The sequence below is a fragment of the Anser brachyrhynchus genome, assembly GCF_964034855.1.
Source record: "Anser brachyrhynchus genome assembly, chromosome: 4".
In the NCBI taxonomy this organism is placed as follows: Eukaryota; Metazoa; Chordata; class Aves; order Anseriformes; family Anatidae; genus Anser; species Anser brachyrhynchus.
The window spans coordinates 58,440,977-58,545,490 of record NC_137698.1 but is presented as its reverse complement, the minus strand read 5'-3'; the positions used below and the strand labels follow the sequence as shown (position 1 = coordinate 58,545,490).

Here is a 104,514-nt window from a genome sequence, read left to right as displayed (position 1 = left end):
CAAGATCCTATTCATGGTTTCTCTTCAAAAAAAATTCTAGAGTAAGAATTTATGAAATATAAGAATCTCCCACTTCTACCCGAACTCTCTGAAACCTGTGTGGGTTTGAGTAACAGCAAACTTGAGTGGACAGTTAAAGAAAGAAAGAACACATAAAAGGAGACTTTTGGTCATACTGACCTTCAAGAATTCCAATTTAGTTCCATAGACAGACTGGCACTTTCAATGTATTACGGAACAGTCAGTAGCAAACTAATTTTATTTGTGTACTTTAAAATATGGACAAATTGGCACATTCACAACTTAACTGACATGACTGATAGCCACATGGTGTAGAAATTTGGTACAGCCCAAGTTATGCTTAATCTAACACTTTCCCAAATTATCAGTTATGAGGAAAATAAACTGCAGTCCTTGTTTCATTTAAGAAAGCAGAGAGAAAATCAACAAAATCAAGAAATATAAGACAAAACTAGATCTATATTGAGGAAACCTGGCTGAAATTAACCATTGTAACACGAAGAAGGAGAAAAGAATGAGATTTGTTTCAGTAAATTACAGGTAATTTGTTTTTAAACATATTCTGATCTAGTTTAAATAAAACAAAATGCTGGACCTTGGCCTCTACCAGGCTGTTGAATACATTCTGGTTTCTCCAATTTAAAAGCTAGAAAACAAAAAAAAAAATAAATTTTAAATTGTAGATCGAATTTGTTAGGAAGTTCTGTACATTACTCTTTTGTTAAAGATCTAAATGCAAAATTTCACCACAATGTTAATTCTTTAAATTCTGCACATGCATATAGACCCATTATATCTAATCTTCTACCAGAGATAGCTTCTTAATCTTTACAGTGTAGTCATAATGTGTAGAGCATATCAGCTGTCCTCTCGGGAGCTGAAAGGAATGTCAGGATGTCCATTCTCCTAGCAGAGCTTTCAGACATAATGAGTAAATTGGCAGTCTAGAATTACAGTAGTACTTTTATATCCAGACAATATTTGGCTGAATTTTCATCCTATGCTGCTGAAGGATAGGCTACTCTTTAGCCTGTATACATTATGGCACAGACATTTTGATCATACAAAATGTCTTATGCTAAGAACTGCACTTATTTCTTGTAGCAATATATTTTCTTTATTAATTTGGAAAAAAAATGATGAAAATCACATTTATTTATTTATTTATTTATTTAACTGGGAAGAATCCCATTTAAAAGCAGCATACTAACAATTAAAGATAATTAACTGTAGGCTACATATCCCTTTAGGTGACAATTGTTTCTCTCCTAGCTTATCTTCTGGGTCTATAAAACACACTCTAGTGGACTGTACATTATCACTATGGAGAACTTCTGAAGTATGTAAAATTAGAATAATATTTATGATATTTCCAAACATCTACAGCTTATTTGCCTCTGTTGGTATCCAGAGGATCATAAATTCCAGAGTTAATTCTTTGGCATGGTATTTGAAGAAACAGTAGGGAAATGAACAACTTATGAGGGAAAAACAAGAATATATAAACTAAAAAATAGACCCCAGCATTTTGACAAAAAGAAAGAAGAAATTTCAGAGGAATGGATCAATTTCCTGGTTAATGATTTCTCTAATTGTTCCTTTGAAATGGGAATAAGTTGGGTGCCTTTCTATTCATGTAATTATGCAAATTAGATAATAGTCTTCTGTTTTGAAGTCCAACATCTGAATGCAAAAATATGCTAAGACAGATGTGAATAAATGCTGCTTGAAAAATTCTGATAAATCCTCTATATGAGTTTAGTTACATGCTGTAAATTGTATGAAAGAAAAAAAAGAAAAAGAAGAAAAGAAAAAAAAAAAGATGAATTGAACCGTGAATAGTAATAAATAAGAGTACTTAAGTTGGATTATGTTATGACTAAATACACCATAAATCTATTGCTTACATTGATTGAGCCTTGCACGTCTATTATCATAAATGAGCCCATAAAAAATACTTCACACATTAAGAGTAAATTATTCACTGATTAAACAGTTGCCACACTTTAAGCACCATTTCCTTCACTTAATTCAAATATTTCACAAATACAAATCTGCCATCAGCTTTAGTAGACAAAATGAGTTCTTACATTGAGCTAGCTGTGCAAAGCATTTTCAGAAGAGCATAATTCAGCTTGGTTCCCATTGAAAAATATGCATAAGTGGAAACTGCTTTCTCCTATCAAAACCAACCTTTTTGTATTTACAGAAGACATATTATTTAGTCAAAATAGCTAGCTTTCTCCAAAATTGAAGCAAATAGTTTGAAATTAATTATTGTGCTTAACGTCTTTAATTGTATTCTGCTCTAAAAATTCAGCAGTGATACCTAATCATAGAATCACAGACTAATTTGGGTTGGAAGGGACTTATGAAGGTCATTTAGTCTGCTCAGAGCACAGACAATTAAACAAGGATAGTCTGTGCCTTCCCAGTCAAAATCTGAATACCTCCAAGAATGGAGACTCCACAACATTACTGATCCTTGCTTCCAATATTTGGTCACCCTCACAATTAAATTATTTTTCCTGTTCTCTAACAAAAAAATCCCATTTTTCAAGTTTGCATTTATTCCTCTTGCTATAGGACCTTGCACTTCCAAGAAGAGTATGAACGCATCTTCTCTATACCTTCCCATTAGGTAACTGTAGACAGCAAAAAGATCTCTCCAGAGACTTCTCCTCTTAAGGCAGAACAAATGCAGTTCTTTCAGCCTCTCAAATGTTGTGTTCTAAACCTCCAACTACTCATCTCTCTCTCCAATGTGGTATTATATAGATCAGTAATAAAGACACTGAACAGTATTTGTCCCACTGTTGTCACATAAAGAACACCACCAGCAACTAGTTGTCTGTGGGACTTTGTAGTGCTGATTACAATGCTAAGCCTAGCAGTTTGTTCAGGGAGACTTGCTGAAGACATTGTATTCAAGGACTCAGTGATCTTGGGCACAGAATATTCTGGAGCTTGTACTTAGGACTTGAGAAACTTGTATGTTATTAATATAATCTGCAATTTATATCTTTAGGAAAGATAAACTGTATGTGGATCAAGGGGTGGAATGTATTGATCCTGACCAAGAGACCTCTGCATGCTTATAGTTAGTTATACATACAACAGTTAACCAGAGTAGTCTCAGGCACGTTGTAGTGTGCTGCACATCCAGCATGTCTTTCAGGCCTTTGTTATGCTAGATTTGTCCTAGATTCAGGCCTGTGTCCCCTCAGTAGTTATGTGCTCCTCTTTTCTTTCCATGCCCTAACATTTGAATATTCAGTTTATGATATCTCTACAGGTAGATATCAACCTATACACAGCGATTTCAAACTGAGATGCTTCATCTATAATTTCTTTTAGAAATTCCTGTTTGGGGAGAAATGAATTTTGTTACCTTTATTTAACTTGTCTCTGTTCATATTTGTTGTCATTTTTTTCCTAGGACAATTTCAGTGGACCATACAAAAACTGTAAGACAAAAGAAAACAAGGAAGGAAGGGTTGCAATTCAGAAGGACCTGGACAGGAGTGAGAGGTGGGCCCTTGTGAACATCATGAAGTTCAACAAGGCCAAGTGCAAGGTCCTACCCATGGATTGGAGCAATCCAAAACACAAACACAGGTGGTGTGGAAAATGGATTGAGAGCAGCCCTCGTGAGAAGGACCTGGGGGTGTTGGTTGATGAGAAGCTCAACATGAGTCGGCAATGTGTGCTTGCAGCTCAGAAAGCCAACCATACCCTCCTGGGCTGCATCAAAAGAAGCGTGGCCAGCATGTTGAGGGAGGTGATTCTCCCTCCCTGCTCTGATCTTATGAGACCCCACCTGGAGTGCTGTGTCCAGCTTTGGAGCTCTGGGGTCATCTACATAAGCAGGATATGAACAAATCACAGCAAGTCCAGAGGAGGGTCACAAGGATGATCAACAGGTTGGAACACCTCTGCTGTGAGGACGAGCTGAGGGAGTTGGGTTTGTTTAGCGCGGAGAACAGAAGGCTCTGGGGAGACCTTCTAGAAGTCTTCTGGTACCTAAAGGAGGCCTACAGGAAAGCAGGAGAGGGACTCTTTTTCAGGGAGTGTAGTCATAGGAGAAGGAGTAATGGCTTCAAATGAGAAGAGGGAAGATTTAGATCAGATATTAGGAAGAAATTCTTTACTCAAATGGTGGTGAGGCACTGGAACAGACTGCACAGAGAAGTTGTGGATAACCCATCCCTGGAATGTTTAAGGCCAGGCTGGATGGGGCTTTACGCAAACTGGTCTAGTGGAAGGTGTCTCTGCCCATGGCAGGGGAGGGGGTTGGAAGCAAATGATTTTTAACGCCCTGTTGTGGTTTAATGCGCTGGCAGCTAAACACCACACAGCCGTTTGCTCACCCTCCCCCCTCCCTTTCTGGGATGGGGGAGAGAAACAGGAAAGTAAAGCCTGTGAGTTGAGATAAAGACAGTTTATTAAGACAGGAAAATAATAATAATAACAATAGTAATAATAATAGTACTACTACTAATAATGTGTAAGAAACAAGTGATGCACAATGCAATTGCTCACCACCCGCTGACCGATGCCCAGCCTATCCCTGAGCAGCCGGCCCCCCCACTCCGGCTAGCCACCCCTATATATTGTTTAGCATGACGTCAGATGGTATGGAATACCCCTTTGGCCAGTTTGGGTCAGCTGTCCTGGGTCTGTCCCCTCCCAGCTCTTGCTGCATCCCTAGCCTACCCACTGGCAGGACAGAGCGAGAAGCTGAAAAGTCCTTGGCCTGGTGTAAGCACTGCTCTGCATCAATTAAAACATCAGCATATTATCAACACTCTTCTGATCCTAATCCAAAACATAGCACCCTACCAGCTACTATGAGGAAAATTAACTCTATCCTAACTGAAACCAGGACATATATCCACCCCTTATTCCATACCATTTATGTTATGCTCAGGTTACACTCTTTCCAATACATTCTAATTAATCACCATTTTCATCTATGGTATATAGGAATCATGGTAGTGATGAAATACAGCATTATATAATAACATAATACAATTCAACTCATGGGCTATTCTCACTGGCACACACCGGACCTCCCCATTCTTTTGCATTACCCACCAAGTGCATCCAGGTCCCTGAGCAAAAGCAATCCCACGAATGGGTTTGCCTTTTCCTGAGGCAAGAGTAGCCCAGACTGTTTTACCCAGCATGTTTCTTACGTGCACTACAGGAACTTTATCCCCTTCTACAGTACGTAATAGATTTGATTGGGCAGGTCCAGTTCGGTTGGCAGATCCCCTAGTATTGACTAACCAGGTGGCCTTTGCCAAATGTGTATCCCAATTTTTGAATGTCCCAGCACCCATTGCTTTCAGTGTAGTCTTCAACAGTCCATTGTATCGTTCAACTTTTCCAGAGGCTGGTGCATGATAGGGGATGTGATACACCCACTCAATACCATGTTCTTTGGCCCAAGTGTCTATAAGGTTGTTTTGGAAATGAGTCCCGTTGTCTGACTCAATTCTCTCTGGGGTGCCATGTCGCCATAGGACTTGCTTTTCAAGGCCCAAGATAGTGTTCCGGGTGGTGGCATGGGGCACAGGATATGTTTCCAGCCATCCGGTGGTTGCTTCCACCATTGTAAGTACATGGCGCTTGCCGTTGCGGGTTTGAGGGAGTGTGATGTAATCAATCTGCCAGGCCTCTCCATATTTATATTTCAGCCATCGTCTGCCATACCAAAGAGGCTTTGACCGTTTGGTTTGCTTGATTGCAGCACGTTTCACAGTCATGAATAACCTGTGCTATAGTGTCCATGGTCAGGTCCACCCCTCGATCACGAGCCCATCTGTATGTTGCATCTCTACCTTGGTGGCCTGAGGTGTCATGGGCCCATCGGGCTATAAATAATTCACCTTTATGTTGCCAGTCCAGGTCCACCTGAGCCACTTCAATCTTAGCAGCCTGATCCACCTGCTGGTTGTTTTGATGTACTTCAGTAGCCCGATTCTTGGGCACATGAGCATCTACGTGGCATACCTTTATAACCAGGTTCTCTACCCGGGCAGCTATATCTTGCCACAATGCAGCAGCCCAGATGGGTTTGCCCCTGTGTTGCCAGTTGTTCTGCTTCCACTGCTGTAACCACCCCCACAGGGCATTTGCTACCATCCATGAATCAGTATAGAGATAGAGAACTGGCCATATGGGACTATTAAAAGGTGAATGAGTCTTGCTGATCACTCCTTGGCTCTCCAGTTGATGAATTAGCTTAGGGATGGGAATCAGGGAGTCTTGGTTGGTGCGATATTGCTGCCGGTGCACAGCTGTGGTAGCGATTGGCACTTGCTGTTCTTCAACCCTCAGCAACCCCACAACAGAAGGGTCCTCAGAGAGACCAGGCAAGGCAGACAACTGTTTAATGTCCTCTGTCTCCAAGGCAGCTATGCCAAAAGCCCAGCGGAACCCTTTTGGGTCCTTGAAATATCCTCTTCTAAGATAGTCTACGCCAAGGATGCACGGAGCATCCGGGCCAGTCACAATACGGTGCTTTTGCCACTCATTACCGGTTAGACTCACTTCAGCCTCCAATACTGTTAACTGCTGGGATCCCCCTGTCACTCCATAAATAAAGATGGGCTCTGGCCCTTTATAGCTTGATGGCATTAGAGTACATTGTGCACCGGTGTCTACTAAAGCCTTATACTTCTGTGCATCTGACGTGCCAGGCCATCGAATCCACACAGTCCAATAAACTCGATTGTTCCTTTCCTCCCCCTGGCTGGAGGCAGGGCCCTCTAGTCCTGGTCAGAATCTTCGTTTCTGTGTTTAAAGGACTGCCTGCTGGAAGCTGGAGCAGCAAACTTTTCAGAGAACCCCTTTTTCCTGATTGTTTTCTTTTGCAACTCACGTACCCGTGCCTCTAGGGTCGCAGTAGATTTTCCATCCCATTTTCTCATGTCCTCTCCATGGTCACGTAGGTAAAACCACAGGGTGGCAGAGGGTGTGTACCCACCATATCGTCTTCCTTGCACGGATGAACGCTTACGCCTAATAGCTGAGACACTGGTTTGTACAGGTGGAGAGGGAAATAAACTCTCTTTAAGTTGGTGGACCTCTTCAAAAAGTTTCTCCAAAGTATTCTCTTTTAGTTGGTGGACACTGGTGATTTAAACTACGGACAAAAAAATTCTCTCCAGGTACAGATTATTTTTATTTCTCTCCAGGTACAGATTATGTATACATATATGCATATATCTGTGTGTGCATATGTGTGTCTTAACAATACTGGAATTATATATAAAATATGTTAATGGTAGAGGGAGAAAATATGGAGAAATTACTCTAGCATATTTTATGACTTCCAGATTTACCTTGTCTTAATATACATACATATATATATATATATATATATATTTCTTTGTGAAAATTATGGATAAATAAGTCAGCATAAATAATAAGGGATATCATCACCTACAATACTTTTGAAAGAAAAAAAAATCACAACAGAGAATTCCATGTCATATTACGAACAACAAAGTTATTCTCTGACAACCTTCAAGTGGAGTCTCATATGTTAACAATATGAAATCTAGGGTCACTTAAATTTTTCTGAATGTGAACATCTCTGATTACTTTAGTTCCATATACTTACTGCTACCCTTATTCCAGAAACAAAAAGTCAAGGGCAAGGAGGAGGAAGAGATGTATTTAATTCGTTTGTTTTAAATTAAAAGTAGACTAAGTCCTAGGTTTCCAACCACAAGCAATTGCATTGATATATACACATCTGTTATGTATCATATAAGTGTAGACAATGACAGAAAAAGGCTCCAAATTTTCTTACCCCTTTACCCTCAATGCACAAATTAGAAAGAATCCAATTTTCCCTCCCATTGGCGTAATGTCTTTGCAGTATTTGCTGTGATGAAAATTGAACAAGTGGTTTTTCCCTTTAAAGTGAAGGGGAAAAAAAAAAAAAAAAAAAACCTCCAAACACCCACATACAAAGAGCAGATCTTTTCAAAGAAAATATGATTTTCTTAGTTACTTCACTTTAGGATTCATTTTATCAAAGTGATTTTGCTCTGTCATATAGTGTCAGTGGGGTGCACTGCCTTTTGCTGGCATCTTTCAGAAGTCATATGCAGTGTCAAGTGCCCTTTTTCCTCTTGAAAAAATTATACATAAAGATCATAGCACCTGCAATCTTTCTACACTGGTTATATCAATCTGTTAATGCACAGAATAAGAGTTAACTTCATATCATATCCGAGATTCCTTTACAGAGGAAATAGGATGCTCAAAATCACAAGAACTAGTGGTGCTCCGTGTAAGGAATGAATATCAAAAATCTCTACAGATCTTTTCTTCTTTCCATATTTTGTAATCTGTTTTTAATATTTTGTAAACTGATTAATGCCACTATTTATTGAAACAAAATTTAATTTGTTCTGTAAATGTGTTAAGTATGTCTTCTTTTGAATTCATATGTCCACATACCAAAAAAAAAAAAAAAAAAAAAAAGACGGAAAAAATTAAGTACTATTTTATAGATAGTTATTAGGCTTTTCAGTTTAAAGCCTCTGAAATTTCATTCGTGCTTCTCTAAATACATATATTAAAGAATAAAGTTATTATCAATTAAAATTGTCATGTAGTAAGTAATCTATACAAGTCTTTTAAAAATGCTGTTTAGTTTTGCTGAAAATCTACTACATCTGATGAATAATGCATAAATATTTTAACTTGGAAAACATATCCAAATAGGACACAAAAAGGCTTGTCAAATTATAAGAGAAAAATGTGAGGAAATTGTATTACACTATGCAAAGAAATTTGCCAAAGGAATTAAAACCAACTGTATTGCTTACTTACAGCTATCTTTCTTGACTCATCAAAAGCCAAAATAATATATTTTGAAATTTATGGTTTGTTATTTATATAACAAGCTATGAGTAAACTGGCAGGAAAAATATTTAGTGACTTTATCTACTTAAGTACTCTGTATATTTTAATCTAATTTTAATCTAAGGGTCATGTCCAAAATGACAGAATTAGCTCAGAAAATAAATGTTAAAATAAAACTCAGAAAATAAATGTTAAAAACAAATGTTAAACAATCTCAATATTTCCTTTTTAAATTTCTTTGAAGTTCTTAAATCATTGCTAGAATCTTTGCTGAAAATGAAGAAGCCATTAGCTGTTAACAGCCACAGAAAAGCAGGAAAAGGCAATGCAAAAAAAGAATTTCCTGATGCACCTATGAATTATCACAGCTTTATGCAGAAAAATCAAGCACTTGCAACCATCCTTTTCCATTCATTAGAAAAGAATAAAATTCTTTCATATATGTTATGTTCAATATAGGTTAGAAAATAATTATTCTTTGGTTTCTGATGGCTAAAATTTAAGCACCATGAAGATTATTGATTTAAGGACTAATAATCACAGATGAAGGCAGTAACAACACTGGAAGATCAGATATGGTCTTTCTTATGGCCCACATTAACTTCTAGTGCCCTGTCCCCTCAATTTTATTTAATTCAACTATATTTCAAATACAAGTTTTAAACAACCTACAAATACCTGGCACCTTGAGCATATTGCAGTCATATTTCTACCTTTTTGGAAAACTTAGGGCTGCTTTCACTTTTGGCACTACCAAAAGTGGCACTACCACTACTTTTTGGAACTACCTCATCCTAGTTCTGCTATTTAGAGAAGTGAAGAACAAATTATAGTCTTAAAGGAAACCTTCAGGAGCACTTAATTTGGTTAAGAACAGAAGAAAGTGTGAACGTTACTTGGATTGCACTTGAATTCAATAAAGTACTTTTTAAAAAGTACAAGAACCTTATGTGCCATTCAGTTATTTTTCTCTATAAATATGGCTTTATTATATTTTTGGCCAAAAAATAAAAAATAAAAAAAGAATAGGCTGAACACTTGGAGTAAATATAATCAACTTAGCTGAACTAACTTCAATAATCCACCCCAACTGATAAGATGACCCTATTATATTAGATAATATCTAGTAATCTAATAGAGATATATATTATTTTCTTCCTGCTTTACAAAGTATTTTAGAATAACTTAATTACGTTCACCTTAGACTCTGGCAGAACTCCTGTGGCTGATTTTAGACTATGTTTTTCATGTAATACCGGATACAGTTCTCTTGTTCTGAGAAATTGTTTCTATAAGTACAAAGAAAGTAGGCCTAAGAACTGGTAACCCAGCTGGTGAAGAAGTAAGATTGATATCCTTCCCCTCAGCATGCCTGTATTTTTCTCTAAGTGTCCTTGAATATAGTTTGAATTTTCAGTGAAATTTAAAAGATCTATTTTGCTATCCTGTGAAAGCAAACTCTTAAGATGATACAAGACTGTACCTAAATGATGGCTTCTTTAAGGTCCTCCAAGAGGTTCCAGACAGAAAAAGCTAAATTTCCAAGTATAGCATGCATACAGTGGATTATGCAAGATTACTGTCACTGAAGAACAAAGCTGATGTCAAGTAAATGTAGCACTAAGAAAGAGACAGATTAAAATTTTCCCCTTAGGCATGCTGGATTCAGTGCCTTCTCCGGTCTGACAAGATAATGCATTTAAGGAGGAAAAGTATGGGATTTTTATGACAAAATGCAACTAAAAGTCATATTCCTTGATAACTGTCCTGTTGCATGTATTACTATATGCATATGCATGACTCATGACAGTTAGATATAACATATTTAATATAGTTATATTTTTGCCAAACACAAGGCACCATTTGTCTTGGGGAGCTCCCCATTACTGGTCTGACAGCTTTATAGCTCTGTTGGGAAATGAAGTATAACATCAGGTTACTAAGCAACTCCACAGCTTTTTTAAAGTACTTCTTGGAACTCACTTGTTTCTTCTAATTGATTCAGTCCACATCATTTTGAACATAAATGGGACATCATGTTTAGAAATATGCTGCATAACTACTTTTAGCTAACATGTCTTACTACCTCTGCATATCTAAATCAAGCACTGGCATATAAATGTCATATTGAAAGCAAATTTTTATCTTCTTCTTGAGTTGCACTGACATTTAATATATATAAATTATTTTGACAGTTCAAGCTAGTCTCTGAAGTTGTCTGCCGACTGTCAGAAAATAACATGAGAGACTGAAGAGCAACTTCATTTTTAAAGTTTTACAAAGAATAAAGTTTTAATTAGTCAATCTGACTTACTTCTTTAATGCACTCATATGATGTAATACATTAGAATTAATAGGAAATCTATCTCTGTACATGTAATCATGTTAGTTTTTGTAATCATTAAACCTTTGATCCAGATAGCATCTCATACCATCTCTGAATATTAGTGAACTAGTCCTTTATCATCCCTAGCTCTTCTCCCCATTTTATTGGTGGTGAATAGTAAATAATGAAACACTGTACACAAGCTGGCTTTGGTTTCATCCCTCAAGCTAACCTATGTGTTTCTTTCTTAATATCCTTCCTTATTTTTCCACATTTTTAATATTTTTGAAATGACTAAATACATTCTTCATAGGCAAAAAAAAAAACAACTAATGAAAATGAGAGGCACACAAAGGACCACCTAAAAATATGTCTTATCTCCTGATATTTTGTCTTTTTTAAGCTTGCTTATCATTTTGTTCTAGGTCTCTTTTGTGCTTTCTGCCACCCAGTCTTCCATTTGATAAAGTATATTTATTTTATTCACTGATTTATGTAGGTGCTCTCCTGCAACTGTGACAGGAAAGAAAAAAAAAAAAAAAAAAGGTGTATCTTGATGATCACTTAGATCTGCAAACTGTATCTATGACCACAAATTTTACTGTGCTTTATCAGTTAAAATACTTTTGGAGGCTTAAGCGTAAGTAAGAAGACCCATCAGTGATTTGATTCAGTAAACTAACCCAATCCAAGTTTATAAGTATAAATCATAAATTAAGACATATGACAAAACATATTTTTAAACTGCTGAAATGACATTCTTCCCCTCTCAATGAAGCATATATTAGTTACAGAGAATGCTTTTTGTCTGCTGCAACTAATATCAGTTTCTTGGAGTCTTATGAAAAGGTTCATATACATGCACTAGATTATGAGATAATCATAATAATGAAGCAAAACTTTTGTATATCACTTATAAGAATGATCTATTGGGGCACAGTTAGGATACACTCTAACCTGAGTCAGAATGTTCCAGTTCAGAATGAGTCTTCTTCCAGTGCCTCTGATGTTCCTCAGGCCATATAAATGATGACTAGTCAGGAGACCTCCATTTTATGGCCTGTGGAAGAAGCCAATACCTGGCAAACGTTCTTGATGCCAGAACTGTGGTGAGAGAATAGGAAGAAGGGAACATATAAGCAAATTTCACAAAAAGTGTTTAAGATTTGTCATGTTTTACATTACTTTTATAAAAAATAAGATCAAAATTCCAGTTATGAAGAATGAATAGAGTATTTCTTTCCTTATTTTTCTTGCCAACTATGCAGCATTTCCTCAGAATTTTGATGAATGACAGCATATTCAACAGCTAAATTTGATTTACAAGTTATGTTCAGTTAATAACAAATTTGTTGTTGATTTCTCAGTGATGTAGAAAACAAAACAAAACAAAACTACAAAATAATCCAAAACATTGATGTTCAGTTTTTTATGGACTTAATAATCTTTTTTTCTTTTTTTTCTTTTTTTTTTTTTTCCAAACTATAGTTAACTTTTCTATCTTTTTAAACAGTAGAGTTGAAATAAATAAATCTAGATTATGGGATTTTTTTCTGGAGTAGATAGAGGAGCCACGTCAGGAAACCACATTTTAAAGAATGAACATATAGATTTCTAGTGTAAACAAATTCATTAAAATAATTCAGCATGAACCTAAGAAAACAGCAAACATTTTCATTCTGGAAAAGAAAGTATATAAATATATATATATAAATACATACATAATTAGTCTGCTACTTTTCTATTTAATTCACCATAAGTGAAAAGACTTTAAACAGCTATTCACTATTTAGTATCATGATGGAGGAGCAACTAGAAAAGTCCACTGAAAAGCACAGTACAAGAATGAAGTAGGACTCTGAGGAGGCAACGAATAACATAAACTATTACATAGACAGTATATAAGTCCATAATTTGCATTCATCTTATAAGTTTTATACATTGTTCTTAGGACAAAATCCCTATCAAGGACCGAATAGGGAATGAATCATATGTTGTCTGAGACTGTAAAGTCTGTGCAAAACACTCCCAATAATGTCAAGCTATGGAAGACAGAATTACCAAGTCAAACGATGTCAGGAACCAGAAAGCATTTAACATGAAAAGGCATCTTTCAACCAAAGAAATGTATGCAAATTTCAGTCATTTGAATTGCTATATTTGTTGCTTCAGTAAAATTATTAGAGTATGTTTTTGTAATATATCGGAATATTTTGGTATTTAGGAAATCACACAATCAATAACTTCTTACCTGCCACCAAGTAAAGCACATAATATGTATAAATTCAGAGTTAAACAAACAAATTTTAAAAAGCATTTGTTAATCCAAGTTACTTATATTATGCAGATTTACATGTTTACTATCACATAAACTTGTACACCAAATAAGACATTGTCAAAGTGCTGATTTCTTGCTATGTATCTCCAGGAACCCCTCAGGATTCTACATGCCTGTGAACCACTTCGGACTATTTTTCCTCTTGCATGTTTGTGGCATTCAATGAATCACAAAGGCATACCATGCAACAGTCACCTCTTAGCTCTTATACATTTCCCCTAGGATGAATACATGTATTTTAAATATATCCTTTTGCCAGCTGCCACAGACTTTTTTCAGACACTGACAATGATGGGAGTCAAAACCAGCAGTGAACAAGATTTGTCCAGATCTGAAAATAAATTTCAGTCCAGATAGTAAAGAATGAACCACAGTGCATACTTCTGTAGAAGGCAGAGTAAATAAAATAGATGGGAATAACTCATAAGGTACTCAGAAAAGCTGCAGCTATACTCTTAGGTTTATAATTCAACAATGTGGTGTATGGGCTCAGATTAATATTGAAAATATTCAATATTAATTCAATATTAAAGATATTCAAAGCTGCACTTTGTTGGAACTAGTCAAGAATGAGGTAATATGAATGAGGCAAAGAAAAAGATAAGAAGTTAGGAAACCCTGACTATATTTATAGTCCTGTCAAATTTGAAAAGTGACCACAGACAAGCCACTTCAGATGTATTGGGATGTTAAAAGGTGACTGGGTCACAAAAATACAAAAAATCAATAGTCAAATGTGGTGACAAAATTATCAAAGAAGTTATCCACAAAATTAGGTAGAAATTGTTTTTGTGTTCTAAGAGTAAGAATAATTAAATATATATATAACTCCCCACTGGCAAACAAGAACATAACAGCTGAGGTTTTGATCACAATGAACTGCTTGGCTCTGCTTAGACACGGGAGAATAGTTAAGCTGAGCACTGCAACACTTTTCATTGTTTTAGCAGGAATTCCCAGGTGTGCTTACTACACTAGGCCTTGCATATGTTGTTCTATCCACTTGATATATGTGTACAAAGATTTCTATTTAGTAAGAACCACTTGTAAAGTCTCAACTTGCTAAGACTAAGGCTTAAAATAAACAAACAAACAAACAAACAAACAAACAAACCTACATACCAGGTTTCAATATTCTGGAAAAACAATTTATAGAGAATATGCATGTATACATAATGTAAAAGGAACAGGGTCCTGCACCTGGGGAGGAACAACCCCAGGCACTGGTACAGGGGGCTGACCTGCTGGAGAGCAGCTCTGTGAAGAGGAACCTGGGGGTAGTGGTGGACATGTTAACCATGAAACACCAGTGTGCCCTTGTGGCCAAAAAGGCCAATGGGATCCTAGCCTGCATCAAGAAGAGTGTGGACAACAGGTCAAGAGAGGTGATCCTCCCCATCTACTCAGCCCTGGTGAGTTCACACCTGGAATATTGTGTGCAGTTCTGAGCTCCCCAGTACAAGAGGGATGTAGAACTTATAGAGTCCAGCATAGAGCCACAAAGATGATTAAGGGACTGGAGCATCTGTCCTATGAGGAAAGACTAAGCAAGCTGGGCCTGTTTAGCCTAGAGTAGAGGAGACAGATGGAATCTCATCAACCTCTATAAATACCTGAGGGGACAATGTAAAGTGGATAGGGCCAAACTTTTCTCAGTTGTGGCCAGTGATAAGACAAGGGGTAATGGGTATAAACTGAACCACAGGAGGTTTCATAGCCATATGAGGAAGAACTTCTTTACAGTTTGGGTGACAAAGCACTGGAACAGGCTGCCCAGAGAGGTTGCAGAGTCTCCTTCTTTGGAGATATTCAAAACCCACCTGGATGCGATCCTGTGTAACATATTCTAGGTGACCCTGCTCCAGCAGGAGGGGTTGGACGAGATGATCTCTGACGGTTTCTTCCAGCCTCAGCCACTCTGTGATTCTGTGATTTTTATTCACTAAGATCTGAGTGATTATGTTTGATAGAGCTTTGATGAGAGATATCAAAACCAAGTGGGGTTGTCTTCTTTCTACCTCGGTTTTCCTTATATACCTGATACTTTTATGCTATCGCCCTCCATCCCCATAAAGTCTCAACTACTCCTGATATTGTTCATCTTGTTTTCTTTTCTGTTGGTCGTCATTCTTCTCACATTTTCATGCAAGAAGTTCTGCCTGTTTGCACTTCCTTGTCCTTATCTTGTTCATCTTTTTTTTTTTAATTTTTATTTTGATAAAAAATTTTTTTTTGATAAAACTTTTCTGTACAATTATACCTCTCTGCCATGCCAATCCATTTAAATATCTGTAACAAAAAGAGGTCAACACCTCCCATACAGTTAAATGCCACTTGTGACACAGGCCTAAATTCATAGAAATTTTGTAATAATATTTTGCTGGACAGATGAAAGCATCTCTTCAGCCTATGACAAATAATAAGGTTCAAGTAACTGTCTTTTGATAAACTTTTACTAGTGTATTTATAGAAGTCACCACATTTTTGAGTTCACAAGTGCCTAGATGAGCCTCAGGAGCGTCTATCTTTTCCTGAGCATCACCACTTCAGTCAATGAAACCTTCCAACATTTATGATTCTATGATTCTATGATTCACACTTACTATACTTGTTAAACTCCTTCATACACTTCCTGTTCCAAATGATAGAGGGGCCAGTGAGGAGAGGTGCTGTGCTGTAGGGGGTGGTGGGAAATGTGAAGTTCAAGGACAGCCTTGGCTACAATGATCATGAAATGGTGGAGTTTAGGAACCTGAGGGCAGCAAGGAGGGCACACAGCAACCTTGCTAGCCTAGATTTTGGTAGAGCAGACTTTGCCCTCTTTGGGGATCTGCTTGGTAAAGTACCATGGGACAAAGCCCTGCAGGGAAGAGGAGCCCAAGAAAGCTGTTTAATATTCAAGGATCACCTCCTCCAGGCTCAGGAGTGATGCATCCCAACAAAGAGGAAGTCAGGCAAAAACACCAGGAGGTCTGCGTGGATGAACAACGAAAACTCAAGCAAAAGAAAGAGGCCTACAGAGGGAGGAAGCAAGGATGTGTAGCTTGGGAGGAATACAGAGACATTGTCCAAACAGACAGGGATCAGGTTAGGAAAGCTAAAACCCTGACAGAATTATTATAATTTGGCCAGGGATGCCAAGGGCAACAAGAGAGGCTTCTATAGGTAAGTCAGTGATAAAAGGAAAAATAGGGAAATTGTGGGCCTTTTCTGGAAGGAAATGCAAGACCTGGTTACCCAGGATATGAAGAAGGCTGAGGTACTCAATGACTTTTTTTCCTCAGTCTTCACTAGCAAGTTCTCTAGCCACACACACAGCTGCAGAAGAAGGCAAAGGCCTTCTGGGAGAATGAAGAACTCCCCACTGCGGGAGATCAGGTTCAAAACCATCTAAGAAACCTGAAGGGGCACAAGTGCATGGGACCTGATGAGATGCATCTGCAGGTCCTGAGGGAACTGGAGGATGTAGTTGTTAAGCCACCATCCATCATATTTGAAAAGTTGTGGCAGTCTGGTGAAGTTCCCACTGACTGGAAGAGGGGAAACATAACCCCCATTTATAACAAAAGAAAAATAAAACCCAGGGAATTATCAGCCAGTCTGTCTCACCTCTGTGCCTGGCAAGATCATGGAGCAGATCCTCCTGGAAACTAGTGATGAGTGGCATTCCTCAGAGATTGGTATACCATCTAACCCTTTCCTCCCTGAGCACTATAGCTTTTGTTTGTGAGATTTTCCCTGGCTTCATGGAAATTTCAGCTTGTATATCATAGGAATTATCTATACATTTTTTTATCTCAATATTTAAAATAACTTGCCCTGTATATTTGAGACCATACATAGGACAATAACAGAGGAAATCTGACAGCTGTTGTCAGAATTACAGATTCAAACCCTTTTCTTCTCTCCAATACTAATAAAACGAAGTAATATGTTTGCTAACCTCCCCATCCTGGTGAGGAAGGGGAGTGAGACAGTGGCTGCATAGGGGTCTAGCAGCCAGTCAAGGCCAATCTACCACAAATGCCAAGCATTATTCAGCAAGCCAAAGCTGAATATGTTAAAAAATGTATAAAAACAATACCAAGGATCAAGAATTATATTCTAGGTTTCTTGAGCTTATAAAAAAAGAATACAAAGTGTGATACAGTATGCATCACAGATAAGAATGTTTTATTTCTTTTAGAAACATGTATCATTCTGACACTATAATCTTAATTTTAGTTATCTTGAAATATTATACGTGTATTAAAAATATATTTCAAATTGCATACTATCAAACATTTTTGTTAGAAATATTTTTGATATATTTTTTCTAGAACTGAAAATCCCAAAATAAAAATCAGTTTCCCAAATCTATTGATATTCTAGTGTGCATATAACCAGAAGGCGAACGCTTTTTTTTTTTTTTTTTTTTTGTCTTTTACTTTCTCTTTTGTTATGCAGGCAGGTTAAAAACAAAGTGAAAAAGATTGAAAAAAAAAAAAAGAAGGTGTTTGTGGAGGGAGGAATCTCAGCAATTTTCAGGATATGTGGAAGATTGTTGTCATCTTCGCTAGAAAGCTCTGGAAAGCAAAATCCAAATCAGTCTTCCAAATAGATGAAGAGCAACATGAAAGTTGTTAACATGACTTTTTTTTTTTTCTACTTTTTTTATTTTTGGTTTGGTTTTACTTTTCTTCTCAGATGAGACATTCTTTTTTCCCACTTCAGAGTCTTAAATTTTTTCTGGCTAGAAACAGACAGAAGAATACCACTCACTTTTAAAACAGTGAATTTTATTTTTTCCTGATCTACACTGACATTTATAACCCTTACCAAAACCTAAAGCACATCTGTTGGTGTTTCTATATAATACTATAGATAAGGGTTTTAAGAGTATCACAAAAAAAGATGGACTGTACTTCCATCACAATTTTTGCTTTACTGTTAAAAGTTAGAGGGAAAAGCCTGTTTTATATATATATATATAAAGTTTTATAAAATATTTTGAGACAGCTTATTAAATTTTGACCTTGATTTTTTTTTTTTTCTTAGAATGACATATACAGTGAAAGGCCTTAGTATTATCTCATCCTGAACCCAATATATTACATTTCCAGACACTAGACCAGAAGTTATTTCTACAGGATCATATTTCTTTTTTCATTTTTTTTTTCTTTCTCCAAGCAATATTGTTCCTGGTTTATAGTGGCTTGTTCTCTGTCCTTTAGTCATTTTCTTTTAAATTAATATGCCAGACTCTCTTCTGTTCAATGATTCTGCACCTTACACAACCTCTGATATTAAAAATCTTCCTGATCAGACCTTAAGTATGATGTCTACACTGCAATCCTTTGTCTACTGTGGCAATGATACTAACAAATTAGTAAGGCATAACCTTCCTATTCCAAATTCCTTTAATCAAGCTGTACTTTTCTAAGCATTTTCCAACCTGGTGGTTTAAAATAGTTTCTAATACCTTTCTACAAATTGAAGTCAAACTATTTGGTCTTTAATTTCCTGCTGTGTCCCTAGGCTTTTTCTTAAATAAGGATATTCTGTAGGCTTCTCTAATTTCTGTTCCCACTCCCATTAATATCTCTTGGGAGATGACTGGTTCTGGGGTCTTGATCAATGTTCAGAGCTTCTTGTACTTCATAAGTTCAAGGTTTTATTTGTTCCTTTCTTAATTTACTATAATTTCCCTCCTGTAAATTTATCATTTAATAAAGACAAAATTCAAGAGAATTTTGCAGAAATCTGTAAGATTTGTTATTTTTGACTTTCTCTTTTCTTGTGTATGCAATATGCCAGACTTTTATTCATTTCTACATAAATAAATTTACTTGAAACCAATTTAAATGAAAGTCTTTGTCAGAATATATTCTGATGTGCCTCTTCACCTATTTAATTTTAACATTATTTGTAGTATGTATGTTTTTAATCTTTCTGCTTCTGAACTTAAACTTCTGAAAAAGCATCTGAATATAAGGTCTTACCTGTTTCTTTGCTAATTACCCATCTTGTACTTGCTGAGCTAAATTCTTATTTGATACCATAACTAATTGACCCAATCTATCTTGTTCTTAATTTTAAATTCATAAAATAAGAATTGGCTGGTAGGATTTTATAAGGAAGAAAAAAAGTAGTGATTATGCTATATGATACTCCAAATGACAGTCGTGTAATATAAGTCATCTGAATACCACATGTATGTATTTACCATGCCCACCTATGCATACACACACACCCTATATATATCACTATATCATAGATATATATGTATATTGATTCAAAATAACAGATATATTTTTCTTCCGCTTCTTAAAAAAGCTCAGTGAAAGAGGAATTTCTGATCCAAAACAAGTGGAAGATCTCCTCATATAAACAAATACTCTGCCTTTCTTATTCTTCCTTCCCTTTCTTTACAAAACTGCTTCATAACTGTTCCAGAAACTTTTCAGTGAATCTAACTCTCCAAAATTCTGCTGTACAGCAAGAAAAGTGCTTTTACAGGAAAAGGTCTTTTTTTTTTTCCTGATTCTTTCTCTTCTCACTGGGAAATATGCATATATAATAATAACAATAAATAAACATAAAGAAAAAAGAAGAAAAACAAAACAAACAAAACAAAACAACAACATCAAAAAAGAGTGATTTACTAACACAAGTAGCCCTGAACTTCTTTTGAGAATTAGCCACAAATTGTTAACCTTTCTGAACAGTGAATACCCAATCAGAAACAGAAGAAAGGATTTCCTATTTCATATTCAAGAAGTTTGTTTTTAAGTCTATCTGGACATTTGCAATGCATTTAACACTGTCCCACATTACATCCTTGTATCTAAATTGGAGAGACATCGGTCTGATGGATGAACCACTTGGTGGATAAAGAATTGTCTGGATAGTCACACTCAAAGTGTTGCGGTCAATGGCTCAATGTCCAAGTGGAGACCAGTGATGTGTGGTGTTCTTCGGAGGTCAGTACTGGGATTGGTGCTGCTTAACATCTTTGCTGGCAACATGGATGGTAGGATTGAGTGCACCCTCAGCAGGTTTGCCCAGGACTCCAAGCCGTGTGGTGTGGTTAACAGAGTGGAGGGAAGGGAAGACATCCAGTGGGACCTGGACAAGAGTGACAGGTGAACATCATGAAGTTCAACAAGGCCAAGAGCAAGGTCCTACCCATGGATTGGAGTAATCCAAAACACAAACACAGGTGGTGTGGAAAATGGATTGAGAGCAGCCCTCGTGAGAAGGACCTGGGGGTGTTGGTTGATGAGAAGCTCAACATGAGTCGGCAATGTGTGCTTGCAGCTCAGAAAGCCAACCATACCCTCCTGGGCTGCATCAAAAGAAGCGTGGCCAGCATGTTGAGGGAGGTGATTCTCCCTCCCTGCTCTGATCTTATGAGACCCCACCTGGAGTGCTGTGTCCAGCTTTGGAGCTCTGGGGTCATCTACATAAGCAGGATATGAACAAATCACAGCAAGTCCAGAGGAGGGTCACAAGGATGATCAACAGGTTGGAACACCTCTGCTGTGAGGACGAGCTGAGGGAGTTGGGTTTGTTTAGCCCGGAGAACAGAAGGCTCTGGGGAGACCTTCTAGAAGTCTTCTGGTACCTAAAGGAGGCCTACAGGAAAGCAGGAGAGGGACTCTTTTTCAGGGAGTGTAGTCATAGGAGAAGGAGTAATGGCTTCAAATGAGAAGAGGGAAGATTTAGATCAGATATTAGGAAGAAATTCTTTACTCAAATGGTGGTGAGGCACTGGAACAGACTGCACAGAGAAGTTGTGGATAACCCATCCCTGGAATGTGTAAGGCCAGGCTGGATGGGGCTTTGCGCAAACTGGTCTAGTGGAGGAACTAGATGATCTTTAAGGTTCCCTCTTACCCTAACAATTCTGTGATTCTATGACTGTATGAAACATAGACAGACCAAGTAAACTAGTGTAATAAAACTGAACTAAGGTGTGGCTATGAAGACATGGTCTTCATTAATACTCTTTTCTAGCCACCAGTCTTCTTGAAAACAGGGATAGACCAGTTTCTGTACACTTCCAGGTACAACATTTACCAGAATGCTTCCATTTACCATCTTCTGTTCATTCTTATTAGGATTGATATAATAATATTACTTTCAAAGTTATTTGATTTTCTGCATATATCTCCCTCTGATCTTCTCAGGTAGATGGTTTGACTGGGTAACACTAGGCAGTGTAAGAAGTACTACTGTTGGTCAGCCATACGGAAAAAAGAGTTAACTGCCTGATACCATCTTTAATTTCTGTATCTCTTTCCCTTTCATTAATTTAACCTGTTCCTTTGAATTTTATGCTATTTGTCACCATTTAGGTTGGAGAAAGATGATATAGATATTCTGTGGACCATGTGATGCATATTTATCCTTCTTCCTGTAAATGATTTACTTTCCCAAATAAGTTCTACAGAAAGCTCTTTTTCTATCTTTTTTTTTTTTTTTTTTAAATCTGGACTGATGATGGATGTTTTACTTGCAAATGTCTTACCTGCATCCCAACAAATAAAATTTAATACATATATTTTGCCAGAAGACCTCAAAGGTAATTCTAGGGCTTAGGTCAATGTGAGTGGAGAAGCTTTTCAGGTGATCTGACTTCAGAATTCATTCTTTTTCAAGCATATAGCATGTTAGTGATATTTCCTATTCATTCATCATAAGTATCTTATAAATTTAAGTTTTTGTTTTGTTTTGTTTTGATCACACATCTGAGGTTTCTGCTTGTTCAGAGTGCCTTAACACCTAGTTCATGAGTAATCAGTATTAAGTAACTAAATTGTTAGGCTATTTTTTTCACTGGATATGATTGCCGATGTACTCATTCCTACGAATATTTAGGATCTAAGAGTGTGAACATACAACTTCATTAAGAGAAGAAACAAATATTTTCTTTGCTCTTTTACATATTTCCATGTAATCATTCAAGATGAATCCCAATCACCAAACTGCTTATAAAAGAAGGTGTTCTAAACACTCAGTTGTTTAAAATAAAAGCTAAAATAATAATAATAATAATAATAATAATAATAATAATAATAATAATAATAATAAGTATGTAAACAACAACAGTCCTCCTCCATACCAATTTCTTAAGCTATCTGATAATATCAGGTTTGGAAACACACCTTACTATTAAGCCAGCATGCTCACTATTCAAGCAATATTCAGTGACATTTTGGTACAAATACCAAGATTATTATCTTTTAATATTAAACATTATATGAGTGTTTAAAGTGTCGGTGAAGCATATTCATATTAAATATTATTGCTGACATTTAGGAAAGGTCAAATGGGTTGCCCTTATGCAAAAAACAGTATTAGCTGTAAGACAAAATTATTACCACTATTAACAATAATCATTTGATTTGAAAATGATAAAGTTTGGAAATTTTCTTGTCTTTTACAAATTAACACAATTACTTGTTTAAAGTTGATCAAAATTGCAATCTCTTGAACAGGGTAATGTCAACATCAGGTTTTCCTCTGAATTCCATTGAGCTTATTTATTTCCTACCCAGCCACATATTGAAAAAAAAATACAGCCACAGAGTGGAGGATGTCATTATTTCCCTTATACAGCAGATATAATTACTAAGTTCCCTATGCATATAACAAAGGTGAGTAGGTGAAGCCAAGAAAGATGTTTGTTTACCACTCTCCGCAGCAGAAAAAGCTAACGTTCTATAACTAATTTAATTCTTTGCCTGAACAGAGGGATTGATCCTGTGTAGTCATCAGCATTTTTCCCTAGAGAATAAAACTCTTGTCTGTAATCTGAAACTTTGTTTTGCTAGAAACTTTATTAGCACTAAACTCATTTTAAATTAAGGTAATAAAAGAACTGGAGAGGAAACTCCAGGTGCATTAGCTGCAGCTGTCTTCCTACTTCTTCCCATCTGAAATTTTGCAAGACATACATGGATTTATCTTCATTTTCCCTTCTTGTCTTGGTGGGATTTTATTGAGTTGTGTATGCTCTGCTTCTGTGTGTTCTAAGATTTTCTTTTCTTTGGAAATTTAGATCCTAGAACTTCCAGTTCATAGGTCAGAGTAGATTAGTTTCTAATCTGGAGATAGTGATGTTATTTTGCTTTCAGACAGAAAGTAGTAAACAAAGTCTTCCAACATAAATCAGCAGTCAAAGAACATAATTTTTATTTATATCCATGTACATATTATCGATAAAAACCTATTATGGCTTAGGCTTTCCTTCTTCTAATACAATTGGTAGCCTCTCTTGTTCTCCGAAAAGATACATTTTAGAGCAGCTTTATCTCCCACTGGACAGAATTCTGACTTTATGTCTGATACAATGTATATGGCATCTTAATTTGTCATAGTTCATGATGAGATATCAATGTGCATGGCATAATCTAATGGGGTATTCAAGAACTGATATTAGGCATGACACTAATGTTCTTTTATCAATGATCTAGATTGATGATCTAAATGTCTTTGATAATAAAATTTGCTGATGACAGAGAGTGGGGGAAAATAAATAATTAAGAGAGTAGGATATTGCTACCATAATCTTAATATCTTGGCTAAATTGATTGAATCCAGTAAGCTGAATTTTAGTAAAATCAAACTCATATGAGAAGTGATAAGGCAGGTTATATCTGTAAAGTTCTGAGGGCAATTTTGGGGAATAGTCGTCTAGATGGTAATACATGAGGATATTATCTTGGAAATCCCGAATACACTCTATGTAATTTAGAAGAACTGATTCCACTGATTATATTAGATCAGATGGAAGTAGAGAAAGTGATCTATCTCTTTATAACATTGCTAAGGCCACTACTGTGTAATTACACGGGGGAAGGAAGAAGAAGGAAATAAATCTTTGAAATCTTTCCCAAGTCCTTAAGACAACAAAATATTTGAGACCTAAGTCATCGTCAGGATCACTGTGTTAAAGAAGATCAGCAGGATGTATACTAAGGAGAAGAAAAGAATATGAGTACCTCCTGAACAACCTGGAAAACAGAGTGTTCATAGAGAAAAACTTTCAGTACCTGAAAGAAAGCCTTTGATCATTCATTCTATTCCCAGATATTCCAAAGATGTCAGTGAACAGATAACTTGGGATAGGAAGTAGTAAACTGATATTTCCAAGGAGTACCTCTGCTTAACTTCTTGCTTTCTTATGCTGCTCAGGGTGTCTGCAGTAATACTGATAGGTGCCAGCAAATATCCTGAGACAGAAACAGCACTTCTGTTAGACAGTGATATAGAAATGCACCACCTACCCCTTAAAATGACAGCAAACCAACATAAGGCTATTTTTGTTCACAAAATTCTACCAATTTCCAAACATAATACTAGTTATATTTTTATTGCTATAAGCAGCATTGCATAATGCCATGAAAATATACATCTGAGCTTTTAATAACCAGCTACATGCCAGTGATGCTGCACCTTCCTCAGAAATATGATCTTCCTGAGCAGTGCAAGAAAGAAAATGCAGTCTGAAATTTAAAGTTCTTATAAACATTCCAATCAAAAAGAGATTATCTTTATGCCTATTTGTGACTACTGTGAGGGTCTGTGTGTGAATGCAGGTGCATGAATGCATACACTCATGTGCCACTCTCTGAACAATTGGTTGGCTTTCCAAGTTTCTTTCCTTTCCTCCTCTTTCCTTCTCTCTCTCTTTCTTACTTTCCTTCTTTCTCTCTTTTTTCCTTCTTTTACTTTCTTTTTTTTCTTTGTTTCTTTCTGTCTGTCTGTCTTTTTGTTTAAATAGCTCTCTATGGGGATAAGATACAGGTCAGTCTTCTCTTGCAGAGCATTTTGCACAAACTTAAAATGCCGTTCAGAAGTCTGCACTTGCATTGTACATTTTTTGCATGCGTATATACTAACATCATTTATATCCTTTAAACCGTGTATGCAATCCTCAAAAAGAGTGTCCAGATTTATCTGACTGGTTGTGAAACCAACTTTATTGATTTTTTTTCCACATATATGGTAGATTTTTTTCTCCCCCAGTCCCAGTCCCTGGGCTAATAAACACATTTAAGATATAATTCCATCATAGTCTGCACCACAAATATTAATATTTATTATTATTATTAAATTTTCTTTCCTCTGATTTTTCATCTTTATTCACAGAAAGTTCTTATTGTTTTCTATGGGTGTATAATGCAACCCTGTCTTTCAATTGAGAAGTGGGTTTATGTTTCACAAATTCTTAATGTCTTTTTCAGAGATTAGCACGTGTTCCTTTTCAGGAAATAGCTTCACAAAATTATCATGAGTGTTAGATAAATTGCTATAATAATTGCAACAAGACGCAGATTTATTAAAACAATGAGGAAATTAAAACTAAGTAAATAGTTTTATTAATCGACACATCCCAGTGTAGAGATTTGTAAGAAAAATATTGATATATATAATTAACATATGAAACTGTGTGTGTGTGTTAGCACCAGAAGAAAAAACAAAGCAAACAAACAAACAAAACAAAAACAAAAACAAACAAACAAACAAAAACAAAACAAACAAACAAAAGACAGAAGTCCACAACATGGCTGAAGATCCATGGAGGCTGAAGCAAGATTCTGAGACACAAGATTGGTATGTAACAGCTGATGACCCCTGAGAGGTATAAACAACCTGTTCAAAGACTCGTTTGTTATCACTAGTCAATAAGAACCTCAGAAACATGACAAGTTCTTGACAGCCAGAGATATGATGAGGACATAACAGTCATCATCCCTTGTTCTCTGTGGTGCTTGTGAGTTTGTGAGTGTGAGTGTGTGAATGAATCTATTTGTGAGTGTGAGAGTGTGACTGCCTTAAAGAACTTTTTTATTATTATTATTATTATTATTTTGAATGGCTAGTATATTTGGTAAGAGATATAGAGCATTCCTAAAACAACATGAAAGGTGTAGAAAGTGAGTCCTTTATAACATAATTCTAAAGATGACATAACTCTAGAGATAGATTTATAACATCACTCTGCAGATATTAATTTGTATACTGCATAAGTTTCAATTATCATGAAGACAAGGAAAGGGTCACAGTGTAAATTGTGTCAGAAAGAAAGGTGTCAGAGGAAGAGCAGTTAGTTCTATTTGTTACTTTCACCTGCCTATGTTGTGACAAATCAATATATCAGAAAACTTTAGTATATTTCTGTTCCAGATCAGCCCTTACAATGTTCCATTGTCCTTCTTAAAAATCATAGTTGCAAATAAAATAAATCTCCTACAATTTACCAGAAGACTGGAAGAGAAACCAAAGGGAAGAAAACATTTGTCCTGGTTTAACCCTGGCAGACAGCTAAGCACCACACAGCCACTCACTCACTTCCCTTCAGTGAGATGGGGGAGAGAATTGTCAAGGTAAAACTGCAAGAACTTGTGGGTTGAGATAAAGACAGCTTAATCGGTAAAGAAAATACTGAGAGCACAAACAAAGCAAAACAAGGAATTCAGTGGTGGGATGTTTAAACACAGTGTAACTGCCATTAATGGTCACTCACGGAGGCAATCAGTTCTGGCACAGGTGCATTCTGCATCAGAGCAGGGGATTGTGATGTGTGAAGGGGTTCCTGCACTGAGGAAACCCCAGGGAGCTGAGAAAGATCCCTGGAGCCTGCAGCCCTCACGAGGGTGGCTGACAAGGCTTGGGCAGAGCCAGGAACACTGGCAGCCACCCGCACAAATGCAAAGGAAGCCCCTGGGAAGCACAGCAACTAGGGCATGGCACGACAGCTGGAGTGGGAGGTTGCCCAGGGAGGGCGGAAATCAGGCCAATTTCTTCTCTTCTGGGAACAACGAGAAGCAACCTTCTACTGAAATAAAAATGGTGCCCACCCACAGCAACTTCCAGGCTGAGGCTGAAATCAAGACAGAGGGGCCACAACCTTCCCAGGCAGACATCTCCCCAAAAAGACCTCCCAAGGACTGGAAGAGCTGCCAGCCCTTCAATTTCAGGGAGCTCCATAATCTGGAAGTCCTCCCAGGGCCTGAAGGCAAGCGGATGCAACTGTGCCCATCTGGATGAACTTTTTGAGCAAGTTGCCATGTTGCAAGGATTGCTCACCAGGCAGCATAGCATACACGGATCCTGAGTGATCACACTTCAGGAATCTTGACTGATTCACAAGACAAGGGAGACTGGACCCTTGTCTCTGGAGCAGAATGACAAGTCTCCCCCTTGCTCCCAAAGCACCCCCATGGAATGGATACAACACTCTGGGGCTGGAAAAAAGACGACTGTGTGAATAATGGTCAATATCCAGGAAAGGAAAAACTGACAAAGCTGAACCAACCAACCACCTGTATTAGAACCAAACCACCAAAAAAGTGCAAAAGGTGTTAGCAATTGGAGATTCCTTGCTGAGGGGCAAAGAAACACCTATTTGCCAATCAGACAATCACTCTAGAGGGATATGCTGCCTGCTGCGGGCCTGCCTTTGTGATATCATGAAGAGGCTCCCAACCTGGTAAAGCCACAGGACTACCACCCATTCCTCCTCTTTCACGTAGGGTCAAATGAGGCTGCAACGAGGAGTCTCTGAAATATCAAAAGGCAGTTTATATACTTTTTTTTATACTTGCCGAGGCGATCGGCTCCAGGGCAGACGCGTTCTGCAGCGGAGCGGGGGATCGAGACAGGCAGGGTTTTTTTTTCGGCATCGAGGCCACTCGAAGCAGCCGAGGAAGCCGCCAGGAGCTGGCAGCCCTCGCGAGGGAGGCTGACGAGGCGTAGGCGGAGCCAGCAGCGCCCCCTCCCCAGCCGTTCAAAAGCAGTCCCTAGGGAGCGCGAGCGACCAGGAGCGCGGCGACCAGGGAGGGCAAACAGGGCATGGTGCATCAGAAGGGAGTGGCGCGGCAGTTAGCGCGGCAGTTCGTGCAGACAGGGCGAGCAGGGAGGGCCCCTCACCACTCTCTTGCAGCAGTCTTTCCCTTCGGTACTGGTACTGGTAGCCTGCTTGCGAGAAACCTGGCCATGGTATCGACCAGGCAGAAAACCATGGCCTCCGCATCTCTTGCGGCCTCTCCAGCCGCAGTCACCAATGTGGCTATTGAGATTTATTGTGGCAATGAGATTTCAACTTGCCAGACGTCAACTGGGATCACCACATGGCTGACACAAGCAAGTCCAGGAGGTTCATAAAGCACCTAGATGACAACTTCTTGGTGCAGGTGCTAAGAGAGCCAACTAGGAAAGGTGCCCTCTTTGATCTGTTGCTGGAAAACAGAGAGGGTCTTGTGGGAGACGTGGCAACTGGCGGCCATCTCGTTCATAGTGACCATGAAGTGGTTGAGTTTAGAATTTATGGTGACAGAAGGAAAACTGCCACCAAAACTTCAGCCCTGAATACGGGGAAAGCAGACTTCAGGCTGCTCAGGGAACTAGTCAGCAAGGTCCCCTGGGAAGCTGCTTTTGAAGGCATAGGCGTCCATCAGTGCTGGTCAGTCTTTAAGCACTGCCTCCTAAAAGCACAAGATCAGGCGATTCCAAAATATCAGAAGTCAGGCAGGCAGGGCAGAAGGCCGGCCTGGCTGACCAGGGATCTTCTACTGGAACTTAGGCGGAAAAAGAAAGTGTACGGCTGCTGGAAGGAGGGTCAGGCGACGAGGAAGGAATACAGGGATGCTGTTCATGTTTGTAGGGAGAAAATTTGCGGGGCCAAAGCCCAACTAGAGTTGAAGCTGGCCATGTCTGTGAGAGATAATAAAAAAGGTTTTTTTAGATATGTGAACAGAAAAAGGAGAACCAACGAAAACATGGGTCCGCTACTTGACGGGGAAGGTCTCCTCACAGACAATGACATAGGCAAAGCAGATGTTTAATGCCTTCTTCACCTCTGTCTTCAATGCTGATGATGGGCTTCGGGACCCTGGGTGCCCTGAGCGGGTGGACCATGACGGTGGGAATGACAAACTCCCTACCGACCCTGAATGTGTGTGGGATTTGCTGCTCCACCTGGATCCATACAAGTCCCTGGGTCCGGATGGAATCCATCCCAGGGTGCTTAAAGAGCTGGCTGATGTTATCGCGGGACCTCTCTCAATTATTTTTCAACGATCTTGGGAATCTGGAGAGGTCCCAGTAGACTGGAAGCTGGCAAATGTCCCAATTTTCAAGAAGGGTAAGAAAGAAGATCCTAGCAATTACAGGCCTGTCAGTCTCATGTCAGTGCCTGGTAAAATTATGGAGAGGATGATCCTTGAAGTTATTGAGGCACACCTGGGGGACAATGCAGTCATTGGTCCCAGCTAACATGAGTTCATGAGGGGTAGGTCCTGCCTAACAAATTTGATTTCCTTTTATGATAAGATCACCCATCTAGTTGACCAAGGGAAACCAGCTGATGTAATCTTTTTGGACTTCAGCAAAGCTTTTGGCATGGTTTCCCATAGGATCCTACTGGACAAAATGTCCAGCATACAGTTAAACAAAAACATCGTACGATGGGTGAGCAATTGGCTGATGGGCAGGACTCAAAGGGTTGTGGTTAATGGGGCCACATCTGGCTGGCGGATGATCACTAGTGGGGTCCCTCAAGGCTCCGTTTTAGGGCTAATCCTCTTCAATGTCTTTATAAATGATTTGGATGTAGGACTAGAAGGTGTTTTGAGCAAATTTGCCGACGACACCAAACTTGGAGGAGTTGTGGACTCTGATGAGGGTGGAAAGGCCTTGCAGAGAGATCTGGACAGATTGGAGAGCTGGGCGATCACCAACCACATGAAGTTTAACAAAGGCAAGTGCCGGGTCCTGCACCTGGGACAGGGCAACCCTAGCTATACGTACAGACTGGGCGACGAGACGCTGGACAGCAGCCCCGCAGAGAGGGATCTGGGGGTTGTGGTTGACAGCAAGTTGAATATGAGCCAGCTGTGTGCCCTGGCAGCCAGGAAGGCCAACCGTATCCTGGGAAGCATCAAGCACAGCATTGCTAGTCGGTCGAGGGAGGTGATTTTCCTGCTCTACTCTGCGCTGATGCGGCCTCACCTCTAGTACTGTGTGCAGTTCTGGGCACCACAGTACAAGAAGGACATTATACTGATGGAGAGCGTCCAGAGGAGGGCAACGAAGATGGTGAAGGGCCTTGAGGGGAAGACATATGAGGAGCGGCTGAGGTCACTGGGCCTGTTCAGCCTGGAGAAGAGGAGGCTGAGGGGGGACCTCATCGTGGTCTACAAGTTCCTCGCGAAGGGGAGTGGAGAGGCGGTTGACCTATTCACTGTAAACACCAGTGATAGGACCCGCGGGAATGGTATGAAGCTGAGGCGGGGGAAGTTTAGGCTGGACATCAGGAAGAGGTTCTTCACCGAGAGGGTGGTCGCACACTGGAACAGGCTCCCCAGTGAAGTAGTCACTGCACCAAGCCTGTCTGAATTTAAGAAGAGATTGGACTGTGCACTTAGTCACATGGTCTAAACTTGTGGGCAGACCTGTGCGGTGCCAAGAGTTGGACTAGATGATCCTTATGGGTCCCTTCCAACTCGTGATATTCTATGATTCTATGATTATATTCCTCAGAAATGCATTGAAGGGATTGGGAGCACGGGTATTATGCTCCTTTATGTTCCAGTTGGAGACTGGGGCCCAAGAAGGAGATGAATGGATCATATGAATGATTGGCTGCATGGCTGGTGCCATGCTCAGGGTTTTAGATTCTACAGTCTTGGATGCACCTTTGACCAGGCATGTTGATAATAGATGGTGTGTACCTGATCAGGTGGGACAAGAGTGTTCTGGGCAGCAAGCTAACTGGACTTACTAGCAGAGCTTTAAACTCGATTATGTAGGGGAAGGGAATGTACTTCTCAGTGACAGAGGAGAATCAGGGAACAGCTATACTTCAGGGAACAATAGGAAACCCCTGAACTGTGCCAAAGGAATTAGGAGGGGGCTCCTCTAAATCATCTAAACTTGATGATTTTTAAGGTCCCTTCCAACTCAAACCATTCTACGATTGTATGATTCTTTGAATCTGTGATGATTCCCATCAGCAGCAGATGTTAAGCCACTCCCTGGAAAGTAGGGCTCATCACACATAACTGTTCCTTAGGAAGACAAATACCACCACTCTGAATGTCCCCCAAACTTTTATTGCAGAGTATGACATCATGTACTATGGAATAGCTCCAGCCTACTCAGTGCCACGGCAGCATGAGAAGCAGAAAAGTCCATGACTCTGTACAAGCACTGCTCAGCAATAACTAGAACACTGGTGTGTTATCAACACTACTCTCATCACAAATCCAAAACACACCACCAAATGAACTACTGTGAAGAAAATTAACTTTATGCCAGCCAAAACCATGACAATATCCTTCATGTCATTCTAGGCTTCCTCCCTACCAAAGGCAGGGGGAATATTTAGCAAATACAACTAACAGTAATAGTTAGTAAAACAACTTCTTGAATGTGTCACTCAGAATTAAGGCAGAATAAGAAAAATATTTACCAGTGTTTAATTGCCACACCAACATTTCATAAGCTTAGCAATTTAGCTAATACGCAGCTATTCACAGATGGCTATCAATATTTGTGAATGTTATTTTCATAAGGAGTTTTTTCACCTCTTCTAAAGGTTAGAAGAATACATTTTTGAGAGGGTACTTTATTTTTTCAATATTGAATTATGAAAAGAGAAGTAGATCTCTGTCAAAGCTGAGGGTTACTTTAATAAAGATTAATTTCTGTTCATCTAAATATAGGCATGGAGAAATCTTCTTCAAGATGTTGTACCTCAAAGCTGCAGAGAAAGTAGCTCCAAAAAAGAAAGCTCACAGAATTGACTGAAAATCCAATATTGTCAAGCACTACTTGGTTATGGTTTTGTTTTTTGTTTTTGTGTGTGTGTGTATGTGTGTGGTTAATATAACAGCAGGGAGGGCATGAATTGTTAACCACATGTGAATTTATTAAGAACAGGATAAATGTCCCTAATAACAGAGAGACTGCTTCAGGCAAGCAGCTTTGTCACACCTGCGCTAACACATAAACAAAAAATGTTGCTAAATGTGAGATTGTTCTAAACCTCCACAAGGGACACAGTAGAAACTTTATAATTGACTGTCAGGCATGTCACAGCAAAACCAATAATCCTAAATAAATGTGCGAGGCTCTTTTCAGTACTTTAATAAGACTTACCAGGCAGTACTTTTTAATGTCATTACTCAGGTTTTTGAGAAGTTATAGTCACTTTTTCTTCAGTCTTCTGCCATTATAGAACCATCCAGAAATGTATTGTCTCTTATATCTTAGGATGAATTAAGAAATGGACAGAATCACAGAATCATTTAGGTTGGAAGAGACCTCCAAGATCACCTAGTCCAACTTACGACCTAACACTTACAAGTCCTCCACTAAACCATATCACTAAACTCTACATCTAAACATCTTTTAAATACCTCCAGGGATGATGACTCCACCACTTCCCTGGGCAGCCCATTCCAATGCCTAACAACCCTTCCAGTAAAGAAGTTCTTCCTAATATCCAACCTAAATCTCCCCTAGGGCAACTTTAGCCCGTACCCCCTTGTCCTATCACAAGGTACGTGGAAGAATAGATCAATCCCCACTTCACTATAGCCTGCTGTAAGGTACCTGAAGAGATGTGGTGGTTTCACTGGGGTGGGCAGCCAAGCTCCACCACAACCGCTCTCTCACTCCCCCTCCTCAAAGAGGAACGGGGAGAAAATACAATGAAAAGGTCTCAAGGGTTGAGATAAGGACGAGGAGATTGCGCAGTAATTATTGTGACAGGCAAAACAGACAGCATAGGGAGATAGTAAGATTTATTGCCTATTACTAACAAGCTAGACAAGCGAGAAACAAAGGAAAAAAAACAAAAGCACCTTCCCCCCCATCCACCCTCTTCCACCTCCTCCCCCTGAGCAGTGCAGGGGAACTGGGGAATGGGGGTTATGGTCAGTCTACAGTGCTTCGTCTCCGCCACTCCTTCTCGGTCACTCTCGTCCCCTGTGCTGTGGGGTCCCTCCCACCAGATGCAGTCCTTGCTGAACTGATCCGGCGTGGGCTGCCCACAGGCAGCAGCTCTTCAAGAACTGCTCCAGATATGGGTCCGTACCACAGGGTCCATCCCTCAGGAGTGAACTGCTCCAACCTGGATCCCCCACGGGCAGCAGCTCCTGCGAGGTCACCTGCTCCTGCGTGGTCTCCTCTCCATGGGCTACAGGTCCGGCCCGGAATCTGATCTGGCAGGGGTCTTCCACAGGCCGCAGCCTCCGTCAGTGCAGGTCCACCTGCTCCACCGTGGTCTCCTCCACAGGCTGCAGCGTGGAACCCTGCTCCACCATTGTACTCCATGGGCTGCAGAGGGACAGCCTGCTTCACCATGGTCCTCACCACAGGCCGCAAGGGACTTCTGCTCCGAAGCCTGGAGCACCTCTCCCCCTCCTTCTTCACTGACCTTGGCGCCTGCAAGGCTGTTTCTCACTCCTCTCACTCTCCCAGCTGCTGTGTGGCGCAGCGTTTTTTTCCCCTGTCTTAAATATGCTCTCACAGAGGCGCAAAACAACATCACTTATTGGCTCAGCTCTGGTCAGCAGTGGGGTCCTTACCTAACATGGGGCAGCTTCTAGATTCTTCTCACAGAAGCCACCTCTATGGCCCCCTGCTACCAAAACCTTGCCACATAAACCCACTACAAGAGAGCAGTAAGGTTGCCCCTGAGCCTCCTCTTCTTCAGGCTAAACAACCCCAGCTCCCTCAGCCACTCCTCGTAAGACTTGTTCTCCAGACCCCTCACCAGCTTTGTTGCCCTTCTCTGGACAGGCTCCAGCACCTCGATGTCCTTCCTGTAGTGAGGGGCCCAAAACTGAACACAGTACTCGAGGTGTGGCCTCACCAGAGCCGAGTCGGGGGACAATCACTTCCCTAGTGCTGCTGGCCACACTGTTTCTGATACAAGCCAGGATGCTGTTGGCCTTCTTGGCCACCTGAGCACACTGCTGGCTCATATTCAGCTGCCTATCAACCAATACTCCCAGGTCCTTCTCTGCCAGGCAACTTTCCAACCACTCATCTCCCAGCCTGTAGCACTGCTTGGGGTTGTTACGCCCCAGGTGCAGGACCCGGCACTTGGCCTTGTTGAACTTCATACAGTTGACCTCAGCCCATCGGTCCAGCCTATCCAGATCCTCCTGCACAGCCTTCCTACCCTCAAGCAGATAGACACATGCACCTAACTTGGTGTCGTCTGCAAACTTACTGAGGGTGCACTCGATCCCCTCATCCAGATCATCGTTAAAGATATTGAAGAGAACTGGTCCTAGTACTGAGTCCTGGGGGACACCACTCGTGACCAGCCTCCAACTGGATTCACCACAACTCTTTGGGCCTGGCTATCCAACCAGTATTTAACCCAGTGAAGCGTACGCCAGTCCAAGCCAAGAGCAGCCAGTTTCTTCAGGAGAATGCTGTGGGAAACAGTGTCAAAAGCTTTACTGAAGTCAAAGTAGACCACATCCACAGCCTTTCCCTCGTCCACCGAGCGCGTCACTTTGTCATAGAAGGAGATCGGGTTCGTCAAGCAGGACCTACCTTTCATAAACCCATGTTGACTGGGCCTGATCGCCTGGTTGCTCTGCAAGTGTTGCATGATGACATTCAACATAATCTGCTCTGTGAGCTTCCCCGGCACTGAAGTCAGACTGACAGGCCTATAGTTTCCCGGGTCCACACTCTGGCCCCTCTTTTAGATGGGCATCACGTTTGCTAGCCACCAGTCGACTGGGACCTCCTCTGATATCCAGGACTGCTGATAAATGATGGAAAGCGGCTTGGTCAGCACTTCTGCCAGTTCTCTCAGTACCCTCGGGTGGATCCCATCCAGCCCCATCAACTTGCGTACATCTAAGTGCTGTAGCAGGTCACCAACCTCGTGGATTAAGAGGGCCACATTCTGCTCCCCATCCCCTTACACCAGCTGAGGGGGCTGGGAACCCAGAGAACAACTGGTCTTGCTGCTAAACACTGAGGAAAAGAAGGCATTAAGCACCTCAGCCTTTTCCTCATCTCTTGTCACTAAGTTTCCCCCTGCATCCAGTAAATGATGGAGATTCTCCTTAGTCCTCCTTTTCGTATTTATGTATTTATAAAAATATTTTTTGTTACCTTTAACAGCAGTAGCCAGATTGAGATCCAGATGAGCTTTGGCCTTTCTAATATTGTTCCTGCACAACCTCGCAACGTCCTTATAGTCCTCCTGAGTGGCCCGCCCTCCTTTCCAAAGGTCATAAACCCTCTTTTTCTTCCTGAGCTCTAGCTGCAGCTCTCTGTTCAGCTAGGCTGTTCTTCCGCACCAGCTCATTTTTGGGCAAATGGGGATGGTCTGCTCCTGAGTCTTTAAGATTTCCTTCTTGAAGAGTGCCCAGCCTTCCTGGACTCCTCTGCCCTTCAGGACTGCCTCCCAAGGGACTCTGCTAACCAGTGTCCTGAACAGCTCAAAGTCAGCCCTCCAGAAGTGCAAGACAGCAGTTTTACTGATCCCCCTCCTGACTTCACCAAGAATAGAGAACTCTACCATTTTGTGGTCACTTTGCCCAAGACAGCTCCTGACCACCACATCTCCCACCAGTCCTTCTCTGTTTGTGAACAGAAGGTCTAGCGGGGCATGTCCTCTGGTAGGCCCACTAACCAGCTGCGTCAGGAAGCTATCTTCCGTGCTCTCCAGAAACCTCCTAGACTGCTTCCTCTGATCTGTATTGTATTTCCAGCAGATATCTGGGAAGTTGAAGTCCCCCACAAGAACAAGCACTGGCGATTGCACGACTTCTGCCAGCAGCTCCTCATCCGTCTCCTCATCCTGGTTTGGTGGTCTATAACAGACCCCCACCAGGATGCTTGCCTTGTTGGCCTTCCCGACGATCATAACCCATAGGGACTCAACCTTATCATTCCCAGCCTTGAGTTCCACAGCACCAAAACACTCTCTAATATAGAGAACCACACTGCCATCCCTTCTGTGCTGCCTGTCCCTTCTGAAGAGCCTATAACCATTCATTGCAGCACTCCAGTCATGGGAGTGGTCCCACCACATTTCAGTGATGGCAACCAAGTCATAGCTTGCCTGTCGCACAATGGCTTCCAGCTCCTCCTGTTTGTTCCCCATGCTGCATGCATTCGTGTAGATGCACTTCAGTAGGGCCATTGCCCTCTCCCCCGGCCCTGACATTGTTCCCCTATGCTCATCTGTAACGAGCCTCATTTCATCTCCGTCCCCCTTCCTACCTAGTTTAAAGCCCTCTCAATGAGCCCCGCCAGCTCCTGGACTTAGAGATAGGTGGGACCCATCTGCAGCTATCAGGTCAGGTGCCAAGTAAAGCGCCCTGTGGTCAAAAAAAAAAAAAAAAAAAAAAATCTGTGATGGCATCAGCCTCTGAGCCATGTGTTTATCAGGTGGGCTTCCTGGGTCCTCTCTGTACTCCTCCCTGCCACTGAAGCGATAGAGGAAAACACCACCTGTACTCCCGCTCCATCTACTATTTGTCCCAGTCCCCTGAAGTCCCTTTTGATATCCTTCAGGCTTCTCTCAGCAATTTCATCGCTGCCAGCCTGGACTATCAATAGAGGACAGTAATCAGAGGGGTGAACCAGGTTGGGAAGGTTTCTGGCAATGTCCCTGACCCTGACCCCAGGGAGGCAGCAGACTTCCCTATGGGTACGGTCAGGCAATATATAGGGCCCTCTACTACCCTGAGAAGGGAGTCGCCTACAACGATTACCCTTCTTTCTTTCTTGATGGAGGCAGTCTTGAGGTGTGGGGTCAACTTCCTGACCTTAGGCAACCTCCTGGGTGAACTTTCAACCACATGCTCACTCACCAGTCTCTCAGGCTCCAAGGCCTCAAACCTCTTGTGTAAAGGCACCTGGGAACCGAGGCTGGTAGGGAGGGGGGTTACCTGCGATGCTGAGCAGGAACCTGTTGCCATTCCTCCTCATCTCTTAGGTCCCCTCCCTCTGCCCAACAGCAACTGGGCAGGGGGTCCACCACTATTTGGGGTGTATCACCCCGGTGTCTTTCTTTCAGGCCTGGCAGGGAGTTGCTCCACCAGTCTATCTCCTGCGCACACTCCTCGATAGCCCTTAACCTCTCCACCTCGTACACACGGTGTCTCTGCCACCCTCTGATGGCAGCAACAGGCTCAGGCACTCCCTGCATCCAGAGACCTGAACTGCCGCATTTTTGAGCAGGCAGTCAATCTGGGTCACCACAGACTTTCTGGGAAGAGCTTTCTGCCTAGTGCAGACCACGGCTTGTTTACCTACAGGTAAACGGCCGATAGACGAGCTACTCTGAGTGAGGAGGGACGCTATGCCCTGTCCGAACGCTCCCTGCCCTGACTGAGGCGCCCCGCCCCGTTTGCCCGCTCTGCTCCTTGCGCTCCGGGCCGCTCGCACTCCCTAGGGGCTGCCTTTGAACGGAGGCAGGGAACGGACCCCGCTCCTGGCTCCGCTGACGCCTCGCCGGCCGCTCTCTCAAGAGCTGCCGGGCCCTGGCGGCCCCCTCGGCTGTCTCGAGTTGCCTCGATGCAGGAAAAAAACCCTCACACGCCGAGATCCCCCCGCTCCGCTGCAGAACATGTCTGCCCCAGAGCCGATCGCCAGGAAAAACTGAACTATCTCATGAGGTATAAAAAGTTGTGAGAGTGAACATCATGCAGCAGAGATGCACATCAGGAACAATCATATCATAGCATACTTTCTTCTTGGACAGATACCTGTACATGGCACATATCCCACACAATTGGTCTGGTCCTTCATTCATATAAGAGTGAATAAGTAACTTTTGCAAAATTATAAGGCTGAATTCGAAGGAATTTCAGAGGTTGAGTGTTTGATTATTTGTGCATTTTTTCCCTAATTCCCAAAATTAATGGAAAAAAGTTCCAAAGTTTTCCAAAACTTTCACTTTTAAATTATGTAATTAAATAAATACATTTCTCAGGTTGCAGTTTTCCATATGTTTTACCTTTTTTTGGTCAAGAAGGGTGTTTGAAATAAGATTATCAAAGCAATTTAGATTGTATCCAAATTTGTGTTTGGTTTTGCCTTAAAAACTCAAGATGCATTTTTTTTTCCTTTTCTTAATCCTTTCCTTTCCTTTCCTTTCCTTTCCTTTCCTTTCCTTTCCTTTCCTTTCCTTTCCTTTCCTTTCCTTTCCTTTCCTTTCCTTTCCTTTCCTTTCCTTTCCTTTCCTTTCCTTTCCTTTCCTTTCCTTTCCTTTCCTTTCCTTTCCTTTCCTTTCCTTTCCTTTCCTTTCCTTTCCTTTCCTTTCCTTTCCTTTCCTTTCCTTTCCTTTCCTTTCCTTTCCTTTCCTTTCCCTTCCCTTCCTTTCCTTTCCTTTCCTTTCCTTTCCTTTCCTTTCCTTTCCTTTCCTTTCCTTTCCTTTCCTTTCTTTTTTTTTTTTTTTTTTCCTTTATCCAAAGGGGAAGAAAAGCCAGTACTAATCACAATCATAACATAATGCTTTAAATGAATGCTGGTTGAATTATTATGATACTACGGAAAGACAAGTGTTTGGAAAGCTGCCTTCTAAAGAATATGAAATAATTAGTATCCTTTTCAAGATTCAGAAGGTAGAGAAGTACTGATATTCCAACCAATCATTTGCCTTCAGTGAAACTAATCTTTTTTAACATGACAAAGTAAGATCTGAGTTTCATAGGTTGTATATATATTATATTATATATAATTTGGAAGTTCTCGGTAGCTCTCCCATGTCTTTGGGATAAGGGTGTGGAACATCTAAATTATTGGGCACGTAATTAATTTTCATGTTCGGTGAAGGAGAAAATTGTTTTCATCAAAAAAAAAAAATTGGAAATGTCTGTCTAGTCTAATTTTGACCTGATTCTATCCCTTTGGCGATGTAGGTGTGTTCATTTTTGCTGTCCTACTACTGATTAAATTATCTTTCAAAGACTTTTTCTGAACCACTGGTATATACTTTCTTTTCATACTTTATGCTGGTAATAGCTACCAAGTGAGAACTGAAAGCAGTAATGGTATTTAGAGATTTTTGTTTGTTCAGTTTTTCTGTCTCACAGGATTCTGGAAGCTAGAAAACAAGAAAAATCCTTAGATGTCAATAGGGAAAAAGGACTATTGGAAATGAGAATAAGATGGAAATCTAGGAAATCCTTCCTTTTCTTGAAAATAAACCCCAAACTATACCCTGGATTTGAAAGAAAAGAAATAATGAGTTATTTTCTTTTTGTAACAAAAAGACGTTGCAGGATTTGTTTCATGAGGATTTCCATGGATTAATGTTTGTATAATTACATGCGTTTGCATACAGTCCTTGTTTTGTGTGTGTTCTTTTTTTTTTTTTTTTACAAGTTCAAGTTAAGAATCAGTAAAAATGGAGAGAAGTATTCTACCACAACCATCTTTGTAAAAGACTAAAATAAAGTGATCAGAACAATTTATCTCTGGTCATTTCATCCTTATGAGGTACAATATATTTGTTGGCAAGGTCATTTATTAAATTATTTCTTTAAAAAGTTATTTAGTTTTGCAAGTCAATTTTTTAAAGATGATTTTAGAAAAAGTAAAAACATTCAAAAGATTAGTGTTTAGGCAAGCATCTTTTTTCAACAATTTTGCTTGTGAAATTGTAAGCAAATATGTATTACTGTTTGTGTAAACCTTTGAACAGAGTATTAAATCAGTCTGTTTAATTTCATTAAGGTTTTATCAGGACTAATCACAGTTATAACAATGGTTATAGTTTTACTAATATATCAATACTGTACAACAATTGACTTTGTGATCTTTTGACCTTTACCATTATTTCTTATCTCATATGCTTTAGATGGTTTCCGTTTTATTTCTTTTATTTCCTAGTGATCTTGGTTCAGGTTAAATTAGTTTGCTGTAAATGATGTTCTATATGTTTGTTGCTTAGATAGTAGTCATTAAAGGAAATAAAGGAAATAAGAACTTTCATAGCAAAAAAAAAAAAAAAAAAAAGACAAACTTCCATAATGTAGTGGATTTATTTAAATTTAATAACTGAATACTTTCAAATGACTAAAATACCAGAGTAATTATATCATAGAATCACAGAATCGTCTAGGTTGGAAGAGACCTCCAAGATCACCCAGTCCAACTTCTGACCTAACACTAACAAGTCCTCCACTAAACCATATCACTAAGCTCGACATCTAAACATCTCTTAAAGACCTCCAGGGATGGTGACTCAACCACTTCCCTGGGCAGCCCATTCCAATGCCTAACAACCCTTTCAGTAAAGAAGTTCTTCCTAATATCCAACCTAAACCTCTCCTGGCACAGCTTTAGCCCATTCTCCCTTGTCCTGTCACCAGGCACGTGGGAGAATAGACCAACCCCTACCTCGCTACAGCCTCCTTTAAGATACCTGTAGCAGATTGTTGTGTTCGTATACTGAGTATATAGGTGTTTATATATCCTTCTCCATTCAATTAAAAGTGCACCCAAACCTATCTGCTGTTTTTGAATAGGATTTGCTAATTGTATCAAAATATATGTTCAAAAGATCCCATTCAGTGTACCAAAATGACACATTTTGATCTCTTTTAAATTACTTGCCTAAGAGGATTTCAATCATAATATTCAAGCTCTTGAAAATGAGAGATCCTTACCTCATTTAGGGAACGAATTTTCATTTTGGCAAAATAGGGTCAAGGACCGAGAAGCTACAGGCTTCCAGATACCAGGTGTTAAAATAAACTACTGAGGCTTAGAAGGAGCCTGAAGTCAATAAGAGAAAGTTGCCAGGAAAGGGCTATCAGAGGATGCGTATACTATAACCCTTGTGTATAACACTATAACCCTTGACTACAAATATGAGTGGGATATTATAAGATACATAAATTAAAAATTAATACATTAAATTAAGATTTTAAAAAAGGAAGAAGGAAAAAAAAAAGCCAAGTAGTTATAAAGTATTGCTTCCAAAACTGAATGGTTATATTTTCTAACTTATTTAATTTTTTATTCACATAATCGAAAAGTTAATAAGTCAGTTGCAAAATGGGGTCTTGCTCAGACATGCTGTCAAAATCCTATGGATTCTGACCTCAGAAGAAAAAGAAATGGGGATCAAAATCAGTGGCATTATCTTTATTTCTGATTTTTAATGGACTTATGGATTTATTTATTTGCTAATTAATACATAACAGGAAATTCATCCTTTGTCTATTTTTTCCTATATATAGGAAATCTATAGGAATCTATTTTCCATGGGGAAAATAGATTGTTCTTTGTAAAGAGGAGAAAATAAAAATTCTCTCTAAATTTGAAATACACATTTGAAATCAGATCAGACAGAAAATAATAAATACTCATTTTTAAAAATGTTTACCTTGCTAAATCAAATCAATTGATGTATACAGTACAGGATTTGCAAACCACACATACTTTTCCTTTACATTTAAGTTCAGTCAGAAATGAGAAAGCTGTATTAGATTCTTGCTTATTAGCTCTTACATCTTCAGTGCTATAATTTGTCTTGAATATTTTATGAATAGAAATATTTGCATATTCTTATTTCTAGCAACCCTGATTTTTTTTATTATTAGAATCAAGTCCCATACTTGTCTGTCTCTTGCACATGCATGAAGACACTGAACTCATTCTTTCATAATCATAATTATACATCCTGAAAGACAAAACTGCTAGAAATACCTGCCTATATAAACTAGCCCTAAACTTCTCAAAAACAAAAAGAATACAGCAGTAGTGAATTTCAGAAGTGACTTTTTGACCTTTGTATTATACTCTCAACCACCAATACTCAGATCCCTAATCTGACTTTACTTTGACATATAGTGATGATTTTTTGGTTTGCGTTTGGTTTGGTTTGTTTTTTTTTTTTTTCGGTTTGGTTTTGGTTTGGTTTATTTGTTTGTTTTGTTTTCCCCTTTTATTTAATTTATTATTAGAGTACCATTACCCAACAGCAGTGTCTCTAAACACAACAGGGTGAAGAATTAATCTGTTAACAGTTTATTATATATATATTTCTGAAGACTTTTTAATTAACCAGCTCCATAATCTTTAAAGATTTGTCAGAACAAAGAATGTTAACATCTTGAAATGTTAACCAACTCTCTCAAAGAGGGTTTATTATCCCAGTTAATTTTTGCAGTTTATCTTTTTTAGCTATCTAGACCAGTTTCCCAAAGTTACTGCACAGCATCAGTGACAGTCAAGTAGCAATATTTCCCAGCCAAGAAGTCTGGCTATTACATCATTCATGTACTGATTGCCTGTGTAATGCTGACTAAGATAATATCATTTAAATTTGATGTTTTTGATATAGTAGGCCTAGATTTGCTGCATTTTCTGCATAATTGCTTGCATTTTTACAATATTCAGAGTAGAAATTTTAGGATTTGTTTGCAGTGTGTAAAATGGCAACAGAAAAAAAAATAAATTGCAGGGAACATCAGAAAAATGTTAGTTATGAGAATAGTGAAATGCTGAAACAAAGTTTCTGCCCAAGTTATTAAATTTCTGAGTAGTGGTTTTCAAGACTCTGAAATATTGTGACTATGCCTCAGTGAAAAGATGAATTTGCATATTTCTTGAGATCCTTTTCAGCCTTGCCCTCTATCATTGTATTTTACCATAGATCATTACCATAGACCATTTCTTTCTTTTTTTTTTTCTCTGTTGTTTTGTTGTTGTTGTTTGTTTGTTTGTTTTATGGAGTTTGCACTGCAAAGGTACTTTGATAATGTATCTTCAGACAATCGTACAGTCATTTTCAAGGAGCATTAGGGAGAAGATTAGCTGGAAGCAAGGGCAACCCCAGCAAAGGCCCTTTCTGACAAGGCACAGCCCCACACGGTCTGAGAGTGGTGTGCAGACCCAGGTGCTAGTAACAAGGTCCATCAACAGATCCTGGCAAGACAAAGCCAGAAACCAAGTCTGAGGCCCATCCAGAGGACCTGGACAGTCAGAAGCAGCAGGACTGGAAACAAGGCTACTCCAGAGATCCGATGTCCATCAAGAGAGCAGGAGCACAGGCAGGACTGAACAAGGCACTCCTATGGTGTCACTGGGATCCGTGATCTGATAGTCATGGACTGAGTTGAAATGTGGTCCTGGGCACATGGGCAGGGTGGGGACAGGTCTCATTGTGGGCTGGACAGGTAGAGGATGGCCTAAGAGTGCCCTCTGAGCCCAGAAAGTGAGGAGATTTTTATGAGCATTCCTAATGGCTTCGCTTTAGAAAGGTGCAATGATTTTCCAAATTTGTCTGTGCAGAAGGGGAAGTATAATGACATATATTTTATTTACAGTTTATAGTGTAGCTCTTTGGATCTGAGCACCACTATTATATATTTCCTTTGTGTCTGTGTATGTGCATGTATGTATCCTTCTTCTTTCAGGCGGTTCCTTAATAACTCTTACTGGTCACCATCAACAATGAGGTACAAGTTTAGGTGGAACAGTCTAGGGCTCACACAGCATAGCACCTTATCTGCTCTTCAGAACAACTGAGAGTGTTTACATATTCAAGTATTTTATTTTCATTGTAGTGAAGCAGTTAACCTATGCATCCTGATTTTTAAAATTCACAGTTCACTTTTTTTAGGAAGCTATATTTATATTATATTAGAGTTATGTTAGATTAGATTAGATTAAATTAGATTAGATTACACTACATTACCTTACATGTACCATGCCATGACAATATTTTCTTCATCTGTGTAATTTAATTTTAGGTAGTTATCTGTTAACTAATGGTTCAGTATGAATAAGGAAATAAAAAACTGGTCAGGAATTCACAGGCATTGATGTAAACTGATGTCAGAGTTTTGCATAATATTTAAAATGTTCTTGTATCCAATGAAATTACACTTGACTTCATGGTATGAGTCTAATCTATGAGATGGTGGTTAAGACTGACAAGAGGGATAATTGTATGTTGTAGTTACCAAACCAAACTACATTGTTTGGAAGCCAAACTTAGCTATGTTAACTGAAACCCTCCCTTAAATTTTTATTAAAAAATTGTTACTCACTGGAGTAAATAAATAATATATAGCTTTCCAGAGCATATTATAACTGTAACTAAAACATTGACATCCTAAAGATGTTAATTTAACTGCAATTACATTATTCCTTTATGTCTTTAAAATAAAATCTCTCCAGTGTCTGTAAGAGGCATAGTTTGGGGCAGACACAGACACTTGGCCTCCCCAACAGCTGGCCCCAGGCACGTGGGCTGTGACCCACAGTCTCACTGCAACCACTCACTGGCATCACTCACACCAGTTCCCTCTAGCGGCTCGTTTCCAGGATGCACACTAGCTGGCAGCTGACATCCCCCAGCTCACGTAACTAACACCCCAGGCCAGTGGCACCTGCGCCCCCAGTCTGACTGCAGTCCCAAATCCACTCATGACAGTCCTCCAGCAGCTAGCACCTCCTCTCTGTAGCATTCATACACACACATGGGATAGAGAGTGAGATTCCACAGAGAGATACTAAAGCAAGGATTTAATGAGAAGACAGGACACACTGTGGTAATCAGGCACAGGCTCTGTCTGACAAGTGTGTTATCAGCCCCATTTAACACTCCACCAACACTTTTTATACCACTTTCTGTCCATTCCTCTTTAGTTTTCCCTGCTTCCCTTCCCGTGCACATTGCCTCATGAGTTTGCACAGCTCCACCGACCCCTGCAACGTCTTGTACCCTCAGGTTTGCGTCCTTATAAGTGGCAAGTCACGGTTTCCCTGCAATTTCTTCATAGCCCATCAACTAGTGCGACTGACAAGGTTTGCTCCTTTTCTTTGTCTCTGTTATATTTGCCTGTCAATTTTGTGTCTCTGTATTTTTTTTTTTTTTATTCTAGCTTCCCTGTTTTCCTTTTCCATCTGACAAGGTCCCCAGCTAGATAATCTTACAAAAATAAACATTCCCACATTCCACATACCCTCACTAATCAGTGTGACTGACCAAGTGTGCTTCCCCTTATTGCCTTCCTTATCATTTGTTGGTTGGATTTATGCCTCTGTATCTTCTGATTCATGGTTTCCTCCTTTTCTCATTATCCCCTTTTGCATTATAAAGTTCCTCGTCCAAATACTCTGAAGCAGCAGACACTCTCTCCTTCAGCATACCCTTATTTATATTATATATAAGCATATATATATATATATTATATTTTATGTATGTTTAAAAATAAGGAAAAAGACTGATTTGGGAATTTAGTCAAAAACAGTGTGCTAAGATACAATACATGAATTGAAAAGATACGTGAAATACATGTATCGAAAAGTGTATGAAAAAATAATTTAAAAGTTAGAGGAAAAAGGCTACACTGGATTGGTTTTAGTTATAGTAGGTGGAGGGGAAAACTGTAAAAACACACACATTGTAAAAACAAAACAAAATAAAATCAACAACAAACATGGTTGTAGAGCTGTTGATCTTCTGTTGAACTTCTACCACTTTGAGGACTTTTAACAAGTGTGGCCAACTTGTTGGCCCTTCTTTTTCATGTGGCTACATTGAGAAAGTGATCCTGCCAAGAATCTGGAGTTCTTATTCCTCAGTGAAAGTAGAGGAAAATAAACAATCCCACTTGCAGGGTAATGTAGGAAAGCACTCCATACTGTGGGAGCTGGAGGAGGAGAAGATTGTTGTGGTCATGCTGAGAGTAGAGTAGAAGTGAGACCTAAATGATAATGTTTGGATCCTGTGCCTTGCAGAGATGGAAGGAAAAGGAAGAGGGAACTACAGGTCAGAAACAAAGTTTGACTAGAAGCATATTCCAGGGTCGGGGCTTCGAGATCTAGAAGATCCATTCAATTCCTAGGTTTCTGTATTCCTAAATTTTAGCTACCATATTTGATGGATTCAATGCTTCCCTTCTGGAGCAGAATATTTTTAAAGGTCTGATACACAGAAATTTCTCATTTAAATGTTGACAACACTGCGTCATAAAACTTGTATGTAGTGTTGCACTGTTCTATTATTACCTGAATTATTGTAATGATGATTAATTTATTTTAAATTTCAATTTTTTTAACAGAGCTTGCGATTCATGGCTTATACCTAATGACGATAGAAACTGTCTAAGACAAGTTGATAATCAGAACCTAAAACATTTAATCTTACCAGGTAAATCAGAAGAAAAATAGTTTTGATTAAAAACAAAACAAAGCAAAAAAAAACTGATAATTTTAAATTTCTTTCGTCGTCATTTTGTTTTAAAATGTGGTTTCATTTGCTCTTACATTGTAGTTGGACTTTGTCAAACTAAAACAAATTTACTTTTTAGCTTTGGAAATGAAGCATACAAAAAAATCAGTATCTTGCTATTATTTCATTATTGCTAAGATGGGCTCTTGAAAATTTCCTGACTATTTCAAAATTCAGCCATTGTATTCCTGACTATTCTTGATTCTCATTTTAGTTAGCAAATAGGACTTTCTCCTACTTTCTCTTCCAGAAAAGAAAAACTCTTACTGACTCCCAATGAAGGAAAATCAGGTCCAATACTCATTTTTTGTTCAGTGGATTGTAGAAAACAAGTCTTCTGTTTAATTCATGTCAATTGTTTTTGTGTCTTTGAAATGTGCCAAATAATCCTACTGTGGATTTTCTTTATATAATTTTGCGTCTGGAGAGTCAAGATGACATTACCAGAAACTTCTGCATCAAAAAATTTAGGAAATCACAGACATACAGAATGGAATTTTCAGAAGGCTTCTGTAGTGGTAACTCAAGTCTTCATGAAATCAAAAGAACTTCAATCTCGGTAGGAAAGGACAGGAGACATGAGAAATTGATACCTATGCAATGATAATATAAACACAATTGTTCTAACAGACAAATGCTATAATTTCTGCATAAATTATGTAAAGCCTCTAGTCTACTATGGGTTAACAACATTCTGAGGTTTTCTGAACAAAATGATTTTATTTTTCTCTACACAACTTAGAGAATAAATATTTTCTCATTTGTTTTAGATATATATTTAAAAAATCAACAGGAGTTTTTAATAATTAGGTATCTCATCCTGTCAAATTTTGCATAACTTGAGCATCTAAGAACACTTGTGACAACTGAGATTTTTAAGTGCCTTGCAAAATTGATTCCCTAAACGTCAGTCTACTGAGACATCAAAAAAAATTCTCAAATAAATTAAGACTCAAAAAAAAAAAAAAAAACCCACAAACAAATTAAAAATCCACTCTAGCCATGCTTCCTTGCATTGCTTTGCATGCATACCTCTACCTCACTTAATTTTCAGTAGACAGAATTGAAGAGTAACAATTGCTTAATGGTTTATCCAACCTTTAAATCGTATTATCATTGATTAAGGAACATTGTGAATGACTTTTGTTGCACTTTATTTGCTTAATCTTCCTAAAGCACTTCACTTAAAATTCAAATACATAAAGAAACTACCACTTTTGATAGAAGTTCAATTCAGATTGGTTGGAAGCCACTGCAAAATAAAACATTCCTGAAAAGCCAAAGTTTACTGGCTGTTCTTGAAGCTGTTATGAAGGAGTAGATGATTGTTGGTGGTAGATCTTTGTTATTAAAAAACAAATAATTTTCAGTTAAATCACATTCTCATCATAAATTTATCTCTTGAACAGTTAATAAAAGACACATGTGAGATGCAAAATATCTAGTACAAAATTGTTCATTACAGTTCTGTTAGTTTTAAATATTTCCCTGACTCTAGCTGCTTCATCAGTGCATCCTGTTATTTTTCATGATTTTTGTTAAAGTTCTATGCTTTGAAAGCAGTTATTGAATGTATATATGTAATTATCAGCATTTCATCAGAGTAATGGCTCATACTCTCTGTTCTAGATGAGACATTTTTTACTATGGGGCCTATTGTACAGATGCCTAAAAGACTGCTGCACAGTACAATGTAAACCAAGAACAAAGGAAAAACAGAATCCATTTCATCTTTATTGTAAACTAAGAAAGATATAAAAGACTTGCTAAAAGTAATATATGAGATATTTTTTTTTCAGAAATGGCAAGTAGATCACAACTTTTTGAGAAGAGCTGATCAAAACACAGTGTTTCCAAATTTTGGCTGTGAAGTACACATATATAGAGAGTTAGATCTGCATATACCTTTCAAAATATCACATTATTACTATGCATACGGTTTTTGTGAGGTGTTCTCCTATTTTTTAAATACAAAACTATATATAAAAATATTCTGTGTTGTAACTGTCTACCCATTACGAAACTGACAAAAACATCTGTTTCACTGAACATCAATTCAGTATCTGTAGTTACAAAATATTTTCAAGTATATAAATATTTTAAGACTATCTTGACAGTGCCAAATTTTGTCAGTTTAAGACCTCACAACAGGGAAGAGCAACACAGGAGACCTCCAACTGCCCCTGGTTGGATAAGAATGCTGAATTTTGGTTTATAAAGCTTACTCTGGTTTCCCCAAGGGTTCTTCAGACCTGACTGTCCCAGAATAATGAACCCTGGATTTCTAGCAAGTCACAACTGACATAAAAGTGAGATTTCTCAAATAATTATTATTATTATTATTATTATTAATTTCTGAAAATAATAATAATAATAATTCCTTTGTTATATAATCTCACTCTCCATATTTGGCAACACAACAGACTATTTGGGTATTACAGTAAAAGATTATGACCATTTTTAATCTTACTAATAGAATATTTTACTAGCATGCAATGAAGATTAGGATAGAATTAATGTTAAATTGCTGACAAAGCAAACTGTGGCTTGTTCAAAATATTAATCAGTTTGTCGAAACTGAAATATATGCATGTAAGCAAGGTTAGTAAAATAAAACCTGTATATCCTTCATACCTTTAGATATTGTATGAAATTGAATTTTCTGTATAAAATTTTCATAGCACCATAAGCTCCTGTTTTGAATTTGCCTAAAAGTGCTCTAGTTGTGCCTTAGGCCATACAGCTTGGCATGTAGTTAATTCCCAAACCTGATCAGATTCCAGGAGTTTCTCAGTAGGGCTTGAGAAAGGAAAGATGACGTGAAGCTGCTCAATCCTCTAGCTATGGCCATTCTGCATGATATGAGAGCATAAACTGTAGGAATCATAGGATACATTGTCAGTATAATAAACTTCCTTGTCTAGGAAAAACACCTCTTTCTCTTCTGATGTCCCTTAACAGACAGAACTTCTTATAAATAAAGCAGTATTGTCTTGGGCTTCCTTAAAAAAAAAATAGACTGAGGTGAAAGTTGTGTTGCCTCCCATTTCCTCCCTACTCAAAGGTCAATTTATTCTTTTATTTGTGTGAAACAACTCATCTGAAATTGTTGCTATTATAAGGGCTTTAATTCTGTAGAGAAAGGGATTACAGTGTATCTCTAACTCAATGACTTAGGTTTTAATCCCTGCTCATCATGACATGGTTATGTATTTTTATTTTTCTGCAATGGTTAATTCTCTCATTGTATAAACCTATTACATGAGGCATGAGGGATAAACAAAATGGGCAGTTTTAAAATTGACATCATACAATCTGGTAAATTTCAATCTCAGGAAGGCTTTCAAAAATCTCTTTGAGAATTAAAGATGCCTAAAATGTTTAAAACACTTAAGTAGTCAAAGCTGTGAAATGAAGATAAAAAATATTTTCTCCTGCTCAGGGCACATCATAAAGATGTATGATTTAATGATCAAAATATGATGAGATAATGTTGGAATGAGTTCATAAAACATTTCAGAAAAAGTCTTTGCTAATATAAGAAAGTTTTGAATTCAATAATGTGATGCAAATATGAGTGTATCTATGCTTGTACTTATATTAAACCCCTGAGGACATTAAATACAAATTCAAAGTTTGTAGGTTAACATGAAGGAAACAGATCAAGCAGTGAATAGACAATACACGAAAGTGCTGACCCTTCTTTCTTGGCTCCTGAGTGCTTGCTAAGTGCTAGGACTGAAGATGTACATTCTTACTAAATACACATATCTTTTACATTTTAATTACGCATTATATTTAATGTTGTTCATAATGAAAATCACAGAAGTGGTTTTCTGCTGTTAAGCATCTTCTGTCCATCTGCCCATCCACTGGAGTTTAACTAATGGCAGTTATCTACATCTATACAGCAAAGCAGATGTTAGATATAATAACTTGAACAGGACACTCTCAGTAAAAAAAGAAATTAAAAAAATCTTCTTTGCACTTTTATAGCTCCTCCCCTACTGTTACTAAAAGCCTGTGAAATAATACCACTAAAGAATAATGGGAGCTGCTATAAAAAAGCATTAAGCTGTTACAGAAAAAAAAAAAAAAGAGAAATCCTAAAATAAAGATATTCACAAGTGCACAAAAGCAGCTGCTGTATTGATGCTTCCAATCAATTACTATAGTATGAGGCATCCAGTCCTCTAGAACCTATTATTTTGAAACATAATGCAAAGTCACAGCAGGTGTTATAGTACTGGGCCATGTATACTGCATCTCAGCCAGATACAGAGAGTCTTAAACAAGCTCTGTATAGATTCCACAAAATAAATAAATAAATTGATGATCCCTATATCATTGCTTTAAACTGCTTTACCAAATTCATTTTTGGGATCATGACTTTCATTACTGAGAATAAACCCTTCATTATGCAGTTTGTAGAGGTGTTTAAAGCAATACACCAGCCTAAACAGAAGTGGAATTAACTTTCAATGGCTAGCTTCTCAATTTCATGGAGTTCATATACTCACATGCCTACCTGTATTTACTACATCGGAAAATGTCATTCATCAGAATACTGCAAGTCCATACTATTTTTAATTCATATAAAGGAGGTCTCCCATTTTCTCAAAGATTTACTAGTAGATGTTAATAAAAGCTTTCATTTTTTCTATATGTTAATTGTAATAAAATAAAATAAAAAATATGAAATAATTTGGTCACATTTTTGCTATTTTGTGAGTATAATAGCCTCAGTTGTGATAATTGTGAAATAATAGTCTAAGTGGCTAAAATTAAATGTAGAAATATATTGTAAGTAAATTTTCAAACTTTTTAACGCTACATACATTTTTATAATTCTATTAAATATGATTGTATAAGATACTATTTGCATATGTTTTGATCTTTGAAATTTTAGTCATTCCTATCATTCTCTCATAGTTCCAATGAATTATTTATGTATGTGTGTATATATAGGTATATACCACAGAGAAATATTACTAGGTATTTATTACAATATGTCATATTCATCTAATTAGACAAGTATTGTACTCACATAATAACTAACACGATAAACACTCTGGAAAGAATTCACTCCCAGCCCTGAATTTACTTTGATGTAGGATTAAAGAAAGGATAAGCAATGACCCCTGTTTGGAATTAATATCTACGCAAGAAATAAGCTCTGCAACTTTTTCCCATAGAATGATGTGTAGCTATAGAAACATTTGAAGGTTCCCTAAATGTTAGTCCTAAAACTACAGCAATATTAGGAGAAGAAACACTACTGCAGATGATTGTAAGAAATCCAAAATGTAACAGTTATGATTTTAATTTTGCACTGATTCTTGTAGGGTTCAACAGTGCCAGTCAGATCTTAGAGAGGAAAAAAACAAAGTTTTTAAAATGCTTAAAATCATACCTGACAGAGTTGTCTTTTTGTTTTTATTTTTATATATTTTTTTCTTTTTCTTTTAAATATGTGAGTTGTCTGGAGTACTAGGTAACTAGTTTGAATTCTGGATGAACTATAACATTTCTTTACCGTTTTGTTACTTGCAAGTACTGTGTTTTTTATCCTAAAGACAAATAAAAGGTTTTGAATGAACTCTGCTGCTTTACTACACCTCTCTTGGCAACGTTGATCCTAGGCAGCCTGTGAGAGGTCGGTTTTTCCATGCATACACCAGAAATGCATGACAAAGGCAGGAGCACATTTGGTATTACAACAACACGATCAACATGACACCAGAGACAGATATCCCTTTGCTTCTCTTTATCATCAACGAGGGCCACTCACTTCAATCTTGCAACATGTCATAACTTCTCTATCTAGATATAATTGGAGAGTATAAAAAGGGTAAAATTGTCTTTTTGATGGCTATACAGGAAAGTAGCCATGAAGCGTATTCAAATAGGAATATTTGTATGTTAGGCTGAAATGATTTTTTGCTCGCAGACATGGCTTTACATGGGAGTGGACAAACTATGTACTTGGGCTCATGCTCACTCTAGAAATAGCTAGAATGACCACGGGCTCTGTCCCATGAGATCAGCTATGTCTGGAGGACTTCTTGCCATCTGAAATAATCTCTATTGTGCAACGTTGTTTACTACTAGCTCTAAAAGATGACACTAGCATGGTACCAGTAATTAAATACCACAGTTGAAAAAAGCTAATCATAAGGATCATGATTTACCTGATGTATCTTTTTAAATATTATATAACTTAGCTGGCTTTAATTTTTTTCAAAGTGGAAATAGAAAGTGTTAACTTTTTGCCTTTTTCCTGAAATTTAAATATAATTAGCAAAGTTTGTTTTTGTGAAGCGTATTTCCTGGATTTTCACATCTATAGTTATGTATGTATATTTGGGTGTAATGTGCATGTAAAAACAATCACAGAAAAAAATCTAGCTGGAAAATCTAATCTAAAATCTATTCTGCCTTATAACGTGTTATATCCTGATGTTATATATTCTGAATATGTATTAATTCTCTCCCTAACTTTAAGCATGTTTTAATTTATGATATTATTTTACATATCATCATTAAAGTATATTTTACTCCTTTTTTAATGTGTGCTTGGAACTTGTTTGTTCTGAATACTTCAGACTGCTTTTATAATAGATGAACTAAGAAATATTACAAAAATTTTGAAGTTGAGGATATTTTACCTGTGCTGCCAAGGCTTTTCCTTTCATTGTAAGTCAAATGAACATAAATCAACTTTTAATTTTACTGGATTTACCATTGCATAGTAATGTTAAGCACGTAATATGGTACCAGTTACATCCAATGTAGAAGTATTCATAATTGTTAAAGAAATCAAACAGAACTATAGGTCTAGAATGCAATAGCTTAGTGTTTGAGAAACTCTACTTAATTGTTAAAATAATCATTTGATGTTTTGTTATAATTATCATATTTTTCCATCAGTCCTTAGGATATCTCTACATTCTTCAGGGGACTGAGGCATAGAAATCAGTAAAATGGCACTAACATAAGATAGTTAATCAACATGGCAAAATGCCACAATCAAGTTAATAAGGTTTGGCTGCAGCACCTCATGAGTGTGGTTAGATTGCTTATGAAATCATTTGGGTATCTTTGCACTGTATTTTTGAAAGCAACAGCAGACCCAATACAGGTGTATTAGCTAACCGCTCATAAGATGCTGCTATGCTTGCCACAGCAGCTGGTACTAAAATATGTGCATCCAATTGCCTTGGGGGAGATAAAAAGATGTGTAATAGACTGAAGACATCATCCCAACCCACTTCCAAAATGTTAATGTGGGATGCTTTCTGTGTATCTGCTTCCAGTAATAATTAATGCCAAACTATTGCACTTATGTAGATTTGTGTGTGAACAGCCTCTGCATCCCCTTAGCTATATGTATATATGTGTGTATGTGTTAATACCTACATTTGTACTGACTGAAGTGTTAGAATATTAGGATGATCTCTTTCTAGGATAGCAGTAATTGCAACACATAGCACAACATGTGGAGCACTATATATGTGGGACAAATTACTCCCCTAATGTTATTCCTCTTGCTCCCTCTCTTCACATCTTTGTCTGAAGATTAAAAATGTAAAGCTGCAAGTAATCCTTGACCAAAAAAAAAGTTGTTTACTGCAATATATAGTAAACTAAGCTCAGCAGGCCCGATTCATTAATTTTTTATGTGCTTTCTGTTAAAAAAAAAAAAAAAAGGAATTAATGAATTTACTCTGAGCTCTGACCTGAAACTCTCTAGCTCTCTTACTGCTTCCAAACCTCAAAGCTATTATGCGTAAATTTTACAACAACCATGGTGTCCCTCAGAAAATTGCAGCCCCCAAAATAGGCATTTTATAAAGAGTAAAAGACTATCCATTTGCGGTAGGTCTGGATCATAAAAATAAATGCTTAGAAACAGAGAATAGTAACACAAGGGGAAAAAAAAAAAAAAAAAAAAGTGAAGAATTTCCAGGGAGAGGGGAGGAGGAAGAAAGAACAGGCTAGTCTAAAAGACATTTTTGCCTATTTTGCTGTGCTCAACAGAAAGTGAATGCCTTCTACAACAAAATAAGCTTTACTCAGTGCAAGCAGACACATTGTATTAATCCATCTGTCAATGAGAGAATGAAGTGATTCAAACTAGGAGCTTTGGAGTTAGATGCCCTGCTGTCATTGAAACGCTCTCTTTCAATTTTCAGCCTATATCAGTTTAATGTAATACTTCCTCGTTAACTACACAGATGATAGCAGTAGGCAAAGTGGCTTACTTTTCCCATTATGTAAAAGTTGCAAAAAAATGTAAGGTGATAACAGGAGAGGCACAATCTACTATTAAGTGTGCTACGCTATGTGCAGGCTAAGTCAGGCTACATTAATATCAGGATTCTGAAACACAGCAATATTCTTAGTTTGCAATGTGCACTTGCCAAATGGAGTATAAACTTACTACTCATTTTAACAAAACATTAAAGCAGCTTACTAGAGCATCAGGCTAATTATTATTTAAAATTATTTTGTTGTTCCTTTTTCAGCACTAGCATTATTCATGATGAATTATTTGATTTTTATGTGATATGCCTGGAATTGCACAGGGATTCCAGCACAATTTAGCATTCACTTTTGTTCATAATTTTTACCAGAGAGACTTTTTAAAGAATAATGTTACTTCACATAATATTCTTTCTTACATGCTATAAGATCCTATTCATTCTGCAACTACAAGGGTAGTTTTCATCGTATTGCTGCAAGGAAATATATTCAGCCTGACAAATTTTCACATCTTCTAGTCACTTATGTGCACTAACCACTGTAGTCTAGGGTCATTTTTTCTGTCTCACTTTCTTCTGCTGGAGTTTCAATCTGAAGGAAAAGTTTATTGAGCCTAACAGAGTAAGGTACAATGCCATTTTGAACCCTGGTTATCTACATGCCAGCTGGGTGTCCTATCTATTTCTTGGCATTTTCATTATCTGTTCAATGCAGTGTTTGTTTTTGTTTTTTCTTTTTTTCCTTTCAACCTTTACAGTATATACACTTTGGGGTCTGTGACTGCTCAATGCCCAGTGGCACAAGAACAGTCTTTCTAGTGACATCAATGCATTTTGCAGAAGACCCTTGATGAATATGGCTATGATTTTTCCTAAGATACTTGCTCTTGTCACAGGTTGGGAAGTATTATGGGTTTGCATATGAGAAATCCTGCCAGGGATATAATAAAAACAAGACTACTTCATCAATAGCAGGTAATTTCTCAAGTGTTCTATAGAATATTACTTCGGCTTTTTAAAATCACACATAGATCTAGTCAAATATATTATTGTGAGTAATGTTCATAGTGAACTTTGCTCTTTTTTCCCTATTCAGAAATGAAAATTTAATTTAGATTTTAAAAACAGATAATGATGATTCTCCCACTGTAACACTGATTAACATAGCTGTGGTTTTGGTATTACTAATAGATAATAATAACAAATAGTCATCATTAAATCTGTGCTTTCTAATAGATTACTACTTCTGTAAAGTGAACAAGTCATGCATCCAGAAAAGGATGTACTTGTCACTACATTGTGCTAATAAAATGTTGTATTTCAAAGAAAAACACAGGTCAAGGGCTGCTGAAGAAAAACAGATTTGTTAGCAAGTTAAAAATCATTAACAACTAGAAGCCCATGAAAAGAGCAGAGGCCTTGGAAGTGCAAGTCCAGGAATAAGAGAGAGGCCCCTGGGCTGTCAGTAACAATTACCAACAGTCGGTAGCTGGTCATTCATCACAAGTTTACAAAGAGAATGAAGAATAAAGTCAACATAGGTAAAATTAAACACACACGGTAAAACTTAGATATAGCATATTTAATCACTATATTACTAATTGAATGAGTAAAGAGCAAGCAAGATCAACTTGTTGGCCCAGCCTTGGCCCAACCCCAGGGAGGTGCCCAATGCCCAGGCCTGGGGCTGTCCCAGCTGCCCCCTGGCCTGACCTGCTTCCTGACCATGGGGTGGGATGGGCCTGGCTGACAGGTCCTATCCTGCCACCTCTGGGGCAATATCCCCCAGCCAGCCCCACTATGCCGTTATAGAAAGTCTGGCACCACAACCCTCAGGCCCAGAGGGGTGTTGGAAGGGTAAGTACAATACCAGAGGAAGTGTGAGGTACTGGGCAGTTTGTGTTTATCAATTTTATTTGTGTCATTATCAGGAATTACAGTAATGAATACTTGGCATATAAGTATCAGTGCTAGTATTAGTCTAGCTAGGCTAATGGTAACTAGAGTACTAGTCTAACTCTGAATAAACTGACAAATTTTGAGACTTAAACTCCTAGCTCTGCACGAGAGGTGTGTTGCCTTAGCCCACAGAAATTGCACATTTTTAGTCTGGTGCCCTCACTGTCGGGCTTGGCTACAGCTTGGATGCTGTGTGCCAGGTGCTGTATGCAGACTGATGCAAGTCATTGTAGTCTGTAGTGGCTCATTAATGACTGTCTGAGCCAACTCACATGGTCTTCATCTGTTCTCTGCCTGGTTGTGTGAATATTTTGTATATTAACAAAAAGCAAACTGAAAAATCATAATGCAGTTATGATTGAACTCTCTTATAAGCTACTTTGTGTGGTGTTAGTGAACACTTGTGAGATTTTTTTATTTTTTTTCACAGCTATTCTTACAATAGGGAAATTAAAGCCAACAAATCTGATTGGCATTCATATGAATGGTTTTGTATATGACTTTACTGTAATGTTTTTACTTTCTTAATCTGCTACATTATCATTATCTCTTATTTCAGGTAACAAATTCCAAACAGGTTTTATGCTTAACCATTCCATTTAGTAAATAACAGATTTTTTTTAAATAATAAATTAGATCTTTGCATCTTGTCAGGATAAACATATTGTACACTCCACAGAAGTGCAGTAAGAGTGACAGGAAGGGAAAAGTAAGAGACAATGATTACATATCTGATGAAATATTCTTCAAATTTACGATACAATGGTGACTGCCAAAAGTGAACATATTTTACTGGTCTTGAAATTAAGAATTCTCTATTCTGTTCTAAAGTTTGATCTTAATGGGCTCATGAACAAAATAAAAATTATTGTTTTCTCACCTTTCATGATTTTTTATGCATTAACTTTGTTGTATTTATCATCTGAGTTCTGACTCAAAACTTACTGAAGACTTTGGAATACCGTGACTTCAAAAGGTTTGGATTAGTCCTTTCTGACTATGTACATGGTGCCTAATACACAGGAAGTGAGATGGTGCTAGGCTCATACTGTGCAGGAATATAATTACTACACAAAACACACGGCACTGTCTCTACTTCTTGTATTCACCTAAAACTGTATTCTCCTAAAAAAAAAAAAAATCTAAAGAAAGAAAGAATTTGAATGATGTCAAAAGATACATTTTTTCACCGTTTCTTACTACTAGCCCATGGAACTGATCTGCTAGAAAGTGTACCTGCAAGATCTGATCCCCTCATCTATGTTTTAGTAAACAAAACAGACCAATTATTGTTCTGTCTTTATTTCTGTCTCTGAGAGCAAGTCCTGCAACAGAACTCTACGATTAAACTCAGTGCCTCTCCTAAATGCAGAAATATAAGCAGAGAAAGGACCGACTCACTACATTTATTTTACTGTTTAAAAATAGACCCTTCTGTGTTACATCCCCTGAGCTACACCTGAGCATTATTTAATGAAAGTCTAAGTTGGCAAAGACAAAACAATCCTCAGAATAGATTAACAGTTATATAGTATGGATTGACATACACTATAGTATAAATCCTGCCCAGACTCTGTTTAAACTATCAGTACTGTCATGCCTATAAAGTCCTAGGAAACTTTATAAGTGATAAGTATGATTCTTTCCGGCATTTATTATGTTGTGTAGACTTTGTCTTTTCATCTCCTTTCTTATCACAAGCTAAGAAACATGTCATGATGTTTAGGGAAAAAAAAAAAAAAAGGCATAACAAGAACAAAATAGCCACAAAATGTAAAGTGTACATAAGCCCTGTTCCATGGTATTTATATACTGTGTGAGATCAGGCAAAACAAAATTAAGGCTAAAGGAGAGAACATACAAGTATTTCAGTAAGGAAGGTTAAAAGATCGCCTGAAGAGGTTGCTTTTAATGATCAAATTGAAAGAAAGTATTCTATGTAAAAATTATGTTCAGATTTTTCGTATTGTAACCAACAGAGTTCACAACAGAGAACAAGCTTGCATTGATTTTTGTTTCTTAATTACCATTTTGATCTGTAAAATGCATCGGAAATAGATTAACCACATTTATTCAATATATATTGTTATTTCATCTGCCTTAAAAACTGAAATTTAAGCAATTTGTCTATTACACTGAAAGGTCTAATTTTAGCACAGCTTCTGCATTCTCTGCTGCTGAAAGACAGCTGTGTAACTGTTAATACTCTCTAGTGAGTTACAACAGATAGCCCTAAATCATGCAGTTACAGTGCATTCCCAAAAACTTTATGAGATGCAGGGATCAGGGAAAAAAAGTTATGTCAAACTTAGTGCTCACTTCCAGATCCTTTGCTAAATCATTTTTTTAAATTTAGCAGAAACGTAGCTAGTTAGTAGCCATATCAATGAAACAGACCATTTGCTTGGAGAGATGTTTCCATCCAGTCCTTATCACCGTTGTTTATTCTGCTGTTCAGACTGCTTAGAATTGCATAGAATTCTTCTTACATGTGCAATTCTATAAAAAAATATTTATTTTGCAGTTGCAGCTATTGTGGAACTTTAGTGAGACTTTGTTGTTATTATTTCCTAGTTGCATATAGAATTCCAAGTGTCTGTATAGGTCCTCATGATATCTCTGATATCGTCAACTAGTGAAAACATTTGGCCATTTTAAATGTAGAAAATTTAATTTTGCATATTTGAATGGTGTTCTCTCTACTCCAGCCTCTCCAAAGAGTGCTCTGACAGGTAATTTCTGTTGTGTTTGGAAATCTCTCTCCCCCAGTCTTGTTAAAGCAATTCCAAAGAAAATAAGCATGAGATGAATGACAGACTAAGTGTAATTTATTTTTTATTTGCCATCAGGGTACTAATTTAAGGTTTGTAAGAACTTTTCAGCCTAAGCTAATGAATATTTAAATACTTGAAGTGGAAAATCAGTATGTGTCTATCTAACATTCAGGGTACATCAGGTTTGGCTCTATGCTCTTTCAGGTTGCTCTGCAAGACAACTGACAGAAATTTTGTTGTACTGTCTGTGGTGCTGTCAAATGTATGTTATCGTTCTGGATTCTCCTGTAGTGTATTTATTGCACTTAAAGTGATGGCATGAAGAACATTAAAATATCTTGAACATGAAGTTTCGCTGCCAGTTTTGTTCGGTTTTGTTTTCTTTAAGGTGATCCTTAAGCAACCATTAGAACCTCTTTGATAAATTCAAGCCAACTAAAATTAATTGGCAGATGTTGAGTATATTTTAAGTAGTTGTCATAAAAAGATAACCATTAGCAGCACCACAAATCTTTCTTTCCTCCTCAAAAGTGTCCCATACTTTGCATTTCCTCTGTAACTTCACAAACAAACCAGAATTCTCAAATTCTGGAATTCGAGGTCCCTTCCAACCGCTACAATTCTGTGATTCTGTGATTTTGACAAAATGTAATATAAAATAGCAATGATACACTGAATGGACAAAGAATATTAATATGTAAACGTAATCAGAAATGGTTACACTTCTATATATCTGAAATGTATTAATGCCGTTCAATCTTTCTGGAATATTTAATATCAGGGTAGGCTGTGAAAGTAAAACGCATTGTGTCACTTGAGTCTCAAGAAAATTTAAGTATTTGGAATCATTTGACAATTTAGCTCCCAAGTGAACATGAAAAGCAGGGCAGGTAGAGTCAAATTTCATTCAACATATTTATTCTGTTCTTTCTCTAAAGTCATTGTGAGATTGTATAGGAAAAAAAAAAAAAGAGAGAGAGATTTGCATGATTACTGTGTTGATTTACATATCTTTTTTCTATGTAAAGTCTATTAACTCTGTGATATATCATTTAGTTCCTATTAACATTTGCCTTCCTCACCTGAAAATAAAACATGCTTCTCAATAGTGCTATTCTGTAATACTATTCTGTAATACTATTCTGTAATATTACCTTATGGCTTTGTTATTATCAAGTGAGTAGTGCATGTAGAAGACGGTGTATGTTCTTAAAAGAAATTCTTTTTTTGTGTTTTAGAAGATGGCTGCAGTGACTGATGTTTTTATTTCCTAAAGCTTCTAGAGAAAAGGTTTTCTTCTAGCTTGGTGGTTAAGTCAGCTATACAGGCAAATACTTGAATTGCATCTATAGGTACAATGTATTTGAAGATCTATATTATATATTAAATAGTCACAATTACTAAAAAAGTGTTCTCTGAAAATATTTTCAGATAATCGTGTATTACATGCCAACACTTCAGCCATCTTCCATAGAGCTGTGACATAGAGCTATAGGCAGTTGGGGGTTGCCTATTTCTGCTGTCCTGTTTCTAAATCCTCATCCTGAAATGAGTCATAGACAAGGCAGGTAGTATTCGTGACTGAACTAGAGTTTTCAGTGATGTGCAACTCCAGGTAAAGTAATTTAATTGCTTGAAGCAGCCTTTAGTTAACATTCTAACATACATTATAGTTTTTATATTCCACTGTGCAAACACAGTAGTGTTTGTATGAAAACAAAACACACACAAAAAAAGTCTTTGATGCTAATTTTTGATTTTTCTTATTTGGGGAGCTGTCATAAATCTGCAGGTGCCTTAGTCTTCTAGTCAGATATGTTCCTAATATACCAACAGTTTCATTAGAATTCGTGAAAGAAGGGATCACTCTAGTGGTCTTTACGGGTACCTTTATCCAGGAAAAACATAGAAAAGACAAATAACCAAATCATATTCAAAATCTTTTCAGACTGTATATTGTTAATATCATCTTAGAAGGAAGCTAAGACACTGAGAGCTGTTTTTCCAAATGTTTATAAAATGTTATAATGTTAAAATAATAGATGTTGTGAACAAAATATGGTACGATCTGGGGAAGGTATGGAGCATTATTTTATTCCCAGCACAGGACAACTTTTCCTACTCATTTATCTGTCTGTCCCTCCTTCTTAGATAGTTTCCAAGTTATATATATCCAGAACAGTCAGAGAATTATAATTGTGAAAACCATTCTTTGGACTGTTTTTAGATCCTGAGAAATTTGTCTGCCAGTTGTGTTCTCAGATCTTTCAAACCTGTTCTTCAACTGCTTTAAATTACCATACCAATCATTGTGTCACCATCTTAATGCCTGCAAGAGCTAAGCACAGATACAGAATCAGAAGTTTAAGTCCAATGTTAAGAAAATAAGGTGATAAATGCGTAAAGGAAGCTTATGCTGGCTAAATATAGGTAAAACCAGAAAAAGGTAGTGCTTCCCTGGACTGTTAGTATTATTGAGGAGAACACTTCAGAGGAGAAATTGCTAGACCTTATTCTGATTATCAGGTCTGTCGAAGTGTGAAAGTAAACAGATGTGAGTTTGACCTTTCTGTTGTAATTAAAGAAGACATTGCATATTTATTGCCTGTCTCCAGGGTTAGGAATATTTGCATATGGGTATCTGAATGTCTGGGGTCAGAGTTATTTTACAGGTTGGCAGCTGCATCACTTTGAAAGTCAGAAGATGATTAATGTGATTAAATAGCTATTCCAAGTATCTCAACTGAAGCACAGTTTTCAAATACAGTGATTCAGTAGCGAGCTCCAGTGTTCTGTAGTTTTGTTGTTGTTTTTAGGGTGAGGGGTTGTCAGCAGTCTAAGCAGTCTATAAACTCATAATTTGTATGAGATTCACTTTTTTCCTTTAAACATTTTTTTTCCTCCTTGCACTTCTTTATAAATAATGTGACTGACATACTAAAGAATGCCAGCTGGAACTGTCATGGCATTTAGATTGTCTCTATGTTCCTTATAGGGTATAGTCTTAATCCAGAGCAACTTAAACCAGTAACAAATTTCATGAATTCATTGGTACTAGTGCTTCATTAAATCAGCCTATTCAAGAGAACATCCTTCAGATATAGGAAGTCGTGTCTTAATCTGCACAGCTTTGTTCAGCCACCTCCATTCGTTGCAACAAGCTATTCATTGACGTCATTTCTCTATTGAATAGAATAAAGGATTTAAGTCTCAGAATCTATGTTTTTTTATTTCTTGCTTTGTCATTAACTTGCTACATTATTTTACAAAGCTTCCTTACTTCTCTGTACCTCCTATTCTTTTTTTTTTTTTCCTGCCTATTTAGACTCTAGGCTCTTAGCTACAAAGCCTTTACCAGAATGAAGTCTTAATCTCTGGGCATTTTATTTTTTTCAATGTAGAAATAATAGCATTCAGTAACATCGATTCTGAATTTAGGCCCACTGAAACCAGTGAGAATTTTTCTGTTTATTTCAGTGTAAGTGACCAAGCTTAACAGAACAAGTCTATGCTGTTTCATATAATAAAATATGAAAACACAAGTGGAAGTTATATAGTTGCATATTTCAAATACCTGCTGTGAAAATTAAGGGAGATTTCTTATTTTTCATTAATTTACCAGTATGTATGAGATGCATGACCTCTTTTCAGTTGAGGGTGTGATTCAGGAAAAGGGCTTAAGGGTCTACAAGTTAAGTGATATAATATATTTTCTCTATTGGACCTCAAAATAAAAATTAAATGCTGTTTTTTTCTAGGTTCCTTTAAAATGCTTGTCATGGAAGATAAGGTACTGTAAAGAATTAAAGGATTTCATACACTGAATGAGGAATTCTCATAACTCACTTGCACAAATGCTAAGCAAATCTGTAAAGTCAGCTCTCCCTCTGATTCTTCACTAGAAATGCAGGTACTTAAAACAGGACTGCAAGTATGTGTCTTTATTCATTGTGATCTAAATTCTAGAATTGGTACTAAGAATGAAATACAGATAATTGCCAATGACTGCTGCATATTAGACAGTGACTACACACTACGTACAACTATGCAGAGTCAACAAGAGAGAGATAGAAACATGCAGCGTGGAGACTATCGTTGAAGCTGCATCAGAATTTTAGTTCAGCTCTTGCACATTTGAAACAAAGCTGAGCTTCTTTTCTTACAGCACTTTGGTTCACACTGTGGAACTATTTCACAGGGCACAAACTGAATTCCTTATAGATAAAAGTTTATTCCTTTTAGATAAAACTAAAAATAGGCCCTTGGAACTCACCTAACACGCTCCAGCTGCTAGCTGACATTCAGTCCTTAGTAGCACATCACAAAGCACCACTCCTAAGCATGGATTTCATAAATTTGTATCATCAGCACTATCTGTTTAATTCTACTACACTACTTGATAATGTAAATGTAGCCTAAGACACTCTCAGAATAGGGAAGATACGGACTTGAATCTTCAGACTGATTCTCTAAATTCAGCTCTTTCACTTTTTATTCTGTGATGGCATATCCTCATCACTGTTTTAAAAATGGGCTACATAATGTTTGAGATCTCATCTTGGCACTTTGTGCTCACTGTTCTTTGCATCTGTGGAACGTGCCCTTTAGGAAAGAGGTCCTATTCTGCCCTTTCCCTGAACCCCAACAGAGCATATCCAGGACCTCCACAACTATTAGGCTGTGCTTGAGTTCTGAGCAAGCATGGAAGCACAGCTGCAGGTCTCAGAGAAACATTCACTCTGAAAGGAAAATCAGCACCTGAGTGTGGCAGCAAACGAGAGAGCAGGTTATTTGGTTTTATTTTGCAGTAGAGTGCATTCCAGTATGCACAGTTACTCTTTGACTCACAAGGTCGTTTTTCCTACCTTTCTTATTTCCTTTTTCCCCAGCAACCCTGGGTAAAATACCAGATATAAAGAACTTTGCACTCATTCTTTCATCATTTGTTCCACACAATTTGTCATTACTTTAAATACCACTTCACTCACAACTATCTGAAAGGCTATTTTAGCTATGAAAATATCCCACAGCACATAATTTTCTCCTCCTGATTTCTCTCCCCCACTCCCCATTACATGTTTTTTTTCCTCTTTTTCCCACTCCTTTGTTGTTTATCTGCTTCTTTGTTCCTTCTGCTTTTCTACTCCATTGTATTACTTTTCATGTGTGGGCAACAAAGTAAAACGACAAAATTTCTGATCTCCAAAGAACCACCTTCACTTTCCCACCTCCACACAAAATAGAATAGTCCAAGCCAGCACAACAACAACAAGAGAAAATGCAATGTGCATGTTGTATCATCACATTCTGACCCACTTTGAACTCCATGTAGGTGACTTTGAATTCCTTCAACAACTACAAGGACAAGATGTCAATAACTTTAGGGACAGCTCTGAAGATTGTAAATTGGAGTTCTTGCTTGGAAGAAATATGTCATTGAGCTCAGCTAGGAAGAGATACATATGTCAGGTATTTGCCCCTACCTCCTCCATTATTGATATGAAAGTAAAAATAAATTACTTGGAAAAAAAAAACCATAGACATCCTGAACAGCCCATAGTAGCCATTAATCAACCTTTTCTTACCACTTTCAAGATTCCAGGCTCTATTAACCAAGGGGAAAAAAAAATATAAATCCTAATACTGTTTTTACTGTGCTGAAACCCATAGGGGAAACATAAAAAAAAATAAAATAAACAAAACAAACAAACCAAAAAATTGACTGAAGAAGAAAGAAAGAAATCTACACTTCTTCAGTGTGCCACAGAAGGTATGAAGAATCCCATAAAAATTTAAGTGGTTGACCTTTCCTCATCTGCTTGTTGCAGTTGTCATTTATGAGTATAAGCCATACAACTTTTATCATCACAGACACAATAGCATATCCATGTTTGCCTCTAAACGTATTCTACTGCTGTGTAATCAGCACATGAGTCTAAATGCAACTATTAATGAGTTAGTGAGCTCCTCCTTTGTCCATTTTATTCCCTCTAGCTACTCCTAATTCTTGGCAGACATACATGTTTTGGTATGTTTATTTAAGAATCCTTTCCAAAGGCCCTTCTGTTCTTTTTAGCTAGGACCAGACTGACACAGAGGGAGGAAAAACATGACACCACCTTCTCTGCCAGCAATTCAAATGGAATCCAAGAGGTATCTTGCATTAACACTTAAAGGAGAGATATCTATTTAAAACTGGTGAAAGTGATAGAAGTGTTATTTTATCTATCCCGGTTCATAAAAGCCAGATTTTTAAAGATTTATATGGATTTCTGAATTCTGAAAGTAAGAAACATAGGTGATGTTATTCTACTCTACCCAGCGATTTGTCTCATTTTTTTCAGCTTAGTATGCTATCCAGGATAATATCATTAGTGAATATGTTACACTCAGAATGGATAAAAAGGAAATATACTTTATGTGAAAAGTTAAACTTTTTTTTTATAGTACTTGATATCTTACTAGTCTAATCAAAGAAGTATTTCTAGTCCAGATTTATTTATTACAGGAATTTATTTATTTATTTATTTCTCTTTCTCTCTTTCATGTTTTCTCTCATTTTTTTAAAAAAAGCAAAACAAATTAGACATAGCCAACTAACTATTCCATAAATTGTTAAAAAAAAAAAAAAACTAGTGAAGCCAGAATTCATTGTATAAACTTTTGTCAACAAAAGTTCATACAGATCAAGCCTGACAAAGGCTCAGTCTATGGCCTCGTACTAGCAATAGTAAAACAGCATTTTCTGCAGACTACAGCATTAAGAATCGTAGCCCAAGAACATGCAGTGAGACAAACAAGTGGCCTTTTATGACAGTTCTTTTATACAGAGGACTTTTCTACAGTCATTTTTTTTTGGTTTTTTTTTTCACTATAATTGTCATAGTTATTTTTAAATAAAGAAATCTATAACTGCAAAAATAGTTGGAATATCTTCCTGAAGTGTCCTAAATTAGGGGAGTATATCGTTTTGGTGTGTCAGAAGCAGATAAAGGATTCATTACAGTTTGGTGGTACTTCCTGAGAAGGGAGAAGTTTTGCCATCCCCTTCTTCCTCATATAGTTTATTCCCTCTCATTGCTCAGGTATGAGCTGCTAGTATATTGTGGAGTCAGCCTTCACAATGTGCCTCCTGCCCAGCTATCCAATGTGGGATGAGGTGGGTTTTTTTGTTTGTTTGTTTTTCTTTTGGCTATCCATGATGTAGGTAGACAATTCAGAAAGTTATGGCAGCTTTTTTAACTCGTGTGACTCCCCTTGGTATCATACGTCAATGAATATACTCACTTGACTCCAAAAAGTACATTATTCTGTGAGCATCATAACTTAGAGGCCTTTTCATGCCAGCAGAGAGATCTAAATCCTCTTGTTTCCAGAATTTCCCAGTGGAGACTTTGTGAATGAAGATACTGAAAATAAAGAAAATAGTTTTCTAGTAAGTTGTTTGTACAGGAGAGAAAAATACAAAAATGAACATATCTCAAAGAAAATATCCCATATTGTTTCTCAGATCACAGGAACAGGAGCTGGTCTGCCTTCACTCTCACTCAACAAAAGAAAAGTCTGGGAGGAAAGACAGCATATAAATTGAAAGAGGCAGAGAACAAGATAGCCTGATAGGTCAGAGACAATAAGACTGAGGGTACAGCTACTCTGTGAGGATTAAGTTCCTAGGTTGACACCACTCTAAGTAAAATTCACCCAAAACTCTGAATAACTTGATGCAACTTCAAAGTTATATCTAGCTTTGAAGCAGGTCTTGCCCTGAGTGGGGGTTCCCCACTCTGAGCTAAATTATTCTATATCTCATCAAACCTATCTTATTATTCTATGAAGATAAAACACCCAGCTGAGATGCTTTCAGACTCCATTTGGTAGATGTGCACTGCCGCACTTTGATGTGACCCATGTATTCAGGTCAGGTGGTACTTGCTTAAGGGTCTATCTTACAATGCACGCTGTGGACACATCCATTCACTTGTCCAAATGTAGCAGCTCTCTTTTTATTTCAACTGCATCACTTCATACCTGGATCAAGCTGTATATCCAGGTATCTTCTTTTTATTCCAGTTTAATTAAATGATTATTTTTTAAAATGGTATTTTCTAGACTGATTACCTTAGTTTAGTATCATGAATCCTGTATGGTTTAGTACAATCTGTGTATCTATTTAGGTAAGGAGCAGGGGGGAGGAAAGGAGGGGAGGGGAGGGGAGGGGAGGGGAGGGGAGGGGAGGGGAGGGGAGGGGAGGGGAGGGGAGGGGAGGGGAGGGGAGGGGAGGGGAGAGGAGAGGAGAGGAGAGGAGAGGAGAGGAGAGGAGAGGAGAGGAGAGGAGAGGAGAGGAGAGGAGAGGAGAGGAGAGGAGAGGAGAGGAGAGGAGAGGAGAGGAGAGGAGAGGAGAGGAGAGGAGAGGAGAGGAGAGGAGAGGAGAGGAGAGGAGAGGAGAGGAGAGGAGAGGAGAGGAGAGGAGAGGAGAGGAGAGGAGAGGGCAGTAGTTTCAATTGCATGAATGTTTTAGATAGTTCAGTCTAATCATGCCTCACCTACAGACTTTACTATGCAAGACTTGTAAGCAGATGTTCAAGCAAATGCCAAAACAGCATCAAGAAAATTTAATCTCTGGAAGACTTCTAATAAATTCTTAAGGAGAGGAAAAAATAGCCTTAGTAATAAAGATCTTCAAAGAACACCAAAGGTGTTCTTTTTACCTAGAAGTAAAAAGAGAAATTTCTTGAGAAAGCCAGGATCCTTTCTTCACATAAAATACGTAACTAAATAGAGGATACCAGGAAGGGATACTTTTCCAAAAAGAATTATTACAACATAGCTGCCTTATGCATAGCCTGTACTACACCAAAAAAAGTGCAGTGTATTCTCCCATTGTTCAGTGGAGCATAAGGTAGGAAGCAGCAGGCAGCAAATGAAGTCAGAGCCACAGACCTCTGTCAACCTATTTCCACATACAAATTAATTAACCTACTCAAGCAATAATACTAACTAGCCCAAGTACTTCACTTCAGTGATATTCCTTCTGTGTCTACTTTCATGACACTATGCTGCATCAGCTTCCAGACCTATTATATAATTCTCATCTGGTTTACATACATTTTGCACAGTACAGCACCATGTTTAGTGGACATGTATGCATGCCTATGGAATCTCATCCAGGACTCCCTATTGTTTGTTCAAAATGGTGCTACTGAATTTAATGTGTTTTGTGTTGTTTGAGAAGGCAGCTTTCTAATTCTTGCTTTCAGTGTTAATATGATGTCTTTCAAAGTATTACGGCCCATGGATGCACATATTCAGTTATATACAGATTTTCTCCTGTTGCTTTATTTTTATTCTCAGGCCTACAATCTGTAAACAGCTCAGGATTCAGACAGCAATTTTATACAAAAGAGAAATAAGGTAGAAACTATCTACTATTTCAGAGTCCTCCCAAGAATGTGAAGAGATTTATGGGAACAGCATTCTAAACATCAGGAAAAAAGCAGTATTTTGTTGATGTTGCCATGGAGATCTGTACTGTATGAAAAATACTAATTTGGTTTTAAACTCTCCTAGCTCCTGTACTAGGTAAATCATGATCTACCTAGGCTGGGGTGCTCTTAGCCTTGGTATTCTTGACAAAATTCTACCTCACTGAAGAAATTAAATGAGATTTCAGGTTCAGTCTCATTGGGGGGGGGGGGGGGGGGGGGGCAGGGCAGGGGGATGAGGGGAGATAGAGGGAAGGTCTCCTTTCTGAGATTGATTTATAGATTATTTACAGAAATACCTAATCTGGTGGAAAAAGAGGAGCACACAGAAGCACTTGTGGCTGAAGCAGTCAGTCCTGCTAGAGGAGTTTGATAAAGAGATCTTGCCTGGCTTACCTGACATTGATCACTCCTGGCATTTCCAAGTCTTGCTAAAATAAAATAAGATAAAATAAAATAAATAAAATAAAATAAATAAAATAAAATAAAATAAAATAAAATAAAATAAAATAAAATAAAATAAAATAAAATAAAAATAAAAGGTCAAACTTAGGAAGAGCTACCAGTATTTATAGCAGCTGTATGTTTCTGAATTCCTATCTCTTTTCTTCATATTCCATTCCATAAGATATGATAAAATCTATCCGTGATGAAGTCTGTCTCATTTACTTCAGTCCAGCTTACCATTTTTCCAAATCAAAACAAGATAAATAATACGCTTGTTTGTGGTCTACATCATATAATTGCTATGTATTCAGCATTCTCTTCAGGTTCTTATCGTGTAATTGTGCAGAGTAAGTGTTAAAACTCCTGCTGTGCACTGGTCTGCCAAATCAAGGTTTTAATATTTGTGTTACTTTGTATTTGATAAAGGTTGAGAAGGAACCAATAGTTCTGTCAAGTCAGCACAGGTGCCCTAAGTATAATATAATGGGATTATGTGAAATCATTGTGCAAATCATGAAAACTAGACTTCTACTTCATTAAATACTTACTCATAGATTAATGAAAAATTTATATAATTTTTTTATTACGAAATTTTAGCTGCTCATTCTGATAGCAGAATCATGAGACTTGTTGAGTCCCAAATATTTTGTTGCTGTTTGCAGAGACAAATTCTGTACTTTTTAAACAATTCCAGAATTTCTATAATTTTATGCTACCCATTGCTGAAGTTTCATCTCCTATTGTCTTATATACTGCACTAAGTAAAGAAAACAGGTATCTCCTGAGGCAGGCCTTGCAGAGCAGTTGTAGTGGGATTAAGCAGCTGAGCTTTCTTGTGGAACAGACTAAATTGTTCTTATCAAGACAACAAATATCAGATTCATAAATTAACATAACAATGTGCTTGTAATATATGGTCAGAATACAGAGATATTATTAATTAAAAGAAGAAAACAAAACAAAAGGTTAATTTGGATTTATCAATTACAAATTTAATTTTATTGTATTCATCACTTTTTGATGAATTAAACAATTAAAATACTAAAGCATACTTTTCATATACCTTATATTTACATGAAGGTCTTTAATAAATTGACAGACAAGTACAATGTAAAATAAAATAAAATAAAATAAAATAAAATAAAATAAAATAAAATAAAATAAAATAGTTAATATAAGCATTGATGAAAAATGTTTTTAATCAAAAAATTGCATTTTTCAGACAACCTGATTTCTGTTCACAAAATTTGTGGGTAAGAATTCACGTCTTTTCCTCTTCATTGACTGTATACAACATGCTTTCCCACAGGCAGGTATTACCAATATGATTTTTATTGCATTAATTCATTAGTCTGACTCAGACGTCATAGACATTCCAAATTAACGTTTTCTCAGTGAATGTGTTCCAGTCTGCTGAAAACTGCCTTGGTCATTCCAGCTTTCTATTTTATATGCTTAGAATGAAAACAAGTGTGGTACCAAGTGCAGTCTACATCTGTCGACTTAGACAAGATGTAGATCTGATATGGAATGAAACTATATATGCTACACCACAAGCTGTTAAATGCAGCTTATCTAGAAATTACATCTTCTGTACTTATATTGGTATATTAAGTTGTCTAAATGACTTCAGATACATGTAATTTAATCACATATCTTTTCTAATTTTGGCATTCATGAGTACATGAAACTTCCAATTTCAAAATGGTTCTATTATTTCCTCATGTATTCTCTCCTTTCTTTGCTACTTTTATCAAAATATTTCAGTGTTATGATGATTAAAAGCTCCATCTTGTTGACAAGCGAAAGTGCAAAATAGAGAGGTGTCTTTTTTCTTTTCTACAGTTTTATGAAGTGCAAGGTCATGAAAGTGAAAATGTTAATGCTAATTTCCTAGTTCAATTTTCCCATAAATATGTACTTTGCAAATAGGGCATAATGTTTAGATGTCGATAAGATACAAAAGACAGCTCTAAAGTTGTAGTCTGGTAGGGAAATGACTGTGAGCCCTGTTTGAGGAAACACCAAGTAAGAGTAACAGACTTACACAAGTAAGAGTAACAAAGCTGCTTGCGGGGGGGGGGGGGGGGGGGGAAGAGGGGAGGGCAGCGGGGGGGGAAGGAAGATCTTGCCTTACAGATAGGGAATGCAATCAAGAACTTAGCCATGCAGTTTCTCAGGAAAAGAAATATCCACTGTTATCCTAGCTTTAATACGCCTTGGGGCTCAGATAGGTGAGTTAGGATATCATTCCAAATTTGATGTGCTAACAATTTTCTGAAGAAATATTGACTCAGGGAAAAAAAAAAAAAAAAAAAAGAGTAACCCTGACTTTTACCACCCTGGGGACCATTTCACCCAGACTCCAAGCAATCAAAACAGTTCTGTACACAACATAAAGACTTCCTCATCTCTGGAAGTCTTGATTAGTTACATTTCTTTCTAGAATATGTTTACAGGAACACATACTATTAATAGGAAAAAAAAAAAAAAGTAAAATTATTTTTTTAAGAAACAGTAATAGTTCTGGAAATGTGAAACTGAAATGATATATGACAATCTAGAAGCATTTTCCCCGTGCAGGTTTCTTTACACAAGTTACTACCAGTATCTCTCTAGTGTCTAACAGTTCCTTTATTATTTTTTTTTCTGCTACTTAGGTAAAACCTAAAAGTTTTTGTTTACAATTCAGCAAAACAATCAGGACCAGATAATAAGAAGTCTAGTTCAATAATAGTTAAGGTAAATTAATAACTTTTTTAAGTCCTTAGTTTAAAAGTTTAAAAGTTTCCCTTTAGTCAGCGGTTATCAGAAAAATAAAATAAAAAAATAAAATAAAATAAAATAAAATAAAATAAAATAATAATAATTTTAGCTGTCTCATCCAGTTTCAGTTTAGAAAGGATAATGGTGTCAGTGAATAGAGTTTGTAAATGTGAATTTAAATCCTTATTACACTTATACACTGCTTATTACACTGCTGGCTTCTGGCCATTCTGATTTTTTTCTTTTAAGATTGTCTAAAACCTCTATTTAATCATAATAGAAATTGCTTCTTTCACCATGTCAAGTTGTCAGGTAGTAATAGTGAATATGATTCAGTTGTCTTTGTAGCTTTCATGACCAGCAGACACATTTCTTAAAGAAGCGCAGTTCTGTTTAAAACATACTGAAGCTATATAATAGCAAAAGGAAGGTTGTAAAACTACAAGTTCTTACGCTTTATTTAAAATTTTCAGTCTGAATTGGCATTCATTCTGAGCCCTCCATGAAAGCAACAGCCACTTGTGTCACTGGTAACTGCCTTTTAAATTTATTTTAAAAATCAATTCATATCTGAAAGAAAACACATGGCAAATACAGTTTCTAATGTGGTGTTTTAACTATCTGAGATTTCACTGTGGCCCTTAAAAGACTTTAAACTTTGCATAATTTAACATCTTATCCCTAATTCACAGAATCACACCTGCTTAGGTTTGAGAAAGTTGAATGATATATAACTTATGAAAGAGCAATGTCACACATTAAACAGTAAGAAGAGAAACTTTTTTTTTTTTTTTTCATTCCAAAATTGCTATCCATTGTTTTCTGTTGTGTGGAAAGTTGCAAAAGACTGTTTTTCAGATTTGCTTTTTAAGGAGGTATGGTTCATTTTGATTTGAAACTCCATTCATTGGTTCATACATTGGTGAGATTACTAAAATATCAATATATCAGAAATACCTGAAATAGAAAAAAAGAACAATTACCTTTTTCGTGGCACTTTAATTCCCTATCTTCTAGTGTGACTAAGTAAACAAAATGTTAACTAAATTTTATTGAGCTCTAAAAAATCTACAATATGATTCTCATTGATTTTTATTCAAAATGTTTCCATTATCTTTACTTAAGACTATGCAATCTTATCCATACTTAAGACAATATAAGTTTGGGCTAGAGCCAAAGATTATAAAAAGTAAAGAGGATCTTGCCCTTGGCTTGGGCTTTGAATCAGAAAGCTATTTTGCATTAAGTAGTTGGAAAAACTGTTAATTCTAAGCCAGATAAAGGTTATGTTGAATCAATTTAAGAAACTAGATGATTTTTTACTTTATTTTGTGTGTTTATGTGTGCTTATAAAATTCTCAGTGAACAAAACATAAAATATATTAGTACTTTAAAGTACTTCCTTCCTTAACTAGCAATGTTTGATGAATCAAAATGCTGAGTTTAAAAAAAATTACACACTTATAAAACTATACTTTGAAATATAAGAAATTAAAAAAAAATGGGCTGAAGAAAAAGAACTCTACAGCCAAAAAAATATATATATATACATTCCACAAATAATATATATATAAAAAAGCTGATTACAATAATCAATTAACAACAACAACAAATCTTTAAAATTTTTTCAATTCGTTATAGCTAAGGAAACTGAAAATTCTTATTCCTGAAGACCTGAAAGACAGATAAGATCAGAAACATAACTACCTGAGTGCTTTTTGCTGGCTGTAAATCTAGTGTATGTATCTCTTAAAGTATGTCATCTCCAGCTACTTTTCATATTTCCGGTTTCACCTCCAGTATAACTGTTCCATTTCTACATTCACAGAATCTTTTTAATCTATATTACTTGTGTCATATGTTGTTCAATAATCAATTTGAGCCAAGGTGTCGGACAGAGACCAAGTTCTGAGCTTGAAGTAGTCATCAAGCATTATATGATTCTGGCCACAACAAACTATTCCCAACAGGTTCCTGTGAAATTAGCTCATAGACTGGCACTGAAAATTCCTCTTGAAACTAGATTCAAGATAATTGGTGGGCCAACGCAAAGGAATTGAAATTCATAGAGAAAATTTTTTTCCTAAGAATTCCCTTAGCTCAGATAAAAAGAGAGAAACTTATATGCATGTAAATAAAAAGAATGAGAAATAGAGGGAACAAAAACTTTGGATACAGAAAATTAAGGAACACAAAGAAATAGCTGAAGGGAGGGAAAAGACTGATGCACTATATAAGAAATATACTGGACAAAAAGTCTACTAAATGGGATTAGAGAAATAGGAAATTATATTTTTCATGTTGATCAAATATTTTGGGATGCAAACTAAAGAATCATGCACTGCATTCACTTTTAGTATGAAAGTTTGGTTTGCACATATTTTCTGCAACAAGAATGGTGTGTTTCAGTGTTGTGTGATATTCTACCTGTTGGAACATTTAGTACTGTATTAGTTGCCAAGGCAACAATGTTTTTTTGTGAAGCACATTCTGGGTCTGGCTTTCCCTTTTGGAGTTACACCCCTGTGGAGCACAAATAAATGTGACCAAGTTATGCATGAGAAGTCAGAATTTGATGAACCATAGCAAACATTAAATTGCCTGCATTTTGCGCTTCTACAGTATAATTTCCAGAAGACTATTGTGACAATGATTAGTTTTTCATGACTACAGTTCAAAAAATTGTAATTAGACATAGAAACTCAAATGTTCTCATAGCTAGGAAGGTCTATTACCACTTCATTATATCTGAAAGCTAAATGATGATGCTATTGAATTGTTTGGTATTCACATAACCAGGATAACTGGAACATTCAAGAAGCACAAACACACATTCATATATACATATATGCACTGCACTGCAATAGCTGACTGATACACAGCATATACGTTTAAGCCTGAAATATGAATATAACATGTTAGTTGATTGTTAACCCTTTCACTGACTCCTGAGCTTTAGGTTTACTGAGTTATTTTACTACTCCTTCAACTTTTCTTTCTGAATTATTGTCTTCCTGTGCTTTTATGTTCTTGCTTGTCTCATTCACCAATTATGTCTCTTTTTTTTGCAGAGGTTTATCTTCACTGTACATTCATATATGGACTCATTCATCCCTGACCAGCTTGGGATACAGCTAATACTGCTACTTAATAATACTGCTATTTAAGTGTGTAACAGTAAAAAAAAAAAAGGGGGGGGGGGGAAGGGATGAATCACTTAAGCAAAAATGCTGCTTAGTAAAAGCAGTTTAATTTAAATAGAATCAAAAACTTTAAAACTTTGAACCTCAAAAATCTGGGGTAAATGCCAAATGCCCTGTTTCCAGCAGAGAATATGCCAGGAAATCATATTACCTCCAAGCTCTTAAATGGCAAAGAAAGGCAAACATTAAGATAATTCTGTAAAAGAAAACAAATGAAAAAGTGCCATTTTGGTGATTGGGTCATATTTTATGCAGTTGCCCCCTGCAACTCCTCCTAAGAATTGAATCATTTTTATTTGTTTAGGAACCTCAACTGTAAAACATATCTTTTTCTGCAGTATCCAAAGCTCAGGTGTTTTCTAAGAAAAGATCTGAAGTGAGTAATCATAAACTGAGATTTACTTACTAATTTATCTATTTACCAAAAACAGCAGATAATGAAAATATCTTGGCCATGAAGGAAGTCACATGCTTTGAAAAAACTGACAGAACCCTTCAAAAATTGATCTCAAATGGCAGAGCTACCTATAAAATCCAAGCAAATCTAATGGTTCATTGATGAGTGAACTGCAGTATCCTTAGCCTAGAAACTTATTAATCACTAGGCCAGTCAGAATTCTTGACATCACAATGAGTTCAACGTTTTTTATTTTCTAAGTATTTTAAATTGATTTGTATGTTACAGTTGTATAAATCTCCTAATAAGCAAATGGCTGCTGAATGCTGAATTGCACTAACTTATGTGGTCTTGATGTTACATTAAAATAACAGGACTGCCAGAGAGTAAAAGTAGATGGTCACTCAGAAAACAAAATGTATCAGATGATGTCAAATATATAATAGCTAGGTAGATTTTAAGTCTAGTATTCAGTCACAGAAATACATAAAATCCTCTTAATAAGAAGGCAGGAGGAAAGTATCATAATATCCAGTATATTGAGTGGTGAAATACTTCCAATAGGCTCTTTCACTGATGCAAAATGCTTTTAGATGATCAGTTTAGTCTAAGTTTAGGATGAGTATTTATCATTTCCAATGGAAAAAAAAAAATACAGTTGAGGAGTTAATGTAGCAGTCTCTTTGAATAATGGCAACTGTTACAGCAAAGTAACCTCACACGTTAAAAGTGAATTTAACAGTACTTCAGACTGAGGAATCAAAAATTTCACAGACCACTGAAGAACTCAGTTCTTCTTCTTTGTGTCCCGTTCTGGGCTCCCCAGTATGAGAGAGACATACTGGAGTATAACTGGAGTCTAACGTAGAGTCATGAATATGATTAAGGGACCAGAGCATCTCTCCTATAAGGAAAGAGTGAGAGAGCTGGGACTGTTCAGCCTGTAGAAGAGAAGGCTTGGGGGAATCTCATCAATGTGTATAAATATGTAAAGGAAGACTTCAAAGAGGATGGACCCAGGCTTCTTTCAGTGGTGCCCAGTGCCAGGCCAAGAGGCAAAGGGCACAAACTGGAACACAAAAGGTGCCATCTAAATATCAGGAAGCACTTTACTGGGCAGGTGAGAGTGCACTGGAATAGGTTGCCCAGATTGGTTGTAAAGTCTCCCTTTTTGGAGATTTTCAAAAGCCTTGGGGTCCCTGCTTGAGCAGAGGGGATGGGCAAGGTAACCTCCACAGGTCCCTTCCAACCTCAACCATTCTGTGATTCTGTAATTCTCTGGCAGCTAGAGGTCTCCAGAGACAAGTGTGAAGTACATGCTAGGAGAAGGGCTGTTTTGTCTTGTTTTTCACACACTGAAAACCTCTTCCACTTGAAATTCTAAGTGTTTTTGGTAGACTTTACAGACAAATTTAGAGTACTTGCATGGGTACATATGATATTCTCATAGAGCAATTTCCAGTGAAAGCTGAGGAACAACCTGAATCCTTTCCAGAATCAATAACTATCTGTCATCTGCTGCTTAATACTACACCATTGGGAAATGGGAGACTGAGGCTAAGGTCTCTGATCCATTAGATTTTGATTTTTCTTGCGGAACCTCTTTGTAGTCACATACAGTAAAAGACATTTCAGTGATCTTAGCTCTCATTTGAAATATGGAAAACTGCAATACAAGTTTTGACCTGAGTCAAGTACCAAAAGAAATGTACCATACTGAGGAAGCCATGCAACAGTTTTTTGTTCTGGATTTAATATAGTTTTTTTCTTATGTCTTTCATAAGAGAAAATGTTCAGTTCTTTTCAATGTGGAACAGCGAGTTTATGAAACTTGGAAGTGTTCACAGTGTAGGAAATGTTTATCCTGTGCAACTGTGTATTGCTACACAGAAAACTTTTGCCCTGGTTTCTCATCTACAGGTATAAATGAGTGCATTTCATAATATTGGCTCCTGAATCACTGAGGAGTCTTCACTGTAGTCTCTGAACCAAAATCAGGGTGGTATTGCTAATAACTCATGAACATTTAACAAGTGCACCATCATTGACTATTACACAAAAATGCTATGTGGTTTATAACCACTGAGACCCTAAATTTAGTTAAATTTATCATATATGCTATTAAAGTAAAATGACTCAGTATGTTGTTAGTTTAATAAATAAATAAATAAAGTTATACAAATGGCAGATTATTTAACTGTGAGAAACAAAGTCATACTATGTTTTTACAATGTTTTAGGGTGTTTCAGATGCTTCTGAAGAGTGAGTGGGGAACTGTATAGCTTTGAATGATCACTGGCAACCCTAGCTACTAGCCATAAAATAGTCTGATGTTTAGATATCTTTCAAGGCATAGTCCTAAATAAGTCAATCATCTAGTTAGAGGAATCTATACTCTGCATCCATGCGGAAAAAATAAATAGAAGATTGCTAAATGTTTCAGAATTTTGTGAGGTACTCTGTATTTCATGTTTTATCAACCCAAGTCTAAAAATCAATACTTAAATCTATTTCATTTTTTCCCCTAATTGTTTAATACATTTTATTCTATTATACATATAAATATCCAAAGCCAATGATTATGGTTACAAAGTAACAATGTAAACTCTGCACTGGTTAAGTCATTTCTTATGCAGAACCCAGGATCCATACAAAAAGTAAAAGCATTAATTGTTTTGTTTCAAAGATCAATGAGAAAAAAAAAAAAAAATCCTTGGAGAGATTTTCTGCAGGGCTAGCCCACTCCTAAAATTAAGTATTAGACAAATTTTACTCTGAAGTACTAGGAAAAAAAATTGCACAAGCTGTCTCCTTGCCCAATCTTGGCATTATTGTAGTAACCTTTTCTTTCTTTTCATGTTTGTGAATTCAGCTGGTGTGGTTTGGACACTCAATGGTGTGAGTGTCTTCTTGGTTATCTTATGTTATGACATGGCACTACACCAAGTTGTCAAAAAAATTACCCCTTTCTGAGAAAGAATCATTTTCTTTTCCATATGTACAGTTCAGGAAGAGCTCAAATCTCCTGTCACATCCTTTAAATTATAATTTAAACAAATTTCAGGGCACATAGAGTGTAACTGACTCTAATTGTCTTGGATGCCGTAGCTGACATATGCTTACTCCCTTTCAAACATTTGTGATTTCCTCAAACACATATACACACAAATAGAGTCCAAGATGCATTTTAATCAGTTCTGACTTTTTAACAAACATATTAATTGATGATTTCTGCTCTGCATTTTTTTTTTTTTGTCCTGAGTGCTTTCCTAAGAGTACAATACAGCAGTTCATGAGTAATTTGTCTATTTTCAAGCCAGCAGTACTTGTACTTAGTCATTCCATGCCGAAAGTTGCGGTGGTTTTATTGTGCTAGGCAGCTGAACACCACAACCGGTCTCTCACTCCCCCTCCTTAGATGAGGAGGGAAAGAAGTAAAGGAAAGAACAACTCACGGGTTGAGATAAGGATGATTTAATTAAAGGGAAGAAAAAAATAATTATTAAGGAAAGATTATTATTAATTAAACAATTTAACTAAACAATTAACAATTTAACTAAAGGGGAAAAAGGAAAGGGGAAAAGGGAGGGGGAAAGGGAAAACTAAACAAAACAAGTAAAGGCTATGTGGAAGAGCAGAGGAAAGAAATTATTCTCTATTTCCCACAAATGAGCGATGCTTGACCACATCCTTGAAGCAGGGCCTCAATGCACGTAGCCGGTGTTCGGGAGGAGGACAGACGTTTTCACAACGAGAGCCCACCCCTCCCCTCTTCCTCATTTTTCCACCTTTTATTGTTGAGTGTGACACCATATGGTATGGAATATCCCTTTGGTTGGTTTAGGTCAGCTGCCCTGGTGATGTTTCTTTTCTTACATCTTTGCCCACCCCTAGGGGGGTTAGAGAGAGTCCTGATGCTGTGCCAGCACTGCTCAGCAGCAGACACAACACTGGTGTGATACCACTGCTGTTTTAGCTACGAGTGCAGAGCACAGCACTGTATGGGCTGCTGCAGGGAAAGTTAACATCCCAGCCCGACCCAGTACAAAGTGGATTCTTATCTCTCTATCCACCTCAGTTCACTATTACTTTACGAGAGTGCAATTTTCTTACTTTCATGTACAATATCATAATGTTACATTAAAAAAAAAATCTGAAAGAATATATAGGTTAAAAGATAGAGACAAGTTTTCTGTGTGATCTAATTTAGTACTTTTAATTATAAACTTCTTATTTTGTACATAGTCATTACTGGCTGAACATAGGGATCATTGGCATGAAGTCTAGTTGGAGGCCAGTAACTAGCCGTGTACCCTAGGGGTACTAGGTCCACTCTTGTTTAACATCTTCATTAATGACCTGGATGGTCAGAGTGCTCCCTCAGAAAGTCTGCGGATGACACAGAAGTGAGAAGAGTGGCTGATAGACCGAAGAGTTGTGCTGAAAACCAGAGGAACTTGGACAGGCTGGAGAAATAGGTTTACAGCATCTTTCACACAAGGAAAGACTGAAGAGCTGGGACTGTTTAGCCTAGAGAAGCTAAGAATTGGGGTGGATCTCATCAGTGTATACAAAAACCTGAAGAGATGGTGTGAAGACAACAAAGTCAGGCTCTTTTCAGTGGTGCCAGTGACAGAAGAGGCAATGGACACAAATGGAAACACAGAAGGTTTCCTCTGAACACCAGGAAACACTTTCTTACTGTGAGGGTGACCAAGCATTGAAACAGGTTGCCCAGGGTGGAACTGCCTTCTGAGAGATATTTAAAACCCATTGGAACATGGATGTGGGCAACTGACTCTAGGGGGCCCTGCTTGAACAGGGGTGTCAGACCAGATGGCCTTCAGAAGTCCCTTGCAACCTCAACTGTTCTGTGGCTTTGTGTATTGGGATCTTGGCTTCAGTTCATTATCATTGAGGCTAGCAAAATTTGTTAATGCTTAGACTCTGAAATACTGGCTAAAATTTTAGACAACTTGTAGTGAGGCCTGATTTGGGACACAAAAGTCTTCTGCATTTGTTCCCTGCGCAATTCATGTTCTTCATTGGCAAGCCTGTGACTGAAGATGCTCTTCCCCTCCTCTGGCAGATGAACCCCATCAGCCCCCAGTAGACCAGGACTCTCAAAGCTAGTCTCATGGCCTAAGTAGCCTAACCTCTAACTGTAGCACAAGCCCTGTAACCATTTGTTGATTTGCCAGATCTGACTGGCCCTTTTAAATCCCTTCCCTTTCACTGTGAGGATTGAGGAAAAACTCCCTGCGCTCCAGAATCCCTTACCACTGCTCCCAGGGCTGTGTAGTCCTTCTTGATACTCCTGACTGTATCACCGATGACCATGGGAAACAACAGCAGTGGATAATAGTGGGCTGTGTGAGGCTTGGTAGTCTCTTGGTGACATCCCTGATATGAGACCCTGGCAAGCAACATACCTTTCTAGAAAGTATGTCAGGTTGGCAGATAGGTGCCTCTGTACCTCTCAGAAGAGAATCACCTACTTCAATCACCTGTTGCCTTTTCTTAGTTGCACTGATTATTATACAAAGAGCAGATCAGACTGCCTTAGTCAGCTCCAGCATCTTTCCTGATGTGACAGATCTTTCCTCTTCAGTCAGCAGAGCAGTGAAGCAGTTCTTCAAGTGTACCTTAGGTTACAGGGAAGCCTCTTCCTCTTGCTGATCCTTGCCATTGCAAGTTTCCATTCTTCTGTGTTATCTATTGCCTCCCCTCCCTTCTGTGTGTGCTGGTGGAGAGAGTTTTTCGCTGTTCGGCCAGGGGCTGCAGACTGCACTTGGAACCTGCTATCTAATTCCTTCTCAGGCTCCCTCTTGTTATGTAGCCTTTTCACCACCTTCTGCTGCAGGACATCCTCCACCTGGGCACACCTTTTACATGCAGCTTTGCCCCCCTGTCCCTGCCACAGGAGAAAGGCCTAGGTGCTTCCTGCACCACAGCCTATCCCTTCAGCAGCTCAGTCGGGGTGGAGGCATCAGCCACCACTGGAGTAGATGGTGCAGACAGATCTGCAGCCTTTTCTCACAGAAAAATGCCCACCTTTCTGACCTCGAGGGTCAGGCAGGATGAGTGCAGATGGTCACAGAACAGTGCCCGTCTTCTGGGTCATACATACTTCAAGTCTCCCACTTAGCCAGAGGAATGGCTCTCCTTTGAAAAGGCACCCTCCTGCACACTCCCTGACTGATGCACCACACCCTGGTCATCACGCACCCTAGGGATACCAGGTTACCTTTTGTGAGTCGGGGGGGAGGCCACCACTGCTTCTGGCCCAGCCCATGCCTCATCAGGTGCTTCCGTGAGAGCTGCCCGCTCATGTTGGGTCTCTGCGCTGCCCTAGATTATCCCTGGCTCAGGAAATCCCCCTGTACACCACTATCCCTCACCTCACAGCACCGAAGCTGATTCCCTTATTAGGTGACTACTTAGTACCCTAAAGCAAATGAAAACGATCACTGGTTCATATCTGTGTCTGATACAAGCCAGTAACAAATGCATAGAGTAGCAAGAAAAGCAGACAGCTGTCTGATTCTAACTTTCATCAGTCTTGAGCTAGAACTTCTGAATCCAAAATCACCTCATCTCTGTTGACAATAATCTAAAGACATTTTTGCATGACTTTGTTAAATCATGTTCTTCATTCTTTTGAATTCAGTCTTCTGGAAGATCATGTGGCAAGGATTAATTCCATAAAACAAAGCAGAGCGAAAATATTCTAATGATAAACTACATGTTTATAACAAAATCCCTCTGTGATTTGAAGATTCAGCAAAAGATATATCAATTCCTACAAAAGTTTCCTATCATCTTTTCATATTCAATCTTATTTAAAAATATCTTCAGGTAAGTTATCCTGACATTAGTCTTTTATGACTAAATTAATTATAATATTAAAGAAAGAAGAAAAAAAAAGAGTAAAGAAAAAAGAGTAAAGCATGAACACTGTTCACTATCAGGATTAGCTTCAAATATAGGGTGTTTTTTTACTTTCCATATTTAGGTTTTAAAGTAAATTTGTCAAAGTTGTTTGCACCTGTTGCAAAACCATGGTGATCTAGTGTTAAAGGTCTATGGTAATCTTTCTTCTAATGGGAGAGACAAGTCTACCAAATTACTCAGCCAAATGTATCATATAATACCTCATTCCTCATCATTCTCATACTATCAAAGTTTTATTTGAAAAAGGTGATCCCAAAAGAGGCAAGTATAGAATGGCTAATGAGAGAATACAGAATTCATAGCTGTCCAACTTGAGTGCAGATCATTCACATGATACAGAGAACCTTCAAAATATGTCAATACAGATTAAGTGTAAATGACTTGTAATATGGGCACTGCTTTTTGAGGATCCTTAAGATTAATAATGCTAGATGTGGTTGATGTTTTTAACACTAGAGCATTAATCCTATTCAGAGTTAAAATTAGTAAGAAAAAGAAATCTATATATTTAAAGTGAATAACATCTAAATAAAACTTTTTGGGGGGGATTGAATTATTGCAACATTCACTGACAGTGAAATATGATTTGCTAATTCTTTTTCACTTCCTTTTTGAAGAACAAAACATAGTAAAAAGTAGTAAAACCCCTTAGATTCTGATCAGGCAAAGTTTACCACATTTAATTTCATACTGTGACTACTTTTACATAAATAAACCTCATCACACCTCCACCTTCCACTCCTCCAATGAATTGTCATTTAAACACCTTATTTATTTTTGCAATTAAATTATAAACAGAAACTCTGGAACAGAAACTTGTATAACAACTCACTGCATTAAATGAGCATCCCAGGTAAGTTTTCAGGTATTTATTTTAAGACAGAAGGCGGCAACTGATCAATAGTGTTCCCGGAACAGATATGACTGCCTAAAACAAAATGTAGTCTTACTTGTGCTCTGTACTTTTTCAAAAAATTTTAGAAGAAACTGGATGTCTATAGTGCATTGTGCCATACTGCAAATTACCTGTCAGAAGCTTGCATTAAATACTGAACAAGTACAGGACCCATTCTAATCTCACATCACAAACTGAACAATTATTTTTTGGTTATGAAGACAGATTCACTAGTCATAAAAAAGCATAAGTGGAGAATCAGGTACAAAATTACTCCCATGGGAAAATCTGAAGAGATGGACTTTTCCATGGAAATAAGAATTGTGCTGAATGCTTTAGTATTATTGTCAAGAAAATAATAGCTCCACAAAAGAATGCAGAATTCATTTCTAAATCATAGTAGGGAATAGGAGAATATGCAACATAGAATAATACAACATTAATGCTATTGGACCATTAATTCCCATAAATACAGATATAGATATTCATTTTTATGAAGACTAAATCACGGTCACACAAATGCTTTCTAATAGGATATAGTTCTCTGTTTGCAAACATGTTATAGTTACACCATAACAAATGCACATTTTGTTGTATCAGTATACTCAAGGATGTTAAGCAAACAGAAGAAATAAGGCAGGTAGGCACTGTGAGTCAACCTGATGCAAAGCTTTTGTCATTTATCACCTCCAAGAGATGATAATCACTAGCCTGGCAGGAACCTGTAGACTTTATAGCTGAGTGTCACTTTGGATATTGCAGGACTCAGATGTGGGCATGCCATTCTGAAGATGGTTATGGAATGTAATGACTGAGGGTCGGTTTGAGGGAGGAATAAGTAGTGTAAAGCCAATGATCAAGCCACTTTTTCTAGAAGGGCCTGACACGTAGGATATGCATGATCTATTTCTCACATGATCTTTCAAGCCTCTAGATTAAGAGTTGTGCAAATGTCTACATTAAAGCAGCATTTTGAGGAGGAAGAAAAAAAAAAAGCATGCTTGGGTTTTCTGAATAATGTGTTTCAGCAAATTGATCAAGCTCATCACTGTGTTCTTTGTACAAAGAAGTACTTTGATTTTGACGTATGTGAATAATAATAACAGCTGTTACAAAAAGGATATTAGAAGTAAAAGGTATAAAACCAAACAAGATGGACCAGGTTTCAGGCATCTAATATGCATAGTGCATATCAGAGGAATCTTGAATTCCTTTCAGTTTATGGAGTTGAGTGAATGTAATGAAGACAGTATTCCACCAAAAACATACGTTGGCAAGCAACACTAAAAGCTCAGTCTTCAGCCTTTACTGAAATATATTCTGGTTGCCAAACTGAAAATGTAAATTGCATCTTTGCAGATAAAAACAAAACCCTTTGATTTCCATGATGATAAGAGTGGCATAAAGTGCTACTGAATACAATAAGAGAATCAGGATTTAACATGCAAATAGATAGCAAAACTGTCATTGGCTTACATTAGAAGACTTGGTCCTAAATTATGAGTCATCCCAAGTTTCTAGTGGTAGTTTTAAACAGAACCTATGACTGTAATAAGTGCTATCAATAATAACATATATCTCACTTGGATCTCTGGTACAGAAGCAAACAGTTAAAATTTGAGCTCTCTTGATGATAGATAAAATACTTTTGCAACAAGTTAAGAACTGCAAGGGGATTCACCAATCTGATTTTATGCAATAGTTTGTTAGTTAGGACTCACTTGGACTAGTGAGTAATCAACTTTAAGATTTTTTTCTCCTTCTGGAAAAGGTTCAAACAACTTCTTATCTCTAGAGATTGGTTTTGATCTAGAGATTTGGTTTTGATTCATCAAAATAACTCTCTGTTTCTCTTCCTAATACAGTCATTCTGTAAAGAAAAGAAATAAAAATATACTAGAAGAAAGGAGAGGAGGAAGGTCAGGACTCATCATCTGTAGGATTCTCACTTATGATTCAGAAGTATAAACTCTAGTCATACTTCCACAGATTCTTTTTATTTTATTTTATTTTATTTTATTTTATTTTATTTTATTTTATTTTATTTTATTTTATTTTATTTTATTTTATTTTATTTTATTTTATTTTATTTTATTTTATTTTATTTTATTTTATTTTATTTTCTACAACACTCTTACTATATAAAAGTAGTACCTGGATGTTGCAAGACAGACCCAAGAAGCTCTACAGACCACAGAAGGGTTATCATAGGATTTTTCGTACATGTACAAAAACAGAAGTGCAAATGCCTGATGATGCCTATATAGGAAAAGTAAAATAATATGAAGCTTAAGCTCACAAATGAAATGCTAGTTTAAATATATTTCTGGACTACACATTGGAGTTTGTTCCAAATGCTGTTTTAATTACATGGAACCTGAATATGTCTTTAAAAAGAATCCCCAAATGTCCCATTTCTAACCCATTAGCTACTGAATTTGGGCCTAACTGGACCACCAAGCTAGCAGCTAATCAACTTTTCCATAGTTTGCCCAAATTTCTTACCCTGATATTAAATTTAACTGGTGTTTGGGTGGTAAAAAATAAAATGTGTATTGTACCATTATATATACTTATGTATCAGGAGGACAAAGTCTGAAAGGTAAGGTCTTCTCTTGTGTTCAAATAGTATTTTTCATGGCTTCAGTGGAATCTTTCCCAGTTTGACAACTAATAATCTTACATGATTAATGAATATCTCTGCAGATCATAGCTTAATGCTTTAACAACTAACTTTTATCATCATTCTCTCTCTCATTCCTGCTCTTACTCTAATTAATTGCAGTATCCCTTTTTAGAGGGATATGAATATCTCTTGAGTAGGTAAGGGTTATTTGGCTTTCCATTGTGTCTGTTCTTTGACCTCTCTCAAGCCTAAAGTTCTTGCAAATTACACAGGAAAAATTTGCCGTAGGAAATTACCTGAGTCACAAGATCATCTGGATTGAAAAAGACCATCAACATCATCGAGTCCAACCATCAACCTGACTTATCGAATCCCATCTCTAAACCACGTCCCTTAATGCTGTGTCCACAAATCTCTTAAGTACCTCCAGCGATCGGGACTCCACCACTTCCCTGTGAAGCCCATTCCAACGCTTAACAACCCTCTCCATGAAGAAATTCTTCCTTAATGTACTTCTCTGGAAAAACTTGAGTGCACATCCTCACATCCTATCACTTGTCAACTGAGAAAAGAGAACACCCTTCCTGCTGCGGCCTCCTTTCAGGTAGCTATAGAGAACACTGAGGTCTCCCTTCAGACTCCTCTTCTCCAGACTAAACAACCCCAGCTTCCTCATTTACTTCTCATATCTCTTGTTTTCTAGTCCCTTCACCCACTTTATTGCTCTTCTCTGCACACATTCAAGAAACTCAATGTCCTTCTTGTAGAGGGGGGCCTAAAAATTAACACAATATTCAAGGCGCAGTCTCACCAGTGCAGCATAAAAGGGGACAATCATTTCCCTAGTCCTGTTGACCATACTATTTCTCATGTAGGTCAGGATGTCATTGGCCTTCTTGGCCACCTGGGCGCACTGACGACTCATGTTCAGCCTGCTGTTGACCAGCTGTTGTGGTTTAACCCAGCTGGCAGCTAAGCACCAAACAGCTGTTCACTCACCCTCCCCTCCCACCACCCCAATGAGATGGGGGAGAGAATCAGAAAAAAAAAATGAAAGCTAGTAGGTTTAGATAAAGACAGTTTATTAGGACAGGAAAGAAAAGAAAGGAGAATAATAATAATAGTGATAATAGTACTACTACTAATAATGTATAAAAAAGAAATGATATACAATGCAATTGCTCACCACCTGCTGACAGATGCCCAGCCTATCCCCAAGCAGCGGTCCACTCACCCTGGCCAGCCACCCCACATTAATTGTTCAGCATGATGTCAGATGATATGGAATACCCCTTTGGCCAGTTTGAGTCAGCTGTCCTGGTTCAGTCCCCTCCCAGTTCCTGATGTACCCCCAGCCTCTTCACTTGCAGGATAGCGTGAGAAGCTGAAAAGTCCTTGGCTTAGTGTAAGCACTGCTCTGCAACAATGAAAACTTCAGCATGTTATCAACATAATTCTCATTCTAAATCCAAAACAACACCATACCATACTAGGAGGAAAATTAACTCTATGCTAGCTGAAACCAAGACACCAACATACGCAGGTCCTTTCCTATCAGGCAACGTTCCAACTACTCTTCCCCAAACCTATACCACTTTCACTATTTCATCTTTTTGACTAGTTAATTCTCAAATTTTAAGTTTTTCAGAATAATATAGACCAAAAAGAAATCTAGAGGGTAAAGGAAGAAAAAGGAATATGAGAGTTACAGAATTTTGTACAGGATTCATGAATGGATTTAATGACTACAGCTATATTTTAGTATATGCATTTGACAACAGAAGTTTACTATGTATATATTTATATTTATGCACACATATATATACACATATTGAAAGGATGTAGAGTTTTCTATCATCTTTAAATATGTTTAAAACACAGCATATCAACAGTACTTAAATAATATGCTGCCTTTTTTTGTTTGTTTGTTTTTGTGCAAGCATTCAGTTATAGTTTCTGCAAAGGTCAGAGGGATATTTGCCAGACATATTTAAATTTCTCTATAGACAGAGGAAATATGAAATACTCAAAACTTAAAAGTAATAATAATCTCACAGAAAAGTTAATGTCTCTTGAAAATCTATTGCTTATGATTAAAGCAGTAGCCTGGTAACATATTTCAAAGGGTAGAATAAAATCTATCACAAGCAGTATGTGGGAAAGCCTCTCATGCTTGTGTTGTTTTGCTCCCCAGGTTATTAAGAATTTTGATACTCTGTGCTGTTCTGAAAGCATACAGCCAATATATTCCCTTCTCTATACAACCAAATGAACAAAAAGCCACCCCTCACTTCCTGTGCAATCTAAGCAGATATGCTGATAGGGAAAGTATTTCTGGAAGTCAGAACATTTTTAGTTTTGTTCTTGGTCAAAGAGATGGTTAAAACTACTGTGCTACAAGACAGTGAAAAAGATTATATAGATAAAAGATAATGGTTGGCAGGAATAGACAGAGACACCTTAAGTCATGATTTTGTGCAGACATAGAATAATGAAGTGTTCATTTTGTTAAAAATAACATTTGACTGTTATTCTGTTTATTTTTGTTTGTGTTTTTCTCTTTTGAATATGTGCATCAATTATCAAAGCTATATTTATTAAATGTATTGTAAACCACATGTGCACACACAACTAATATATGTACATAGACTCCATTAATAAAAGCTCAAAGCATCTAAAAGCCTTTTCATAAGATTGTCTTTAACATACCTCAAAGGCACTAGAAAGTACTCTTATACATTCTAAAGCATATGGAGCTGAAGGAAAGAAAAGCCAAAGACTTCTCAATACGAAAAGAATTGCAATATCAGCTTTCTTAGAGTACCTCTTTGTGCTTCTGTCTGTTAACACTACTTTGCAACTGAACAAAAAAAAACGCTTTACCTTGGGGCATCACTGTATTAATATACTCAGTCTAGTATACATTCTCTGCCTCACTCCCCAAAGATGCCTATAAGATCAGATACCAAATCTGGGAGAGGGTAAATCCATAAGACTGAAACTTCCAGAACAAGTGAAAATAGACCCTGAAAGCCTCTCTTGGGATAACCTCCAGATAATTGTAAAGGTACTTAGATCAAAAAGAGGACTATTCTGAACTCAGGACTCCTTTTTTGCCGTTATATCTACAGGGGAAACAATTATCAAATAGTCTGCCTGGTTGGCTCGTTTAACCAAAAATGTGCACTGTAAGTTGTCTGCAGTAACTAAGGAAATAGAGGACAAAATGAATTTCATCTTTCTGACTCACTATTGATGATCCTCTATCTCAACAAGTATATCTTTATACTTAAAGTTAGATCAGACCAACTCTCCAACAAACTCCATGACCACACGTTTACCACCTGGTAAACATTTTTACTGTTTATTGCACGTTCTAATGACAACTCTTAGAAAAGTGTCAAATTGACATGAATGTATGGCAGAAAGCCTCCTAGATATTCAGGTCCTGAAGAACATGAATTTCCATGGTCTTGTCTGAAAACCTTTTAATCCATGGAAAACTGACTTTTGCTTTTAGGTGTAGAAATTCTTCTGGTCATTTTTTTATCTATTGGTAAAATGACTGTCATTCTGGAAAGAGTGGATATAATGTCTGAGACATAATTTTGCTGAAGAAATATTAAGGTGTAACAAGTACATCTATTCTTGGAATATATACATATATATATATATTTAAAGCTCAGAGTAACAGGATTCTGTGTTTCTCTACCTGCAGTTTTGGAATATTTGAAAGTTCTTTGTAGTAAAGGTAAAGTTCAATATCACCAATTAGAATCTTCCTATCCCAAACTTTTTTTTTTCTCTTTTTCTAAAATAACAAACCTTATTCTTTTATTTAAATTTTTTGACACTATTTTTTTATTATTCTGTTGAGCCGTTTGACCTTCTCTTACACCTTATTCTTTAGAATGTATGCACCATTATAACACAGTGCAGCAGCTGGTAATTAGCTGATGGACTATTACTCTGCGTCCTTCCTTTCTGATTTAGAAAATAAATAGATGCAAACTGTTGAAACTTTTTCAAATGTCCCTTTTCATTTTAGAAAAAAAAAAATACTGTCCCTTGCTTTTCTCTTTTCTTCTTTTCTTCCCTCACTTTATTTTGGGTTCTTTTCCTCTTTAAATTTACAAAACAGTAACAAGAAGTTTCTAAATTTCCCTAAAAATTATACATACCAAAGGCAATGTTATGGCACACTTGAATGAACTGTTTTGATTATCATAATATGGGTACTCGGCACCTTCCAGTCTTAAACTAATTTGCACTAATAATAGTATAGCAAAATGTTAGTTCTGTTCAACTGTTCATATGACTTCTCTCAAATAAAGTACTGCTAATTAATACAATAACGAATTATAATACATACAGGAATAACAAGTCTTTGTAAAACCTATTTACCAATTAAAATAGAAATGATTCTCTCATTAAACAACACTTATGTAATACAGCACACCAGATCAAGAAAGAAGTGAAACATATCCTCTTTGAATCAGGACATCATTAGTCTTATTAGTAGGTATTTCTGTGTATAACCAATAAATGTGTTTATTGAAGGAGGTACCTGATACCTACAGCTTGCATCCAAATACTATAAACTGATTTTGATAACTTCATGATTATCATGAAACTTATTATAAATATTTCTGGAGTATATATTTCAGGGGTTACTAAAATGCTTAAAAGAGCAAGGCTGGATCTTTCTTATCTGAAGATTTGAGCTTTGGGGAACAGAACAAAGCATTTCTGACAGGAGAATAATACTGCTTTCAGGAATGGATGAAGCTACTATCTCTGCATTTCAATGTAGAAACTGTAGGTGAAAGTTACTGGTGTACAGGCATTTTTTGAAAAGTATTGTTACAAAGAACAGATACATGGTCATAAATGCATTAAGAGACAAAATAACTCAAACTCAGGATCTAGCAGCTGGATATAAGACAGCCCAAATTACATAAGAATAAAATATAGTATTAGGTATTCCATACCTACCTATTTCTGCACATTTTGTCAAGACAAATCTATCTAAAGATAGTATCGAGTGGAACAGGGTTGAATTCTGCAAACTTGGATGCAAAAAATAAAGCTCTCTTATTAAAGATTTAAGGATGTTACTTGAGAAAAGGGAAAGGCAAAATATAAGGAATTTTTTTTTTTTCTTAAGAGAGAGAGAAAAGAGAAAAAATGAAAGGTGAAAATATTTCTAGATCACAGAAACACTGACTATTTTATTCTCTGGCTGCATGAAAGAGTTTTTAGGTAAAGATGTAATTTATATCTTTGGAGCTCTTTTCTTTTACCTGAACAGTACAAAAAGGTCCATTATGCTTGAGAAACTGGTCTTATATTTACACATTTCTGTAAGTTTGACAGAATAAAACTTAGGAAAAATGTATATTTTCATAGGACAGTGCTGGATTCTGAATATTCGCACACATGCATCTGCGTATCCTACTGTCCTGTGTGTCAAGGGCTACAGGTTTTAAGTTATAAATGATTTACAGAGACTGAAAGAGTTCCTACTATGTCTAGACAAATGTATGCTTCAATGTTCTCATAAATGTTCTAGGTGGAGCATCCCAAAAACTTCACAAGGTGATTCCTGCTGTGGCATTCAAATTTTGGACTCTAAAAACTTCTGTTTTATTTTAGCTACTGTTTTGCTTTTGTGCTCACATAATTTTCATGTTTTAGATCTCAAACCAAATTCAATGGGGAACTTCCTACTCAGTTACAGAAGCGTTCCACCAGACCAAGAGAGAGAATTTTTTCTTTTTCATCCTATGCTTTATGAAATTCATTTTTATGGGTGTTCCACTTAAAAATATATTGCACTGACATCTAATTAAATTGATCTGTACTATGATCACACTGAGATACTTATAATTCTTCACGTTAATTGAAGCATTGACTTTCAGTTCTCCATAGAAGTCAATAATTATTACATGTCATGGTTCAATATCAGTGGCGGACAACCTACTAGAAGGCTACAGAGCAACAGGTTTTCAACAAATTGTGCAATATTATCCGCAAGTTGCAGCTTGCATCTCCACTTCTCAGGGCCTCTGATAGAATTCAGGGTCTGAATTTCTCTGCAATATGTAACTGTGCTGGGGTCATAAATATCTCGTATATAGAATAACTGTTTCTTACAGCTATGTATATAAAACTATGGTTGCACCTCACAAATAATTCTTTTATTTTTTTTTCTTTTTCTCTTTTTTGACCTGTGAAATAAATGAATAGAATTTATTCTTGATGGCAGAAAATTTGAAAGACTTCTCCATGAAGATTTTATAATTGGGTCACTTTTCCATAGAAAGATAATTATATCTTTTACCTGAGACAGCTGTAAGCTTTAAACAAAATGTCTTCCATCTAAGTAAGATTTTTTTATTATTATTATTTTTTTTTTTGCTAATATTTTACTAATTAGCAGTGCTCTACTTACCTTGTTTCCACTAGGTCAGCAGTAGTAATTAGAACAAATTGAATGCAGTGAGTTAGGTCCTGAAGGATGTTATCTTCAAAATCTTCTTTCTGGGCAAAGAGGAAGCACATCTTATATATAAATAAGACAAAGTTTATTACAGTTACAGAAAGTGAAAGAATAATGATGCAGTTAAAATTGTTCAACACATATTTTTTAACTTCTCACCCTTTTCCTGGTGTTTTGCCCTCTCTTTACCTGCTCCTCTAGGCCTTAATTCAGTGGTTTCACTCTGACAAGGGGATGTGTTACAGTGAATTATCAGCATCTGGTCTCCTTCACTAGGAGGAAGATGAGGTTCATGTCAATGGCTTCTTCTTCAACCCCTAAGATAAACGTAGAGTTATTTTTATAAGTTTGCTAACGTGCTTTTACAACTTCCTATTTATCCAAGGGCCTACAGCTGCAGGTTACATCCGAATTTACTATATATTGTGACCTTTATGGACATTAGATGCTACTCCTCTGTTCTGTTATCTGCAAAAGCAGTTCTTTCCAGCTCTGGGCCTCCATTTCTTTATCTGACAATGGGCTGTTGCTCATAGCCATGGTGTTTCCAAGGCCAGGCCTGTGACTCATCCGCTATCATCCCATGCCTGTACTGCATGCCTCATCCTGTGTCTCAGCTTCCCAGGGTCTCTGCTGTCATACCAGGCCTGTATTTCACTACATCACTGCGCTAGAGTTGTAAATATCTAATTCTATGTGGAATAACTCTCACAGCCAAACCAAGTGAAACAAAGCTACATGCAAATTGAATTCAGTTGTAATGCCTTGGAAATTCAGTGCAAAGCTTATGGACTGTTACCAGGAATGGCAAAACCCCTGTATTACAGGGCTACGTGGTTACAAGGAGCACTAGTTTACACAGGACAGATGTGAAGAAATGCTTCTCTGCATACATATAATTCTAGGAACCAGTTCAGTAGAAGCTGACATGGAAAAATAAAATGAGCCAATGCCCAATGTCTGCTTCCTTGAGGTATTAGCAGTGATTTTCTCCATTAAACAGCAGGAATGACAAAAATTATATTTGCATGTTTTGTTTTTTTATATATATAATTTCAATACATAGATTAAAATAATACAGCGCACTAAAATAAAAGCAGAAAAAATTAAATATGAAGGGAACAAAGCAAAAAAAAAAAAACACTGGAGCAGGGATATTAAAAAATGGTCACATAGACAGCTGTAGGACAAATAACATTTTAATGACAGATGCAGGCTTGAAACAGTTAGCTCCAGTTCACCTACCGATGGATTAAATTCTAGCAAAAAGAAGATGTATACAGTTGCCTTGCAGCAGTGTGTGACTATAGCTTTGCAGTATATACTATAATGTCTGATAAGAAGCCCACTGAAATCACAAGAATTCCACAAAGACAAGAATCCAGCTCATATGTTCTTAAGTATCAGATTCTCATGAAACTCTTCACATGGACAGAAGGGCTGTGTCATAAGTCTGAAGCCCAAATTTAGCAGTGATTTTTCATTAGAAAATATATATTTTTTTAACAGCCCCATATTGTCTGTCAAAAGTGAATGCTTCTTCTTGAAGAGTTCAAGAATTAAGCCAGAGAGGGTGTACTTTCTTTTGTTCACCAGAAGATAGAAAAAGGATATTTAGAGCATCAGAAGATAGTGAAAATACTACATTTAGAGTATCATATGTAATTAAATAAATTAATTAAATGAAAGCACTGTCTCAAGGTGCAGAAGGGGGTAGTCAATAAACAATTACTATTTTCCTGCACTGCATGCTACTAAATTATCATTTTTACAGAATATAGTCATTTATTTATTTATTTTTCTTGATGGGGAAAAATATTTCTTTAACCCACCTCCCTTGGATATTCTTTAAGGGTATATATATGCACATTTGTCAGATAAACTACATGGTATCAGCAGCAAAGTTTGGGCACCTCATTCTTCAGGCAGTTTTGAAAAGGTAGAAAAGGTTCGTTTTTGACCTTCTTTAACTGTAACATAGTGAAATTAAAATTGTACAATACTAATTCCTGCAGCTCAGAGAAATACAATTATTCTGATAATTGTTTGCATCTACTGCACTGAACAATATGATTTCTATGAAATTCCTTCCTTCATTTCTGAAATCCCTTAACTGCTTAGTCAACAAGTCCAATTCTGTGTAAATATTAATTATTTAAATTCAAAATCTGTTGTATATTTTGTTGTGCTTTCATTTTCATTATATTTTTAATGGACATAATACAACAAGAGAAAGCTTGAATTTTTCAGATATTTATATAGTAGAAATAGTAAAATACTTTTTTAATTTTGAACCTTTTTTATGAAATAAGGGCCAGGAATATAGAGACAAACCTTTTCAAATAGGTCAAATATCTTTCATATATAAAGATTTAATGCAGAAAAATACACATTATCAGTAAATAAAATGTTCTGTTGTGAAAATAAAAGTCAAAAATTAATTGTATTCTTTTTTCAACTTCATCATTCATTTAAAACTGGGGTGACTTTTTGCTCTGACTCTAACTAGGCAGTCTTGTATCCTGCAGCTTGAAATAGCCATGTATTATTTTATTGTTTTCATAGAATCATAGAATCATAAAGGTTGGAAAAGACCTTCAAGATCATCTGGGCCAACCATCACCCTACTACCAATGTCACCCACTAAACCATGTCCCTAAGCACCAGGTCCAACCTTTCCTTAAACACCCCCAGAGACAGTGACTCCACCACTTCCCTGGACAACCAATTCCAATGTCTGACTACTCTTTCTGAGAAGAAAAGTCTCCTAATTTCCAACCTAAACCTCCCCTGGTGCAACTTGAGGCCATTCACTCCAGTTCTATCACTAGTCTTCTGTGAGAAGAGGCTGATCCCCAGCTCCCCACAACTTCCTTTCATATAGTTGTAGAGAGCAATAAAGTCTCCTCTGAGCCTTCTCTTTTGCCATACAGTCCTCTTTTTTAGGCTTGTAATTTATTTCAATAATATTCATAAATGTTCATAAATATAAATCTCATAGATGTGCATAACATTTCATAATATTTGGCATTTTCTATGCCTTGTTGTAAAATGAAGAGATCCAGAAGTATATAGCTTTTTTTGCAGAGTTTTTTTCTTTGTTTGAGTGGTGTCACTAGAGTTAAATATCTGTAAAATCTTAAGTACTATTTTGGGTAATATACCACTTAAATGAGTAGAGGCAGTACCTCTCATGATCATAAAGATGCAGAAGTGCAACATCACCTTCTTGATACCTATGATGTCTCTTTTGCAAGTCTATACAGCCTTTAATCCTTCCAAAGTTAACTAATGCACCCATTTTTGTTTGTTTGTTTGTTTAAACTGGAAAAATATTTGAGAAATGAACACTATTTCATCTTCATTTGATTTATTCATTAGTGCCGTATCTGTGCCATCTCAGCCAAGCACATACAATTCTTATATGCTACTATTCTCCAAAGAACAGTTTGTGGGAGCTATGAATAAAGCTCTGGAGAAATCTCAGTGCTTTCATTTCTCTCTTAATATTTAATATTTTGAGAACTGTAGATATATGAAAAGTGGCAACATAGTAAGTTTAGCACAGTTTTTGCTACGAGGTAAGCAGCAAGAACTTTGCTTATGGTTTATAAGGTTTATAAAGTTTTATTTTGGTGTCATTGTATACTACATTACTATGTTCCTCCTTAACAATTCCATTTTCGTTCTTTATATTATCTTATAATATTTATGTTACATTATATTTATTATTTATACGTTACATTATATTTATTATTTATAATATATTATTTATATTTATATTATGATATTATATTATTATATGATTGCATTTTCTGCTTTCCATTGTTTCCTAGACTATCAAAATCCAGTGAAAATTATTTATAGTAATCTTTCACTATCTACTGAACTCTGCTTAGTGGGCTTGAATCATGGCAAGATTTTATTTCTTTGACTACCTACATGGTATTTTAAGAGATAAACCCTCTATTCCTCCCTTTGATTTATTATCGGGAAGAGCAATGTCTCTCAACAGGCCAACAGGCAATACTTTCTTCTTTTCCTTGGGCACTTTTCAGTTTTCTTCATTTCATTTAAGCTAGAATGTATAAAGCAGTTTGATTCAACACTTCAGTGTTATATACTCATTAAGTAAGTAAATTAAAAATATATTTGGATGAAAAATCACTATTCTCCCTTCTTTGACATCTTGGATTTTCTTATTCTAACAAAAACAAGTGAATGCTTGTTTGTCCTGCAGAGTTGAACAAGCTGTAGACTAGAAAGGGATAAATTATTTTGTTTTCATGAATCATCAGAAAAATTGGCAGCCTCAGTCCTGGTCATGAATCTTTTTAATGGGCAAAATACCCCATTTTAATTAGCATATGCATAGTAACATTGATCCGTATGTCTGCTGCTCTTTAGCTTATTTTGGTAGAAGCAGGGTTCTATTCTTTATCTCTGTCTTGTTAGTTTCTCTACTCCTAAATGGTTTTATTGCTAATAATTAACTCATCTAAAATTCCCTGAATATTATTGCTTAGTGTTTTTTTATGTATTTACTTTACAGCTTCTTCTACTAGATGTGCTACAACAGAGAAAGTGGTGGCTTCGATGATATCTGCAAACCTTATCATGTACGATTCAATTTTTTTAAGTTTTTATAGCAAGAAACAATAGTATGTGGCAATTTACAGTTATTTTTGAGTTTGCTAATCTTTGCTGTAATATCTTAGGAAGAAAAAAAGACACGTTTTACAAAAGTTTAAAAACTGGAAGAATCTCATAGATTGTCTTTCATTTGAATAGAAGAAGTAGGGCAGTGAAGGAAAATTTCTGAACATACAAAAAGCCATAAAAATTTTAAAATGTTAACAGAAAAAAAAAAAGAAGAAAAAAAAACGCATTAGAAAACAAAATGAATCCTGTCTAAAGGAAAAAATAAAACACACTCACACCTTGAGGACAATATATTAATCACCATTGACTAGAAGGGTAGACTAGTTTTTGTATGGAGTACTGTGACTGCAGAATTTCATAGACTGGTATTTGTCTCTAGAACACCATTAATAGAGTCTATGGCAAAAACAGTCATGTTCCTCATAACTCTCATATTTTATGTTGCTCAAGAACAGAAACTGAAGGTAATGAAAGAAGGATACACAGTGATATACAGGAGGTATGAATAAATCTCAGCTATTGAAGTGCAGGATAGCACTGTACTGTAGACAGTACAATAAAAGTATTTTCATTTGAGGAAAAAAAAAAGAAGAAAAAAAAAGAAAAAGAATTGTGTCTTGTTAGGACAGCTGCATCCTAATATTAAGTGATGCATTCAAATATGGTTGATTCTGAATGCTGAGGGTTACATTTGGAATCATCTCCAGGCATCTTTTCTTGGTGCACAGAGGCAACAGAAAAAAAAAAAAAAAAAAAGACAGAGAGAGAAAAGTAAATGAGTTTAACTGGAAAAAATAATGTGTAGTTAGGTAGAAAAAGACAAATGCAGTAAAAACTGTTGTTTCAAAAATAGTTGATAAATCTATAACCAAAGAACCTCCCAAAGCATAATTCATCTCACTTAGTTTCTATTTCAATTTTAGGAAACAATGTGTCATACCAAATTGGACAGTTATCAGTTGTCTCAAAAACAGTCTAAATTACTACCTTTAAAAAGATATTCAAAATTTAGGTGGTTAGGCAACATAAATAATGCTAAAAATCGCAGGGAGTTTCCTTTTGCCACTAATACCAGGTTAGAAGTCTCAGTTGTCCAGTGGCAGTAGCACAGCAAAAGAAAACCTAATCCTATTCAGTATAAAAATAACAACCAACTACAATCAGAAGCATGTTTCAGAGAATGGAAAAGGACTTGGGAGTGAAAGGGTAAGAGGAAGCTGAAATATCAGATCAAAGAGCAGGTACTGCAAAATTTTACTAGTAGCAAAAAATACTGGATAATAAATAATATCACATAAAGTCTTCTTCAGAAAGTATCAAAGAGGTTTCTTTAGTACCAATTTAAATATATATATTTGTTTGATGTTTCTGTGCCATGTCAGAGAACAGTATAAAAAATAACGTGATCATTTCACTAGTTTAACATTAGATCAGAGGACTTCTTGTCAATAATATGAGGTTTAAGTCAGGCGGAAGGAAAATATCGGAAACATTTGTACTGGTTGCAACATAAGAACAAGCAGAAGTCATAAAAAAGTAGCATAAGCAGACATTTAAGATGATCATGTGACTGTTTTTCAGTAGTTGTTTTGTTTGCATATTGGGATTTTGTTTTGTTTTGTTTTTGTAGCACAGAGAACAGCTTAGACACAGTAGTCTGCATTAATTAAATGGAAGGAGAAAATGCTTTTTAAAGCTTGAACATGCATACTTGACTTAAAGAGAAGAAATAGAGATGGCAGAAGTGGCTGTTTTAACCCCACTCATCCTCAGACACAATCCGTGAAGAAGGCATTGTAATATATTGCAACCTTTTGCATATTTAATTTTACAGCATATTTGGGAGACTTAATTTAAGATGAATTCAAAGATGAAACACAATAACTATCATTTTAGAAACATTCTAGAAAAGTCCAATATCATAAAAGCAAAAATTCTGGGAAAAAGGGGTATTAAGTTCTGTATTCTCTTACAATAAAATCAAAACTTTGAATTAGGTTTTGTAAATTTTGTTATTTCATTTGTTCCTACTCTAGTAGTGCACACTGGAACAAACTGGTCATGAAACAACTACATATCAAGAAACAGAAATGTTATCAGTAGAAGATAATGGTTCTCCACTCCCATCCTATATTATGCTATTTCTACTGTAACGAATACACTCTGACAAAAATATGGAAAATCTGTTTCCTACATTGCTTTCCATAAGCACATTCATTTTGCTGAATGCCACATAACATACACTACTGCATCAAATTTGTTTAATTCTCACATGCTATATTGAAAAAAATCTGAAAAAAAAGCTCAGGTTATACGCTGAATGCTCAGACAGATGTTTTGACCCTGATGCTCTTATCTAAAATATGCTACTTTCTGCAATGGTTTTCCTGTCTGGTGTATGAGAAACAGTTCCATCTCCAGTGACAACAACAACAAATATATATATATAACCCTATTTTTGTTTTAATAAATTGTTTTGGCATTGAGTGATGGGGGGGGGGGGGGGGGGGGGGAAGAGAGGGGAGGAAGGGAAGGCCCATGGTTGGACTGGACATAGTTGGGCAATGAGATGGAGCATGGTCCTGCTGTGGCCTCGCTGGTATGGTACACAGACTGATGGCTACGGTGGGGCTGAAATGTGGGTCTGGGGCCTGGACAGAGCCTAGTGGAGGCCCTGGGAAGAAAAGTGGGGTTACTCTGGTCTGATAGTGCCCTCAGGGCCCCAATATACTAGAATGGAACTAGAAACATTGAAAAATAAAAAATAATATATGCCACCTTTCATGTCCCCTTGTCAGATATAAATAATAGTTTATTTTTTACCACATTCATTTTTAACATTTTTGCTTTATTGTAAATATATTATTTCAATTCACAGGTTTGAAATTCTATTTCTTCCCTTTAATAAAAAAGATAAAAATAAGCTTCATAAAATGCATTAAAATAGTTTTATTCAGTATGTTTATTTTTACTTTCTGCAATGATCACATATAAACATATAATGGCAAAAACACTGGACAGAAACACTTAACTGAGAGGACCAGTATCATTTAAACACTTACTGCTATTTAATGCCTTGCAGTGGGACCAAAAAATCAATCTGCAGTGTTAATGTAGTCATGAATTATCAGATGTAATTATCCACTACAATTAGAGGTATCAATTTTTCAGAAATAAATTATCATTTTATCACAATCTCTTATCAGCTGTATATTTTTCTATTATGGGATCTAAAGCCACACAATGGCAGAATGGATATCAGATGATTAAGATGGAGAAAAGAAGAATGAGAAAGAGATAATTGTAGATGATGTGAAATGAAGAAAATGAATAGAACAAATGATATATTTGTTATATTTGTCATATTCATGTAGTAGCAAATATGTTAGTCCACTAACTAGTAAAATTATCTTGGGTATAACCACCAATCTGAAAAATAATATGAATGAAAAAGCAGAGCATTCAAAAAAAAAAATCTTTTAAATTCACTCCTAAAGAGTCTTTTCCCAAACACTTGGCTGAGAAATTACTCTTGAGAGAAAACAGAAACAAAAATAAGAGTGTAGCATATATTGGCTTATCCTAAATGGCATCAGTGCGATCCTCACAGTTTTTCAGTAACAAACGTTTTCACATAAAATGTGAATACGTTATCTCTAAGTAATCCCATGTTGGTTGTCTTTCTTTTTATAAGAATGTGTCTTATAGGACAGCTGCAGCTTGCCTTATGAACAACTGATTTATATTGTTTAATCTATGTTTACTGCTTAGTTTGCAATTTTGTACTTCTGTAGATATTAGATATTACCCAGGTAATATTAGTTAAACAGTGGGTTTACAAAATTAAAAAAAAAAAAAAGTAAATTCTGTATAAATTTTGAGGTGTAATTACAAGCTTGTCAAAAATCTTCAGTAATTAGATCATTTATCTAAACTATATTATATATTTTTTACCATTGGCAGTAACTGTAATTCCTCAAAGAAAGTCTGGGTAACCAAACTCCTAGAAAATGATGACAAAATTAGCATAAGCTGTGTTATATCTCATCAAGTAGCTCACTGTTGAGAGGAGGCCCAGAGAAACTTAGCTGACATTAGTTTCCACCTTCTGTCTTTCTTTGATTTCTATGAGAAGGAAATTTGTGTGCACAAAATTAGAGGTCTCCTGTTCTAAGTCATCACAACCATGACATGTGTTGCAGCTTTTACTTTCTGTACAATTTAATTTTTTTTACATTTTTACAATGTTTAAGTCATGAACTGAGATTTCTCTGCTCACTTGATAGAGGAGAAACCTGTGCAGCTACAATAAAATCCATTCCAATTTTTGGTAAAAAAGAAAAAAGAAAAAAAAAGAAAAAAAAAGAAAAAAGAAAAGAAAAGAAAAGAAAAGAAAAGAAAAGAAAAGAAAAGAAAAGAAAAGAAAAGAAAAGAAAAGAAAAGAAAAGAAAAGAAAAGAAAAGAAAAGAAAAGAAAAGAAAAGAAAAGAAAAGAAAAGAAAGAAAAGAAAGAAAAGAAAAGAAAAGAAAAGAAAAGAAAAGAAAAGAAAAGAAAAGAAAAGAAAAGAAAAGAAAAGAAAAGAAAAGAAAAGAAAAGAAAAGAAAAGAAAAGAAAAGAAAAGAAAAGAAAAGAAAAGAAAAGAAAAGAAAAGAAAAGAAAAGAAAAGAAAAGAAAAGAAAAAAGAAAAGAAAAGAAAAGAGTAGTCAATAATACCAGTAATAACTGTAAGCTCTAGTAGTCTAGACTGAATTTCAAGGCCATAAGCTGAATTATCTCCACTACTACCAATTTATATGTGAACAGAAGAATAGATAATATGCAAGAAAAATCTGGGAACATAAAGCAAGCAACAATCACATAACTTACAAATTCTGATGTCAATAGAAATTAGAACATAAGACATTTCTAGTGGTAGAAATGTGGCTTTGTTTAATAGGTTAAAATAGTGTACATAGCCTAAAAACTATTCAAATAGTCTAAGGAACATGCAGTTTGGTATAGGATTTTTATTATGTTCATTAGCTATGCTCAGTTAAGCAGTCATACTCTCTCTCCTGTCTGTGCAGAGGCTTTAAGGCAAACACTATGGCTGTCTAATTCTTCACAACCACACCCTTTATGCTGTAAATTTTACTTTACTTCTTCATGTGGAAAAAAAGGAATGAGTCTTTATGTCTTTATGTAATTAATTAATAGTTTAAATAATGAATAGGACGTTAGAAAGGCGTTCTTTCATTCTGCCTTTTCTTAAGTAGCACTAGACCATATGAGGCAGGAAGGATCCATTCATCATTTGGGTACAGAGAAGAAAAAAAAAAAAAGTTAAAAAGAAAAAAAAGTGAATTGGATGTTTCCAAGACTTACCCAATTTCTTTTTGGACTTTGTATTTTATAGATCTGAATGTTATAGCCCTTAACACAGCTTCATACTTGGCATGGCAAACTTGACTACTATATATGTCTTTAATTGACTCCTTGCAAAGTAACTTTCACAGGAATATCCATTCCTAATACTAGCAGGAGGAAGTGCTACATTCAGAAGAAAATAATCAGTTTTATCTAAGAAAAGTGGTATTAATTAAAATATTTGATAAACGTGTCCAGAAGGAAGTATAAATTCAGCTGAATTTGGAAGCTGCAAACCTTTGATTCCCTATGAAGAAGACAACAGATATGGAAAAATCTGATTAAGAGACTATGAAAAAAAAAATAAAAGAAAAAAAAAAACAGAGGAAAATAAATATTCATGATTATGTTTAAAAATAATATTAATGTTCTCAATTGTTGAAGAAAGTAACATATATACATTTTTCCAGCAAGAAGGGTCATGAAATTGGAGATTCTTTCTTAAAACAGTAAAACACATTTCCGTAGCAGGGACTGTGAACTATGTGTGGGTTCTCAGTTTGAAAAACGATAATGGATTTTTACTGGTATTACAATTCCTTTTTTTTGTGAGAACTGTTACAAGATGGACCAAATGAGTTTTTTCTTGTCATTGGTGATGTGCTTAGCAGCACAGTCATGATTTTTTCATTCATATGACTTTCCTTGCTGTTACTGAGTGTTTTTCAGATAAACTTGCTAGCACAGCAAAGTACTGAAATGCAGAACTCTGTATAACAATAGAATGTATAAAAAGACTACTTTCAGAATCTATACGGAAGCAGAATTTCTAATTGTTGTTACTACAGTCATGTAATATGATCATGGCAATACAATTAATTAAGAGCATATGTATGAATGCTTTGCAGATTAACCTTCATGTCCACAGTGGAAATAAGGAGCTTTTCCCAGAACTTTCTTTTGGAGTTAAGTTCTATGTCTATGTCTATTACCTATTAACTTCTCTTTATTAAAAAAAAAAAAAAAGTATTCCCTCAAGATACACTATTAATATAGACCAAATGGGATTCTTTAAAAAGAAGGAATAGTGTAATAAATAAATTATTTATTAATTAATCAGTTACAAATGATCCTTGGAATGGACATGCTACTGGAATATAATCTAATTTTGTAGTTAACCCATTTTGTATTTAGCCCATTTCTCAGGAATTTTGATTCATATTTTTTTTTAATTTCAAGATAAGGATAAAAGTGTGAATCTTGAATGTTTAACAACTCATTATGTTAAGCAGTTGTTTTCACTGGGATCAGAACTGTATTCTTACTGAAGATAACACAATAATCCCAGGGAGGAAGAATGATTGATCGGTAGCATTAAACATGTACTTACAACGGTGACTGACTGAAAAGCTTTTTTTTTTTTTGACC

General features: G+C 36.8%; 1 protein-coding gene across 7 annotated transcripts; it reads right to left on the bottom strand.

Moving 5' to 3' along the window:
- Positions 1–5,582: 5,582 nt before the first annotated feature.
- Positions 5,583–88,151, bottom strand: LOC308193831 (uncharacterized protein). 7 transcript variants are annotated; one of them, XR_013949966.1, is made up of 4 exons: positions 87,766–88,151; positions 67,094–67,215; positions 24,614–24,793; positions 18,088–20,681 (listed from the first exon to the last, which is right to left on the bottom strand). XR_013949966.1 is itself a non-coding variant. In XM_080588908.1 (3 exons), exon 3 carries the CDS (start codon positions 6,664–6,666, stop codon positions 5,713–5,715), a length of 954 nt encoding a protein of 317 aa, XP_080445034.1. In that variant the 5' UTR covers positions 6,667–7,065; positions 67,094–67,215; positions 87,763–88,151; the 3' UTR covers positions 5,583–5,712. The 7 variants fall into 7 exon arrangements, 2 of the variants coding, with proteins under 2 accessions (XP_080445034.1, XP_080445035.1); XM_080588908.1 differs by lacking the exons at positions 18,088–20,681; positions 24,614–24,793 and adding an exon at positions 5,583–7,065 and having other exon boundaries at positions 87,763–88,151; XR_013949964.1 differs by lacking the exons at positions 18,088–20,681; positions 24,614–24,793 and adding an exon at positions 8,532–12,340.
- Positions 88,152–104,514: the final 16,363 nt, after the last annotated feature.

Coding starts and splice junctions, on each gene's coding strand:
- LOC308193831 (XM_080588908.1), bottom strand. CDS start 6,666: ATGCCATCAAGCTATAAAGGGCCAGAGCCCATCTTTATTTATGGAGTG.